Below are 144,179 nucleotides of genomic sequence, written 5' to 3' on the forward strand. Positions count from 1 at the left end.
TGCTGGTTGATGTGCTCTGCGCTGTGCTGGGTTGATGTGCTCTGCGCTGTGCTGGGTTGATGTGCTCTGCGCTGTGCTGGGTTGATGTGCTCTGCGCTGTGCTGGGTTGATGTGCTCTGCGCTGTGCTGGGTTGATGTGCTCTGCGCTGTGCTGGGTTGATGTGCTCTGCGCTGTGCTGGGTTGATGTGCTCTGCGCTGTGCTGGGTTGATGTGCTTTGCTGCAGTGCTTTGCTCTCACAGCGTTATTTGTCTTTCTATTTCCTTGTGGTATTAAGGATAGAAAGTCGTTCTCCGATCGGCGGAGCGTAATGAAAGATCAGATCAGTATACAGTTAACAAAGTGACAATAATCTGTATTATTCATTCTGACTTGTATTCTCAGGCCCTCGGCAGGGATTGTATCAGCAGTGGGGTCATTAAATAAAGATTGCTTTAAATGGTTTCTGGGCATCGTTGCTCACCGCAGGCTGCTTGGCTTTATCAACCTTACCAGCGTGATGGCACAAGAGATAAGGAGCTCAATGAGGAGAATGCACTATTTACAAACACACAGAAATAAAGGGACGTGCCGTGTCTTCGTTTAACGCGGTCTGTTACATCGAGGTCATATAATAATCCCATGTCGTGTAATAACCGAATAACACCAGTGGCTCCTCGAGTCAAGATGTAATGTAGGATGATGGGTATTGTTGTTACTAGAAGTGAAGATAGAATTAGTAACCCAAAATAACCTGAAATCACTGTAAATGCTTAAATTTACCAACGGCAGTTAGTATACACCAACGGCAGTTAGTATACACCAACGGCAGTTAGTATACACCAACGGCACATACCTAGCATACACCAACGGCACATACCTAGTATACACCAACGGCACATACCTAGTATACACCAACGGCACATACCTAGTATACACCAACGGCACATACCTAGTATACACCAACGGCACATACCTAGTATACACCAACGGCACATACCTAGTATGTAATACCTAGAATTAGTACCTAGAATTAGTAACCCAAAATAACCTGAAATCACTGTAAATGCTTAAATTTACCAACGACAGTTAGTATACACCAACGGCAGTTAGTATACACCAACGGCAGTTAGTATACACCAACGGCACATACCTAGTATACACCAACGGCACATACCTAGTATACACCAACGGCACATAGTATAACCAATGTAATGGCGAACCGCCATTGACTTCAATGGGCAGGCGAATTTTAAAACCCACAGGGACTGTTTCTGGCCACAAAAGTGATGGAAAAGTTGTTTCAAGGGGACTAACACCTGGACTGTGGCATGCCGGAGGGGGATCCATGGCAAAACTCCCATGGAAAATTACAAAGTTGATGCAGAGTCTGGTTTTAATCCATAAAGGGCAGAAATCACCTAACATTCCTAAATCGCAATGGATATGGATTGACACCTGACATATGACATATTGACACCTTGACATATGGATTGACACCTTCACATATGGATTGACACCTGTCCTCAGAGACCCTGATACACACTGACACAGATCAGAATAGGGACTGTTCCCCATCCTCAGAGACCATGATACACACTGACACAGTGCATAATAGAGACTGTTCCCCCTACATAGGGTCACTTGGCAGGTATGGATTGACACCTATCCTAAGGATCCCTGAAACACACTGACACAGAGCAGAATAGAGACTGTTCCCCCTACATAGGGTCACTTGGCAGATATGGATTGACACCTGTCCTCAAAGCCCCTGATACACACTGACACAGAGCAGAATAGAGACTGTTCCCCGTCCTCAGAGATCATGATACACAATGACACAGAGCAGAATAGAGACTGTTCCCCCTACATAGGGTCACTTGGCAGGTATGGATTGACACCTGTCCTCAAAGCCCCTGATACACACTGACACAGAGCAGAATAGAGACTGTTCCCCGTCCTCAGAAACCATAATACACACTGACACAGAGCAGAATAGAGACTGTTCCCCCTACATAGGGTCACTTGGCAGATATGGATTGACACCTATCCTAAGGATCCCTGAAACACACTGACACAGAGCAGAATAGAGACTGTTCCCCGTCCTCAGAGACCATGATACACACTGACACAGAGCAGAATAGGGACTGTTCCCCCTACATAGGGTCACTTGGCAGATATGGATTGACACCTTTCCTCAAAGCCCCTGATACACACTGACACAGAGCAGAATAGAGACTGTTCCCCGTCCTCAGAGATCATGATACACAATGACACAGAGCAGAATAGAGACTGTTCCTGCTACATAGGGTTACTTGGCAGAAATGGATTGACGCCAAAGCCCCTGATACACACTGACACAGAGCAGAATAGAGACTGTTCCCCGTCCTCAGAGACCATGATACACACTGACAGAGCAGAATAGGGACTGTTCCCCCTACATAGGGTCACTTGGCAGGTATGGATTGACACCTGTCCTCAAAGCCCCTGATACACACTGACACAGAGCAGAATAGAAACCGGGGGTCTAGTAGCATGGACACCCAGGACAGGTCGTTCTCCTTCAGCCTTTTTATACGAGGGTCCCTCAACAGGCACGATGGCATGAAAGACCCCATTTGCACAAGGTTTGATGCCGAGCTACTCATTTCCCGTTCCTCCTCCTCACTGATGTCAATGAAGGTATGTTCTTCCCCCCAGCCACGTACAATACCACGGGTACCAGATAGGTGACAACGAGCACCCTGGGATGCCTGTTGTGGTTGGTCTTCCCCCTCCTCCTCAAAGCCACATTCCTCCTCTGACTCCTCTTCCTCACAATCCTCTTCCAGTGTTGCCGCAGGTCCAGCAAGCAATGCTGATAAGGCTGTTTCTGGTGGTGATGGTGACCACAACTCTTCCTCTTCACGCTCATCTACAGCCTGATCCAGCACTCTTCGCAGGGCACGCTCTAGGAAGAAAAAAAATGGTATGATGTCGCTGATGGTGCCTTCGGTGCGACTGACTAGGTTTGTCACCTCCTCAAAAGGACGCATGAGCCTACAGGCATTGCGCATGAGCGTCCAGTAACGTGGCAAAAAAATTCCCAGCTCCTCAGAGGCTGTCCTAGCACCCCGGTCATACAAATATTCATTAACGGCTATTTCTTGTTGGAGCAGGCGGTCGAACATTAGGTGTGTTGAATTCCAACGTGTCGCAAATCAAGCGCCTCGCTTGCATGTTGTTTCACCGCTGGATATCGGCAAAGTCAGCCATGGCCGTGTAGGAACGCCTGAAATGGCCACACACCTTCCTGGCCTGCTTCAGGACGTCCTGTAAGCCTGTGTACTTATGCACAAAGCATTGTACGATATGCACGGCACATGTGTCAACTTGTCCAACTTCAATGCCGCTAACAAATTTTTTCCGTTGTCACAAACCACTTTGCCGATATCCAGTTGCTGCGGAGTCAGCCACTTTTCCACGTGTGCGTTCAGGGCGGACAGGAGTGCTTGTCCGGTGTGACTCTCTGCTTTCAAGCAAGTCAAACCCAAGACGGCGTGACACTGCCGTATCCGGGATGTGGAATACTACCTGGGGATCTGGGGGGGGTGCCGTTGATGTGGAGCAAGACGCATCATCAGAAGAGGACTCAGCCGAGGAGGTTATGGAAGAGGATGGAGTAGGAGGAGTAGAGGAGGTGGCAGCAGGCCTGCCTGCAAGTCGTGGCGGTGTCACCAACTCCTCCATGCTTGGCAGCCATCAGCAGGTTTACCCAATGGCAGTGTAGGTGATATACCTGCCCTGACCATGCTTTGCAGACCAGGTATCAGTGGTCAGATGGACCCTTGCCCCAACACTGTGTGCCAGACATGCCATTACTTCCTTTTGCACAATCGAGTACAGGTTGAGGATTGCCTTTTGTGCAAAGAAATTTCGTCCGGGTACCTTCCACTGCGGTGTCCCAATAGCTACAAATTTTTTGAACGCCTCAGACTCCACCAGCTTGTATGGTAAAAGCTGGCGGGCTAATAGTACAGACAAGCCAGCTGTCAGACACCGGGCAAGGGGGTGCCTTTCTGACATTGGCTTCTTACGCTCAAACATGTCCTTGACAGGCACCTGACTATGGGCAGATGAGCAGGCCTGACACACAGACGCTTGGAGACAACTAACTGCTATTCAATCTATAACAGTGAAAAAAGTTTTTGGGTTTTTAAATGCAAGCTATTGGGACACCAGATATAAGTGGCACTGTGAACTGGCAAAGGTTGGCAGAGTACACGTTGTAGGCCTGACACACAGACGCTTGGAGACAATCTATAACAGTGAAAAAGCTTTTTGGTTTTAAATGCACGCTATTGTGACACCAGATATGAGTGGTAGAGTACACTGGCGGAGGTCTGCAGAGCACACGCTGAAGGCCTGACACACCTGCTTTACGGACACTGACTGCTATTAGCTTACACTGGAAAACGTTTTCTTTGTAAAAGCACGCTATAGAGACACCAGATATGAGTGGCAACTGTCAAAGTACACTGGCAGGGGTCTGCAGGGCACACGCTGAAGGAAGGCCTGACACACCCGCTTTAAGGACACTGACTGCTATTAGCTTACACTGGAAAACTTTTTTTCTTTGTAAAAGCACACCAGATATGAGTGGTGGCACTGACTGGGCAAATGGGCACAGTATCCACTGTGAGCCTGACACAGAAGCTGGCAGGCAACTAACTGCTATTCAATCTATTACAGTGAAAAAAAAATTATCTTTTTAAATGTCAAGCACAAGCTATTGTGAAACCAGTGAGTGAGTGGTGGCACTGGGCAAATGGGCACAGTATGCACTGTGAGCCTGACACAGAAGCTGGCAGGCAGGCAACTGCAATTACATTACACAAAAAAAAAAAAATGTTCTAGCCCTAAAAAGGGCTTTTTGGGGTGCTGTTCTTACAGCAGAGATCAGATGAGTCCTTCAGGATTGTAGTGGACACTGAATTTCTTTCTGCAGTTCTTTTACCCGGTATGGGCCGCAAATGTCACGGACGCATGGGTCACTTCAATCATAAAAGAAGGCTACAGGATGGAATTTTCCTCTCGTCCACATGCTGCCCATTTCAGAAAATCAAAAGTTTCAGAAGGGGTCAAACGAAGGGCCATGAGGACTTGCATTTCCACTCTGCTGGAACAGAAGGTGTTGGAGGAAGTCCCTACACACGAAAGGTTCCGGGGGATGTATTCCACTGTGTTTTTGGCCCCAAAGCCCCAGGGAAAGTGGAGTCTCATCCTGAACCTGAAAGGCGTAAACGCCATTCTAGACATCAGGACATTCAAAATGGAATCCTTACAGACTATCCTAAAGTGCGTAAAACCGGGAGATTGGATGACCTCCATAGACTTAAAAGACGCCTACTACCAAATCCCTGTAAACAGCAATCACATGCAGTTCCTTCGGTTCTGGGCTTTAGGAAGACATTTTCAGTTCCGAGGGCTTCCGTTTGGCCTCAGCTTAGCACCAAGGACTTTCTCGAAGGTCCTTGTCTCTTTAATTGCCGTCATAAGGATGAGAGGTATCGAGATATTCCATTACCTGGACGACATACTCATCATAGGGCCTTCACAAAGAATAGTGGAGCGTCATACATTAATGGCAATGAACATCCTGCAAGATGACGGGTGGCTTCTCAACATAGAAAAGAGCTCCCTGATTCCATCTCAGACCATCGTGTTCCTCGGAGCGGTGATAAATACCATTTCTGCCCGTGTGTTTTTGTTTCCATAGAGGGTCATGAAGATACAAGACAAGGTCAAGAAGCTCCAGGTTCTCGAAAGGGCCTCGGCAAGGGAAGTCATGAGTCTCCTGGGTTCTTTAACGTCTACGATAGGTTTGGTGAAGTGGGCCCAATGGAAGTTTCGCCCTGTGCAGAGTTGCTTCCTTCTCCAGTTCGACAGAGAAAAAACGGATTGGGAACAGAAGATATCTCTGCCACTGCCAGTAAGAAAAGAGTTGAACTGGTGGAAGAACGGGAAGAACCTAGGAAGAGCCTCCGTGGACCGTTATTACGACAGATGCCAGTTCTTCTGGTTGGGGTGCCCAACTCGATTCCTCGTGGACTCAGGGGTGGTGGACCCGAGAAGAAATTCGGCTCCACTCGAACCTAAGAGAACTACGAGCTATTTCCAAAGCCATTCGGGTGTTCCTTCCCAAGATCAGGAATTCCTGGGTGTTGATCAAGACGGACAACCGAGCGGTGGCCTCATATGTAAACAACCAGGGAGGCACAAGGAGCAAGCAGCTCTTGAAAGAACTAGCTCCTTTAATGGAAATGGCCATGACCTATCTCCAGGGACTGAAAGCTATCTATCTCTCAGGCTCGGAGAACGTAGAGGTGGATTTTCTCAGCAGAACAGAAATTCTCCCGGGAGAATGGAAACTTCACCAGTCAGTTTTTGCTTGGATAACCCATCGGTGGGGCATGCCCTAGATCGACCTGATGGCTTCGTTCAGGAATCGCCAGGTGGAGAATTACTACTCCCTCCACCCAGAGAGTCAGGCACTGAGCCAGGATGCTCTCTCTCTTCCTTGGTCGTTCGATCTGGGGTATGCGTTCCCTCCCCCACCCATGATACCCAGGTTCCTGAGAAAAGTTTGGTCAGAAGGGAAGAAGGTTATTGCCGTAATCCCAATTTGGCCTCGAAGGCCGTGGTTTCCCCTATTGTCAATGTTGAGCCAGGAACAGCCTCGGCCCCTGCCTGTTCTGAAGGATCTGCTAACGCAGGGCCCGATATTCCATCCTCATCCGGAACGCCTCAAATTGGGGGTGTGGGTCTTGAAAAAGAAAGACTTCGACAGTTAGGCCTGTCAGAAGCAGTGGTCAATACCCTCTTGCACTCAAGGAAGGCTTCTACGTCCTCATGCTACCATAGAATCTGGGATGTGTTTCAAGAATGGGCTTCGGCCAAGCGAGTTGACTTCATACGCCCTCGCAACACTGAAATCTTGGAGTTCCTGCAAGAAGGTCTGGATAAGGGTCTTAGCATCAGCACTCTTAAAGTTCAGTCTTCGGCCCTGTCAGCTTTGTGCAACACCTCTTGGTCATCAGACCCATTGATCTCCAGGTTCTTCAAGGCAGCTTTCAAGTTGAGACCGCCTTAGAGATCCACTACCCCTCCTTGGGACCTTCCGCTTGTTCTCGACTACCTGACTGAGGATCTATTCGTTCCTCTTGAGAATTTGGATGCTGTCCTCCTAACCTACAAAACATTGTTCTTAGTAGCAATTACTTCCGCTAGGAGAATTTCAGAGATCAAGGCCTTCTCCACCTTGCCTTCTTGTCTACAATTCTACCACAATAAGGTGTGCCTGAAACCTAATCCAGCATTTCTGACTAAAGTGGTCTCTCGTTTCCATCTATCTCAAGAGGTGGTCCTGCCATCCTTCTACCCCAATCCTTCTTCACCAGAGGAGATCAAGTGGCGACGTTTGGATGTTATGAACTGCCTGTCTATGTACCTTGAACGTTCTGCTCCTTACAGGAAAACTCACCAGCTTTTTGTTTTGCCTTCAGGGGCCAGGAGAGGTGAGGCAGCCTCTCTATCTACGTTGAAGCGTTGGATTGCTCTTGTAATCAGAAAGGCATATCTCTATAAAGATCGCTCTCCTCCACTGAAGATAAAGGCTCATTCAACCAGAGCATTGTCAACTTCATGGGCTAATTGGGCAGAGGTTCCATACGATGACATTTGTAAGGCAGCCACCTGGTCTTCCCCGATGACGTTCATGAAACACTACAAACTAGATGTGGATACTCCTTCCACCTCATTTGGGAAGAGTGTCTTGTCTACGGTTTCTTTGTCCCGTTGATATTAAATTCAGTCATAGCATAATAATTTGTTCTGTGTGTTTTATCGTAATTTTATTCCCACCCTAATTTTGTGAGCTTGGGTATTACCCATAAGTGATGCTGCCATGATTAGCCAGGAATAGAGAAAATTTATGACAAACTTACCGTAATTTTCTTTTCCTGGCTATTTCTCATGGCAGCATCAGGGTTCCCGCCCATTTTTTATTTTCAGCTTTATAATTGGACTGTGGTGTAAGGGGAGGAGGGACTCTTTATACCCATCAGTCTAATTAATCTAATTAATTCCTGTCCTGTGACTGCTAAGGGAGGAGCTACCCATAAGTGATGCTGCCATGAGAAATAGCCAGGAAAAGAAAATTACGGTAAGTTTGTCATACATTTTCTCTATTTTCACTCCAGGAGACACAGTTTAACAGGCGAGAAAAGATGTCAGGGTGTTAGGGAAACGAGCCATGGGTGTGTTTATTGCCAAACAATACATAATTTACTGAAAGATGTCCTAATTAATATTCTTCATCAGCCTGGGATCACTAATCACTGGATATAAAGCTTTAATTAAATAGTTAAATTTACTGAAAGATTAAAAATGACACTGAAACACTTCTGCTCTAAGCTGAATGTGAGGAAATAAAAAGGTAATTTCATCTTCCATGATACCAGTAACTGTTAATTGGCTTACATCTCCCTGTGAATGTGCTAATTAGCCTCCGATACCTTGTAATGCACTGATTGAAGAGAGGGTGAGCTGAGAGCGTGGAAGGAAGTATTTATTAACTCAGACAGATCTGGTGAGATCTTCCGCTTAGTGTGTCCTAACACACCATGTCCTAACACTGTCTGACTGCGTGTATCACACAATCAGATAACCTTGTCATTACAGGAATTGCAGTGATTAATAACCCTGGTATATGCCAATATCATAGCGATTAATAACCCCGGTATATGCCAATATCACAGTGATTAATAACCCCGGTATATGCCAATATCACAGTAATTAATAACCCCGGTATATGCCAATATCACAGTAATTAATAATCCCCCCCCCCCCCGGTATATGCCAATATCACAGTAATTAATAACCCCGGTATATGCCAATATCACAGTGATTAATAACCCCGGTATATGCCAATATCACAGTAATTAATAACCCTGGTATATGCCAATATCACAGCGATTAATAACCCCGGTATATGCCAATATCACAGTAATTAATAACCCCCCCCCCGGTATATGCCAATATCACAGCGATTAATAACCCCGGTATATGCCAATATCACAGCGATTAATAACCCCGGTATATGCCAATATCACAGTAATTAATAACCCCGGTATATGCCAATATCACAGTAATTAATAATCCCCCCCCCCCCGGTATATGCCAATATCACAGTAATTAATAACCCCGGTATATGCCAATATCACAGTGATTAATAACCCCGGTATATGCCAATATCACAGTAATTAATTACCCTGGTATATGCCAATATCACAGCGATTAATAACCCCGGTATATGCCAATATCACAGTAATTAATAACCCCCCCCCGGTATATGCCAATATCACAGCGATTAATAACCCCGGTATATGCCAATATCACAGCGATTAATAACCCCGGTATATGCCAATATCACAGTAATTAATAACCCCGGTATATGCCAATATCACAGTAATTAATAACCCCGGTATATGCCAATATCACAGCGATTAATAACCCCGGTATATGCCAATATCACAGCGATTAATAACCCCGGTATTTGCCAATATCACAGCGATTAATAACCCTGGTATATGCCAATATCACAGCGATTAATAACCCCGGTATATGCCAATATCACAGCGATTAATAACCCCGGTATATGCCAATATCACAGTAATTAATAACCCCGGTATATGCCAATATCACAGCGATTAATAACCCCGGTATATGCCAATATCACAGCGATTAATAACCCCGGTATATGCCAATATAACAGTAATTAATAACCCTGGTATATGCCAATATCACAGTAATTAATAACCCCGGTATATGCCAATATCACAGCGATTAATAACCCCGGTATATGCCAATATCACAGCGATTAATAACCCCGGTATATGCCAATATCACAGCGATTAATAACCCCGGTATATGCCAATATCACAGTAATTAATAACCCCCCTCCCCCGGTATATGCCAGTATCACAGCGATTTATAACCCCGGTATATGCCAATATCACAGTAATTAATAACCCCGGTATATGCCAATATCACAGCGATTAATAACCCCGGTATATGCCAATATCACAGTAATTAATAACCCCGGTATATGCCAATATCACAGTAATTAATAACCCCGGTATATGCCAATATCACAGCAATTAATAACCCTGGTATATGCCAATATCACAGTAATTAATAACCCCGGTATATGCCAATATCACAGCGATTAATAACCCCGGTATATGCCAATATCACAGTAATTAATAACCCCGGTATATGCCAATATCACAGTGATTATTAACCCCGGTATATGCCAATATCACAGCGATTAATAACCCCGGTATATGCCAATATCACAGTAATTAATAACCCCCCTCCCCCGGTATATGCCAATATCACAGCGATTAATAACCCCGGTATATGCCAATATCACAGCGATTAATAACCCTGGTATATGCCAATATCACAGTAATTAATAACCCCGGTATATGCCAATATCATAGCGATTAATAACCCTGGTATATGCCAATATCACAGTAATTAATAACCCTGGTATATTCCAATATCATAGCGATTAATAACCCCGGTATATGCCAATATCACAGTAATTAATAACCCCGGTATATGCCAATATCACAGCAATTAATAACCCTGGTATATGCCAATATCACAGTAATTAATAACCCCGGTATATGCCAATATCACAGCGATTAATAACCCCGGTATATGCCAATATCACAGTAATTAATAACCCCGGTATATGCCAATATCACAGCGATTGCCAGAAGTGTAAGCCGCTTGGGAGCTTTTCCTGTTCGTCTGCTAGCAGCAATTCGTGAGGTTTCGGTTCGGGAGTTTGGAGTGCTACCTTATTCCCTTGTATGCAGTTCGGAAGTTTGGTGCATTCACTTGTATTGAATTCGGGAGTTTGGTGTTCTACAGTAGCTGCCTTTATATCTGAAAGGGGAATATCGCCTAAACGTATTTTAACCCCTTGTCTGCTGAAACGGTCCGTTACAATTGGTGGCAAGAGGCGGGATCGTTCCTACAGCCAGAAGGACAGCTACAGGAGACACCATTTCTTTGGATTTTACAATTTGAGGGCAACGCATGTCTCAGTACAGCGACCCTGACAGCACCACGATGGAACCAGCAGTGGAGTACAATGAGGGTGTCATGGATGACCGAGATGAAGTCCGCAATCTGGCATCTGGTACCAGGCACTGGGTATTGCCGAGTACCAGCGGGGCGAGAGACTCCCCAAGGAAGACCAGTGATTGCAGAAGCGACTAGCCCTGCGGATGCCCTTCCTGGGAGAGCAGCCCCTGGAGGAATGGGTAAAGGAATTGGAGCTCCGGGTATGGCAGGAAATGTGGCTGGAGGATGCCTATCAGGCGCTCTGGTGGTATGGGGCACAGCCGAGCATGACAAGCCAGAGGGAGAGGAGTTTCATGGTCCTGGCTTGTTATGGGAGTCTTTTTCAGAGCTTGAATTTGGGAGCCCTACACAAGCCCGGCTCAGTGATCTCTTGGAGTGGAGGGAGAGCAGGTATGACTGGGACGACACTCACGAGATTGAGCAAGACCTGGTCCACCTGGTGACCCGGGAGATAGAGCTAGAACAGGGCTACCAGCAGCTGTTTCAATGCAGTGAGAAGGCTCAGCAGGAGAGCAGCATGACAGACCCAGAGCCAGACCCATTCAGCTGGGACAAGAGAGTGAAGTTTTACTAGGAAGAACCCCAGGTGGCCGGTGGAGATGGGACCGAGGTCTCTCCACCGGTCCTGCAGGGAATTGGGAGCCCGGTCTCCATTCCCCAGTGGCAGTGTAATATGCAGGGAGAGGAGAGCAGCGTCCTCCCTCCCCAGCGGCAGGCTGAGTTACAGGGGGCAGAGGTAGTTGTTCCTGCCCTCCAGCAGCAGAGTGATATGCCGGGAAGGCAGTGTGAAGTGCAGGGAGAGGAGAGCAGCGTCCTCCCTCCCCAGCGGCAGGCTGAGTTACAGGGGGCAGAGGTAGTTGTTCCTGCCCTCCAGCAGCAGAGTGAAATGCTGGGAAGGCAGTGTGAAGTGCAGGGAGAGGAGAGCAGCGTCCTCCCTCCCCAGCGGCAGGGTGAGCTACAGGGATGCTGGGCAGTCGGCTCAGATCCCCAGCGGCAGGGTTATTTTTTGGGAATTGGGAGCCCAGGCTCCATTTCCCAGCGGCAGTGTTATTTGTTGGGAATTGGGAGCCCAGTCTCCATTCCCCAGCGGCAGAGTGTCCAGCAGGGAATAGACAGCCCAGTCTCCTTTCCCCAGCAGCAGGACTCTGTATTGGGAGTGGAGACAGTCGGTCTCCCTCCCCCGCGGCTGGAAGTATATATGGGAGAGGAGCTTGCTACCCCCTCTCCCCAGCGGCAGATTATTACTGTGCAGGGAGTAGAGAGCCCAGTCTCCTTTCCCCAGCGGCAGAGTGTTCTATCGGGAGAGGAGCCTGTTACCCCCTCTCCCCAGCGACAGCTTAGAGTACCAGGGGTAGACTGTAGATATTTTTATTTAGTTTTTTAAAATGCTTCCAAAATTAAACAGAATAACAAAATAAATAACAAAATAACAATAGCAACCAACTCAAACGTAATACCAAATGAAACATAAATACCCAAAAATTAAACATAAATACTGAAATAAACTCTGGAAGGGGCACTATTAGGGGAGTAAACCCATACCAAAATTAAATAACTGGGAAATAACAGGGAGAGGGATTAACATAAAGGGGGGGGACTAAATCGTAAGGGGAGAAATTTAAAAGGCGGGGGGCTCCATTACATCATGGAGCACTGGGGAGGGGAGGAGAAAGGCTGAAAATTTCTCTAAGGGGGTCTACATAACAAGGGGGTCTACATAACAAGGGGACAAGGGGGGTGTGAAGAAATGACTATATTATTCGATATTTTGTTGCATAGTTCTTGCTTTTTTGTGTACTTTTCATTCGGCAGATGGGACTGCCGAACAGAGACCACCCCTGGCTCACTTAACTTCAAAGCCGGCATCACTTTCACCCTCTATGTGTGCGGTCAGCGTTCGTACTGTCGAACGCCACGTGGCAGAGAAAACCGCGGCCATCTTTTTTTTCGCCAAACAAAGGCAGCGGGACTTGGTCGTCGAGTGTCTGGAACTAAAATCGGACACTCGACTTCCCAATCACCGGTCTCCATCATGCGAACGCTGGAACTAGTGATACCGATTAGCTAGGAGAGCGCTATTCGGTACAAATATGCACACGAATGAGGGGAACAATCGCTGCTAGGAGCCAGGGGAATTCATTCGGTACTTTTATGCATTTCTTCCCTTTTTCTGAAGTGACCGGCAAAACCACACGAACCTCTGGAACTATTTTGGGCAGTCCGCCCCCAGTGGACCGGTCACAAAGGACTTCCATACTTTTTGCGAACCCCTGAACCGATCCGGGTGAAATTTGGATATGTTGGTCACCCGGATCGGGGCTATCAGGGGATATAGTATTTGTGGGGATACCCCAGGTATAAAGGGGTGTTCCAGAAATTGGGGAAAATAGTGAATTTTCAGCCTGGAGATAATTAGGTTGTTACTATATCAGACCTGATTATCTCCAGGACTAGGGGAGGGAACTGCCTGTTTGTATTGGGTGTGTTTTATATTTTTACTGTTCGGGATTGGATAAATGTTACTCCTCCCTGTGGGATGTCCCCTTGCATGGGGACCTGCATAAAAAGCCATGTGTGTGAATAAACGTTAGTTCTGCTTGTATCCTGAACCTGGACTCTGACTGTTATTTGGAATTCGTATGCTGTAACAAGGGAATTATCTTATGCAGCTGTTATATTCCGTATGGATTTCGTTCCTGTAACTACCGAACCGGACTCTCGCTACTTTAGGCTCTGACCGTCCGGGAGGAAACTACCGAACTCGGTTTGGTTAAACTTGGTTTCCTTACAGGGGGGACAGGACCCAATTGACCTCAAGTCCACAGCCAGCTAAACATAACCACATACCAAAACATAATAATAATAATAATAATAATAATAATAGACATAATAATAAACCTAGTAAAACCCACCACCCACTTGGAGTCCATTTCTCTGTCCATCACCATAACCCACCACCCACATGGAGTCCATTTCTCAGTTCAAAACAGTTCAAAACCACACAACCCACCACCCACCTGAAAACAAGTCCATAACCCACCACCCAAAAGGAGTTCATTTTTCTGTTCAAACCACATAAACCCACCACCCACATGAAAATTCTTGTCCATAAACCCATCACCCATAACCCACCACCCACATGAAATCAAGTCCATAATCCCACCACCCGCAAGGAGTCCATTTCTCAGTTCAAAACACACAAAACCCACCACCCGCATGAAAACCATTTTGTTCAAACCCACCACCCTCAAGGAGTCCATCCCTCCGTCCATAAGACACCCTTAGTGTTTTACCCCCCACCCAAAAGCAGAATGTTCAATTGTCCATATTACAAAATCACACACAAAACCCACCCTAACCCAAACAGTACCAAAAACCGTGCAAAACCATTACCATAACCTAACTACCCTACACTACCCTACCTATACGCAGAGGAATGTACTTGTAGCGAAAGCCACTTCGCCACTGTGTTTTGGAGGGGGCTGCTTGCCCGCCTCTTACCGTGTGACTACGGTCCCTGGGCGATTTGGCCCTTTATGCACGGTATTTGGGCATACTGTGTTTTATCGTGCGGCTACTGGCCCTTTAAGCACAGTGAATGGACTTTTATTGTACTGTGCTGGCCTTTTAAAAACAGTGTATGGACATACTGAAACTTTTTGGACACTTCCTCTTCCCCTCCCCCGGATCCATTGTTCTCCAGCAGGGTGTTGTCCCAGGGACAAGGAAAAGCCATGCTTGCAAGTGAAAACAAAGGACTTCGACCTAACCGTTAAACCCCTGAACCTATTCAAGTGAATTTTGGATATGTTTGTCCCCAAGTTATACTGGTTAAAATAATATAAGTTTTATGTATGTACGATGTTAACTCACAAAGTTATAAAAATGTATAAAAAGTGTAACTTTTCAGCTTGGAGATAATTGAGTAGATACAGTAATTGACTCAATTATCTCCTAAGCAGAGGGGAGGAATATGCTGGGTGTGTTTCTATTGTCCCATTGTGTCTGATTGGCTGCTGTACTTGCATTGTATGTGTTGTAATGTGTTTATTGGTTGTTCTGCAAAACCCTGTGAGCAGTACTAGGTTTTGTGGATTGTGAATAAAAAGGGCTGCAAGCTAGCAGCCAGAGAGTTCTATTTTTACCCTCAACTTGAGTCCTGTCTCTTATTGGGGGAATCTGCTACAAGGGATTGCTATGCTAGGCATATTCCCTTGCTATAATCACTGAGCTCTTGTAAGAGCTTGTTCCTGCTTCGTTCTGAAGGGAGATAGCTGCAGCCTGCGGTGCTTATGGTGTCTGGTGGAGTGCTTGGAGTCCTCTGGAAGCGCTAGGAGCATCTTTCAACGGAGGTACCCAGTCGGGGTGCCAGGCGATCCGTTACATTGGTGGCAAGCGGTGGGATGGCGTCCTAGTGCGAGGAGAAGCAGCTCAGAGACACCGGTAACTTGTGGAGTTGTGCAGCGTCCCTATCTTCAGCAACATAATGGAACCAGCAGTGGCTACAGCAAGCATGGCGTATAGCTACTCCGTACTAGAGTTTGGCACGATGGTAGGGTTGCGCCTGAAGTTTTACGGACCCAATCCAGAGGAGAAATACGTGCGGTTTGTGTGGGACATGGTGACCCGGAACCTACAACACAGGGCGTTGAGGGAAGGCCAGTGGGCACGTTGGGAGAAACTCCAGCCACAGGTAGAGTGGGACGAGGAAGAAACCGAGGTAGCCGGTGGAGATGGGACCGAGGTCTCTCTACCGGCCCTACAGGGATGCTGGGCACCCGGCCCAGATCCCCAGCGGCAGTATGTTTTACAGGGAGGGGAGACAGTCGGTCTCACTCCCCAGCGGCAGAATGTGTTATTGGAGGAAGAGACAACCGGTCTCCCTCCCCAACAGCAACCAGAGGTACCCGAGGTAGAGGACCTCATAGACTGGTCCTGGGAGGACCCCCTGCAGGCAGGTGGAGATGGGACCGAGATCTCTCCACCGGCCCTACAGGGATGCTGGGCAACCGGCCCAGATCCCCAACTAGAGCTGGAGTTACAGAAAGTGGAGAGCATCGACCTCCCCCCCCAGCAGCAGCCGGAGTACCAGGGGGAGGTAAGTGATATTTCTCCTCCCCAGTCAACTCCTTTGTTCCCTGACCCCCCAGCAGAAGAGCTGGCAACTGGGCAGAGCGCCGCTGGCCTCTGTCCTCCCTTGTTTCCTTCCCCTGAGCCTGACTTTCTACAGGCTGCCTCAGCGGAAGAGCTGGCAACTGGGCAGAGCGCCGCTGGCCTCTGTCCTTCCTTTTTTCCTTACCCTGAGACTACCCCAGCTCTGACCCCGGAGCAGAGCACATCGGGCATCTGGCCCCCAAGTACTCACAGCCATTTGCCCAGCAAGGCCGAGGGTGCCACAGTTTCACCCCACAACTTGGGACCTACAGGCCAGTATGACTTATTGTTGGGGGGCTATTCTGTGAATTCTTTATTGTGGGGGGGCTACACTGCTAAATTTGTTTTGTGGGTTAGACCCTCTGTGAACTATGTACCGTGGGTGGGCCATTCTGTGAATTCTTTATTGTGGGGGGGCTACACTGCTAAATTTGTTTTGTGGGTGGGCTACTCTGCTAATTTTGTTTTATGGGTGGGCTGCCCGACTAATCTAGGTACTGACCGGCAGAAGGTCAGGTACCTGGTTAGTCTACCCCCGAATGGGAAGATATGTAGCGAAAGCCACTTCGCCACTGTGTTTTGGAGGGGGCTGCTTGCCCGCCTCTTACCGTGTGACTACGGTCCCTGGGCGATTTGGCCCTTTATGCACGGTATTTGGGCATACTGTGTTTTATCGTGCGGCTACTGGCCCTTTAAGCACAGTGAATGGACTTTTATTGTACTGTGCTGGCCTTTTAAAAACAGTGTATGGACATACTGAAACTTTTTGGACACTTCCTCTTCCCCTCCCCCGGATCCATTGTTCTCCAGCAGGGTGTTGTCCCAGGGACAAGGAAAAGCCATGCTTGCAAGTGAAAACAAAGGACTTCGACCTAACCGTTAAACCCCTGAACCTATTCAAGTGAATTTTGGATATGTTTGTCCCCAAGTTATACTGGTTAAAATAATATAAGTTTTATGTATGTACGATGTTAACTCACAAAGTTATAAAAATGTATAAAAAGTGTAACTTTTCAGCTTGGAGATAATTGAGTAGATACAGTAATTGACTCAATTATCTCCTAAGCAGAGGGGAGGAATATGCTGGGTGTGTTTCTATTGTCCCATTGTGTCTGATTGGCTGCTGTACTTGCATTGTATGTGTTGTAATGTGTTTATTGGTTGTTCTGCAAAACCCTGTGAGCAGTACTAGGTTTTGTGGATTGTGAATAAAAAGGGCTGCAAGCTAGCAGCCAGAGAGTTCTATTTTTACCCTCAACTTGAGTCCTGTCTCTTATTGGGGGAATCTGCTACAAGGGATTGCTATGCTAGGCATATTCCCTTGCTATAATCACTGAGCTCTTGTAAGAGCTTGTTCCTGCTTCGTTCTGAAGGGAGATAGCTGCAGCCTGCGGTGCTTATGGTGTCTGGTGGAGTGCTTGGAGTCCTCTGGAAGCGCTAGGAGCATCTTTCAACGGAGGTACCCAGTCGGGGTGCCAGGCGATCCGTTACAGTACTCGCCTGCTAAAGTGTGGTAGCCTTCCATGAAAAGGAAAAAACAGTTCAAAATCTAAGGGGGAAAGGTGAAAACAGATTTGGAATTCCCTTTACCAAGACAAGGGCGCCCATGGAGCGGTTCAAGGCGGGTGGACCTTGAGATTTCGCCACAAATGCTGCCAAATGGACGAATCCATAGAGGCCCTTTCGGTGGTATAGATCCCACGAACCGCCCTCAGAATGTCTGCTACCACCACCTGACAGGAAAGGTCTTTACGTTGAAGGGAAACCTGACACCGTGCCATCCAAGTGAAATACTTAACCACTGAACTGACTACATAAAGAGTGCCCAAATCAAAAGCCCTCCTCCGTGAGTTGGACGTCCCGTACGCCCACTCCGCGTAAGTCCAGCGAGATAAGCAGGGGATGCCCAAGGCGGCTGAGACCTCTTTGTAGACCTGTACATTAAAGGGGCACTCGAGGAGGAAGTGGTCCATGGACTCCACCTCCCCGGAACATTCCACCCGAGGACAACCGCGATACGTTATGTTCCTGTACTTCAAGTTCCCTCGAACGTAAAGTCTACCGTGGAAGGAGAGAAACGCCACGTCTCGGTATTTCTCCGGAAGGCGCCTGGAGTTGATGTTTTTCAACCCCGAGGCGAGAGTACTTGGCGGGCAGTCCTTCAAAGCAATCTGAATGCCAAAGTGGGTGGCCAGGACCCTCCCGTCGAGAAGCTTCTTGGGAGTGTCCCGAACCCCCTCCACCGTGACGTTCCACCTGCGCAGAATTCCCACTCCCTCGATGACCGAAGTCGGAAGATAGCTAGAATGCCGAACTCTCATGCTCTTCACCCTCCCACCCTGAAACAGTCTACCAGGAAAGGTGTGACCCACTCCCTGAATATACATACCCAGCCAGGCTGCTCATCCTTCAGGAGAGCCCCAAAGTTCCTTTTCAGGAAGTTGTTAGTTAAAAAGACGATGGGGTTGACCATGGCCAGACTCCCGTCTTTTCTGGCCAGGTAAGTGACCTCTCTTTTGATGAGGTTCAGCCTGTTCCCCCACAACATGCAGAAGAACAGCGCAAACATCCGAGCGTGGAGGGACCTGGGCAAAAGGAAGATGTTACTGACATAGCCGAATACGGTCAGAACATAGGTTTTGATCAAGTTCACCCGTTCTCTGAACGTCAGTTTCCACCTGTGGCTCTCCTCCACCTTGCTGGAAGCTATGGCAAGCCGTTCGGTCCAGTTCCTGAGAGCCAGATCCCCTGGTCCGAACACCATCCCCAAGATCTTAATTTCAGGCTGGGCCCTCGGGAAACCGTCTGGAAGAGAGAACTGGTCCCCCTCTTTCCCGCACCAGAAAACTACGCTCTTGTCCCTGTTGACACGAGAGGCTGAAGCGGCAGAATACGCTAGGATTAAATCATCCACCTCCGTGGCCTCCCGAGTATCGGAGACCACTATGGAGATGTCATCAGCGTAGGCAACAACCCGTAAAGGCCTCTCCGGAGCCCTGGCCACTCCCTGTAACGTGCTCGCCTCGACCCTTCGGATGAAGGGATCGACTGCAAACACGTACAAGAGTGGGCTGAGAGGACAGCCTTGCCGGACCCCGGATCGGATCCTAAACGTCCTGCCCCTCCACCCGTTCACAAGAGCGAAGCTTTCGCCCCCTCTGTACAAGGTGATTATCCAATTGATGAATTTTCCCGCCAAGCCATACTTCCGCAAGACTGACCACAGATAACAGTGATCTACCCGATCAAAAGCTTTGGACTGATCAAGTGCCAGAAGGTATATCCCCCTTTCTCCGGCCCTGCACTTCTCGAGGGCTTCCCTGACTTCGAAAACGGCATCAAAGACAGTTCTGACCCCGATTGAACAGTACTGGGAGGTGGATAGGACACGCCTCGCTAGGCCCTGTACTCGTTTCATCAAAATCTTTGCCAGGACCTTCCTGTCGACATTTAACAGGGATATGGGGCGCCAGTTCCCCACATCCGCTGTGTCGAGCACGTTCGGCTTGGACAGCAAGATCAGAGAAGAAGTCCTCATCGAGGGTGGCAAAAATCCTTGAGCCAAGCTCTCATTAAACACCTCGGTCAGATGAGGGGCCAAGAGGTCGCAGAACTGTTGGTAAAACTCAGCCGTCAGACCATCAGGACCTGGCGACTTACACTTGTTCTGCTGTTGGATACTCTCTGTGACCTCTTCTATGGTGATCTCGCTGACCAACTCGTAAAAAGAGAGGTCGCTATGCTCAGGGAGTGTGAGCTCGCTTAAGAAGTCATCCACCCTTCTCCCGTGGGAGGTTCCCGCTTCGCTACATTGGGGGCTGCCCTTTCCGAGGAGCTCAATATAGTAGTCGCGGACCACCTTCAGAATCCCGCGAGGAGACTCCTCGAGGGTCCCGTCGGTGCCCCGCAGACTAGGGATGGACTTGGTACCTTCCTTCCGCTTGCAGCTAAGATAAGGATCGGGCGAGCGGTACGGCCCATGATCCCTCTCTTTTACAAGGGAGGCGTACCTGTCATACTGATAACACCTCATCAGGTCTTTAACCGCCGCAATGTCCTCGGGGTCACCTCCCTGCGAGATCAGGATGTCTAACCTCCCAAGCAGGCCCAGATACATCTTGTACCTGGAGGACTGCATGTTTCGGGCGAGATTGCGAAACAGCCGTTGAGTTCTGGCCTTCACCATCTCCCACCACTCAGACTTCGTTTGGTCTAAGTCGGCCAATGTCATCTGATCGTGAAAGAATTCCATGAAGGCTTGCTGAACTCTCTGTTCCACCAGGAGGTCTGAATTTAGCCGCCAGATCCCTCTACCCTTAGGTGGGGTACTATGGACGTTCAACTCGCAAGACAAAATGTGATGATCGGAGAACTCCACCGGTGTAAGCACGGGTGCCGCCACCAGGAAATTCTCCTTAAAGAAAAACCTATCTATCCTACTCTGACAGCTACCTCTGTGATAAGTGTACCCACCCGTGGGATTGGGAGTGTGATGAAGGTACACATCGACCAATCCAGCCTGACTGGTGTTAAAGTCACCGCCAAACAGGATTTGCTGGGATGTATAAAGGTAAGGCTCTATCTCAATAAACAGGCGCTTCCTCTCCCACTTACATTGGGGGCCATAGATGTTAATTATCCTGAAAGGTTGCCTGCCCAGTGAGACATCTAAAACCACACACCTTCCTTTTTGCAACTCAATAACCCTGTTAATGCTAACATCAACGTCCTTAAATAGGATGGCGATTCCCCCATATCTCTCTGTGGCTAAAGAGAAGTAGGAGGGCCCCCATCTCCAGTCCCGCTTTGCAGCGTGCAGGGCCGCGAGGGTTTCCAGCCGGGTCTCCTGTACCAAGATGACATTGTACGGAGCCCGGCTGAGGTGGTCGTAAACCAAAAAGCGGGCCCTGCTGGACTTAATGCTGTTTACATTCACAGTAGCCACAGAGAGTACAGGAAAAGTCGCCATAAGGGCATTAAGTATAAGGAGACTTTCCCTTCCTTCTGCGATACCCCTCCTCCTCAGTGTCAGAACCGAGGAACCTCTTCACTGAGACTCCGGGATACAGTGGCCCGTCGTCTCTCAGAAGCACCTCCTGTCCCACCTCAACCTCTGCCACCACCTTGGGGAGGATCGCCATCTCCTCCTTGAACTCACAGTCGGCCCAGCTGGAGGACAGTGCCTCGTACCTGTTAGATACGGGCACCGGGGCCTCCTGCAAGCCCGAAGAGGAGGATGACTCCCTTGCCACACCACCCTTATAAGTGGCGTCTCCCCCTTTCGGGGGTTTCGCCGCAGGGGGTATGGCGGTCTTCCGGTGTGAGGGCAGCGTCGAGGTCTTGGAGGGGGGGGGTTTCTTACCTTTCACCGTGCTCCACTCAAGGGACTGTGCATCTAAGGAACGTGCATCTGGGGACTTCTCAGTGGGGGTAACCTTCACCGTGGAGTGTTTAGGAGGGGGGGGGCGAGGGGGAGGGGGCCTAGGGGGAGCCATAATGGCTGTGGAGGTAGTGCTTTCTCTACGTATACTTTTCGTGAGGGGACGTGAACTTGCTGCCTTCCCAGGGTCCTGAGATGGTGCAGAGACTGAGGGGAGGATGGGCTGTTGCTGGGGCAGGGAAACCCCTGTGCCAAAGATGGGCACCGTAGTTGAACTCGCTACCTGAACCCCTAACCCAGCAGAGTCCATCTCCACCGGCTCCTGACTCCAGATGGACTCAATATTGTGCTGGGCTTCGGGGCAGGTGCGGTACGTGTGACCCATCTCTGAACATAGATGACACCGGATCTCCCTGCAGCTGTCCCGGAGGTACCCCACAGCGCCGCACATAGTGCATTTGAGGACCGTACAGGCATTGCTGTAATGCCTGTACGATCCGCACTTGTGGCATACCCTGGGCTGACCAGGGTAAAAACAGGATACCCGGTCAGCCCCGATAAAAAAACTATTAGGCATATGCTGTGTGACACCTCGAATCTCTCGCAGCAACACTGAAACAGTCCATCCGCCTGTCCAAATCCCATCCTCATCTAAAATCTTAACTGGTGAGGATTTAACATCCCCAAACCTCTTAGTCCAAACAAGGATGTCTGCTATGGGGATGGATTCATTTCTCACCAGGAAGGTGACCTTCTTAAGACCCTGGCGAGAAATGGCCACAGCGGTGAATCCTGCCCACTTTGTACCTTGTGCAGACCTGGCCGCTTCCAACCCAGCCCAGAAGCGATCCAGGAGCTGCGACATCATAAAGGAGACGTCGAACTCCCGGGTGCCCGAGGCATGGATGAGCGCGTACAGGTCCACGGGCGCAAATCCCATATCCTTTAGCCGGGTCACCAGCCACCGTCTGTCAGGCACCTGGGTCTCACCCCCACAGACGAGCCGTACCACGTTCCTCCTGTTCCCAAAGGAAACCTGAGGACGCGTAGCAGGCCCGTCCGCAGATAGGCGAAGTGGCCCAGATGCCCAAGCATTGGGCGCACCGGGACCCGCCGTCTGGGAATGATTCGGGCGGACTCCCCTCGCTGAACCAGAGGCCTCGGTCACACCAGAACCCTGGGTGACAACCTGGGAGTGCCTAATGGGAACCCGTGTACCTGCTTGTGCGTCTAAACTATTTATAACCGCGGCACCCTTTGTCAGGGTGCCTGTGCCCGTGCTCGTGCCCGCCACCTGTGTACCAACTAACTCCAGTGAACCAGGGGCAGGGGCAACATAACCTGAGGTGGGGGCAACATAATACCAGGGGCAATAGTACTGGGGGCGGGGGCAACATAACCGGGGGCGGGGGCAACAACACCAGAGGCAGGGGCAACAACACCAGGGGCAGGGGCAACAACACCAGGGGCAGGGGCAACATCATTAATACAAACAGGCTGGCTGTGGACCTTTTTACTAAGGTCAATGGGTCCCATCATTACATTTACAGTTACATCCATACTCCCATCATCCTCAGCCATCCCCAAACCACCAGTGGAGTCAAACACAATGTTAGTCATACTTTTCTTACCTCCACTGGCGGTTTCCTCAGTATGGACTGCTGGCTGAGGATGATGGGAGTTTCCTGCAGTCCTGTCTTCCATAGCGCCAGCGGCACCCGCGGCACCCGCGGCACCCCGGGCACCCGCAAAACCGGCACCCGCGGCAGCAGGGGCACCAGGAACAACATGGGGACCAGTTACACATGCAGACATAAGGGGAACACATAGGGAAGCAGGGGGAACAGACTGGAAGACAAACTTGGACACATCCAGGGAAACAGACTGGGAGACAAACAGGGGAGGAGACTTGCTGGCAGGGGAGAGCAGTGGAGCTTGCTCCAAGGGAGCAGAGGGAAAAAGATGGGCCACTACTCAGAAATGTTTGGTGCTGCACAGCCCCATCAGCTGCAGCAACCTTCATGGAAGGTCCAACAGTGCCCATAGGCGTGCACAGCCTATTGCATTAGGGTGTGCACCCTAAAGCACAAGCACACGCGGTATATACAGGGAGTGCAGAATTATTAGGCAAATGAGTATTTTGACCACATCATCCTCTTTATGCATGTTGTCTTACTCCAAGCTGTATAGGCTCGAAAGCCTACTACCAATTAAGCATATTAGGTGATGTGCATCTCTGTAATGAGAAGGGGTGTGGTCTAATGACATCAACACCCTATATCAGGTGTGCATAATTATTAGGCAACTTCCTTTCCTTTGGCAAAATGGGTCAAAAGAAGGACTTGACAGGCTCTGAAAAGTCAAAAATAGTGAGATATCTTGCAGAGGGATGGAGCACTCTTAAAATCGCAAAGCTTCTGAAGCGTGATCATCGAACAATCAAGCGTTTCATTCAAAATAGTTAACAGGGTCGCAAGAAGCGTGTGGAGAAACCAAGGCGCAAAATAACTGCCCATGAACTGAGAAAAGTCAAGCGTGCAGCTGCCAAGATGCCACTTGCCACCAGTTTGGCCATATTTCAGAACTGCAACATCACTGGAGTGCCCAAAAGCACAAGTTGTGCAATACTCAGAGACATGGCCAAGGTAAGAAAGGCTGAAAGACGACCACCACTGAACAAGACACACAAGCTGAAACGTCAAGACTGGGCCAAGAAATATCTCAAGACTGATTTTTCTAAGGTTTTATGGACTGATGAAATGAGAGTGAGTCTTGAGGGGCCAGATGGATGGATTGGTAAAGGGCAGAGAGCTCCAGTCCGACTCAGATGCCAGCAAGGTGGAGGTGGAGTACTGGTTTCGGCTGGTATCATCAAAGATGAGCTTATGGGGCCTTTTCGGGTTGAGGATGGAGTCAAGCTCAACTCCCAGTCCTACTGCCAGTTTCTGGAAGACACCTTCTTCAAGCAGTGGTACAGGAAGAAGTCTGCATCCTTCAAGAAAACATGATTTTTATGCAGGACAATGCTCCATCACACGTGTCCAAGTACTCCACAGCGTGGCTGGCAAGAAAGGGTATAAAAGAAGAAAATCTAATGACATGGCCTCCTTGTTCACCTGATCTGAACCCCATTGAGAACCTGTGGTCCATCATCAAATGTGAGATTTACAAGGAGGGAAAACAGTACACCTCTCTGAACAGTGTCTGGGAGGCTGTGGTTGCTGCTGCACGCAATGTTGATGGTGAACAGATCAAAACACTGACAGAATCCATGGATGGCAGGCTTTTGAGTGTCCTTGCAAAGAAAGGTGGCTATATTGGTCACTGATTTGTTTTTGTTATGTTTTTGAATGTCAGAAATGTATATTTGTGAATGTTGAGATGTTATATTGGTTTCACTGGTAAAAATAAATAATTGAAATGTGTATATATTTGTTTTTGTTAAGTTGCCTAATAATTATGCACAGTAATAGTCACCTGCACACACAGATATCCCCCTAAAATAGCTATAACTAAAAACAAACTAAAAACTACTTCCAAAAATATTCAGCTTTGATATTAATGAGTTTTTTGGGTTCATTGAGAACATGGTTGTTGTTCAATAATAAAATTAATCCTCAAAAATACAACTTGCCTAATAATTCTGCACTCCCTGTATGTATGTATATATATATATATATACCCTCACACACACACAAAGCTGTGTGATGTGTGTGTGAGGGTGCTGGTAGTGTACTATGTGGGTGAGGGTGTTTGTGTGTGCATGCTTGTGAGGGTGCTGTGAATGTACTGTGTGTCAGGGTGCTGTTTGTGTGTGTGTGTGCACTTGTGAGGGTGCTGTAAATGTACTGTGTGTGAGGGTGCTGTTTATGTGTGAGGGTACTGGTAGTGTGCTGTGTGTGTGTGTGTGTTTGTTAGGGTCCTGTTTGTGTTTGTGAGGGTACTGTTAGTGTGCTGTGTGAGTGTGAGGGTGCTGTTTGTGTAATGTGTGTGAGGGTGCTGTGTATGTGTGAGGGTGCATGTGTGGTGGTGATGTGTATGTGTGGGGGTGCTGTGTATGTCTGTGGGTGATGTGTATGTGTGTGGGTGCTGTGTATGTGTGTGGGTGCTGTATGTGTGTGGGTGCTGTATGTGTGTGGGTGCTGTATGTGTGTGGGTGCTGTGTATGCGTATAGGTGCTGTGCATAGGCGTGCGCACGGGGGTGTGCCTGGTGTGCCTGGGCACACCCTAATCCCCGCGGCACGCCTATGTATTGAGACCGGCAGGGGAGATCTCAGGATCTCCCCTGCCGGCTCATGCAGAGCCGGCACTATCCAAGCGCCGGCTCTGCTCTCAGCCTCTCCTCCCCAGCTCACATGCAGGGAGGGAGGCAGGAGAGGACCGGCGAAGCTCTTGCCAGCAGCTCCGCCAGGTTCCTCTCGCGAGACCTGCGGGGCTAGTGTTCTCTCTCCACTGGACCACCAGGGATGGCAGCAGCAGAAAGGATCCCCCCTCCCAGGCATAAGGTAAGAAGGGAGGGGGGATAACTGATCTGCCCCCACCTCCACTGGACCACCAGGGAAGGCAGCAAGGAAGGATCCCCCCTCCCTACATGAAGTAAGTAATGTACCCTCACCTCCACCCCCCACAATCACACACACACATACAGCACCCACACACATACACAGCACCTACACACATACAGCACCCACAGACATACACAGCACCCACAGACATACACAGCACCCACACACATACACAGCACCCACAGACATACATAGCACCAAAACACATACAGCATCCACACACATACACAGCACCTATACACATACACAGCACCCACACACATACAGCACCTAAACACATACAGCACCTACACACATACAGCACCCACATACATACACAGCACCCACAGACATACACAGCACCCACACACATACAGCATCCACAGACATACATAACACCAAAACACATACAGCATCCACACACATACACAGCACCTATACACATACACAGCACCTAAACACATACAGCACCTACACACATACAGCATCCACACACATACAGCATCCACACACATACAGCATCCACACACATACACAGCACCTATACACATACACAGCACCTATACACATACACAGCACCCACATACATACACAGCACCTACACACATACAGCACCTACACACATACAGCACCCACACACATACAGCACCCACACACATTCAGCACCCACAGACATACACAGCACCCTCACACACATTACACAAACAGCACCCTCACACTCACACAGCACACTAACAGTACCCTCACAAACACAAACAGGACCCTAACAAACACACACAGCACACTACCAGTACCCTCACAAGTGCACACACACACAAACAGCACCCTGACACACAGTACATTCACAGCACCCTCACAAGTGCACACACACACACAAACAGCACCCTGACACACAGTAGATTCACAGCACCCTCACAAGCACGCACACACAAACACCCTCACCCACATAGTACACTACCAGCACCCTCACACACACACACATCACACAGCTTTGTGTGTGTGTATATATGTGTATATATACATACATACACATATACATATATATATATATATATATATATATATATATATATATATATCGCGTGTGCTTGTGCTTTAGGGTGCACACCCTAATGCAATAGGCTGCGCACGCCTATGGTGCTGTGTATGTGTGTGGATGCTGTATGTGTGTGGATGCTGTATGTGTGTGGGTGCTGTATGTGTGTGGATGCTGTATGTGTGTGGGTGCTGTATGTGTGTAGGTGCTGTATGTGTGTAGGTGCTGTATGTGTTTAGATGCTGTATGTGTTTAGGTGCTGTATGTGTTTAGGTGCTGTGTATGTGTGTGGGTGCTGTGTATGTGTATAGGTGCTGTGTATGTGTATAGGTGCTGTGTATGTGTGTGGGTGCTGTGTATGTGTATAGGTGCTGTGTATGTGTGTGGATGCTGCATGTGTTTTGGTGCTATGTATGTCTGTGGGTGCTGTGTATGTCTGTGGGTGCTGTGTATGTCTGTGGGTGCTGTATGTGTGTTGGTGCTGTGTATGTGTGTGTGGGGGTGATTGTGGGGGGTGGAGGTGGGGGTACATTACTTAATATCCCCCCTCCCTTCTTACTTCATGTAGGGAGGGGGGATCCTTCCTTGCTGCCTTCCCTGGTGGTCCAGTGGAGGTGGGGGCAGATCAGTTATCCCCCCTCCCTTCTTACCTTATGCCTGGGAGGGGGGATCCTTTCTGCTGCTGCCATCCCTGGTGGTCCAGTGGAGAGTGAACTCTAGCCCCGCAGGGCTAGAGTTCACTCACGCGAGATCTGAGCGTTGCCGCGGCAACGCTCAGATCTCGCGAGAGGAACCCGGCGGAGCTGCTGGCAAGAGCTCCGCCGGTCCTCTCCTGCCTCCCTCCCTGCATGTGAGCCGGGGAGGGGAGGCTGAGAGCAGAGCCAGCGCTCGGATAGCGCCGGCTCTGCATGAGCCGGCAGGGGAGATCCTGAGATCTCCCCTGCCGGTCTCAATACATAGGCGTGCCGCGGGGATTAGGGTGTGCCCAGGCACACCCGGCACACCCCGTGCGCACGCCTATGACAGTGCCGCTATTCCCCCCACAGGGACGCCCCGCTTCAGGAGCAACCACTATGGAGGGTCCAGCGACACCGTCTTTCCCCTCCCAACAGGCCGCACAGCGCCGGGAACTGCAGCAGCACCTTTCATGGAGCAGCCATCTACACCCTGCTCCAGACTGCTCCATCCAGTGCCATCCTGCCCAGCAGCCGCCTGAGGACAGGAGGCAGAGGTACCAGCCACCCCAGGGGACGCAACCACACGGAGAGGAAGGTCAGAGGGAAGGCAGGTAAGGGAGGGAGGGAGTGGGAAGGGAGTAAGGGAAGGGCCCCTCCATGGGATCACCGGTACACGCCATAGTACCGGCGGGGATGGTCTCCCTGTCACCATGGAGGGCGGCGGGGGGCCCAGATACTTCCACAGAGGCAGGTTGTGCAGGTTTCTGGGGCATACAGGTGTTGCCACCTGTAGGATTAGTATCCCTGGCCCCAGGCTTCTGCAAGGCCTGAACATCATCATTGTACATATACTCAGTATTTGAGCACTCACGCTCCTCTGTGGAATCTCCAGACCCCCTGACAGAGGTCTCAGGCTGACGCCGGGCGATGTTTTTCTTTTTCTTCTTTTTGTCCTTTACGGAGCCCTCCCCAAGTTCGTTTCCAAACTTGAGGAGAGACTCCTTAATCAGCCCTCGACCTCTGTCCTGCACTTTCAGCTGCCACTCTTCACCTTTCTCTCCTTCCCACTCCTCTTCACTGTCCTTCTCTCTGGCCCTCCTCTCCGTCTCAGCAGTGCCCCCTGGAGTAGCAAGGGCTGAGGTACATGGCTCCCCAGGTGAGTGATGGGAGTTGGAATCCAAGTCCTTGCTGGACTCCTCACCTGGGGACATGTCCCTCCTGCCCTCCATAGCCCTCTGCCTCCTGGACCTCGCAGCGTCCTTGGCTCTCTGTTGCAGGATGGCTTGGATGTCTGCTATTTTCTTTTCAGTCTGGAGCAGGGTGTAGGATAGATGCTGCTCCACTAATTATTTCTCAGCTATATCGGCCCTCAAAGGACCTCTTTTGTAATTAGAGGTCCTGTTTGATTTTTCCCTCTGCTCCCTTAGCTCTGCCCGGACCCCAGCTAGGCCCGAGTCTGCCTCGGCATGCTGGGCCTTCAGGGACACAAGCAGACCCCGGAGCCTGTCAGAAGGTAGCCCCGTAAAGACCCTAGCCTCAACCCCCTCACCCTTTTGCAGCCTCAGCATAGGTGAGGGAGGCCTGAGGGGCCTTGCTGGTACTAGCCACCTCAGGGGGGTCTCAGGGACTACCTCCTCCTCGGTACCCTCTCCCACCTCCAGGGACGGGGGGGGGCTGCTCTAGGAAGTGGAGGCCACTGCTGGCAAGTTCACGGCACTCAGCCAGCAACCCAGAGAGCAGCTGGGTATCGGCCCTGGTGTGGGCCGTGGCTCCCTGGGGGACCCCCACTCCCCTTTTCCATGCACCAAGCTTCCTGGACATCCCCCCGCCAGTCCCTCCAACAGGGAGACCTGGTTCCGGACTTGCCGGGAGAGGGCCTGGTGTTCAGTCCAGGACAGGCCCCTGGTATCTGCCTCACCTTCCCCAAAGGCCAGCTCAGCCTGCAGCTCGTCCAGCCTGACCTTCCATCCCCAGGCTGAGGAGGAAGGCCCGCGGGCCAAGCTGCCTAGGCCCAAGCAGAGCCCCCTGCTGCAGTAGTCCTTAGCCCAGTAATTGAGCTCAAAAAACAGATACAAACACACTCAGAGTTCCTGGGAACACCCAGAGCAGGCAAGCACAGCTCCACTCCCCAGCAGCAGTAGCGAAACTCCTCCCACCCCAGTGGGAGGAGAGACTGTAAGCCCCACACCTGTGCAGATGGGACCGTGGTCTCTGCACTTACCACACAGGGGGTAGGGACGGCTGGTCCTGCCCACCAATGACAGGGCTGTTTAGCCAAAGGGGAGACAGTCAGTCTCCCCCTCCGACAGCAGAGCTGTGCATCTAAAGGGGAGACAGTCGGTCTTCCCCTCCAGCAGCAGAGCTGTGCATCTAAAGGGGAGACAGTCGGTCTCCAGCAATCAGGCTCCAACCAGACTACTCCGGTGGTAGTACTAGCACCAGGGCAGAGTACCGCTGGTCTCTGCCCACTCAGCAACCCACCAAGGGTGTTACAGTCTTCCATCTGGTCCCCTAGGGGAGTGTCCACCAGGTGGGAGACCTGCATAAATACTGGGCGGGTAGCCCATAATAAAACAGACCACTGCTTGACCCACAACACGGAGCTTTGTCTCGTTCTTGGGGGGATTCACTGTATGCTGTTAGAGACTGATTGCCAGGAGTGTAAGCCGCTTGGGTGCTTTTCCTGTTCGTCTGCTAGCAGCTTCGTGAGGTTTCGGTTCGGGAGTTTGGAGTGCTACCGCCGCTCATATAACCGAACACACGTGGTTCAGTGCAGGGTGGCCATTTTGTCTCCCGAACACAGGCAGCAGTACTTGGTTGGCGAGTGCATGGGACTCATTTCGGCTACATATTCTTGCTAACCCCGGTCAAGATGGTACTGCTGCCTGTATACTTTACCGAATAAATACACTAACACGTTTGGGAGATATGATCTACCGACTGGGTGGAGCATTCGCTACCTCGGGGCATCACCTCGTGGCCAGACGGTAAAAATCTTCTCCTGAATAGCGATCCCATTCCATTGAACCAATCTCAGCACTTTTCGGGTATGTTGTGCCCTCAGATTCTGATTTTTCGGGGATATAAGAATTGTGGAGTTCCTGTACTGTTTTATCATCTTTTCGGGTATGTTGTGCCCTCAGATTCAGATTTTTCGGGGATATAAGAATTGTGGAGTTCCTGTACTGTTTTATTATCTTTTTGGGATGTTTTATGTATTTCATGTAACTGAGAGATAATTGAGTTATCTAAATTCCCAGCTCAATTATGTCTCAGACTCAGTGCATCTTGGGAAAATTCCCAGTAAACTTGTCCTGGAGACCACATACTATGGGGCTGTGCATAAAAAGCCATGTGTGGGCTAATAAAAATCAGTTGACTCGCAGAACTGTGTGTCATTGAGTTACTGGGGGAATGGGCTATAACCACTGACCAGCGCTTCCCTTCCAGCTCCAGAGGATTCCAATGGAGATATTCAGTCTCACATTGCAGCTCCGCTACAATCTGTATCCAGGAATTTTGTGATGGTTCATTTGTCCTCATGGTACTAATTGTTAGAATTGCTATATGTGACAGAACCATCCGTCTGTCTATTGTGGTAGATTCGTCTATTTCCTGCACGTCCGTGTAAATGGCTGTTTCCAATAGCAATTAGCCCACACATACGAATGACCGAACGGATGGCCACCCAGGATGGAAGTGTGCTGCTGGTTAACCTCTTGATCCCAATTAGAACGTTGTGGTTAACCGCAGACACTTCTCAATTAAACCGACTTCAGGGTGGCCGTCGTTCGTATGTCGACCACGAGGCAGCGGCCATTTTAAAATGCACGAAAGGCCAGCGGTGTTCGGCTCTGATTTCATGGAACTAAAAACTGACATTCTTTCTGCCGAACACCGCTGAAACAACGGGTCGCCTGGCTGTCTCGACGAACGCGTACAAACACCGGCTGTTCGGGAGTTTCACCATCGAGGAAAAGACTTAACCCAGATAGCCTTCCCATGGAGTCAATCGCATACCGAAAGACTGTAAGAACTTTGACTCCATGGCGATTGAACTATGCGTATGGGATCTGAGCGCTATTCGCCAATAATATGCCCTCAGATCCCGGCTATCTGGGGATATGTGATATGGATGTGAAATGTACAGTTATTATAAAGTTATGTATTTTTATGCACTTTCTAGTTTTGAATTTAAAATGGCGATGGGTCTTTGTCCTGGAGATAATTGTATTACTTCCCAATTATCTCCAGGGCAGAGGGAAGGGAACCATATTGCATTGTGGGAAAAGCCTGTGACTGTATGTCTGGAATGTCCTCCTGTACTACTGTAATTTCAGTCTTCCATTTGGTCCCCTAGGGGAGTGTCCACCAAGTGGGAGACCGGCATAAATACGGGAAGGTAGCCCACAGTAAAGCCAGATCCTGTTTGACCCTCAATGCGGAGCTTCTGTCTCATTATTGGGGGGATTTATTATTTACGCTTAGAGACTGCTTATTGGAAACGTATGCCGCTTGGTGGATGTCGTGGTTCGGCTATTAGCGGCAGTTCGTGGAGTTCTGTTCGGGAGTTGGAGTCCTTTCACGGATCCCGCTCAGGAGATTACCGCTTCCCCTGGTTATGGTTCGTGGATTACAATTTATACGAACTGAGAATTGATATGGTGAGGGGAAGGTGAACTAAACGGCGCTTTTACTTACAGACACTGAGGGTGTCTTAACACTATAGTCATATTAGAAGCTATTAGACCAAAACCAAGTGATTGACTAATTGCATTAGAAGCCTTCAAACAGGCAGCTGGTCTATCCAGAGTTTACAGAGGAGGAGACACGACAAGGGGGTGAACACTGGGGGGACAATGTTTGTTTTATAGTTTTGTAACGCAGAATTTGTAGGATATTTCGCCTTTAAAGGATTTTGTAGAGCATATCAGAAAGATCCTTTCTAAATCAGAATGTAACATGGCATGGCGTAGTCCTGTAGCATTGCAATGCTCGCTGTTTATTAATTTTTACAGCTGAATATCTCCTAGATTTTGGTTTATCTTGCATTGTTTGAAGATATTATTTTGTGAGGTTGATCTTTTTTTTTATTAACTTCACAATCTTGTTTGTCAATCTCTTTCTATCCAAAAACAGGTTTTACAAATAAAAAATAATCTCAATTTTGTTAAGAAAAAAATATTATCTAGATAACCTTTATCACGGAGAGAGTAATGTGTGCTTTTAATTGCAGTTAATTTATCGGCTAACCTTTGCTTGAGGCTGCACAATCACTACTATGGCTATTAATTGCAAAACCCTGAGTCCTTCATTAAACCAGAACTAAAATGAAATCATGATAAATAGAACAGACATATCCCTGGCACAGCTGTCTATTCTTGGTTTTCGAGGATAGGACGTGGAGGTGGGGAGTGACCTGTTGGATCCAGTCATGGTAATATAACCTAACGGGGAATGTCAGGGTGTCACGATGGATACAATGTAATCACTAGATAGATGGTGGAACGATTACACGTGGAGGCAGTGAGCCAGCACTTAGGATCAATCACACAATGTGACAGCACAATCACACAATGTAAGAGAACAATCACACAAAGTGACAGCACAATCACACAATGCAACATTTCAATCACACAATGCAACATTTCAATCACACAATGTGACAGCAGAACCCCACAATGCGACATTACAATCACACACTGTGAGAAAACAACCCCACAATGCGACAGCACAATCGCACATTGGGACATCACCACCCCACGAAGCGAGAGAACAACCCCACAATGCAACATTACAATCACACACTGTGAGAGAACAACCCCACACTGTGAGGGAACAATCACACAATGGGACTGATAGCGAGGAATTTTCTCTGTCAGGAATTTCCCCTTGCCATGTATGTACGTAGTGGGGAATCGCTATGCAGTCTAGAACAAAATCTAACCCCATTCAACCCCCCAATAACGACAGACCACTTAGTATGGATGAAACAGGCCACAGCATTTATTATCACAAACTAAATTACTGCATAACACATCCATAACTTTATTTATTAAATCTCTTCTTTTTCTGTAACCAAAACGTTAGACATAAATAGTGATGTCGCGAACACAAATTTTTTGGTTCGCGAACGGTGAACGGGAAATTCCGCAAACGTTCGCGAACCGGCGAACCAGGCGAACCGCCATTGACTTCAATGGGCAGGCGAATTTTAAAACCCACAGGGACTCTTTCTGGCCACAAAAGTGATGAAAAGGTTGTTTCAAGGGGACTAACACCTGGACTGTGGCATGCCGGAGGGGGATCCATGGCAAAACTCCCATGGGAATTTACACAGTTGATGCAGAGTCTGGTTTTAATCCGTAAAGGGCAGAAATCACCTAACATTCCTAAATCACAATGGATATGGATTGACACCTGACATATGACATATTGACACCTTGACATATGGATTGACACCTGTCCTCAGAGACCCTGACACACTGACACAGAGCAGAATAGAGACTGTTCCCCCTACATAGGGTCACTTGGCAGATATGGATTGACACCTATCCTAAGGATCCCTGATACACATTGACACAGAGCAGAATAGAGACTGTTCCCCTTACATAGGGTCACTTGGCAGATATGGATTGACACCTGTCCTCAAAGCCCCTGATACACACTGACACAAAGCAGAATAGAGACTGTTCCCCCTACATAGGGTCACTTGGCAGGTATGGATTGACACCTGTCCTCAGAGACCATGATACACACTGACACAGAGCAGAATAGAGACTGTTCCCTCTACATAGGGTCACTTGGCAGATATGGATTGACACCTGTCCTCAGAGACCATGATGCACATTGACAGAGCAGAATAGAGACTGTTCCCCCTACATAGGGTCACTTGGCAGATATGGATTGACAACTATCCTAAGGATCCTTGATACACACTGACACAGAGCAGAATAGGGACTGTTCCCCCTACATAGGGTCACTTGGCAGATATGGACCATGATAGGGACTGTTCCCCCTACATAGGGTCACTTGGCAGATATGGATTGACACCTATCCTAAGGATCCCTGATACACACTGACACAGAGCAGAATAGAGACTGTTCCCCCTACATAGGGTCACTTGGCAGATATGGCATGGTCGTGGGAGGAGGAGGATGAATTTCACGTCTTCCCCTGTTAGATTCCCGTTGTGCTGTGACATCACCCTTATACGCTGTGTAAAGCATACTTTTTAATTTATTTTGAAAATGCTGCATCCTTTACGACTTGTTGTAATTCGGTAACATTTCCGCCACTTTCTGCTTATACCGGGAGTCTAGTAGCGTGGACACCCAGTACAGGTCGTTCTCCTTCAGCCTTTTTATACGAGGGACCCTCAACAGGCACGACAGCATGAAAGACCCCATTTGCACAAGGTTGGATGCCGAGCTACTCATTTCCCGTTCCTCCTCCTCAGTGATGTCAATGAAGGTATGTTCTTCACCCCAGCCACGTACAACACCACGGGTACCAGATAGGTGACAACGAGCACCCTGGGATGCCTGTTGTGGTTGGTCTTCCTCCTCCTCCTCAAAGCCACATTCCTCCTCTGACTCCTCTTCCTCACAATCCTCTTCCAGTGTTGCCGCAGGTCCAGCAAGCGATGCTGATAAGGCTGTTTCTGGTGGTGATGGTGACCACAACTCTTCCTCTTCACGCTCATCTACGGCCTGATCCAGCACTCTTCGCAAGGCACGCTCCAGGAAGAAAACAAATGGTATGATGTCGCTGATCAAATGGTATGATGTCGCTGATTCACAGCTCCCCAGAGGCTGTCCTAGCACCCCGGTCATACAAATATTCATTAACGGCTTTTTCTTGTTGGAGCAGGCGGTCGAACATTAGGTGTGTTGAATTCCAACGCGTCGGGCTGTCGCAAATCAAGCGCCTCGCTGGCATGTTGTTTCGCCGCTGGATATCGGCAAAGTGCGCCATGGCCGTGTAGGAACGCCTGAAATGGCCACACACCTTCCTGCTTCAGGACGTCCTGTAAGCCTGTGTACTTATGCACAAAGCGTTGTACGATCAGATTACACACATGTGCCATGCACGGCACATGTGTCAACTTGCCTAACTTCAATGCCGCCAACAAATTTTTTCCGTTGTCACAAACCACTTTGCCGATATCCAGTTGTTGCGGAGTCAGCCACTTTTCCACCTGTGCGTTCAGGGCGGACAGGAGTGCTTGTCCGGTGTGACTCTGCTTTCAAGCAAGTCAAACCCAAGACGGCGTAACACTGCCGTATCCGGGATGTGGAATAATACCTGGGGAGCTGGGGGGTGTGCCGTTGATGTGGAGCAAGACGCAGCAGCAGAAGAGGACTCAGCCGAGGAGGTTATGGAAGAGGATGGAGTAGGAGGAGTAGAGGAGGTGGCAGCAGGCCTGCCTGCAAGTCGTGGCGGTATCACCAACTCCTCTGCAGAGCCACGCATTCCATGCTTGGCAGCCGTCAGCAGGTTTACCCAATGCGCAGTGTAGGTGATATACCTGCCCTGACCATGCTTTGCAGACCAGGTATCAGTGGTCAGATGGACCCTTGCCCCAACACTGTGTGCCAGACATGCCATTACTTCCTTTTGCACAATCGTGTACAGGTTGGGGATTGCCTTTTGTGAAAAGAAATTTCGGCCGGGTACCTTCCACTGCGGTGTCCCAATAGCTACAAATTTTTTGAACGCCTCAGACTCCACCAGCTTGTATGATAAAAGCTGGCGGGCTAATAGTTCGGACAAGCCAGCTGTCAGACGCTGGGCAAGGGGGTGACTTTATGACATTGGCTTCTTACGCTCAAACATGTCCTTGACAGACACCTGACTGTGGGCAGATGAGCGGGAACTGCTCAAGGCGGGAGACGGAGTGGCGGATGGTTGAGAGGGGGCAAGGAGGACAGCAGTGGTTGACATGGCTGAAGATGCTGGACCAGGAGGAGGATGGCGGCTTTGAGTTTGCGTGCTGCTTGTACTCATGTGTTGATCCCATAGGCGTTTGTGATGTGCGATCATGTGCCTACGCAAAGCAGTTGTACCTAGGTGGGTGTTGGACTTCCCATGACTCAGTTTCTTTTGGCACAGGTTGCAAATGGCATCGCTGTTGTCAGAGGCAGACACACACAAAAAATTCCACACTGCTCAGCTCTGCAATGACGGCATTCTGGTGGTGGACACAGCATGCGTTGATTGGCGTGCTGTCGGGCTGACCCCGGGTGCCGATGCATGCTGTCTGACTGTGAAAAAAGTTTTTTCTTTGTAAAGGCACGCTATAGAGACACCAGATATGAGTGACAAAGTACACTTGCAGAGGTTGGCAGAGCACACGCTGAAGGCCTGACACCCAGACGCTTGCAGACAACTAACTGCTATTAGCTTACAGTGAAAAACTTTTTTTCTTTTTAAAGGCACGCTATAGTCACACCAGATATGAGTGGCAAAGTACACTTGCAGAGGTTGGCAGAGTACATGCTGTAGGCCTGACACACCCGCTTGAAGACAACTTTATTTATTATTGCCACAACTAACTGCTATCCAATCTATAACAGTGAAAAAAGTTTTTTGTTTTTAAAGGCACTCTATAGTCACACCAGATATGAGTGGCACTGTGCAGTGGCAGAGGTTGACAGAGTACACGCTGTAGGCCTGACACACCTGCTTGAAGACAAGTAACTGCTATTCAATCTATAACAGTGAAAAAAGTTTTTTGTTTTTAAATGCACGCTATTGTGCCACCAGATATGAGTGGCACTGTGCACTGGCAGAGTACACGCTGTTGGCCTGACACACAGACGCTTGCAGACAACTAACTGCTATTAGCTTACAGTGAAAAACTTTTTTTCTTTGTAATGGCACGCTATAGAGACACCAGATATGAGTGGCAAAGTACACTTGCAGAGGTTGGCAGATGACATGCTGAAGGCCTGACACCCGCTTTAAGGACACTGACTGCTATTAGCTTACAGTGAAAAACTTTTTTTTCTTTGTAAAGGCACGCTATAGAGACACCAGATATGAGTGGCAAAGTACACTGGCAGAGGCTGGCAGAGTACACGCTAAAGGCCTGACACCCAGACGCTTGCAGACAACTAACTGCTATTCAATCTATTACAGTGAAAAAATTAATTTTGTTTTTAAATGTCAAGCTTAAGCTATTGTGACACCAGATATGAGTGGTGGCACTGGGCAAGTGGGCACAGTATCCACTGTGTGCCTGTTACAGAAGCTGGCAGGCAGGCAACTGCAATTAGATTACACAGGAAAAAAAGCAGACTGATGTTCTAGCCCTAAAAAGGGCTTTTTGGGGTGCTGTTCTTACAGCAGAGATCAGATGAGTCCTTCAGGACTGTAGTGGACACTGAATACCCTAGCCTAGCTATCAATTTCCCAATCGAATGAGCAGCAGCTACACGTTCCCTCCTCTATCTAAGAATGCAGCTTCAGAATGAATCTAAAATGGATGCTGGGAGGGAGGTGGGAGGGTCTGGAAGGGAGGGTCTGCTGCTAATTTGCTGGAATGTGTCTGCTGACCGTGAGGCACAGGGTCAAAGTTTGCTCAATGATGACGAATAGGCGGATTGAATCGTGCATGTGTTCGCCCGCTGCGAACAGTTCGGTACATCACTAGACATAAATAAGCATAAATTAACATATATTGGAAGGCATGGCCTGAAGTTGTGGAAGGGGCTATAGACCTACAAAAGGGACTCCCCCCTTTCCCTACTTACCTTTGTGGGTCAGACGAATAGCTATCTTCATCTTTCACTTGGAGAGGATGTTGCTAGTCCCACACGACAATTTTGTCCCAACACAGCGGACGATCAAGTTTCAGGCTCCAAGCTCTAGCACCTCAGAACTACCAGAGACAAATTGGGTCGTCTCATTCTCTTTGGCAAATCCCAGATTTGCAACAATTTCCATGTTGGCACAAGTAGTTTCAGTGCATGCAGACTGTGGCAGGTATGTTCCCAATACGTCAGGGCACATGAAAACCATGTGTCCCAATAAATGTACCCTGAACATTACTTCACGTCTGTAAACATTATGCATTTCCAGTAACTTTCTAACTCATCACCCTTCCAGACATTTAGTTGATTTCCTAATGTCCGATTTTAAAGGCCTTCCGGACAGGTATTGCCATATACTTTTGGGGAAATTTAGAATGCCCTAACTTGCAGCCATCACAGCAGCATCCAACAGCTAGCAATACACTCATGGCCCAAGAATGGCAGAAAGATTTCTATCTGGGCCTCTCCGATCTACACCATTTACTGCGTAGCGCAATCCCGTTGGGATTGTCACAGGGAATCTTCCCTCACACTGTAACTGATCATAGACTTATCTGCACCTCACGCCTCGGCTACCCCAAGTCTCAACTCACTCATACCCTTCCGAGAAATCTTCTTCACAGTATGCCACCATTGTTCATACCATTACAGCTATTACTCAAGCAGCGGGGGAAGCCTGGTTAAGTAAAACTGATATCACAACGCATTTCAGACTGCCATCATCCACCCTACACTGGCACTTACAGGGCATTTATGGGCAGCAGTCATATATTTCTTCTCCTGCTTAACTTTCGGGTCAAGAGCAGCCACAATCTTAAATATATTCATAGAACTATTTGCTGGTTGTGGTTAAACATATCCAGATGCCCCACAGTCATACACTCCCGAGATGATTTCTTGTTGGTCAAAAGCAACGCCTTTCCCTCTAGAAGCTTCAAGGAAGCCATTAGTATGTCTGAACACTTGGGGGTCCCAGTATTCCCTAAGGTCACAGAAGACCCAGACACTATCGTTACATTCCTGGGCATACAACTTGACTTGGCATCCCTGCCAACAAGTTACCACGTGAGAAATAGGAACAGTCGCAACAACACCAATTACCAACTCCTGCTTGGTACTCGCAACCGCATGGAACTACAATCCCTGCCAGGTTCCTTAAAATTTGCCATGCGCATCATACCGCAGGCTGCGCTTTCATCTCAGACCACTTTGCTTTTTCCACACTCCCGCATGATGATCAGGGGCTGTCCCTAGACAACCAAGCCACGGCAGACCTAACCACACGTAATGGTAAACTACTGTGGCAGCTGACGTGACAGCCGCCATGGCAGGGGGTCATTTATGGTCAAGGTCATGGATTACATGAACCTCGCCAACATAGCCGGGCTCTGACTAAACTGGCCTTGTCCACCAGCACTCAACACGCTTGCTACAGGGTTTCCACTTATACAATACGTTTCATGTCGGACCATGACTTAGATAGCTGGTTTGAGGTTTCACCATTTATGGCATTCACTTCTTTTTGCCACCTTAACTTAAAAATTCTCGCACAACACGGTTAAACTTTATCTCACGGACATTCAACACTATACGTATTTCTCCTTCCCAAACAACAAAGGTTCCTATGCTCCTACCCCATCCATACCTTACTTAGAGACATAGCCAAGCGGACGTTCCCGCTACAACTAAATACTGGCCATAGACATACAATGTTAAAACCATATCAGAACCACTCGACCATGCACCTTCTGAACCATGCACCAATGCAGTCATCAAAACTGCTACCTATCTAGCCTTTAACTGCTTTCTCAAGGTATAACTCACTATCAGCTGCAAACATCATAAACAAGAATGCCTGTTGACCTCTTATTGTTCTAAAACACACAATACCACTATGTCCGGTCCCTTCCTAAAACTAAGACGAGTCAGATGTGCGAACCAGTGCATATAACCTACTATCTTACAAGCAATGCTGGGTGCCCGGTTTAAGGTACTGGTTACGTTCTTGGGCACGCCACCATACGCACCACTGAACCATTACTGTCACTGTACAATACTGTCCTTACCACAGGTAAGTTCATGCACTATATAGCCAAGATATCATCGGCTTATGCGACTTACATACCACAGCCGATTCAGGAATTAGGAAGCTTTCATTAAAATGTCTACCTGATGTTTAACAAATGCACTATGATCCTGTATAATGTTTTGCATTAATATTTCTCTTTTTGCCCACTTTTTACCGGCCTACAGCATACGTCGGTTTCGGCACACCTCAACCGATTATTCCTAAAGCTACATCGCTACAACCATCTTATTCTATATCATATGAGAATGCCCTGAACACAAATACATATATAACTCCACACATAGTGTTATACAGTGACCCAACCGTCCTTGCCAATAAACATACAGTGGTTCCTAATCACCACTTCCTCTAACCTCCCCCCTTGTCATAAAAATGATATCTTTCCAATGCCCGCCATCAGCCGTCCTTTTCCACGCTCGATGGGCACAAGACCTCAGGCAACCTAATGTTAACCTTTGAAGCAGGGAAGGTTGAGACCTTAAAAACTTGTTCATCTCATTCAATATACTTAAACGTAACCCCTCAAACTCAATTGGCAAGAACATACCCCCGCCACAACTCCGCTGTTTTACACCTAAAATCAGCGGGGGACCCCACCACAACCAACCATGGACTGTTCCACCACTTCTTGCGGCGCTAGATTAACATAGAAGAAATACTGCACCAGTAAATGAAATGACAATTCGGGATCAATCTAAAAAACACAAATAACATAACGTAGTGCAAAATGTGTATATATATATATATATATATATATATATATATATGTTGGAAGGCCATTTGGCCTGAATTTGTGGGAGGAGTTTTGATCCTATATAAACCCTACGCCCCCTACTTACCTTTGTTGTGCAAGCTGTTTGTTGGTCAGACGAATAGACTGTTCAAGGTCAGCATTTGCATGAGATCCACTTCCAGGTCACACAAGACACCATTTTGGTTTCACCTTTGCTCCATGAGGTCTCCTACTCCAAGCTGTGTCCAGGAATTCTGCAGCAGGGCTTTCCGTTAATCCAGTGGCCTTCTGGCCTTCTCTCTGGTCAGCATCGCATTTGGTGTCTCAGGGACTCTCAAACAGTAAGTTGACCCACCTGTTGCGCCAGGATTAGTTCCCACGGCGTTCAGTACAGCACGGGTCCTCGCTTTACAGTTACCTTTCGGTTTGCACGGTTATTTCGTTACCTTATACTCACCTAGCTGTTCATGAAAAATCTGTTGTTTAAAAGCTGTTTTGGTTAAAATCTGTTGGGTTAAACATCTGTTCGGTTAAAACTACAAACAAAATAAAATTTTTCGCCTACAAATTGACCCCTACCGGTACTACAGGCTTCTCAGACATTATTGCATTTCATGTAGAAACCAACGAACCACTGCATTTTCGCCTACACACTGACCCCGACCGGTCTTTCGGTGTACTACAGGCTTCTCAGACATTATTGCATTTCATGTAGAAACCAACGAACCACTGCATTTTTGCCTACACACTGACCCCGACCGGTCTTTCGGTGTACTTCAGACGTTATTGCATTCCATGTACAAACCAACAAACCACTGCATTTTCACCTACACACTGACCCCTACCGGTCTTTCGGTGTACTACAGGCTTCTTAGACATTATTGCATTTCATGTACAAACCAACTAACCACTGCATTTCCACCTACACACTGACCCCTACCGGTCTTTTGGTGTACTACAGGCTTCTCAGACATTATTGCATTTCATGTAGAAACCAACGAACCACTGCATTTTCGCCTACACACTGACCCCTACCGGTCAATCAGTGTACTACAGGCTTCTCAGACATTATTGCATTTATCAGTCTTCAAGAAGCGGTATCCCAGTATTCTGTATTATTGTATCAGGTAAGTAGGTTTACCAGTTCTCTTTTTCCCTCAAGGCCTCATTCAGCCTCCACAGCCTCATTCAGCCTCCCCACCTCCCAAAGTGGGTTCTAAACTTCCAACAGGCCAGTTCTGAGATTCCTCACGGCGTTTAAAAACATCAATCACACAAACCTACACCACCGTGCTACTACTTATACTTTTCTTCAAACAGAGCTCCAAGAAGATGTACCCAGTATCCTGCATTCCGGTAACCGGTAAGAAGGTTTACCATTTTACGTTTTCCCTTGAGGCCTCATTCAGCCTCCACGGCCTCATACAACCCCCCACCTCCCAAAGTGGGCTCTGCACTTCAAAACGTACCTGGGCTAAGATTCCTCACAAAATGTCAACAACAATCTCATAATCATAATCCACCATATTACTACTATATTTAACGGTACATGTTTTGTCATTTATTTCTACATATCATTACTTCGACACCAAGTCCTACGCCATCGACAACCTACAGTTACCAAAAGCACCAAAATCGGACACTTTTACGTGCAGGCACCGCTGAACCTCCAGCCCCTGGTTCTCATTCGTATGGATTTGGTGAATGCAGGGAAATTCGGTAGTTTGTTTTATGTGAACTGTAGTAACCCAGATAGCCTGCCATGGAGCCTGTTCGTATAATTAAAGACTTTAGCTCCATGGCACTTAAACTGTATTCGGGTGGTCTGCGTGCCATTCACCTAATAATGTGCACCCAGACCTGAGCTATCTGGGGATATGTTGCATGTCTGTGTTTTATGTATAAAATGTGTCTTTATGTATTTTAAAGTGATAGTCTGTCTGTGTGTCACCACGTGTATAATGGAGTCTTGCCTTTGTCCTAGGAGATAATTGAATTACTTCATTAATTATCTCCAGGACAGAGAGGAGGAAACCAGGATGCATTGTGGGAAAGTATTGTGGCTGTGTGTACGAAAGTGATACATGTCTATCTGCTGTTTCAGTCTTCCATTTGGTCCCCTAGGGGAGTGTCCACCAGGTGGGAGACCTGCATAAATACTGGGCAGGTAGCCCTCAATAAACAGACCACTGCTTGACCCTCAACACGGAGCCTTGCCTCGTTCTTGGGGGGATTCACTGTATGCTGATAGGGACTGACTGCCAGGAGTGTAAGCCGCTTGGGAGCTTTTCCTGTTCGTCTGCTAGCAGCAATTCGTGAGGTTCCAGTTCGGGAGTTTGAAGTGCTACCTTATTCCCTTGTATGCAGTTCGGGAGTTTGGTGCATTCACCTATATCCAATTAGTGAGTTTTGGTAATTTTACAGTAGCTGTGCCTGTCTGTGAAAAGGGGATTATCGCCTAAACTGATTTTTACCCCTTTTCTGCTGAAACGGTCCGTTCCACTTGGTAATAGGTAAATTCTTCGCTTCGGCACTAGCTAACAGGCCAGTTCTCCGAAGGTCTCATCCATACCTCTAAGACACATTACTTATCCAAATCATTATTTCTTTTTCAGAAGGTCACAAGTATCCATCCCGATAATCGGTCTGCTGTTGGACGAAATACCCAGCACGCCAGTCTGGCCAGAGTCTCCATAGGAATCCCTCACCCTTTCTACCCTCAGTTACCTGGGATTCTGGAACATTCTAAAAACATTTCAGCAGAGCTCTGACACAGGGTTATCCTCTCCCCAACCACTGCCAGTAAGGCAGAACTACACTCACTCACAACGGCTCAGCCCAATGTTCCCAGGCCCGGTTCTAGTTCACAAGGGCCGTCAGCCTACTCCTCAGATTCCAATCAGGAGACCCTAGTCGCTATCCTGGCCAACCTCCAAATGATTAACAGGTTGATAAATGGAATCGGCTATAGCCACACCAGGTGTCTCATTAAGCCCGGCAGGTGCTCACCTGGCAATCTCGGTCATACAGTCTGGCTTACCCCTCATTTCCCTCCACGTACCCTACCACCCACTATCACTACTCCATACGTCTCACCGGCCCACCCTATTCCAATTTCCATGGAGAAAGTAATTCTCGATGGAAAGGACGTTAAACTAACATCACTACTTCACAAGACTCCCTACAGTACAAAGGTTATATTCTTGGCGACATTTCAGTACTCCAAAAAGTGACACCCACGACTTAACAAAGCTTTCCATTCCTCTGTTATCATTACCTCTCGCATAGAGACAGCTACTTCCACTTCTCACCACCCCTTCACCCCACGCACTAGTCAGGGAGGCGGCTAGAGGGACAAGCTGGGCTGACCACTTCATTTCTGGGGAAAGCTCGGGTGCACTATGACTTTAATACTGGGGTATGCTATTTCACTACATGCAGGGTTTCGCACATCTGCTCCAGAACCTACACCTATTCTACATACACAGCCCATCTGTCACCTAAGATACACCCAACTAAGGTTAACTTATTTATCCTTATACTATCTGCATTTACATCCAGCTAGGCATCTGGTAGATTCTGGTGCCGGGTTTCTCACAGGGGTTCACACGGGCCTTATCGTCATTCCCACAGGTACACTCATAGGCCCTAACCTATTATCTGCACCCATTGACCCTCTTAAGGTGGACCACCTTCTGTCCACAGCAGTCATACGCTGGGTTTACACACTTCTCATCTTGGCGTACCATTCCCATCGATGTAGAAATTCACTATACCCTATAATACTTCTGATCATAGAACTCTTCCGCACCGCACTCTACATCCATTCCCAGCATCAAACTCCCTCATTCCCGCTATGGAGTTCTCACTGCACTACAGAAATCAATCATGCCATACAAGCTATCACTTAACAAGTAGTAAGGCTTGGTTGAGCAAGATGGACTTGTCCAACACCTTTAATCTACTATCTATTCACCCTTCACCATGGCACCTGGCCTACGTTCGGGCGGCCATCCTCGCTAACCATTTTGTGGCTATTTTCATAGGCTGACTTGGTGGCAGCAACCTCTCAGTTCTTATTAGTCTGCTTTTACATTCCTGGTGTCCACAACACAGCCGCTGAAGCTCTTTCACGCCCAGTTTAAGGTCTCCCTACGACCTACTTCATACCATCCAGGATACAACCTTTTCATGAGATAATCTTGGACTAAGCACACAGTTACACCTCATAGAGATACGCACGCTTCACGCAGTTTCACGACTACTCTATCACTCACGCCAGGGCTTTGTATATTGTTCCATGTCACAAGTAGAGTTTGCTTGATTCAAGACTTTTTTAAACTATTGTACTTTTTGCCTTTTCCTCTAAACCTACATATCAAGTATCTTATTTATACCTCCTATGCTGTCACTCCGTTTTACGTATCCAAGGTCAGCCACACACTATCAGTACTAAGCCATTACTTCATGTCTAAACATTCCATTAAGGTAAGCTACATCATGGCTTCCTTCGCTGGTCTCTCTTTTTCGCAGAAGCGCTGCATCAGCGGTTCCAAGGTCTTACACCCCAGTCCACATCACTAGGTGATGGGGCCACAGGTAATCCTCTGCTTAGTTACATATATACCTCAATCAGATTAAAAGCTCCTTACTAGCTTTTAGTACACTAGCTGTATAAACTTGCAATAAAGTGTGTTTTCTTTGAATCCTCTTTTTGCCTTCTTTTACAGGCCTACTCGTATGTTGGTTTCGGCACACCTCAACCAACTTTGCTTCTCCTTCTACATTCCATTACATATTAGATAAATTCCGAGTTGGAAGGCCATTTGGCCTGAATTTGTGGGAGGAGTTATGATCCTGTATAAACCCTACGCCCCCTACTTACCTTTGTTGTGCAAGCTGTTTGTCCCCACCCACCTACACCCATCTATATTAACAATTCACCTTTGTGGGCCCTCTTTTACAGGCCTACTCGTACGTTGGTTTTGGCACACCTTGTGGCGGAACCCACCTCGCCACTGGGCATTGGAGGGGCCTGGCTACCTGCCTCTTACCTGCTGACTATGGCCCCTGGAAAACTGGTACATTTAAAGATTTATATTTGGGCATGATGTACTGTATATTGCTGCTGCTGGCCCTTTTAAGATCATCTATGGACATATTGGGACTTTTGGGACTACTGTCCCTTTAAGACTGTGGAACATATTCTAGTGTATTGCCTTTTATATTATATATGTATTTATGTGTTAAGTTTAACCTGGGTGATTTGTATGCAGCATTCATCTGATTGTTCGGTAGAATCACTCCATTCATTATATTGAGTGAAACTACCGAACAACCAGACCACCCAGGAATGAGTGTGCCTCCAATTACCCTTTGCAACAATGTTGCAAACGGGTAATTGGCAATCCGTGCAGTGTGGTCTGTGTCCTCTGGGTGGCCGCCATTCGGGAGCCGAACACGTGGCGGCGGCCATCTTAAACTACCGAACAGCGGTGTTTTGCCGTCGAGTGTCTGGAACTGAAAACGGACACTCGACTAGGCAAGCACCGCTGAGACCTCCAGACTTCCAGGATTTCGTGAGGAAACTACCGAACAGCCCGCCGTTCGGTAGAAAGAAACTCATGAACTAGGGGATTCATGCGAATCCCCCTTAGGCTCCATAACCCAGGCAATTCATCTGTTTCGTTCCCTTTTCTGTGACCGACCGCAGGGCCAAAATGCATGGAACTGTTTTCGGATACTTTACCCATGCGGTCGGTCAAATCTTTGGAACCCCATATCTCCCGAACCGTTCATCCGAATGACTTGAATTTTGAATATGTTGTCCCCCTGAATAAGGGCTATAAGGGATTTAAAGGTGTACCCCCTGTTTTTGGGGTACATCCAGAACTTGGCTGAAAAGGTGTACCGGATAATTGGGTTTAATGTTATCTGAGGGGAGGGGATGTGTGGGCTGAACCATGTATGTGATTGAGTATTTTATGCCTCCCCCTGGGTGTGGACTGTATGTGTATTATTGTAATAAAAGCCAGGCTGGATGAGCCAGTCCAGAGTTCCTGTTTTACCCTCAAAGTGATGTGTCGTCTCATTATTGGGGGAAGGATTTACTGCATGCTGTTCCAGTTGACTGCTAGGAGTACAAGCATATTCGTATGGTTCCTATTCAATGGTCTACAGTATTCATATGCTTGGGAGAATTTAAAAGGTTTCTCGGATTCGGTGATTGTGGTGTCTGCCAGAGTGCTTGGAGTCCTCAGGAAGCACTAGGAGCATCCATTAACGGAGGTACCAAGTCGGGGTGCCAGGCGATCCGTTACACACCTCAACCAACTTTGCTTCTCCTTCTACATTCCATTACATATTAGATAAATTCCGAGCACAAGTTGGAAGGCCATTTGGCCTGAATTTGTGGGAGGAGTTATGATCCTGTATAAACCCTACGCCCCCTACTTACCTTTGTTGTGCAAGCTGTTTGTCCCCACCCACCTACACCCATCTATATTAGCAATTCACCTTTGTGGGCCCTCTTTTACAGGCCTACTCGTACGTTGGTTTCGGCACACCTCAACCAACTTTGCTTCTCCTTCTACATTACGTATTAGATAAATTCCGAGCACAAATAAATATATATATATATATATATATATATATATATATATATATATTTTATATAATGCTAGACCCCTTATGTAGAGTAAATCTCACAGGATTTAAAGCCATCCCAGGCTCTGTATAATATGCAGGAGGGTGCCTAAAAAGGCTAAAACGATACCCTTGAGGGGAGCAGCACAGGATACAAAGTGCAGAATCCAAAATTTATTGAACAAATAAACAATTAAAACAGGGACAATACGCAGTGTACAAATAGTAAAATATACTAAGCACAAAGCCTAAATAATACACAGCAGAGTAAATAAGAAAAAGTCCCAGATACAATACATTGGTCAAGCAGCAACTCCAGCCGGAATCTTCCTCAGTACACCATTAACATAGGCCTTGTCCGACCTCCAGCAAGCGCACCCATCCCATTGAGATAACTAGGCCACATCTGGCCAAACCCCAAGGCGAACTGGAATCCCCCAAGCCAAACCTAGAAACCCATCTCGTACGATTTCCAACGTCAGTGCACCAGGGCACTCACATTGCTGAGCGCACTGCCAACAGGAACGGGCGATAGCCTCAGCCTGGCCCTTGAGAACCTCTGGTAAGAAACAGAATGCGTAACATGTCCAGATTTAATAACACCCAAATCCCAAACAGCCACCGAATCCAGGTCATTCCACCCAGACAGATGACAAAAACCCCCGGTACCCCTAGGAGGCGAGACAGCTGACCCAGGATAAGGAGGAGCCACACCTCCCTCATGTATCCGGCGCCAGACCACCAAACCTCCAATCCCAAAGGCGTAAGATCACATCACTCGCCCCCCACCTCCTGTCCCAAATGACATATGAGCATCCCACCCTCCTTATTCTGGGCTGGGGGGGGGGGAGGAGACAGTAACCGCGGGGAGAAATCCATTTGGAGACCGTCAGGGTGAACCCAAGGAACCTACTACCCTGACCCCCACCATTCAAGCCCTGTGAACCAGTGGCACAAGCACGCGCAGCCAGGCAGCATCTGTAGCCGCCCTAAACCGGACTGAATGCCCCCTGAACCCACCACCATCCTTACCCAGGAATTCTAGCCCCAATTGGAGCACCCCAACGACATGGACGCAGGCGAGAAAACCCGGCTTTGAGAATCAATCACGGGGAGAGGAGGAATAACCCAGGGGCGGAATAGCGCTCCCCCCAATTGGGACGGTGTTAAGACACCTTTTGTCTTAATAAGTAAGTCACCGTTTAGTCTACCTTCCCCTCTCACCATATCAAGTCCTTGTTCGTATACTGTATCATCCACGAACCATAACCAGGGGAAGTAGTAATCTCTCGAGTAACGATATCCACCAAACGGCATAAGTTCCCAATAATAGTCCTTGAGCGTAAATAAGAATCCCCCCAATAACGAGACTGAAGCTCCGTGTTGAGGGTCAAAACAAGATCTGAGGACTGGAACATCCAGCCTGCTTTTTATTAGGAAAAGGCACACACAGGGCACTCCCAGGGGGAGGATGAAAATAACCAATTATACACAGGGTAACACCCCCACCTCTCCTCCCCTCAGATAATCACATAACACAATTAAACTGTACAATAATTCACCCCAGTTATGGATGTACCCCAAAACCAGGGGGTACACCCTTGAGTCCAGCACCGCTTGAAAGGTCTTGGTTAGGGGAACACTCTGTCCAAATCTCAGCCCATTCGGTTAAGGGGTTCGGGAGTTATGGACGATTGAAGTTTTGACCGACTGCACGGATCTTCTAGCCGAAAAGAGTTCCACAAGTTTTGGCCCTGCAGTCGGTCTCCGTTCGCTGGTTAAAATCATACGAAATCCTCATCATCCTCAACTATCTCCGAGTTCGCTGGATTCCCCATAGCTGATTACAAGTAACTACCGAATGGCTCGTCGTTCGGTAGTTCCAACACGAACTTCTGGGTGTATGGAGGTCTCAGCGGTGTTCGCCTGTTTGGGTATCCGTTTTTAGTTCCACGCGTTCACAGGCAAACACCGCTGTTCGTACGCAAGATGGCCGCGAACACGTGCAACAGTCCCAAAATGGCGGCCACCCATATGTTAGACAGGGAGTTCGTGCGGAATGAGGTGAACGGCTGGAAAACAGGCTGGAACGGTAGAACATGCTTTATAACATCACAAATCAGTCCTTTAGACGGATGGCCTAAAATAGCCGAATCCACGAAAGTACTAGACAGACGGATGGTTCCGTCACAGACGGTATATTTCCAACTATCCTGGGAACCTAGCACACCCTGTTAGGAACCTAACCAGTACCCTGTGCATTCCATTCACCTCAAGAGAAAGCAGAAAGGGCCCGGTTATGCCAAGAACGGAACAGATTCTATTGATGAATCAGCCAACTACTACCAACTTACCTTTGCCAAATACAACAGCCGTCGAACGGCGAAAGCCTGAATGAAGTCCATTCCGATGCTTACTCAATCCACCAAAAACCCTTCCCACCTGCAGATGACCGTAACATGAATGGGAAGCCGCCAAGGAAATGCTCTCATCCGGCCTGATCGGTCACACTTAACTGTAGAGGGCCCCACGCCGCCTCAGAGATCGACCCATGGACCCGCTTCATCAGTCCGCTAGACCGAGCGACCACGTCTCCACTGCCTCATAATTTGGCCCAGCGGAGCACGAAGTACGTCCTGCCGTGAACAAGATAGAACCCCCTGGGAAAAACCCCGCCTAACCAGACACTTCCAGACTCAAGCAGTGCCAAGCTAGGTGCCACAACCAGGGTACCACCGGGGTAGAGGGTACCGCCACACGATTGTCTCAAAGGAAGAACTACCCACCTGTCCGGGAGTTGGGTACCCCACGCCTACCATGCCACCAGAATGGGGAAGACAGCCAGAGTCAGCAAGAGCCCCAATGCTTGCCAGCTTACTGAGCAAGAGTCCGCACACCATGGAAAAATGAATTAGGCCCCAAAAACCCCCAAACCCGCTGCAGCGGCAACAGGTGGGAGTCAGTGGAAGGGACTTAGGGGGCCTGATTGCACAAGCCACCATTAACGGAGGCCCAAAAGGAAAACCCTGTACCGCCCCAAAGGCAACACCGACAGGCAAGGCCAGCTTACCCAGGAGGGCGACATTAAGAGCCACCCATGTGGGGGACACATAGCCACAGAACGCTGACTGTCAGAAATACGGCCTGGAAAACAACAACCTGCCGGGCGCATTGGCAGCAGCCGGAAATCCGATTACACCGCTGCTCTTGTCAGGAAGGCCCTAGAGCCCTGCAGCCCTAACCACGAGGACCGATGTGTCATGCCCTCCAATACCTAACCCCGTGGATGGAACGACAACCGAGTAATTAAGAAATCATGCGATATTGACCCTGCCCCTCTACAGGCACCATGTCCCAAAAGGGGGGGGGACCCGCGGAGCGGACTTCGGGGGCACCCTAAAATTGGTCGGGAGGTAAGCCTACCAAGCTTTCTTGGTAAGCCGCTCCCGCACCACCCGAAGGAAGTCTCATATGGGCTCAAAGGTCCTGCTCGGAGAGCACCCACGTCCGCTATCCCGACAGATCGCCCGCATGGAAAAACCACGGGGGACGGGAATCCTCCGACCGGAACCCTTGTGCTGGAACGGCATGAGGACCCAATTTTCGGTCTGCAAATTCCCACCAACACAGCTCACCCTAGGAACGACACGCGTCCCAGAGAGTGTCTGGACAGCAGAACAACGTGGAGCATTGTCGGGGAGCCCCCAAGCACAGGGCCCCCCCATGGCATGAGGGAACATATCACTAAGAAAAAAAAAACTACCACTGCTCCCTAGTATTACACGGCACGCGCAAGTCAAGCAGGCCATACTAGTGCCCCGCAGCAGCGTCCAGAGCCACCCTAACCGCCTGCCTCTTGGGAGGCAACGCCAGCGCTATTAGCTGCACATGACGCTGCAGGAAACTATACTGTAATATATGATAAATACTGACAAAAGGGGGGGGTTAAATATCCGGAGTGGACTCCCTGGTAAGCGGCGTCCAGGTACCGGTTTCCTCTTTCTTTTTCATTCTTCTTTTTTTTTTTTTTGTGAATCTTTTATTCCTCATTCTATTCAGGTATTCATTCAGGACTAGTTTATTTTTTTTCTTGTTTTTTTTTTGAAATTTCCAAATTGTATTTATTTAAAAAAAAAATAACAAAAATTCGCACTAATACCCCCCCAGCTTTAAAGGGACCCGATCGGATGCAAGAAAGGAAAACGTACTGACCAGCCAATGCCCTGTGCACCACCCGCGGCATAACAAGCGTAGAAGTCCAGGCAGAAGACATTGAAATCAGCTTCCACTGTTTTCTTCCAAGATGTTCCAGGCGCCACCTGCTGGGCATTTCTATGAACTGCAGCCAGGACCTGTGAGAAGGGCATGGAGAGGACGTGCCACCAGGAGGCAACGGAGGTAAGTAACCAGAGAGAAGAGCAGAGGGCAGAGAGAGAAGAGCAGAAGGCAGAGAGAGAAGAGCAGAAGGCAGAGAGAGAAGAGCAGAAGGCACAGAGAGAAGAGCAGAAGGCAGAGAGAGAAGAGCAGAAGGCAGAGAGAGAAGAGCAGAAGGCAGAGAGAGAAGAGCAGAAGGCAGAGAGAGAAGAGCAGAAGGCAGAGAGAGAAGAGCAGAAGGCAGAGAGAGAAGAGCAGAGGGCAGAGAGAGAAGAGCAGAAGGCAGAGAGAGAAGAGCAGAGGGCAGAGAGAGAAGAGCAGAGGGCAGAGAGAGAAGAGCAGAGGGCAGAGAGAGAAGAGCAGAAGGCAGAGAGAGAAGAGCAGAGGGCAGAGAGAGAAGAGCAGAAGGCAGAGAGAGAAGAGCAGAAGGCAGAGAGAGAAGAGCAGAAGGCAGAGAGAGAAGAGCAGAAGGCAGAGAGAGAAGAGCAGAGGGCAGAGAGAGAAGAGCAGAGGGCAGAGAGAGAAGAGCAGAAGGCAGAGAGAGAAGAGCAGAGGGCAGAGAGAGAAGAGCAGAAGGCAGAGAGAGAAGAGCAGAAGGCAGAGAGAGAAGAGCAGAAGGCAGAGAGAGAAGAGCAGAAGGCAGAGAGAGAAGAAGAGCAAAAGGCAGAGAAGACCAAGGAACATGTAAGAGCAGGGGAAGAGAGGAAAAATGGGGTGGGGGTAGATAGAGGAGAGAAACAGAGAGAGGGGAAGGGGGAAGAAAACAGAGAGAGGGTGAGGGGGAAGAAAAGGGGGGGAGAAAGAAGGACCGACAGGAACAGAAAGAAAACAGGGGAGGAGATGAGGCCCCTCCCCCCCCGAAACGCCAACAGAAGGGGGGGAGAAACCGGAGACAGAGAAGGGGGGGACTGAAAAAAGGAGGGGGGGCAGGGGAGAGAGATCCCCCCGGGTGCTATCCTCACTGGCAGAGGAGGCCCTTAGGAGAGGTCCTCCCCACCCCCAACGGCAGTAAAGCAGTCCCCTCTCGGCCCCGCAGGGCCCACTCACCGCAGGGACCCTGTCCCAGGCCCCACCGTCGCGGCCGCCATGCGGCAGTTCCGGAAGCCTCTGGCTGGCCGCACAAGGCGCGGGATGCGCCGCCCGCCTCCTACAGCCTCCGGCACGAATCCCAACGCGAGAGGTTGCAGCCTGTGATCCGGCTGCAGGAGGGGGAGGCTACAAGTCCCGCGTGGCGGCATTAGGCCGCGCATCCTCGAGGATGCGCTGCAGTTGTAGGCCGCGTGTCTGGAGCCTCAGACACGCGGCCGGGTGAGGCCTCGGGCCCGGGCTCCACCTCCTCAACCGGGCCCGAGGGGGGGGGGGTAGCAGAGCTGGTGGGCCTGAATGACGGCCGGAACCATCGCAGCCCCCAGGAGCAGGGGCCACAGGGAAGGCCCCATTAGGAGAAAGTCCGCAGGGGCGAGCACCCACACCTGCAACCACCATGGGAGAGGGGCCAGGGGCCACAGGGAAGGCCCCAGATGGAGACAAGCCACGGGGGGGAGCACCCACACCGGCAGCCACCATGGGAGAGGGGCCACAGGGAAGGCCCAGAGGGACTCAGGCCGCGGGGGGGAGCACCCACACCGGCAGCCACCATGGGAGAGGGGAGCAGGGGCCACAGGGAAGGCCCCAGATGGAGAGGGGAGAGGAGAGCACCTGAATCAGGAGTTGCCAGCCCCCATCCATGCTGCAGCAGCCATGAGGGAAGCCAGCAAGCCTCAACCTCATCCCTCAAGCTGTGTAAATCTGCAGGCCCAGGCAAACAGGAGCAGGAGGACAGGAAGCTGTTTGCTGGCCCGAATCCCAAGTGGCACTGAGGTAAGACCTCCCCCACACTGTCTTACACAGAACATAATCACACCCACAGATTCTTCACAACCAATCCCATGCATCGATCCCCACACTCCTACATGTGCCCTTGTCTGCTTAGCTGCACTATCTCCCCAGGGCCTGGGTCTTTTGTATCAATTTGCAACTCTCTGTATTTCTCCTCATCCCCAAACCAGCTGGCGAGGAGCCCCCAAATGAACGATACAAGACAAGGTTCAAAGTGAGTTGTGAGCCTTTAATGAGCCGTGTAACAGGTTATATTCAGCAGGAAACAGGGGTGGTCCTTACAAGCATTATCCAATCCTAACAAAATCATCTATCTTATCTTAACATCTTAACCTATAGCAAGCCTGCAGGTGTATCTTCATGTTTGGGCCTTGCTCAAAGCTAAGTTTCACTATAACCACGCACTTAGGATTAATATGCATGCGCATTACGAATTAAAGATATTTACTACGTTCTAAATTACACATTACTATGCAATTATGATCAAAGGGAGAAACACACAGGATATAACACCTGTTACTTGTAACACAATGTTCTATTACTCTTGTCTAGGGGTATATTCACTAAGCATTGGATATAGATAAGGTTTAAACAGACTGAGCATCCGCTCATCTGTAGCTTGAGCCTTGGGTCAGTATTGACAAAGTGTACTATTCCCAACAAGGACATCACAACCCCACAATGCGAGAGAACAATCACACAATGCAACATCACAATCACACAATGCGAAATCACAATCACCCAATGCGACATTACACTCACACAATATGAGAGAACAATCACACAATGCAACATCACAATCACACAATGCGAAATCACAATCACACAATGCGACATTACAATCACACAATATGAGAGAACAATCACACAATGCGACATTACAATCACACAATGCGAAATCACAATCACACAATGCGACATTACAATCACACAATGCGACATTACAATCACACAATGCGAAATCACAATCACACAATGCGACATTACAATCACACAATATGAGAGAACAATCACACAATGCAACATTACAATCACACAATGCGACATTACAATCACACAATGCAAAATCACAATCACACAATGCAACATTACAATCACAAAATGCGAAATCACACAATATGAGAGAACAATCACACAATGCGACAGCACAACTACACAATGTGAAATCACAACTACACAATGTGACATCACAATCAAACAATATGAGAAAACAATCACACAATGCGAGAACAATCACATAATGTGAAAGAACAAGCACACAATGCGAAAGAACAATCACACAATGCAACATCGCAATCACACAATGCGACATCACAATCACACAATGCGACATCACAATCACACAATGCGAAAGAACAATCACGCAATGCGACATCACAATCACACAATGCGACATCACAATCACACAATGCAACATCACAATCACACAATGCGACATCACAATCACACAATGCGAAAGAACAATCACGCAATGCGACATCACAATCACACAATGCGACATCACAATCACACAATGTGACAGCACAATCACCCAGGGGCAAGTTGCCATATCAGCACTCTCCCACTGCAGCAAGCTGCTACGACAGCATTCACACATTGAGTGCCTGCCCCGGAGATACCCTGAATCTTTATGGAACTATTCAGCTCAGGGCGACCGGCTATCCAAGGATGTCATGTTAGTGGGGATGGCATGTTGGGAAGAGAGTTTCTGAACAGACAGATGTGTTATGCAATATTGTCGAGATCACCCCCCGCAGTGTGAATCCACAGATATAAGAGAGATATAAATACATGGGAGTATGTTCACTAAAGTGTTCTGTTTTACCCCTACATTAGGGTTTGGCAATGGTTAGGGGAAAGGGCTATACTATTTTTCTGGCAATACTGTCATAGGATTTTAAGCATACCAAATAAACTAGTAGTGTGACCAAAGTCCTCTCGTTGGGGCACCTCCTGATAATAACAAGGAATCTGAACTGGCGGAGGTATTTGGACTGAGTACAGGAGCTCAATCACACTCAGTATTTAAATTGTAATTGCCCCACTAGCAAGCTACGGCATAAACTGCTGCAAAGGCCGCAGTTGCAGAACAGAAGGATGGAAACAGACCTCGAGACATGCTGAGGTTCTCCTTCAGGACTGGTGGGTAACTGGGTTATATGTTATGAGTACTATGAGAGGAGCTATAATTACAAGACAGGTGTGGGACACCACAGGCAGCAGAGACCAGAGGGAGGCTTCTGAAAAGCAGCTTTCAGAACCTGCATGGTGCGGAGGACAGGAGAGCTGTCACGGTTAATTGGAGATCTCTGTGGAAGGAGACAAATACTGCCGGAGGGAACATCGGCACAGATTTCGCCCTCACAGACCGAAGAGTAGGAAATAGGGAAATTGTCTGGGAAATAGCATGTCCTGTTTTAACCCCTATCTCCTATGACATCATGTTGTAGATATTATTTCTATAAATGTTTACCTTCCCTCCACTAACACATTTCTCTTGTTTTATTTCACCATCCAGTCTGTTCACTGTGCAGAATAATGTTCCTGCCCTGGTGAATAACAAATTCTCACTCTTTTCCTGGACCTGTTGTCATGTTACATGATATTGTTTTATTATAATGTACTGTTTCTTTAATGTGCATCTTAAGTTTGTCTCTTGGGCCACTCCATAGTTTGCATGATGCTTCAGATTCTCCCCTCCCCCTTTCCTGTTCCAGTGTATTCTATGCTGTACATCTAAATGTGACTTGTGATATCTCTCCTACCTGTATGGAAGAATCGTTCTTTTACCTGTTGTAACTGCACATTATACAGATCATACGACGAATAAACATCGCCAGATCTTCTTACATGTGAGTTGTGACTGAGTAAACTATCTGGGAAGGTGATTTGGTATGGATAATCTCATCAGGGCAATGAGCGCCATGTGCTCCTGAAAACCACATTCATAGCCTTTGCAGCCGTTCCAGAATAGTAAAAGAACGTATCCAGCAGCTTGTACAGAGATTGCTGTGTCACAGGACTGATCATAGTGAAGTGTAACTGTGTATTGTATGAGAAGTCTGCATTCAACCCCAGCACAGCTTGTTACAGCCCCAGCACAGCTTGTTTCAGCCCCAGCACAGCTTGTTACAGCCCCAGCACAGCTTGTTACAGCCCCAGCGCAGCTTGTTACAGCCCCAGCGCAGCTTGTTACAGCCCCAGCGCAGCTTGTTACAGCCCCAGCACAGCTTGTTACAGCCCCAGCACAGCTTGTTACAGCCCCAGCACAGCTTGTTACAGCCCCAGCACAGCTTGTTACAGCCCCAGCACAGCTTGTTACAGCCCCAGCACAGCTTGTTACAGCCCCAGCACAGCTTGTTACAGCCCCAGCACAGCTTGTTTCAGCCCCAGCACAGCTTGTTACAGCCCCAGCACAGCTTGTTACAGCCCCAGCGCAGCTTGTTACAGCCCCAGCGCAGCTTGTTACAGCCCCAGCGCAGCTTGTTACAGCCCCAGCACAGCTTGTTACAGCCCCAGCACAGCTTGTTACAGCCCCAGCACAGCTTGTTACAGCCCCAGCGCAGCTTGTTACAGCCCCAGCGCAGCTTGTTACAGCCCCAGCGCAGCTTGTTACAGCCCCAGCACAGCTTGTTACAGCCCCAACACAGCTTGTTACAGCCCCAGCACAGCTTGTTACAGCCCCAGCACAGCTTGTTACAGCCCCAGCGCAGCTTGTTACAGCCCCAGCGCAGCTTGTTACAGCCCCAGCGCAGCTTGTTACAGCCCCAGCACAGCTTGTTACAGCCCCAGCACAGCTTGTTACAGCCCCAGCACAGCTTGTTACAACCCCAGCACAGCTTGTTACAGCCCCAGCACAGCTTGTTACAGCCCCAGCACAGCTTGTTACAGCCCCAGCACAGCTTGTTACAGCCCCAGCGCAGCTTGTTACAGCCCCAGCGCAGCTTGTTACAGCCCCAGCGCAGCTTGTTACAGCCCCAGCACAGCTTGTTACAGCCCCAGCGCAGCTTGTTACAGCCCCAGCGCAGCTTGTTACAGCCCCAGCGCAGCTTGTTACAGCCCCAGCGCAGCTTGTTACAGCCCCAGCGCAGCTTGTTACAGCCCCAGCGCAGCTTGTTACAGCCCCAGCGCAGCTTGTTACAGCCCCAACACAGCTTGTTACAGCCCCAGCACAGCTTGTTACAGCCCCAGCACAGCTTGTTACAGCCCCAGCGCAGCTTGTTACAGCCCCAGCGCAGCTTGTTACAGCCCCAGCGCAGCTTGTTACAGCCCCAGCACAGCTTGTTACAGCCCCAGCACAGCTTGTTACAGCCCCAGCACAGCTTGTTACAACCCCAGCACAGCTTGTTACAGCCCCAGCACAGCTTGTTACAGCCCCAGCACAGCTTGTTACAGCCCCAGCGCAGCTTGTTACAGCCCCAGCGCAGCTTGTTACAGCCCCAGCGCAGCTTGTTACAGCCCCAGCACAGCTTGTTACAGCCCCAGCACAGCTTGTTACAGCCCCAGCACAGCTTGTTACAACCCCAGCACAGCTTGTTACAGCCCCAGCACAGCTTGTTACAGCCCCAGCACAGCTTGTTACAGCCCCAGCGCAGCTTGTTACAGCCCCAGCGCAGCTTGTTACAGCCCCAGCGCAGCTTGTTACAGCCCCAGCGCAGCTTGTTACAGCCCCAGCGCAGCTTGTTACAGCCCCAGCGCAGCTTGTTACAGCCCCAGCGCAGCTTGTTACAGCCCCAGCGCAGCTTGTTACAGCCCCAGCGCAGCTTGTTACAGCCCCAGCGCAGCTTGTTACAGCCCCAGCGCAGCTTGTTACAGCCCCAGCGCAGCTTGTTACAGCCCCAGCGCAGCTTGTTACAGCCCCAGCACAGCTTGTTACAGCCCCAGCACAGCTTGTTACAGCCCCAGCACAGCTTGTTACAGCCCCAGCACAGCTTGTTACAGCCCCAGCACAGCTTGTTACAGCCCCAGCACAGCTTGTTACAGCCCCAGCACAGCTTGTTACAGCCCCAGCACAGCTTGTTACAGCCCCAGCACAGCTTGTTACAGCCCCAGCACAGCTTGTTACAGCCCCAGCACAGCTTGTTACAGCCCCAGCACAGCTTGTTACAGCCCCAGCACAGCTTGTTACAGCCCCACACAGTATACAGACACTCTTCACTGCTACAGCCAAGCCTGTGTTCCTCAGGCCATCATGAGTGGAAAAGGCTCAGTATGTGATGAAACACCACAGCATGCACCACATGGAGAAAGCCAGGATGAGGACCCAGAGCCCAGTGCATGGCCTAAACGCTCTGTGAAACCCACTTGGAAGGTTAAAGAGAACTATGAATCCATGAGAACTGAACTAGCAACCAGTTTGAAGCAGATTTGGGATAAAATCCTCACCCACATTGATGTGATTTCATGTCCCAGCCATAAGGTATTGGAACTAGAGTGCGCCGTAAAGCATCTCTCTGCTTCATATGAACTGTACCAGACTACAAGCAATAAATATAAAACTATTCTGCAAAACATTAACACTGAGGAATCATTAGAGCAACTTAACAATGTCCAGCTTCTTAACATGGAAAGAGAAAGCTTTATCCTGCTAACTAAAGCAAAGGCAGAAGCAAAATTAACGCAGCCACAGGACACTGTATCTCACAGATCCGTATCCACCAGACATTCTAAAAGTTCCTCTAGATCCCGAAGTTCAAGGCACTCAACGCTTAGTGAACAGCTTATAAACGCCCGAGCCGAAGCAGAGGCTAGCAAAGTACAGGCCGCATATGCAAAAAAGAGAGCAGACATGGAGGCTGAAGCTGCAGCAATGCAAGCCGAAGCGGCGGCAATGGAAGCTGAGGCAGCGTCTAAAGCAGCACGTCAAAGTGCAGCAATTGAAGCTTTAAAGGTACAGAGCAACTACGAGGCAGCTGCAGCAAAACTAAAGATTTTGGAACAAGCTATCGGTGCAGAGGAAAATGCTAGTGAAAGGGTCAGCATCAAGGCAGATATGGAAGATCCTTTCGAACGCACTAAGAACTATGTTCTAAACCACAGCAGTGAGCACTCAATTGCCTCCATTCTTCACGACAACGCAAGGACTTCACCACACCACCAGGCAAAAGCTGTTCCAGCAACTTCCTACATGCAAAACCACCCCAGTACAGCGTCTAACTGTCATGCTGATTCTGCATATGTCACAGAATTGCACACCAATCTGCAAGCAAGTCACCAACCTCCTGCTAATAGTACCGTTCCAGACTTTAACCCAACAACTCAGCTGAACGCCCTTGCTGCACCATATCTTCCAACGTCTCTTTACAACAATACCATAAACAACGCAATGCACAACATCCAACCAGCGACCTCCTACGTAAAGTCAGAGACAACTGATACAGCAGAGTTTGTAAAGTATATACTTCGAAGAGAGCTCACCAAGTCAGGCCTAGTAAGCTTCGATGACCATCCTGAAAATTACAGAAGCTGGAAAGCTGCCTTCAAAACTACCATAGGTGATCTTGGTATTTCTGCTGCTGAGGAGCTGGATCTGCTGATCAGGTGGCTTGGCCCACAATCTACAGAACGTGTCAAGAGCCTCAGGTCAGTCTACATCGACAATCCAACAGCAGGTCTCACCGCTGCATGGGAACGTCTAGAACAGAGTTATGGTAGTCCTGAAGCCATAGAGAATGCATTGCTTAAACGATTGGAAAATTTCCCAACGATATCCGGTAAGGACAATAAAGAGTTCCAGAGACTCAGTGACCTTCTTCTCGAAGTCCAGCTTGCCAAAACCGACCCTAAACTACCGGGCCTCAGTTACCTGGACACTGCTCGAGGAGTTAACCCTATCATTTACAAGCTTCCGTATAGCCTACGTGAAAGGTGGATCCAAATTGGGTCAAAATACAAACGGGAAAACAAGGTTTCATTTCCCCCTTTCTCCTACTTCTGCGAATTTGTCAGGAACATTGCTGACACCAAGAACGATCCTAGTTTTGCATTTGGTGAGTTCAGTACTCCCTCACTGAAAGGTGACAACCTACAAATCAGCTACAAGAACCATAGAGGTCCCGTGTCTGTTAAGAAGACAGACATTATTCCCGCTCCCACATCAGCTCCCGCCTCAAACAAGAGCGGCAAGATCGAAAACCCAAACCAATTATGTCCTATCCACAAGAAGCCACATCCCCTCAAAAAATGTATCGGTTTTAGGAAGAAGCCCCTACAAGAACGAAAGGAACTCCTAAAGACCTTTGGGGTATGTTATAGATGCTGTGCTTCCACTGATCACTTTGCCAAGGAATGTAAAATCCCTATCAAGTGCATAGAGTGCGCTTCCGAGGACCATGTTCAAGCTCTCCATCCACTCGAGCCCAACCCTTCACAATCTGCAAACCTTTCTCCCAGACCAAATCACGATGGGAAGAGTACAGATCAGGTGCCTAATTCCACTATGATATTTTCCTCATGCACTGAAGTCTGTGGGGAAGACCACTGTGACAAGTCTTGTGCTAAAATATGCCTAGTGAACGTTCACCACAAGGATCAGCCAGAAAAGACTTTAAAGGTGTATGCTATCTTAGATGATCAAAGCAATCGATCACTTGCCCGACCTGAACTGTTTGATCTATTTTGCATAAGAGGAGAGGTTCACCCTTACACCCTAAGCACTTGTAGCGGCACTACAGAGGTCTTTGGAAGAAGGGCACATGGCTTTATTGTGTCCTCTCTAGGAGATAACTTACAATTACCCTTACCTACACTTGTAGAGTGCAACCAGATACCAGCCAACAAAGAAGAAATACCTACACCAGAAGTTGCCTTCTACCACCCTCACCTAAAGTCAATAGCAAGTGAAATCCCACCACTTGACAAAGATGCTAAAATCCTTCTTCTGCTGGGAAGAGATATTCTAAGGGTCCACAAGGTGCACAGGCAGGTCAGCGGACCCCCAGATGCTCCATTTGCCCAGTACCTGGACTTGGGCTGGGTCATCATAGGTAATGTCTGTATAGGCAAAATGAAAAGGCCTACTAACATTTCTTCATTTAAGACAAATGTATTGCCAAATGGTCGTAACACTCACTTTGAGCCATACCCACATCACTGCTGGGTAAAGGAGAAGGTAACTATCTGCAAGTTGCAACACGGCAACACAAACCTTTCCCACACATACGATGACAGTTTTGGCTCTACAGTTTTCAATGCAAGCAGCGAAGACAACATGTTAGCTCCTTCAGTAGAAGGCAAAGAATTCCTTAAAGTAATGGACAACAAGTTCTTTCAGGAAGATTCCAATAATTGGGTAGCACCCCTACCCTTTCGCCTCCCGAGAGAGAAGCTGCCGAACAATCTACATCAAGCCATTAAAAGGTTCTCTCTGCCAAAGCAATGGCATTATATTCCAACTGACCTTAATCCTGCTGATTATGGGACAAGAGCTATATCCCCAGCAGCTCTTCATGGCTGCTTGTGGCTGACGCCTCCAAGATTTCTTCACGAAAACTCCTACTCAATTTCCACAGACGTTGCCTACGAACTGGTACATCCTGATGATGATAAAGAAATCAGGTCTATGAACACAACACTGCATACCTCTATGAGTCCAGAACCAAAACTCAAATCACTTTGTTTTGAACGGTTCTCAACCTGGTCATCAGCTGTTAGGGCTATTGCCTATTTGATTCACGTTGCCCATTGTTTTAAAAGGAGCTTAACATCAGAGTGTCATGGTTGGCATATCTGTACCAACCATCCTACTGCAACGGAAATTGAGTGTACCGAAAAGGTTATTATTCGCTGCGTACAACAAGAAGTGTACATGGAAGAATTCCACAGATTCAAAGGTGGAATACCTTTATCAAAGGATAGTTCACAATTTAATCTAAACCCTGTGGTTGATGACAATCAGTTGCTGCGAGTTGGAGGTCGAATAGAGAAATCTGACCTGTGCAGCAAGGAACAAAACCCTATCATCATACCAGGTCAGCATCACATCGCCACTCTTATAATCCGGCACCTTCATGAACTAATACAACACACAGGGAGAAAATTTACAGAGGGCGCTATCAGGTCAGCCGCTTTGTGGATTGTTGGAATGAAAAGATGTGTTTCTTCCCTGCTTTTCAAATGCATCAAGTGTCGCAAGTTAAGAGGTAGACACCAACTACAACAAATGGCAAGCCTGCCAGCTGATCGTTTAAGCACAGATCCACCCTTCACCTACGTTGGAGTTTACGTCTTCGGTCAGTGGACCGTGGTAACTCGAAAGACTCGTGGTGGAGCAGCCAACACCAAAAGGTGGGCCGTGTTGTTTACTTGTCTCAGCATACGAGCTGTACATATTGAAGTGATTGAGTCAATGGATTCTTCTTGTTTCATCAACGCTTTACGAAGATTCTTCTCCGTCCGAGGACCTGTCAAGCAGCTAAGATCCAACTGTGGTTCCAATTTCGATGGAGCCTGTAAAGAACTTCATCTAGACAATTTCTTAGCAAACAATGGATGTACTTGGCCGTTTAATCCACCACATTCTTCACATATGGGAGGATCCTGGGAGCGAATGATTGGAATCGCCCAAAGAATTCTCGATTCCACGTTACAGGACCACAAGTCTTCACTATTGACTCATGAGACTTTGAGTACCTTTCTCTCGAAAGTATCCGCCATCATTAATGCAAGGCCTTTAGTACCAGTATCTTCTGATCCCGATTCTCCAGTGATTCTTACCCCAGCCACACTCCTTACTCAGAAGGTTGGGACTCCTGTTGAGATCGACCAGAAGGATACCTACAGGCATCAATGGAAACAGGTGCAACACCTAGCCAACGTGTTTTGGCACCGCTGGAGAAAGAAGTACCTGCATATCCTTCAAAGCCGTTACAAATGGCAAACACCCAAGCCTAACCTCAAAGTAGGCGACCTTGTTCTTCTGAAAGATAGAGAAGTCTGTCGCAATGAGTGGCCTATGGGTCTCGTAACAAGCGTAATGCCCAGCGATGATGGAAAGGTTCGAAAAGGTTGAGATTAAGATTAAGGAGGTTCCACACGGACTTTCTCATGACCATTCTCAGAATTGGTACTTCTCCCAAGCGAGTGACTTATGCAAGAGTACAAGACTGTACGGTTCTATGGCGGGGAGAACGCCATAACTGTTAGCTACGCCACTGTTGAAGCTCCATGGCTATAAACTGTAGACTACAGGACTTTAGCCATCTGTTATTGGACTTCATGTTTTATTGTTTATTTACTGCATACCTTCTCTGTTTTGCAGGTATCTTGTATTTATGGTTTACACACCAGTATTATTTTACAATGTTTTCTTCACTTACAGGTTCAAGTTGGACTTTTAGACATTTGGACTTATCTTTATATATATAATAGGCTTTGAAATCTAAAGATTTCAGGCGGGGAGTGTCATGTTACATGATATTGTTTTATTATAATGTACTGTTTCTTTAATGTTCATCTTAAGTTTGTCTCTTGGGCCACTCCATAGTTTGCATGATGCTTCAGATTCTCCCCTCCCCCTTTCCTGTTCCAGTGTATTCTATGCTGTACATTCAATGTGACTTGTGATATCTCTCCTACCTGTTTGGAAGAATCGTTCTTTTACCTGTTGTAACTTCACATTCTACAGATCATACGACGAATAAACAGCGCCAGATCTTCTTACATGTGAGTTGTGACTGAGTAAACTATCTGGGAAGGTGATTTGGTATGGATAATCTCATCAGGGCAATGAGCGCCATGTGCTCCTGAAAACCACATTCATAGCCTTTGCAGCCGTTCCAGAATACCTGTGTCTATGCTTTCTGTACAGGATGCAGCGAGTAATGTATAAATCTAAAACCTTTCAGCTATACCTTGCTAGTGACTTGGATTATATATTGAAAAGATATTCCTGTGGTCTCAATCAGTCATTGTGTAAGAGTGTCAGCTCATCAACCAAGTCTCATGCTGTAACGGATCCCCTATACTCCGGCTGAGTATATCCGTTATGAATCTCCCGAGTCCCAAGCGCAGCAGTGATTATAGTCCAAGTTCTCCAAATATCAGCCTAGACTTGATGAAGGGTAAAAAAATCTGTTTATTCCAGGCTCAATGGCCTACTTTTATACAATACAGGGACACAGTAAACACACCCATGACACTCCCACAACACACCCATTAACACGCCTACAAAATGTCCCCAAAATGCCTTATCACCATGACTTAGCATAAAATGACAAAATATGAAAACACACAAAAATATATATTTCCCACATAGGAACCCCTACCGTCTATACATCCCCAGGTAGCCTGGATCTGAGCTCCCAACATATCCAAAAAGCACTCAGATCCCACAAACATAGCCGAAACGCCACCGAGGGGACGTTCTGACCGGTCGCACACGTGGTCCTATGCCCAAAACAGTTCCATGTGAAAGAAATACTGAATGCACACTCTAGCTTCTTGGTAGCGTTTGTTCATATGAACCATAAGAACGAACCTACCTAATGGCGCTCTCCTGACGTCTGTGGGGAAGGAGCAGGCGTTCGTTCAAGTGTTCAGGAGTTTCAGTGTCTAATTTTAGTTCCACGCGATCAACGCCTAAACATCGCTGCCTGCATTCTCGCAAACAAGATGGACATCACACAGTTCCCACTCATTCATGCATACGAACGCCGGCCACCCAGCCACACAATTAGAACCCACACTGGTTGAAGTGTCAGGAGAACAAGGGTCAATAAGCTCAGAGGTGGTCCGCAGTTCGTGGGTTGGTTCGGTTCCCGAGCAGTCCAAGGGAATCCCACGAACCAAGTATTTTAATAGCCTTTTAGCATGGCCCATAGTCAGTGGGCAGGAGGCTAGCCTCTACACTCCTCCAGGAGCCAGTGGTGAATGTCCAAGCAAAGAGGCGTTCATCACACATGCATTTTCTGAATGCAAAGGATGTGATGATGGCTCTGTTGCAACACAATTAACCCTTCTGCTTAATAAAGCCTCCAACGTGTTAGGTTTGCACCCCAGGCTGGGTTTCTCATTACCCTCGTTCAGTTCCCTTCTCTAAGTGCAATCTCTACTGGGCTCACTGACTGGCTTTAAAGAGCTCTGTGCCAATATGGTTTGTGCAATTGGGATGTACAGGAAAAAAATGACTTTCCACTTTCAACATCTTCAATATGATTTTTTTGGACATCATTTGCAAGAAGAAAAAAAATAGCCAGCTGGGAATATGTCCATTCCATGTATGTATGTAGTGGGCATTGGATAGCATTCCCTTCATCCCCCATAAAACTATAACTTACCCCTTCAAATAACGACAGACAACTTCTTGGAGAAAACAGGCCACAGCATTTATTAACACAACCAAATACTGTATAACTCCTTTTAACATATAACGAAATAATAATTATCATAAATTAACATAAACAATTTGCATATAGTCATACAGTAACCAAATAAACCGTCCTTGCCAATCTAACTTCCCAAAGGCTCTCACCTCCCCCCCTCGGCATAATAAAAACATCTTCCTTTTCAGGGCTCCCCACCCACTCGGTGGGACCCAACCATAATGCTCCCCACTGGTCGACTTACAACCCAGTGGGGACACGTCCAACCTGGTACCTCCTCCAGGTTCACCATAAGAGACAGGGGGAGGATGAGACCCGGCCATTATCCCCCTTTTTCATCTAATCTACCAAACCATCCCTTATTTGGCAAGGACACACCCCCGCCTCGCTGTGACAACCCCCCGGGCCCAAAACAGCAAAGGGAGGGTGGGCGGGAAACTTGTTGCTGGCCCGGCTCCTAAGTGGCACTGAGGATAGTCTAATCTGTCACCACCCACTTCCTCACAACTCACACTCCCACATGTAGCAAATAGCCAATCATGCTTTATCCATCCCACACTCATACATGTGCCCCTGTCCGCTAAGCTGCGCACTCTCCCTGGGGCCTTGTATGTACATAGTGGGCATTGGATAGCATTCCCTTCATCCCCCATAAAACCATAACTTACCCCTTCATATAACGACAGACAACTTCTTGGAGAAAACAGGCCACAGCATTTATTAACACAACCAAATACTGTATAACTCCTTTTAACATATAACAAAATAATAATTATCATAAATTAACATAAACAATTTGCATATAGCCATACAGTAACTAAAGAAACCGTCCTTGCCAATCTAACTTCCCCAAGGCTCTCACCTCCCCCCCTCGGCATAATAAAAACATCTTCCTTTTCAGGGCTCCCCACCCACTCGGTGGGGCCCAACCATAATGCTCCCCACTGGTCGACTTACAACCCAGTGGGGACACGTCCAACCTGGTACCTCCTCCAGGTTCACCATAACAGACAGGGGGAGGATGAGACCCGGCCATTATCCCCATTTTTCATCTAATTTTTCACCCCGAGGTTGGCATGGTGAATAACGACCCGACGGTCCTGTAGCTCCCGACCCCACAAATCCAATGCCACCACAATGGAAAAGCTCCAGGAAGGCAAGATTCCTGGTCAAGTAAGAGGCGGACCATGCCGCCGACCATGTCAGCACACCAACGCGATACCAGAATCGCCCCAACCAGACAGAGTCAGCCGCGTCCGTATAGAGGGGCAAGTCCGAACTGGACACCTCCGGTGCCCGCCAAGATGACCTTTGTAACGGACCGTTTCACTTACAAGAGGATAAACCCAGTTTAGGCGATATCCCCCTTTTCCATAGACCAGCAGCTACAGCAATCACCAATCTCCCGAACTGCAAACTGTACGAATTCTGGAAACTCCTGAACTGGAAACACACGAACCCTGGAATCAGCCGAACAGGAAAAGCATACAATCCGCTTACACTCCTGGCAGTCAGCATACAATCCAATTCTCCCAAAAACGAGACGACACATCGGTTTGAGGGTCAAGCAGAATCTGAGGTCCTGGCACACCCAGCCTGGTTTTTATTATGGTTGTGCACATACAGGACACACCCAGGGGGAGGCATAAAATAACCAATCAAGTAACAGTACAACCCACACATCCCCTCCCCTCAGATAAGCAGTTAACATAATTTATTACATACAGTAAAAATACAGTTTCCACACATACTCTGTAACTTTAAAAGCATACATCACATTCACATAAAAATACATATCCACAATCAATCCATTCAGGGGAACAACATATTAAAAAATGGCATGAATCAGACCAGGAGTTCAAAAGTTAGTAAAAGTATCTTTTGTTCCCCCTGGCTGGCAGTATTTTAATCTGGCTCAAACAGGAAAAGTAAAACATCCCCACAATGCATTCTGGCTTCCTCCCTTCTGCCCTGGAGATAATTGGAGAAGTAATCCAATTATCTCCCAGGTCAAAGACAAAACTCCATTACACATGTGGGGACCTAAATACAGGATTATGTTTTAAAATATAAAAAGTTACTTTTTATACATTAAACACAGACATGTAACATATCCCCAGATAGCTCAGGTCTGCGTGCACATTATTAGGTGAATGACACGCAGACCACACAAATACAGTTTAATTGCCATGGAGCCAAAGTCTTTCCCATAATCTTTCATTATATGAATAGGCTCCATGGCATAGCTATCTGGGGGTATCACTGCTCACACAGGGCAAGTACCGAATGGCCCCACTGTGTTTAAAGGGCCACAATGAGTGACATGCACTCTGTTAGGGCCGAATACGTTTTGTAAAAGGGCCCAATCTCCCAGGGCCATAGTCCAAAGGCAAGAGGCGGGCAAGCAGCCCCCTACAAGGACACGGGGCGAGGTCGGTTTCGCCACAACCTTCCAATATACTCTGTCAGGAAGAAAACCCAGACCACCAGAGCCAGATAAAATACAGCGGTCCCGGTAGTAGCGGCCATCAGGCGCCTGCGGGATAATTGCCCCATGGGCCTGACCGGCAGTGGAAGATCAACCTCCCTAACAGAGACTGCAGCTTGCACAGCTGCATCCTCCTAACACCCCTGGCCATCGCCACACCCTCTCAACCTTATCCCGCGGCAGCCAGCACTCCATGGCCACAGAGTCAATGTCGATACCCAAGGAACTAAGGCACGTCACAGGGCCCCACTGTCGTATCGTGCTCCAAGAGGACCCCAAAGTCCAACCGAGTTGAGCAAGAGTCGACAAGTCAGCGAAGGCCCACAGACAAAAGCCATCAAAGTAACGCAGCAACGAGCCAATCCTTGCCTCCTGCCGCACCACCCACTCCAGGAAAGTGCTGACGGACTCATCGTAAAAGCAGGATATGAACAACCCATCGGGAAGCACATATCCACATACTACCGACCACAAACCCACCACCCAGGAGTTGATGACAATCCATATGAACTGGCAACAAGCGAAACGCAGCTCCGACATCGGCCTTCGTTAGCAAAGACCCAGGGCCCACTGCCCCGACCATGTGCACCGCAGCATCGAAGGATGCCTAGGACGCCCGACATCTTTCACAATACCCCTTGAGGGCCGGGCATTCGATGAACAGAAGAAAATCCCCTGCCTCCTACTTGGGCACCAGGCCCAAGGGGGACCCACAACTTGGGGAGCGACGGGGCCTCAACTGACCCCGCGAACCACCCCAAAGCCACCTCCCGCAGGAGCTTATCCAGCACCATCTGCGGGAAGTCGAGCACAGAACATAGAATGTGACAGCAGATAAGGACCATTCGGCCCATCCAGTCAGCCCAAATTTCCAACCACTGACATTAGTCCCTGGCCATATCCCACACCCACTGAGACTCCTCTACTACTTCAGCCAAAAGGCTAGTCCACGCATCCACTACCCTTCCGTTAATGTAATACATCCGGGTATGATTGTGAAACCTTCGCCCCTCTAATTTAAGACTATGTAGTCTTATTGCGGAAGTTTCACTTCTGTTAAACATAGTCTCCTCCCTACTGTTTTGATTCCCTTTAAGTATATAAATTGTCTATCATATATCCCCTGTCTCGACTTCCACCAATCTATACATACAAAGTTAATTTAACCTTTCCGTCAAGGTCCACACGGCCCCCAAGCCGGGCGCTCCGAGAAAGGGATCCCGAAGCCCCGGGTGACCCCCTCCAGCAGGAGCCCCATGGCCTGCCAATTCCAGTAGTGGTTGAGCCATGGGCGCATCGCACTTACGAGCACTGGTGACGCCGCCCTGCACGTTACTGGCCCGGCTCCTAAGTGGCACTGAGGTCAGTCTAATCTGTCACCACCCACTTCCTCACAACTCACACTCCCACATGTAGCATATAGCCAATCATGCTTTATCCATCCCACACTCATACATGTGCCCCTGTCCGCTAAGCTGCGCACTCTCCCTGGGGCCTTGACTTGTATCCTAAGAAAGGTTCCATCTTATTACATGCATGATGTGAACATACAAAGCTATATATTGTGTTGTGTTCTTTATGCTATATGTAGACTGTGGGACTGAACGTTCTGTGACAGTTAATGATTCAGCAATGTTTACAAACATTCTGTGACAGTTAATGATTCAGCCATGTTTACAGAGGAACGTCCTGTGACAGTTAATGATTCAGCCATGTTTACAGAGGAACGTCCTGTGACAGTTAATGATTCAGTCGTGTTTACAGAGGAACGTTCTGTGACAGTTAATGATTCAGCCATGTTTACAAACATTCTGTGACAGTTAATGATTCAGCCATGTTTACAAACATTCTGTGACAGTTAATGATTCAGCCATGTTTACAAACATTCTGTGACAGTTGATAATTCAGCCATGTTTACAGAGGAACGTCCTGTGACAGTTAATGATTCAGCCATGTTTACAGAGGAACGTCCTGTGACAGTTAATGATTCAGCCATGTTTACAGAGGAACGTCCTGTGACAGTTAATGATTCAATTGTGTTTACAGAGGAACGTTCTGTGACAGTTAATGATTCAGCCATGTTTACAGAGGAACGTCCTGTGACAGTTAATGATTCAATCGTGTTTACAGAGGAACGTTCTGTGACAGTTAATGATTCAGTCGTGTTTACAGAAGAACGTCCTGTGACAGTTAATGATTCAGTCGTGTTTACAGAGGAACGTCCTGTGACAGTTAATGATTCAAACGTGTTTACAGAGGAACGTTCTGTGACAGTTAATGATTCAGCCATGTTTACAGAGGAACGTCCTGTGACAGTTAATGATTCAATCGTGTTTACAGAGGAACGTTCTGTGACAGTTAAGGATTCAGCCATGTTTACAGAGAAACGTCCTGTGACAGTTAATGATTCTGTCGTGTTTACAGAGGAACGTTCTGTGACAGTTAATGATTCAGCCATGTTTACAGAGGAACGTCCTGTGACAGTTAATGATTCAGCCATGTTTACAGAGGAACGTCCTGTGACAGTTAATGATTCAGTCGTGTTTACAGAGGAACGTGCTGTGACAGTTAATGATTCATCCATGTTTAAAGGGGAACGTGCTGTGACAGTTAATGATTCAGCCATGTTTACAGAGGAAAGTTCTGTGACAGTTAATGATTAAGCCATGTTTACAGAGGAACATTCTGTGACAGTTGATAATTCAGCCATGTTTACAGAGGAACGTCCTGTGACAGTTAATGATTCAGTCGTGTTTACAGAGGAACGTGCTGTTCCAGTTAATGATTCAGCCATGTTTACAGAGGAACGTTTTGTGACAGTTAATTATTCAGCCGTGTTTACAGAGGAACATTCTGTGACAGTTAATGATTCAGCCATGTTTACAGAGGAACGTTCTGTGACAGTTGATAATTCAGCCATGTTTACAGAGGAACGTCCTGTGACAGTTAATGATTCAGTCGTGTTTACAGAGGAACGTGCTGTTCCAGTTAATGATTCAGCCATGTTTACAGAGGAACGTTTTGTGACAGTTAATGATTAAGTCATGTTTACAGAGGAACGTCCTGTGACAGTTAATGATTCAGCCATGTTTACAGAAGAACATTCTGTGACAGTTAATGATTCAGCCATGTTTACAGAGGAACGTTCTGTGACAGTTAATGATTCAGCCATGTTTACAGAGGAACGTCCTGTGACAGTTGATAATTCAGCCATGTTTACAGAGGAACGTCCTGTGACAGTTAATGATTTAGCCGTGTTTACAGAGGAACATTCTGTGACAGTTAATGATTCAGCCATGTTTACAGAGGAATGTTCTGTGACAGTTGATAATTCAGCCATGTTTACAGAGGAACGTCCTGTGACAGTTAATGATTCAGCCGTGTTTACAGAGGAACGTCCTGTGACAGTTAATGATTCAGTCGTGTTTAAAGAGAAAAGTCCTGTGACAGTTAATGATTCAGCCATGTTTACAGAGGAACATTCTGTGACAGTTAATGATTCAGTCGTGTTTACAGAGGAACGTTCTGTGACAGTTAATGATTCAGCCATGTTACAGAGGAACGTCCTGTGACAGTTAATGATTCAGCCATGTTTACAGAGGAACGTCCTGTGACAGTTAATGATTCAGTCGTGTTTACAGAGGAACGTTCTGTGACAGTTAATGATTCAGCCATGTTTACAAACATTCTGTGACAGTTAATGATTCAGCCATGTTTACAAACATTCTGTGACAGTTAATGATTCAGCCATGTTTACAAACATTCTGTGACAGTTGATTATTCAGCCATGTTTACAGAGGAACGTCCTGTGACAGTTAATGATTCAACCAGGTTTACAGAGGAACATTCTGTGACAGTTAATGATTCAGCCATGTTTACAGAGGAACGTTCTGTGACAGTTAATGATTCAGCCATGTTTACAGAGGAACGTCCTGTGACAGTTAATGATTCAATTGTGTTTACAGAGGAACGTTCTGTGACAGTTAATGATTCAGCCATGTTTACAGAGGAACGTCCTGTGACAGTTAATAATTCAATCGTGTTTACAGAGGAACGTTCTGTGACAGTTAATGATTCAGTCGTGTTTACAGAGGAACGTCCTGTGACAGTTAATGATTCAAACGTGTTTACAGAGGAACGTTCTGTGACAGTTAATGATTCAGCCATGTTTACAGAGGAACGTCCTGTGACAGTTAATGATTCAGCCATGTTTACAGAGGAACATCCTGTGACAGTTAATGATTCAATCGTGTTTACAGAGGAACGTTCTGCTACAGTTAATGATTCAGCCATGTTTACAGAGAAACGTCCTGTGACAGTTAATGATTCAGTCGTGTTTACAGAAGAACGTTCTGTGACAGTTAATAATTCAGCCATGTTTACAGAGGAACGTACTGTGACAGTTAATGATTCAGCCATGTTTACAGAGGAACGTCCTGTGACAGTTAATGATTCAGTCGTGTTTACAGAGGAACGTCCTGTGACAGTTAATGATTCAATCGTGTTTACAGAGGAACGTTCTGTGACAGTTAATGATTCAGTCGTGTTTACAGAGGAACGTCCTGTGACAGTTAATGATTCAATCGTGTTTACAGAGGAACGTTCTGTGACAGTTAATGATTCAGCCATGTTTACAGAGGAACGTTCTGTGACAGTTAATGATTCAGCCATGTTTACAGAGGAACGTCCTGTGACAGTTAAAGATTAAATCGTTTTTACAGAGGAACGTTCTGTGACAGTTAATGATTCAGCCATGTTTACAGAGGAACGTCCTGTGACAGTTGATAATTCAGCCATGTTTACAGAGGAACGTCCTGTGACAGTTAATGATTTAGCCGTGTTTACAGAGGAACGTCCTGTGACAGTTAATGATTCAATTGTGTTTACAGAGGAACGTTCTGTGACAGTTAATGATTCAGCCATGTTTACAGAGGAACGTCCTGTGACAGTTAATAATTTAATCGTTTTTACAGAGGAACGTTCTGTGACAGTTAATGATTCAGTCGTGTTTACAGAGGAACGTCCTGTGACAGTTAATGATTCAAACGTGTTTACAGAGGAACGTTCTGTGACAGTTAATGATTCAGCCATGTTTACAGAGGAACGTCCTGTGACAGTTAATGATTCAATCGTGTTTACAGAGGAACGTTCTGCTACAGTTAATGATTCAGCCATGTTTACAGAGAAACGTCCTGTGACAGTTAATGATTCAGTCATGTTTACAGAAGAACGTTCTGTGACAGTTAATGATTCAGCCATGTTTACAGAGGAACGTCCTGTGACAGTTAATGATTCAGCCATGTTTACAGAGGAACGTCCTGTGACAGTTAATGATTCAGTCATGTTTACAGAGGAACGTCCTGTGACAGTTAATGATTCAATCGTGTTTACAGAGGAACGTTCTGTGACAGTTAATGATTTAGCCATGTTTACAGAGGAACGTCCTGTAACAGTTAAAGATTAAATCGTGTTTACAGAGGAACGTTCTGTGACAGTTAATGATTCAGCCATGTTTACAGAGGAACGTCCTGTGACAGTTGATAATTCAGCCATGTTTACAGAGGAACGTCCTGTGACAGTTAATGATGCAATCGTGTTTACAGAGGAACGTTCTGTGACAGTTAATGATTCAGTCGTGTTTACAGAGGAATGTCCTGTGACAGTTAATGATTCAATCGTGTTTACAGAGGAACGTTCTGTGACAGTTAATGATTCAGTCGTGTTTACAGAGGAATGTCCTGTGACAGTTAATGATTCAATCGTGTTTACAGAGGAACGTTCTGTGACAGTTAATGATTCAGCCATGTTTACAGAGGAACGTTCTGTGACAGTTAATGATTCAGCCATGTTTACAGAGGAACTGTCAGGGTACCTATGGTCTCTACCTCCGAAAGAGGTAGAGACTTAGCTGTTCCTCCATCCAGACGGTCTGATGGCTCCCTTCCCCGCGGTCTATCCGGTCATGCTAGGCCGGCCGCGAGGGAGTGACTGCCTTTTACAGCATCTAGGCAGGAAGTAGTCATCAGGACACTCCCCCGGAACAACCTGTCAGTCAATGGCTGCAGGACCAATCAGGACGCCTTGGAGGCGTGGTTACTGCTCTGAACAGGGTATTTAACAGAGCTTCTTTCATTAGCTCATTGCCCTGTCGTGGTTCTAGCTTGTTCTAGTCACTCAGTGCTTGTGTATTCTATTATCCCTTTTGGTTTTGACCCGGCTTGTTTACCTTACTCTGCTTATCTCTGTTACCCTTGATTCGGCTTGTCTCTCGCTTACCTGTCTTCTGCTACCCTCGACCTCGGCTTGTCTTTGACCATTCTATACTGTACTACTTACGTTAGTCCGGCCATTCTAAGGTCCGGTATACGTATCTGGCTACTGTTTGTACTCTGCGTGTTGGATCCCTGTCCCGATCCTGACATTACGACAGGGCCAATGGATCCTGCAAGTACAAACAGTCAGCTGGCTGCTCCTGATCCTAGGTTTGAAGCCATGGATCACAGAATGGATCAGATGGCGCTTGCGCTACAGGCTCTATTAGCTTGTGCCAATAACCCACCAGAGGGGATACGTAATACCCCTGTTTCTCCTGTCGGTTCAGGTCTAGAGGTAGCCACAGTGGGTGCTTCTTCTCACATTACCCCCCCAGTACGCTATGGTGGGGCTCCTGAGAAGTGTCGTGGTTTTTTAAACCAAATTAGTATCCACTTTGAATTGCAACCTCGCTCTTATCCTACAGATAGGGCAAAAGTAGGATTTATTATCACCCTACTCATTGAGAAAGCTCTGAGATGGGCCAACCCACTATGGGAGAACGATAATCCATTAGTTTATAACTATAACGCATTTGTAGCTGCTTTTAGAAGAACATTTGACCCTCCAGGTAGAAAGGTTAATGCAGCCAGATTACTGTTGCGCCTGAGACAGGAGAACCAAACACTGGTGGATTATGCACTAGAGTTCAGGTCTCTGGCGGCAGAAATCAAGTGGAATGAGCAGGCGTATATGGATGTATTTTTGAATGGCCTATCTGATGTAATCCTTGATGAGGTTGCTACCAGAGAACTCCCTGAGAATTTAGAGGATTTAATTTCGTTCATCTCTCGTATAGATGAACGTTTAAGAGAGAGACAGAACACTCGAGAGAGGAACCAGAGACCTTCTTTTAGGTTAGCTCCCGCTGTTCCAAGTCCTGACTCCACGATATCTTTGCTTACTGAACCTATGCAGAGAGGGTATACCCGCCTCTCTGAGGAGGAAAGACAGCACAGGAGAAGAGAGGGTTTGTGTATGTATTGTGGAGCCAAGGGTCATTTACTCTCGAACTGTTCTAACCGCCCGGGAAACGCTTGCACCTAAGTCTCTCTAGAGGACAGGCCTTGGGTGTTTCTATTTTGTCCTCTACTCCTGATTATAAAGATCACAGGCTTCTGCTACCAGTTTCCCTAACTTGGGGGAGGGAAGTAGTAAGGGCTATGGCATTGATAGATTCCGGTGCTGCTGAGAATTTTATCGACCAAGCCTTTGCTAGTAAGAACAATTTCCCATCCCAGCTAAGGGAGACACCTTTGGCCGTTGAGGCTATAGATGGTAGACCACTACTAGACCCTGTTATCTTTCGTGAGACCATACCCATTAATTTAAATGTGGGTATCCTACACGTGGAGAATTTATCTCTTCTGCTCATTTCGTCTCCTTCCGTTCCCATAGTTCTGGGGTACCCATGGTTGAAAAAACATAACCCTATTATCGATTGGGAGTTAGGAGAGATACTCTCGTGGGGCCAGGGCTGCCAGGATCGGTGTTTGTGCAAGGTTTCTCCATTAGCTAATATTAACATACCGGAGAATCCTACTCAGTCCACAGAAAGACAAATACCAGACCTTTACCTAGACTTAAGGGCAGTGTTTGACAAGAAGAATGCCGATTCTTTGCCTCCACACAGGTCATTTGACTGTAAGATTAAGCTTCTACCCGGCACTATGCCTCCGAGGGGCCATGTATATCCTTTGTCTGTTCAGGAAAACTCGGTTCTAGAGGAGTATATTCGGGAGAATTTAGAAAAGGGATTCATCAGGAGGTCTTCTTCTCCGGCCGGGGCTGGGTTCTTTTTCATTAAGAAGAAGGATGGCACGCTGAGACCTTGTATCGATTACCGAGGCTTGAATAAAATAACTGTCAGAAATGCCTATCCTATCCCACTGATTACCGAGTTATTTGATCGTCTTAATGGCTCCAAAATCTTCACCAAGTTAGATCTCAGAGGGGCTTACAATTTGGTGAGAATCCAGCAAGGTCACGAGTGGATGACGGCATTCAATACCCGGTATGGCCATTACGAATACACTGTTATGCCATTTGGACTATGCAATGCTCCTGCAGTATTTCAAGATTTGATTAATGAGGTACTTAGGGAGTTTCAGCATGATTGTGTTATTGTTTACCTGGACGACATACTAATACACTCTAAGGAGATTGAGACTCACCATAGACAGGTCAGAAAGGTATTACACAAGCTGCTGCAACATGGTCTATATTGCAAATTGGAGAAGTGCAGTTTTGATCAGTCTCAGGTAGATTTTCTTGGATACGTGATTTCTGGGGAGGGTTTTAAAATGGATCCTGTAAAACTTCAATCTATTTTAGACTGGCCCTTGCCCAAAGGACTCAAGGCTATCCAAAGGTTTATTGGTTTTTCCAACTACTATAGGCGCTTCATTAAAGGATACTCCTCTATCATTGCGCCTATTACCAATATGACCAAACAAGGGGCTGATACTAAGTTCTGGTCTAAGGAAGCTCTGGGTGCTTTCAAGACTCTCAAGGAACTTTTTGCCTCGGCTCCCATTCTAGTCCATCCTGATACGACTCTGCCTTTCTTGCTCGAGGTCGATGCCTCTGAGACAGCAGTTGGGGCTGTTCTGTCTCAAAGGTTAGGGGTGGATAAACCGTTACACCCTTGTGGTTTCTTCTCTAAGAAATTTTCTGGGCCTGAGAGCAGATATGACATCGGGGAAAGGGAACTGTTAGCAGTCATTAAAGCCTTAAAGGAGTGGAGACATTTGTTGGAGGGGACCCTACACTCTATTACGATTTTGACGGACCACAAAAACTTGTCCTATATTGGGGAGGCTAAGCGCTTATCCTCTAGACAAGCTCGTTGGTCCTTATTCCTGACTCACTTCAATTATGTACTGACTTACAGACCTGGTTCTAAAAACTCTAAAGCCGATGCTTTATCTCGCCAATATGAACCTTCTACTGTACCTGAACCAGTTCTTTCTTCTATAGTTCCGAAATGCAATATCATTGCTAATACGAATCTCAGGATTCATTCTCCATTACTGGCCGAGATCATTAAGTTGCAACATCTAGCACCTAAACAGACTCCTGCGGGCCGTCATTTCGTTCCTCCTGCTCTTCAACTGGAACTTTTACAGTGTTTACATAATAGCAAGATGGCGGGACATCCTGGTATTCGCAAAACTTACGCGTTGATCTCTAAGGACTTCTGGTGGCCTGCTTTACGGAGGGATATTGAGGAGTTCATCGCTGCATGTGAAGTTTGTACTAAAACCAAACAACCCCATACGCTTCCATGTGGATTCCTGCAACCCTTGGAGGTTCCAGAAAAACCATGGTCCTGTTTGGCCATGGACTTTATTGTCGATCTACCTATCTCTAAAAGACAGACTGTTATCCTCACCGTGGTTGACAGGTTTACTAAGATGGCACACTTCATTCCCCTGCCTAAACTCCCGTCTTCTCCCGAATTGGCAGAGATATTCGCTAAGGAGATTTTTCGCCTACATGGGATACCCTCTCAAATTGTATCGGACAGAGGCTCCAAATTTGTTTCCCGCTTTTGGAGGTCCTTCTGCTCTCAACTTGGTATTAAATTAAACTTTTCTTCAGCCTATCATCCTCAGTCTAACGGAGCTGCTGAACGTACCAACCAGAAAATTGAACAATATTTACGATGCTTTGTTTCTGAACACCAGGATGATTGGGTCGGTTTGATTCCTTGGGCGGAGTTTGCACACAACAATCTCGTTTGCGATTCTACTCATTCAAGCCCCTTCTTCATGAATTATGGTTTTCATCCGTCTATTCTTCCTTCGGATTCCCCTTCCCAGGGGGTGCCGTCGGTTGATGTTCATGTTGCCAATTTGAGGAAGTTGTGGGATCAAACTCGACAAATCCTTGTGCACAACTCTATGTTGGTCAAGAAACACGCTGATAAACGTAGAAGGGCGGCTCCGGTCTTTGTTCCAGGTGATAGGGTATGGCTGAGCACGAGGAACATCCGTTTAAAAGTGCCCTCCATGAAGTTCGCTCCTCGTTATATTGGACCCTACAGGGTGCTGACCCGTATCAATCCAGTTGCGTATCGTTTAGCTCTTCCTAATACCTTACGCATCCCGAACTCGTTTCACGTTTCATTGCTGAAACCACTCATATGTAACAGATTTTCCTCCACAATAGCCCCTCCTCGCCCCGTTCAGGTGGAGGGTCAGGAGGAGTATGAGGTTAACTCTATTATTGATTCTCGAATCTCCCGGGGGAGAGTACAATATCTGGTTGATTGGAAGGGATATGGTCCTGAGGAGAGGAGTTGGGTACCTCAGGAGGATGTTCATGCTCCCCGTCTCCGCAGGGCGTATCACTCTCGCTTCCCATCTCGTCCCGGTTCATTCCGCCCGGTGGGCGTATCTGAGAGGGGGGGTACTGTCAGGGTACCTATGGTCTCTACCTCCGAAAGAGGTAGAGACTTAGCTGTTCCTCCATCCAGACGGTCTGATGGCTCCCTTCCCCGCGGTCTATCCGGTCATGCTAGGCCGGCCGCGAGGGAGTGACTGCCTTTTACAGCATCTAGGCAGGAAGTAGTCATCAGGACACTCCCCCGGAACAACCTGTCAGTCAATGGCTGCAGGACCAATCAGGACGCCTTGGAGGCGTGGTTACTGCTCTGAACAGGGTATTTAACAGAGCTTCTTTCATTAGCTCATTGCCCTGTCGTGGTTCTAGCTTGTTCTAGTCACTCAGTGCTTGTGTATTCTATTATCCCTTTTGGTTTTGACCCGGCTTGTTTACCTTACTCTGCTTATCTCTGTTACCCTTGATTCGGCTTGTCTCTCGCTTACCTGTCTTCTGCTACCCTCGACCTCGGCTTGTCTTTGACCATTCTATACTGTACTACTTACGTTAGTCCGGCCATTCTAAGGTCCGGTATACGTATCTGGCTACTGTTTGTACTCTGCGTGTTGGATCCCTGTCCCGATCCTGACAGGAACGTCCTGTGACAGTTAAAGATTAAATCGTGTTTACAGAGGAACGTTCTGTGACAGTTAATGATTCAGCCATGTTTAGAGAGGAACGTCCTGTGACAGTTGATAATTCAGCCATGTTTACAGAGGAACGTCCTGTGACAGTTAATGATTTAGCCGTGTTTACAGAGGAACGTCCTGTGACAGTTAATGATTCAATTGTGTTTACAGAGGAACGTTCTGTGACAGTTAATGATTCAGTCGTGTTTACAGAGGAACGTCCTGTGACAGTTAATGATTCAAACGTGTTTACAGAGGAACGTTCTGTGACAGTTAATGATTCAGCCATGTTTACAGAGAAACGTCCTGTGACAGTTAATGATTCAGTCATGTTTACAGAAGAACGTTCTGTGACAGTTAATGATTCAGCCATGTTTACAGAGGAACGTCCTGTGACAGTTAATGATTCAGCCATGTTTACAGAGGAACGTCCTGTGACAGTTAATGATTCAGTCGTGTTTACAGAGGAACGTCCTGTGACAGTTAATGATTCAATCGTGTTTACAGAGGAACGTTCTGTGACAGTTAATGATTCAGTCGTGTTTACAGAGGAACGTCCTGTGACAGTTAATGATTCAATCGTGTTTACAGAGGAACGTTCTGTGACAGTTAATGATTCAGCCATGTTTACAGAGGAACGTCCTGTGACAGTTAAAGATTAAATCGTGTTTACAGAGGAACGTTCTGTGACAGTTAATGATTCAGCCATGTTTACAGAGGAACGTCCTGTGACAGTTAATGATTCAGCCATGTTTATAGAGGAACGTCCTGTGACAGTTAATGATTCAGTCGTGTTTACAGAGGAACATTCTGTGACAGTTAATGATTCAGCCATGTTTACAGAGGAATGTTCTGTGACAGTTGATAATTCAGCCATGTTTACAGAGGAACGTCCTGTGACAGTTAATGATTCAGCCGTGTTTACAGAGGAACTTCCTGTGACAGTTAATGATTCAGTCGTGTTTACAGAGGAAAGTCCTGTGACAGTTAATGATTCAGCCATGTTTACAGAGGAACATTCTGTGACAGTTAATGATTCAGTCGTGTTTACAGAGGAACGTTCTGTGACAGTTAATGATTCAGCCATGTTTACAGAGGAACGTCCTGTGACAGTTAATGATTCAGCCATGTTTACAGAGGAACGTCCTGTGACAGTTAATGATTCAGTCGTGTTTACAGAGGAACGTTCTGTGACAGTTAATGATTCAGCCATGTTTACAAACATTCTGTGACAGTTAATGATTCAGCCATGTTTACAAACATTCTGTGACAGTTGATAATTCAGCCATGTTTACAGAGGAACGTCCTGTGACAGTTAATGATTCAACCATGTTTACAGAGGAACATTCTGTGACAGTTAATGATTCAGCCATGTTTACAGAGGAACGTCCTGTGACAGTTAATGATTCAATTGTGTTTACAGAGGAACGTTCTGTGACAGTTAATGATTCAGCCATGTTTACAGAGGAACGTCCTGTGACAGTTAATAATTCAATCGTGTTTACAGAGGAACGTTCTGTGACAGTTAATGATTCAAACATGTTTACAGAGGAACGTTCTGTGACAGTTAATGATTCAGCCATGTTTACAGAGGAACGTCCTGTGACAGTTAATGATTCAATCGTGTTTACAGAGGAACGTTCTATGACAGTTAATGATTCAATTGTGTTTACAGAGGAACGTTCTGTGACAGTTAATGATTCAGCCATGTTTACAGAGGAACGTCCTGTGACAGTTAATAATTCAGTCGTGTTTACAGAGGAACGTCCTGTGACAGTTAATGATTCAAACATGTTTACAGAGGAACGTTCTGTGACAGTTAATGATTCAGCCATGTTTACAGAGGAACGTCCTGTGACAGTTAATGATTCAATCGTGTTTACAGAGGAACGTTCTATGACAGTTAATGATTCAGCCATGTTTACAGAGGAACGTCCTGTGACAGTTAATGATTCAGCCATGTTTACAGAGGAACGTCCTGTGACAGTTAATGATTCAGTCGTGTTTACAGAGGAACGTTCTGTGACAGTTAATGATTCAGCCATGTTTACAGAGGAACGTCCTGTGACAGTTAATGATTCAGCCATGTTTACAGAGGAACGTCCTGTGACAGTTAATGATTCAGTCGTGTTTACAGAGGAACTTCTGTGACAGTTAATGATTCAGTCGTGTTTACAGAGGAACGTCCTGTGACAGTTAATGATTCAATCGTGTTTACAGAGGAACGTTCTGTGACAGTTAATGATTCAGCCATGTTTACAGAGGAACGTCCTGTGACAGTTAAAGATTAAATCGTGTTTACAGAGGAACGTTCTGTGACAGTTAATGATTCAGCCATTTTAGACCTCTCCACTGGTATTCCAATAGTAATGCAAGAACAAGAAGTTAACCCTGGATAAACAGCATCAATAACAAATAAAATAATACGGTAATATCCCATCATGATTCCCAATAACTGGACGACACACAGTATGAGGAGCGAAACTGATCTTTAATTCCACATTCCCTGCTTTTATGCAACTCTCCCATGCAAGGGAGACACCCGCAGTAATTAGTACAGCAACCAATCATTTACACGTTACCTCCCACACATCTCCTCCCCTGAGCTTACCAGATAATTACATTGTACAGTACATGGTTTTCCCCTGTTTTTAGATGTACCCCAAATATGCCAGATAGACCACTAAATTGAAGTACCTTTAGGTATGATGCAATGCAGGCAAGTACAGGATGGTGCAGGGTTTCTTACAGGAGCCAGGATCTGAAGTTCTTGGTCTGATCACTAACTTCAATGTAATGGCCAGGAAGTTAGTTGGGTGTAACCTTTTGTAGTTGAAGTAATGGAGACACTGCGAGATATGGAAATACTGCGAGATATGGAGACACTGCGAGATATGGAGACACTGCGAGATATGGAGATACTGCGACATATGGAGACACTGAGATATGGAGACACTGCGAGATATGGAAATACTGCGAGATATTGAAATACTGCGAGATATGGAGACACTGCGAGATATGGAGACACTGCGAGATATGGAAATACTGTGAGATATGGAAATACTGCGAGATATGGAGACACTGTGAGATATGGAGACACTGCGAGATATGGAGACACTGCGAGATATGGAAATACTGCGAGATATGGAGACACTGCGAGATATGGAGACACTGCGAGATATGGAAATACTGCGAGATATGGAGACACTGCGAGATATGGAGACACTGCGAGATATGGAAATACTGCGAGATATGGAGACACTGCGAGATATGGAAATACTGCGAGATATGGAGACACTGCGAGATATGGAAATACTGCGAGATATAGAGATACTGCGAGATATGGAGACACTACGAGATATGGAGACACTGCGAGATATGGAAATACTGCGAGATATGGAGACACTGCGAGATATGGAAATACTGCGAGATATAGAGATACTGCGAGATATGGAGACACTGCGAGATATGGAGACACTGCGAGATATGGAGACACTGCGAGATATGGAAATACTGCGAGATATGGAGACACTGCGAGATATGGAGACACTGCGAGATATGGATATACTGCGAGATATGGATATACTGCGAGATATGGAGATACTGCGAGATATGGAAATACTGTGAGATATGGAGACACTGCGAGATATGGAAATACTGCGAGATATGGAAATACTGCGAGATATGGAAATACTGCGAGATATGGAGACACTGCGAGATATGGAAATACTGCGAGATATGGAAATACTGCGAGATATGGAGACACTGCGAGATATGGAAATACTGCGAGATATGGAAATACTGCGAGATATGGAAATACTGCGACATATGGAGACACTGCGAGATATGGAAATACTGCGAGATATGGAAATACTGCGAGATATGGAAATACTGCGAGATATGGAGACACTGCGAGATATGGAGACACTGCGAGATATGGAGACACTGCGAGATATGGAGACACTGCGAGATATGGAGACACTGCGAGATATGGAGACACTGCGAGATATGGAGACACTGCGAGATATGGAGACACTGCGAGATATGGAGATACTGCGAGACAGTGGGAGCTATCCCTCTATACAGCAGAATCAAGTTGTAAGTAGTTTTTTACTACTACTTTTACTAGAACCAAATATTTCTGTGAATTTCACATTTCTAAGTAAAGCAGATAAGCAGGATGGCTACTGACAACGTGTTTTAGTTTTGGTAAATTCGTCTCATTTTATATGAAGACATTTTTTACAGTTTTGGACAACTTTGTCCATTTTCCCCTCACATTCTGCTTCTTCGTCAGTAAATACAAATGATGTAAAACCACTTTGACCTTTCTCACTTTCATAGTTTCTTATTGGAGAAACTAGTGTCTGGTCCTGCCGGCTTCATTAAGGATTTGCAATCAGGAAAGTGATGAAACGTATTTAGCGGATTCCGATGTCTGTCAGAAAGGCGAGGCTCGCTCTTGGAGCGGAGAAAAGAGCAGGTTAATCAGACAAGCTGCGGAGATAATTACTCTCCCTGCTGAATGAATCAATAATACGACTTTCCAGCTTTGCATTAATAAGAACTATACATTATTAAACTCACACAGTGCAGACTGCGATCGTATTTCATTACACCGGGGGATTCGGGAGCTCGCACACTGCCCTTTCTTTGTATTTTGGGTCTAAAGATTACAGAGGAATGTAATGCAGATACGGCATTCAGGATATTAAATCAGCTGGATGGAGGTTTAAATTAGATAAAGCCCAAAGACTTCACACGTCTCTAGTTCCTCATAAAACAGCGCAGAAATAAACGTCAAACTGTTTATCGAGTCATTTCAGTTCCTGGCAGCAGGCTTGCAAAGAGTTTAAAAAACGTTGGCAATGCCAGGTCCAGCCATGGGGTGGATGGCCAGCGATTTTCTCCCAGAATATTCCCAGGCTGCCAAGTATATTAGCGAGAAGTTGGTCTTGCCTGTCAGAACGTTCTGATTGGTTGGCTTACAAGTTAACCAATCAGCGTGCTTTAATGAAAATTCAAGGTGTCTGAAAAACTTATTCTGTGCTTTACACTCGAGTTGCAATTTTATTTTATTTTTTAAAAATTAATAACTTTTTTGTTTATTATTTTTCAAAAGTTGTGTACTGTGGATTTTAATATGTTCTGAGAATTCCTCCATGCAGAGCCACACACATACTGACACGTAGACACACACTGACACACACAAACACACATTCATCATTGATACACGGTCTGACACACAAACACAGGATTATTACAGAGCCATGATTATCACAGCGTCAGGTTTATATCAGGGACCGGGTTATGCCAGCGTCAGGTTTATATCAGGGACCGGGTTATCACAGCGTCAGGTTTATATCAGGGACCGGGTTATCACAGCGTCAGGTTTATTACAGTGCCAGGATTATTAGAGTCCCAGGATTATTAGAGTCTCAGGATTATTAGAGTCCCAGGATTATTAGAGTGCCAGGATTATTAGAGTGCCAGGATTATTAGAGTGACAGGATTATTAGAGTGACAGGATTATTACAGTGCCAGGATTATTAGAGTCCCAGGATTATTAGAGTCCCAGGATTATTAGAGTCTCAGGATTATTAGAGTCCCAGGATTATTAGAGTCCCAGGATTATTAGTGTCCCAGGATTATTAGAGTCCCAGGATTATTAGAGTGCCAGGATTATTAGAGTGGCAGGATTATTAGTGTCCCAGGATTATTAGAGTGACAGGATTATTACAGTGCCAGAATTATTAGAGTCCCAGGATTATTAGAGTCCCAGGATTATTAGAGTGCCAGGATTATTAGAGTCCCAGGATTATTAGAGTCCCAGGATTATTAGAGTGCCAAGATTATTAGAGTCCCGGGATTATTAGTGTCCCAGGATTATTAAAGTGCCAGGATTATTAGAGTCCCAGGATTATTAGAGTCCCAGGATTATTAGAGTCCCAGGATTATTACAGTCCCAGGATTATTAGAGTGCCAGGATTATTAGAGTCCCAGGATTATTAGAGTGCCAGGATTATTAGAGTCCCAGGATTACTAGAGTCCCAGGATTACTAGAGTCCCAGGATTATTAGAGTGCCAGGATTATTAGAGTGCCAGGATTATTAGTGTGCCAGGATTATTAGAGTCCCAGGATTATTAGAGTCCCAGGATTATTAGAGTCCCAGGATTATTAGAGTGCCAGGATTATTAGTGTCCCAGGATTATTAGAGTGCCAGGATTATTAGAGTGCCAGGATTATTAGTGTCCCAGGAGTATTAGAGTCCCAGGATTATTAGAGTCCCAGGATTAGTAGAGTGCCAGGATTATTAGTGTCCCAGGATTATTAGAGTGACAGGATTATTAGAGTCCCAGGATTATTAGAGTGCCAGGATTATTAGAGTCCCAGGATTATTAGAGTCCCAGGATTATTAGAGTCCCAGGATTATTAGAGTGCCAGGATTATTAGAGTCCCAGGATTATTAGAGTCCCAGGATTATTAGAGTGCCAGGATTATTACAGTCCCAGGATTATTAGAGTGCCAGGATTATTACAGTCCTGGGATTATTAGAGTGCCAGGATTATTACAGTCCCGGGATTATTAGAGTGCCAGGATTATTAGAGTGCCAGGATTATTAGAGTGCCAGGATTATTAGAGTGCCTGGATTATTACAGTCCCAGGATTATTAGAGTCCCAGGATTATTAGAGTCCCAGGATTATTAGAGTCCCAGGAATATTACAGTCCCAGGATTATTAGAGTCCCAGGATTATTAGAGTCCCAGGATTATTAGAGTCCCAGAATTATTAGAGTCCCAGGATTATTAGTGTCCCAGGATTATTAGAGTCCCAGGATTATTAGAGTCCCAGGATTAATAGAGACCCAGGATTATTAGAGTCCCAGGATTATTAGAGACCCAGGATTATTAGAGTCCCAGGATTATTAGAGTCCCAGGAATATTAGAGTCTCAGGAATATTAGAGTCCCAGGATTATTAGAGTCCCAGGATTATTAGAGTCCCAGGATTATTAGAGTCCCAGGATTATTAGAGTCCCAGGATTATTAGAGTCCCAGGATTATTAGAGTGACAGGATTATTAGTGTCCCAGGATTATTAGTGTCCCAGGATTATTAGTGTCCCAGGATTATTAGAGTCCCAGGATTATTAGAGTCCCAGGATTATTAGAGTGCCAGGATTATTAGAGTCCCAGGATTACTAGAGTCCAAGGATTTTTACAGGGAGTTGTTAAAGCATTTTCTAATATTGAAGACAAGGAAGTTTGCATTTCTTGCTAGAGGCTAAAAGTGTGTTTGTAATATTTACCTCATCTTTTTAATAGGATATCATGTATTAAATTCATTCATGTTTTTTTGTAGGGGCAATAGCAATTCACATTATTCAGTTGGTAAAGAGTATTTTGCTCACGTTATTTGCTCAGCTCTACGTGAGTGCATTGCCCTTAAAGGGATCATTTATGGACAAATTCTAAACACACAGAGATCACTATATCCTTCTTTGATTTGGATTTTGTATATATTGGTATAATGAGTATTGACATTAGATTGTGTGTCAGTATCACCAGAACGCGGCATTGGATTTAGCGTTGCACGCGCTCAATGTCTGTAAGATTAACACTATTATTAAGCAAAGCACGTCAGGAGTTTTCCTTTAACCATGGGGACGCACATCTTAGCATGTCAGTATTATATTTTACAACCTGTGGTTCTGTGCTCATATAGTTTGTCTTAAATCGATTCTGTGTCATGTGCCCATACTGGCTTTTAATTGATTAGATCTTAGTGCTTAGTCAAATGAAATGTGTTCTATTGGATGTTTCAGAAGGTGTCTTCTCATTTAGAGGAAGGATTTATGCCAGGTGTAAGGATACATTCAATGTCACTCACTCTACTGAGCTCCACAGAAATGACACATCCATAGACACCTAGCCAGCGTTTCTGACGTTAGACAATGTAGCTCCACCCCTTTTGTCATATCACTTTGTGACATCATCACTGTATCAAAGATGACCACGTACATTTTGGGTCATGACTATCAAGGAAACACCCCAGGCCTATAAACACCCAAACTTTCCTTCAGTCTAGCGCCCTGTTGTGGTTTCCTTGTGATCCCAATAGCGCGTTCATAGTTCTGAGATTTTCTGGTTTCCTAATTTGGCTTGTCTGACTGCTCCGTTATCCATACTCCTTGGCTTCTCGTTAGTGTGAACCTCTGGAATCCCTGACCTTCCTTTCTGTCTTGACCTTGCTATTTGGCCTGCTAGAGGCATTGCTTGAAGCCTGGCCACTCTAAGGTCCTGTAATACATTGCTAACTTTTGTTTCTCTACTTCCATAGCATAGCTACTGTATGTAGGGTTATTATGCTTACATTGACACCAGGAGGGGCAAGGGTGGGGTAAAGCATTTGGTGTATACCATTAAAAACTTTAAATTAAGGAAAGTGTGGCTACAAGTTGCAAAAAATAAGAATGAAGAAAAGGGGAGAGTTGGGTGGTTTTACCAGTCAGTATCAGGAACCTGTATCCCTGTCCACCCTGGGTAGTGGTGGTTGGTGTGTTTGTTGATTATTGTGTTGTTTGCTGTTTCTTTGTTGTCTTCTCTAAGGTCAGCTTGGGGGTCGTTGTCTGAATGGAAGCTGGAGTCGTAATGCTTTGGGTTCTGGTTAAAGTAAATATGTATCTGTTCACTGCTCACTTAATACTCACCCGGTACCCAACCAGTGCTCACTTGATACTCACCCAGTGCTCACCTGGCTGGTACTCACCCAGTATTTACTTGATACTCACCTGGTACTCACGCGGTGCTCACCTGATACTCACATGGTACACATTTCTCGGTACTCACCCGGTACTTACCTGATACTCACCCAGCACTCACCCGGTGCTTACCTGGTACTCACATGGTACACACTTCTCTGTACTCACCCGGTACTTACATGGTACGCACCCGGTACTTACATGGTACTCACCCGGCACTCACCCGGTACTCACATGGTACACACTTCTCTGTACTCATCCGGTACTTACATGGTACTCACCCGGTGCTCACCTGATACTCACATGGTACACATTTCTCGGTGCTCACCCGGTACTTACCTGATACTCACCCAGCACTCACCCGGTGCTTACCTGGTACTCACATGGTACACACTTCTCTGTACTCACCCGGTACTTACATGGTACTCACCTAGCACTCACCCGGTACTTACATGGTACACAGTTCTCTGTACTCACCCGGTACTAACATGGTGCACACTTCTCTGTACTCACCTGGTACTTACATGGTACTCACCCGGTACTTACCTGTTACTCACCCAGCACTCACCCTGTACTCACATGGTACACACTTCTCTGTACTCACCTGGTACTTACATGGTACTCACCCGGTACTTACCTGATACTCACCCGGTACTCACATGGTACACACTTCTCTGTACTCACCCGGTACTTACATGGTACTTGTGGCGAAACCGACCTCGCCACGTGTCCTTGGAGGGGGCTGCTTGCCCGCCTCTTGCCTTTGGACTATGGACCAGACTTTATGTGAATGTGTTAACCCAGATAGCTATGCCATGGAGCCCATTCGTGTAGTTAAAGACTTCGGCTCCATGGCAATTAAACTGTGTGAATAGGATCTGCGCGCTATTCAGTAGTTTTGTGCTCTCAGATCCAAGCTATCTGGGGATATGTGAAATGTCTGTGTGTTATGTGTAAAAGGTGACTTTATGTATTTTAAAGTGTTTTACTGTCTTTGTGTCCCCATGAGCTCAATGGAGTCTGTCTCTGCCCTGGGAGGTAATTAGATTACTTCTACCTTGTCTCCAGGAGAGAGGGCTCTGTAAAACCAGTCTGAGCCGGAAAAACAATCTGGCAGGGGTTTTAAAAGATACTTTACTAACTTTTGAACCCCTGGTCTGATTCATGCCATTTTTTAATATGTTGTTCCCCTGAATGGATTGATTGTGGTTATGTATTTTTATGTGAATGTGATGTATGGTTTTAGAGTTATGAAAGTTGGGTAGAAAGTATGTTTTAACTGTATGTATGATTGAGTTTCCTCTCAGGATAAGGGGAGGGAATATGTGGGATGTAACTGATGTGTGAGTGGTTGTTTTATACCTCCCTGTGGGCGGACCTGTATTTGTAACAACTGCAATAAAAACCAGGCTGGATGTGCCAGCACCTCAGATTCTGCTTGACCCTCAAACCGATGTGTCGTCTCGTTTTTGGGGGAATTGGATTGTATGCTGACTGCCAGGAGTGTAAGCGGATTGTATGCTTTTCCTGTTCGGCTGATTCCAGGGTTCGTGTGTTTCCAGTTCGGGAGTTTCCAGAATTCGTACAGTTTGCAGTTCGGGAGATTGGTGCTTGCAGTAGCTGTTGGTCTAGGAAAAAGGGGATTATCGCCTAAACGATTTTTATCCCCTTTTGAGCAAAACGGTCCATTATAATTGGTGGCAAGCGGCGGGATCGTTCCTACAACCAGAGGGACAGCTACAGACAACACCATTCCTGGATTACAAATTGAGGGCAACGCTAGTACCCGTACAGCGACCCTATCTACAAAGGAACTCAGAAAATGGAGGAGAAGTTTCAAGATAGATTGAACGATTACGTCCTGGGGTCTGGAGCAGTCTCAGAGGAGGACATGTTGATGTACAGAGAGGCTGTCAGAGCCAGGTTGTGGGACGAAGCCCTAGAGGAAGTACAGTATTCGCGAGGGGATTGGCGCCGCAGCAGAAGGTAGCGAATCCTGGCTCGAATGGCAGAGCGGATGCCCCTCCTGAGAAAACAGACCGAAGAAGCGTGGGTGACTAGACTCGAGATTCTAGTATATGCAGAACTGGCGCTAGATGACGCATACCAGGTGATACAATGGTACGCAGCTCAGTGTGTCCCCGAGATGGCAGAGTATGAGTTCCCAGAAGGCGGAGATTACACTGACCTTGGCCGATTTTGGGATAATATTGACGATGAGGACTTTGGGAAAGCGACCGACTCTCGTTTTTGGGACCTGTGTTACGACCGAGAAGACATGCTGGGGCTCCCTAGCGCTATTGACCTCGAGGCAGACCTACAGTATTTGGTCGCCAAAGAATGGGACCTGGAGGGGGGATTACCTGCGACTCATCAATGAGGCCCTGGAAGAGACAACCGGTCCTCCTTCCCAACAGCAACCAGCGGTACCCGAGGTAGCAGATCTCCTAGACTGGTCCTGTGAGGATCCCCAGCGGCAGTGTGTATCCCAGGGAGCTGAAGGTGCAGTCCTTCCTCCCCAGCGGCAGATTGTATCCCAGGGAAGAGAAGGTGCAATCCTTCCTCCCCAGCGGCAGTGTGTAGCCCAGGGAGCTGAAGGTGCCGTCCTTCCTCCCCAGCGGCAGTGTGTATCCCAGGGAGCAGAAGGTGTCGTCCTTCCTCCCCAGCGGCAGTGTGTACCCCAGGGAGCTGAAGGTGCCGTCCTTCCTCCCCAGCGGCAGTGTGTACTCCAGGGAGCTGAAGGTGCCGTCCTTCCTCCCCAGCGGCAGTGTGTACCCCAGGGAGCTGAAGGTGCCGTCCTTCCTCCCCAGCGGCAGTGTGAGTCCCAGGGAGCCAAAGGTACCGTCCTTCCTCCCCAGCGGCAGTGTGTACCCCAGGGAGCAGAAGGTGCCGTCCTTCCTCCCCAGCGGCAGAGTAAGTCCCAGGGAGCTGAAGGTGCCGTCCTTCCTCCCCAGCAGCATATTGTATCCCAGGAAGCTGAAGGTGTCGTCCTTCCTCCCCAGCGGCAGTGTGTATCCCAGGGAGCAGAAGGTGCCGTCCTTCCTTCCCAGCGGCAGAGTAAGTCCCAGGGAGCTGAAGGTGCCGTCCTTCCTCCCCAGCGGCAGATTGTATCCCAGGGAGCTGAAGGTGCAATCCTTCCTCCCCAGCGGCAGTGTGTGTCCCAGGGAGCTGAAGGTGTCGTCCTTCCTCCCCAGCGGCAGATTGTATCCCAGGGAGCTGAAGGTGCAATCCTTCCTCCCCAGCGGCAGATTGTATCCCAGGGAGCTGAAGGTGCAATCCTTCCTCCCCAGCGGCAGTGTGTATCCCAGGGAGCTGAAGGTGTCGTCCTTCCTCCCCAGCGGCAGTGTGTACCCCAGGGAGCTGAAGGTGCAATCCTTCCTACCCAGCGGCAGTGTGTACCCCAGGGAGCTGAAGGTGCAGTCCTTCCTCCCCAGCGGCAGATTGTATCCCAGGGAGCTGAAGGTGTCGTTCTTCCTCACCAGCGGCAGTGTGAGCTGAAGGTGCAGTCCTTCCTCCCCAGCGGCAGATTGTATCCCAGGGAGCTGAAGGTGTCGTTCTTCCTCCCCAGCGGCAGTGTGTATCCCAGGGAGCTGAAGGTGTCGTTCTTCCTCCCTAGCGGCAGATTGTATCCCAGGGAGCTGAAGGTGTCGTCCTTCCTCCCCAGCGGCAGTGTGTATCCCAGGGAGCTGAAGGTGTCGTTCTTCCTCCCTAGCGGCAGATTGTATCCCAGGGAGCTGAAGGTGTCGTCCTTCCTCCCCAGCGGCAGTGTGTGTCCCAGGGAGCTGAGGGTGCAATCCTTCCTCCCCAGCGGCAGTGTGTACCCCAGGGAGCTGAGGGTGCAATCCTTTCCCCCAGCGGCAGTGTGTACCCCAGGGAGCTGAGACAGTCAGTCTCGCACCCCAGCAGCAGGACAAAATAATGAATGGGGAGACAGCTGGTCCCCCTCTCCACCAGCAGAGAGAGTTTCCGGGAGAGGAGCTGGTTACCCCCTCTCCCCAGCGGCAGTTGACAGTCCAGAGAGAGCCTAACCCACCAAAGGGAGATGTTACACCCCCCAACAGTGCAGATGGGACCGTAGTCTCTGCACTTACAGCCCAAGGGGTAGGGACGGTCGGTCCTGTCCCCCAGCCCCAGAGCTGTGTACCCAGAGGGGAGACGGTCGGTCTCCCCCTCCCACAACCAGGCTCCAATCAGGCTACTTCAGTGGTAGCGCTGGCACCAGGGCAGGGTTTTTTTATTAAGGGGGTGCAGGTTTTTTATTAACTGGGTGTGCAGGTTTTTTATTAAGGGAGGGTGCAGGTTTTTTTTATTAAGGGGGGTGTGTAGGTTTTTTATTAAGGTGGGTGCAGGTTTTTTATTAAGGGAGGGTGTGCAGGTTTATTATTAAGGGGGGTGTGCAGGTTTTTTATTAAGGGGGGTGCAGGTTTTTTATTAAGGGGGGTGTGCAGGTTTTTTTATTAAGGGGGTGTGCAGGTTTTTTATTAAGGGGGTGTGCAGGTTTTTAATTAAGAGGGGTGTTAAAGGTTTTTTTATTAGGGGTGTGTAGGTTTTTTATTAAGGGGGTGTGCAGGTTTTTTATTAACTGGATGTGCAGGTTTTTTATTAAGGGGGTGCGGGTTTTTTATTAACTGGGTGTGCAGGTTTTTTTTATTAAGGGGGTGTGCATGTTTTTAATTAAGGGGGGTGTAAAAGGTTTTTTTATTAGGGGGTGCAGGTTTTTTATTAAGGGGGTGCAGGGTTTTTTATTAGGGGGTGTGCAGGTTTTTTATTAGGGGGTGTGCAGGTTTTTTTTATTAAGGGGGTGTGCAGGTCTTTTATTAAGTGGGGTGCAGGGTTTTTTATTAAGAGGATGTGCAGATTTTTTTATTAGGGGTGTGCAGGTTTTTTTTATTAAGGGGGTGTGCAGGTTTTTAATTAAGGGGGGTGTTAAAGGTTTTTTTATTAGGGGGTGCAGGTTTTTTATTAAGGGGGTGCAGGGTTTTTATTAGGGGGTGTGCAGGTTTCTTATTAAGGGGGGTGCAGGTTTTTTATTAAGGGGGTGTGCAGGTTTTTTATTAAGGGGGTGTGCAGGTTTTTTTTATTAAGGGGCTGTGCCGGGTTTTTTATTAGGGGGGTGCAGGTTTTTTTATTAGGGGTGTGCAGGTTTTTTTTATTAAGGGGGTGTGCAGGTTTTTTATTAAGTGGGGTGCAGGGTTTTTTATTAAGAGGATGTGCAGATTTTTTTATTAGGGGTGTGCAGGTTTTTTTTATTAAGGGAGGGTGCAGGTTTCTTATTAAGGGGGGTGCAGGTTTTTTATTAAGGGGGTGTGCAGGTTTTTTATTAAGGGGGTGTGCAGGTTTTTTTATTAAGGGGGTGTGCAGGATTTTTTATTAAGGGGGTGTGCAGGTTTTTAATTAAGGGGGTGTTAAAGGTTTTTTATTAGGGGGGTGCAGGTTTTTTTATTAGGGGCGTGCAGGTTTTTTTTATTAAGGGGGTGTGCAGGTTTTTTATTAAGTGGGGTGCAGGGTTTTTTATTAAGGGGATGTGCAGATTTTTTATTAGGGGTGTGCAGGTTTTTTTTATTAAGGGGTGTGCAGGTTTCTTATTAAGGGGGGTGCAGGTTTTTTATTAAGGGGGTGTGCAGGTTTTTTATTAAGGGGGTGTGCAGGTTTTTTTTATTAAGGGGGTGTGCCGGGTTTTTTGTTAAGGGGGTGTGCAGGTTTTTTTATTAAGGGGGTGTGCAGTTTTTTTTATTAGGACGGTGTGCAGGTTTTTTTTATTAAGGGGGTGTGCAGGTTTTTTATTAAGGGTGTGTGCAGGGTTTTCATTAAGGGGGTGTGCAGGGTTTTCATTAAGGGGATGTGCAGATTTTTTTATTAGGGGTGTGCAGGTTTTTTATATCAGGGGGGTGTGCAGGTTTCTCATTAAGGGGGTGTGCAGGTTTTTTTTATTAAGGTTGGGTGCAGGTTTTTTATTAAGGGGGTGTGCAGGTTTTTTTTATTAAGGGGGTGTGCCGGGTTTTTTGTTAAGGGGGTGTGCAGGTTTTTTATTAAGGGGGTGTGCAGGGTTTTCATTAAGGGGGTGTGCAGGTTTTTTTATTAAGGGGGGTGTGCAGGGTTTTCATTAAGGGGGTGTGCAGGTTTTTTATTAAGGGGGTGTGCAGATTTTTTTATTAGGGGTGTGCAGGTTTTTTTATATCAGGGGGGTGTGCAGGTTTCTCATTAAGGGGGTGTGCAGGTTTTTTTATTAAGGGGGGTGTGCAGGTTTTTTTATTAAGGTGGTGTGCAGGGTTTTCATTAAGGCGGTGTGCAAGTTTCTTATTAAGGGGGTGCGCAGTTTTTTTTTATTAAGGGAGTGTGCAGGTTTTTTATTAGGGGTATGCAGGTTTTTTTATTAAGGGGGGTGTGCAGATTTTTTTTATTAGGGGTGTGCAGGGTTTTTTAATAAGGGGGTGTGCAGGTTTTTTTTTATTAGGGGTGTGCAGATTTTTTTATTAGGGGTGTGCAGGTTTTTTATTAGGGGGATGTGCAGGTTTTTTTATTAAGGGTGGGTGCAGGTTTTTTTATTAAGGGGGTGCAGGTTTTTCATTAGGGGGTTGCAGGGTTTTTTATTAAGGGGGTGTGCAGGTTTTTTTTATTAACAAGGGGTGCATTTTTTTTATTAACTGGGTGTGCAGGTTTTTAATTAAGGGGGGTGTTAAAGGTTTTTTTTTTATTAAGGGGGTGTGTATGTTTTTTTATTAGGGGGTGCATGTTATTTTATTAAGGGGTTGTGCAGGGTTTTTTATTAAGGGGGTGTGCAGGTTTTTTTATTAAGGGGTTGTGCAGGGTTTTTTTATTAAGGGGGTGTGCAGGTTTTTTATTAAGGGGGTGTGCAGGTTTTTTATTAAGTGGGGTGTGCAGGTTTTTTATTAGGGGGTGTGTGCAGGTTTTTTTTATTAAGGGGGTGTGCAGGTTTTTAATTAAGGGGGTACAGGGTTTTTTATTAGTGGGTGTTCGGGTTTTTTTTATTAAGGTGGTGTGAAGGTTTTTTATTAAGGGGGTGTGCAGATTTTTTATTAGGGGGTGTGCAGGTTTTTTTATTAGGGGGGTGTGCAGGTTTTTTATTAGGGGGGTGTGCAGGTTTTTTTATTAGGGGGGTGTGCAGGTTTTTTATTAAGGGGGTGTGCAGGTTTTTTATTAAGTGGGGTGTGCAGGTTTTTTATTAGGGGGGTGTGCAGGTTTTTTTTATTAGGGGGTGTGCAGGTTTTTTTATTAGGGGGGTGTTTCTTTTTTTTTACATTTTTAAGTGGAGGGGGAGGGGGCATGTATACCTCCAGGCAGTCCCTGCAGTTCCCACCATCCTCAGCCACCCATGCCCAGGCAGTCCCTGCAGTTCCCACCATCCTCAGCCACCCATGCCCAGGCAGTCCCTCTAGTTCCCGCCCACCATTCTCAGCCATCCATACCCCAGGAAGCCCCTGCAGTTCCCACCATCCTCAGCCATCCATACCACAGGCAGTCCCTGCAGTTCCCACCATCCTCAGCCACCCATGCCCAGGCAGTCCCTCCAGATCCCACCATCCTCAGCCATCCATGCCCAGGCAGTCCCTGCAGATCCCACCATCCTCAGCCACCCATGCCCAGGCAGTCCCTGCAGTTCCCACCATCCTCAGCTATCCATGCCGAGGCAGTCCATGCAGTTCCCACCATCCTCAGCCACCCATGCCCAGGCAGTCCCTATAGTTCCCACCATCCTCAGCCATCCATACCCCAGGCAGCCCCTGTAGTTCCCACCATCCTCAGCCATCCATGCCCAGGCAGTCCCTGTAGTTCCCACCATCCTCAGCCATCCATACCTCAGGCAATCCCTGTAGTTTTCGCCATCCTCAGCCATCCATGTCCAGGCAGTCCCTGCAGATCCCACCATCCTCAGCCATCCATGCCCAGGCAGTCCCTGCAGATCCCACCATCCTCAGCCACCCATGCCCAGGCAGTCCCCGCAGATCCCACCATCTTCAGCAACCCATGCGCAGGCAGTCCCTGCAGTTGCCACCATCCTCAGCCACCCATGCCCAGGCAGTCCCTGTAGTTCCCACCATCCTCAGCCATCCATACCCAGGCAGCCCCTGCAGTTCCCACCATCCTCAGCCATCCATACCCCAGGCAGCCCCTGCAGTTCCCACCATCCTCTGCCACCCATGCCCAGGCAGTCCCTGTAGTTCCCACCATCCTCAGCCACCCATGCCCAGGCAGTCCCTGCAGATCCCACCATTCTCAGCCACCCATGCCCAGGCAGTCCCTGCAGATCCCACCATCCTTAGCCACCCATGCCCAGGCAGTCCCTGCAGATCCCACCATCCTTAGCCACCCATGCCCAGGCAGTCCCTGCAGATCCCACCATCCTCAGCCATCCATGCCCAGGCAGTCCCTGCAGATCCCACCATCCTCAGCCATCCATGCCCAGGCAGTCCCTGCAGATCCCACCATCCTCAGCCACCCATGCCCAGGCAGTCCCCGCAGATCCCACCATCTTCAGCAACCCATGCGCAGGCAGTCCCTGCAGTTGCCACCATCCTCAGCCACCCATGCCCAGGCAGTCCCTGTAGTTCCCACCATCCTCAGCCATCCATACCCAGGCAGCCCCTGCAGTTCCCACCATCCTCAGCCATCCATACCCCAGGCAGCCCCTGCAGTTCCCACCATCCTCTGCCACCCATGCCCAGGCAGTCCCTGTAGTTCCCACCATCCTCAGCCACCCATGCCCAGGCAGTCCCTGCAGATCCCACCATTCTCAGCCACCCATGCCCAGGCAGTCCCTGCAGATCCCACCATCCTTAGCCACCCATGCCCAGGCAGTCCCTGCAGATCCCACCATCCTTAGCCACCCATGCCCAGGCAGTCCCTGCAGATCCCACCATCCTCAGCCATCCATGCCCAGGCAGTCCCTGCAGATCCCACCATCCTCAGCCATCCATGCCCAGGCAGTCCCTGCAGATCCCACCATCCTCAGCCATCCATGCCCAGGCAGTCCCTGCAGATCCCACCATCCTCAGCCACCCATGCCCAGGCAGTCCCTGCAGATCCCACCATCCTCAGCCACCCATGCCCAGGCAGCCCCTGTAGTTCCTACCATCCTCAGCCATCCATGCCCAGGCAGTCCCTGCAGATCCCACCATCCTCAGCCATCTATGCCCAGGCAGTCCCTGCAGATCCCACCATCCTCAGCCACCCATGCCCAGGCAGTCCCTGCAGATCCCACCATCCTCAGCCACCCATGCCCAGGCAGCCCCTGTAGTTCCTACCATCCTCAGCCATCCATGCCCAGGCAGTCCCTGCAGATCCCACCATCCTCAGCCACCCATGCCCAGGCAGTCCCTGCAGATCCCACCATCCTCATCCATCCATGCCCAGGCAGTCCCTGCAGATCCCACCATCCTCAGCCACCCATGCCCAGGCAGTCCCTGCAGATCCCACCATCCTCAGCCACCCATGTCCAGTCAGCCCCTGTAGTTCCTACCATCCTCAGCCACCCATGCCCAGGCAGTCCCTGCAGATCCCACCATCCTCAGCCATCCATGCCCAGACAGTCCCTGCAGATCCCACCATCCTCAGCCACCCATGCCCAGGCAGCCCCTGTAGTTCCTACCATCCTCAGCCATCCATGCCCAGGCAGTCCCTGCAGATCCCACCATCCTCAGCCACCCATGCCCAGGCAATCCCTGTAGTTCCCACCATCCTCAGCCATCCATGCCCAGGCAGTCCCTGTAGTTCCCACCATCCTCAGCCATCCATACCTCAGGCAATCCCTGTAGTTTCCGCCATCCATGCCCAGGCAGTCCCTGCAGATCCCACCATCCTCAGCCACCCATGCCCAGGCAGTCCCTGCCGATCCCACCATCCTCAGCCATCAATGCCCAGGCAGTCCCTGTAGTTCCCACCATCCTCAGCCATCCATACCTCAGGAAATCCCGCAGCTCCCACCATCCTCAGCCATCCTTACAACATGCAGTCCCCTCAGCTCCCACCATCCTCAGCCATCCTTACCACATGCAGTCCCCTCAGCTCCCACCATCCTCAGCCATCCTTACCGCATGCAGTCCCTGTAGATCCCACCATCCCCAGGCCGTCCCTGTAGTTCCCACCATCCTCAGCCATCCATGCCCAGGCAGTCCCCGCAGTTCCCACCATCCTCAGCCATCCATGCCCAGGCAGTCCCCGCAGTTCCCACCATCCTCAGCCATCCATGCCCAGGCAGTCACTGTAGTTTCCGCCATCCATGCCCCAGCCAGTCCCTGCAGCTCCCACCATCCTCAGCCATCCATGCCCAGCCAGTCCCCGCTGCTCCCACATCCTCAGCCATCCTTACCACATGCAGTCCCCTCAGCTCCCACCATCCTCAGCCATCCTTACCGCATGCAGTCCCTGTAGATCCCACCATCCTCAGCCATCCATGCCCAGGCAGTCCCCGCAGTTCCCACCATACTCAGCCATCCATGCCCAGGCAGTCCCCGCAGTTCCCACCATACTCAGCCATCCATGCCCAGGCAGTCCCCGCAGTTCCCACCATCCTCAGCCATCCATGCCCAGGCAGTCCCTGCAGATCCCACTATACTCAGCCACCCATGCCCAGGCAGTCCCCGCAGTTCCCACCATCCTCAGCCACCCATGCCCAGGCAGTCCCTGCAGATCCCACTATACTCAGCCAACCACGCCCAGGCAGTCCCTGCAGATCCCACCATTCTCAGCCACCCATGCCCAGGCAGTCCCTGCAGATCCCACCATCCTCAGCCATCCATGCCCAGGCAGACCCTGTAGATCCCACCATCCTCAGCCATCCATGCCCAGGCAGTCCCTGCAGATCCCACCATCCTCAGCCATCCATGCCCAGGCAGTCCCTGCAAATCCCACCATCCTCAGCCATCCATGCCCAGGCAGTCCCTGCAGATCCCACCATCCTCAGCCATCCATGCCCAGGCAGTCCCTGCAGATCCCACCATCCTCAGCCACACATGCCCAGGCAGTCCCTGTAGTTCCCACCATCCTCAGCCATCAATGCCCAGGCATCCCCTGTAGTTCCCACCATCCTCAGCCATCCATGCCCAGGCAGTCCCCGCAGCTCCCACCATCCTCAGCCATCCTTACCGCATGCAGTCCCCTCAGCTCCCACCATCCTCAGCCATCCTTACCGCATGCAGTCCCTGTAGATCCCACCATCTCCAGGCCGTTACTGTAGTTCCCACCATCCTCAGCCATCCATACCTCAGGCAATCCCCGCAGCTCCCACCATCCTCAGCCATCCTTACCACATGCAGTCCCCTCAGCTCCCACCATCCTCAGCCATCCTTACCGCATGCAGTCCCTGTAGATCCCACCATCCCCAGGCCGTCCCTGTAGTTCCCACCATCCTCAGCCATCCATGCCCAGGCAGTCCCCACAGTTCCCACCATCCTCAGCCATCCATGCCCAGGCAGTCCCTGCAGTTCCCACCATCCTCAGCCATCCATGCCCAGACAGTCACTGTAGTTTCCGCCATCCATGCCCCAGCCAGTCCCTGCAGCTCCCACCATCCTCAGCCATCCATGCCCGGCCAGTCCCCGCAGCTCCCACCATCCTCAGCCATCCATGCCCAGCCAGTCCCCGCAGCTCCCACATCCTCAGCCATCCATGCCCCAGCCAGTCCCTGCAGCTCCCACCATCCTCAGCCATCCATGCCCAGCCAGTCCCCGCAGCTCCCACCATCCTCAGCCATCCATGCCCAGCCAGTCCCCGCAGCTCCCATACATACAGGATCCAAAGCAAGTGCTAGTCCGGTCTATGAACCCCCAGCTCTGTATTGCCCCTCCAGAGTCCCTGCTGTAGCAGGTGAGTGAAGTTGCCCTGCAGTTTATATGGTGACTGCTGATGGCTTCGGAGACCCTTCCCTGCTCTCAGGATTACTGTCTACAAACTGAACACACATGACAAGGGGACTTTACTTTGCGGGAAAAGGTCAGAGTGGAGAAAGGTCTATTTCCGCTGTTTTCCAGCTGTGTATAATTCTGTCAGTTTAGTTAATAACCCCATGTGCAATATCATTCCTGGGACATTGGGGGAAAACCTGCGCCACCTAGTGGTAGTGGAGTACATGGCATAGTCAGATATCCCTCCAAGCTTTCAGTAGGCTACACAGCTGGAATAGTTTGGCTAGCTCTTGCCCCCAGCCCCATGCCTGACCTTGTCACCCGTTATAGGAACAGACAGCTGTGGCCGCAGCAGATGGGATCTTGTAATACATAAACCCTTCATCTGTGTCTCTTGTCCTGGAAGCACGAAACCCCAGATGGTTCATAATGATTGTGTCTCCTCATCATCGCCTGGGATGGAATATTCTCCTGGAAATATTATCCCCCTCCGGCTATTCATGGAGCCGCTATATTGGGCTAATGTTAACACTGACGGGTTTATACTTTATATTAAATAATCTCACTAATATGCCATCAATCATTAATTAATATGAATGAGTGAGCTCTAACCCTAAACTGAATGAAGTCTTACCCTAAAGTGAGTGAGCTCTAACCCTAAACTGAGTGAGGTCTCACACTGAGTGAGGCTGTACACTGAGTATAGCGAGTCCTTACTTCACATTGAGTGAGGCTGTACACTGAGTATGGTAATTCCTTACTTCACATTGAGTGAGGCTGTACACTGAGTATAGCGAGTCCTTACTTCACATTGAGTGAGGCTGTACACTGAGTATAGCGAGTCCTTACTTCACATTGAGTGAGGCTGTACACTGAGTATAGTGAGTCCTTACTTCACATTGAGTGAGGCTGTACACTGAGTATAGCGAGTCCTTACTTCACATTGAGTGAGGCTGTACACTGAGTATAGCGAGTCCTTACTCCACATTGAGTGAGGCTGTACACTGAGTAAAGCGAGTCCTTACTTCACATTGAGTGAGGCTGTACACTGAGTATAGCGAGTCCTTACTTCACATTGAGTGAGGCTGTACACTGAGTATAGCGAGTCCTTACTTCACATTGAGTGAGGCTGTACACTGAGTATAGCGAGTCCTTACTTCACATTGAGTGAGGCTGTACACTGAGTATAGCGAGTCCTTACTTCACATTGAGTGAGGCTGTACACTGAGTATAGCGAGTCCTTACTTCACATTGAGTGAGGCTGTACACTGAGTATAGCGAGTCCTTACTTCACATTGAGTGAGGCTGTACACTGAGTATAGCGAGTCCTTACTTCACATTGAGTGAGGCTGTACACTGAGTATAGCGAGTCCTTACTTCACATTGAGTGAGGCTGTACACTGAGTATAGTGAGTCCTTACTTCACATTGATTGAGGCTGTACACTGAGTATAGCGAGTCCTTACTTCACATTGAGTGAGGCTGTACACTGAGTATAGCGAGTCCTTACTTCACATTGAGTGAGGCTGTACACTGAGTATAGCGAGTCCTTACTCCACATTGAGTGAGGCTGTACACTGAGTATAGTGAGTCCTTACTTCACATTGAGTGAGGCTGTACACTGAGTATAGCGAGTCCTTACTCCACATTGAGTGAGGCTGTACACTGAGTATAGCGAGTCCTTACTTCACATTGAGTGAGGCTGTACACTGAGTATAGTGAGTCCTTACTTCACATTGAGTGAGGCTGTACACTGAGTATAGCGAGTCCTTACTTCACATTGAGTGAGGCTGTACACTGAGTATAGCGAGTCCTTACTTCACATTGAGTGAGGCTGTACACTGAGTATAGTGAGTCCTTACTTCACATTGAGTGAGGCTGTACACTGAGTATAGCGAGTCCTTACTTCACATTGAGTGAGGCTGTACACTGAGTATAGCGAGTCCTTACTTCACATTGAGTGAGGCTGTACACTGAGTATAGCGAGTCCTTACTCCACATTGAGTGAGGCTGTACACTGAGTATAGTGAGTCCTTACTTCACATTGAGTGAGGCTGTACACTGAGTATAGCGAGTCCTTACTCCACATTGAGTGAGGCTGTACACTGAGTATAGCGAGTCCTTACTTCACATTGAGTGAGGCTGTACACTGAGTATAGCGAGTCCTTACTTCACATTGAGTGAGGCTGTACACTGAGTATAGTGAGTCCTTACTTCACATTGAGTGAGGCTGTACACTGAGTATAGCAAGTCCTTACTCCACATTGAGTGAGGCTGTACACTGAGTATAGCGAGTCCTTACTCCACATTGAGTGAGGCTGTACACTGAGTATAGCGAGTCCTTACTTCACATTGAGTGAGGCTGTACACTGAGTATAGCGAGTCCTTACTTCACATTGAGTGAGGCTGTACACTGAGTATGGTAATTCCTTACTTCACATTGAGTGAGGCTGTACACTGAGTATAGCGAGTCCTTACTTCACATTGAGTGAGGCTGTACACTGAGTATAGCGAGTCCTTACTTCACATTGAGTGAGGCTGTACACTGAGTATAGCAAGTCCTTACTTCACATTGAGTGAGACTGTACACTGAGTATAGCGAGTCCTTACTTCACATTGAGTGAGGCTGTACACTGAGTATAGCGAGTCCTTACTTCACACTGAGTGAGGCTGTACACTGAGTATAGCGAGTCCTTACTTCACATTGAGTGAGGCTGTACACTGAGTATGGTAATTCCTTACTTCACATTGAGTGAGGCTGTACACTGAGTATAGCGAGTCCTTACTTCACATTGAGTGAGGCTGTACACTGAGTATAGCGAGTCCTTACTTCACATTGAGTGAGGCTGTACACTGAGTATAGCGAGTCCTTACTCCACATTGAGTGAGGCTGTACACTGAGTATAGTGAGTCCTTACTTCACATTGAGTGAGGCTGTACACTGAGTATAGCGAGTCCTTACTCCACATTGAGTGAGGCTGTACACTGAGTATAGCGAGTCCTTACTCCACATTGAGTGAGGCTGTACACTGAGTATAGCGAGTCCTTACTTCACATTGAGTGAGGCTGTACACTGAGTATAGCGAGTCCTTACTCCACATTGAGTGAGGCTGTACACTGAGTATAGCGAGTCCTTACTTCACATTGAGTGAGGCTGTACACTGAGTATAGCGAGTCCTTACTTCACATTGAGTGAGGCTGTACACTGAGTATGGTAATTCCTTACTTCACATTGAGTGATCCCATATTAAAGGGAAACTGGGCCTCGTGATGAGGAAACTGTTACATCACAATTCTATAAGAAGCATCGTCTCCTGCACAGAATGGAACGTGCACTCTCTTGGTTTTCCGATTGTCATCTTGGAGGGGGTGCAACCTTTATAAACGTTTAAATTTTTCTTAAAATCAGCTTTTTTTATTACGTAAGAAAGAGCAGACACTCATGACCTCTAAATCATCTCAGCAAGCTGAAGTGCTTTATGAGTTTGTGTTCCTTTAATATAGAGTCCATGTACCACACAGTCATGATAACAGTGTACGAAACAATTACCCATGGTGGGATCCAGGGAAGGTTCCTATAGAGCACTAGATCGGTTGGTGGGATCCATGACAGTTTCTATAGGGCAGTAGATTGGATGGTGGGATCCAGGGAAGATCTCTATAGAGCACTAGATTGGTTGGTGGGATCCATGACAGTTTCTATAGGGCAGTAGATTAGATGGTGGGATCCAGGGAAGATCTCTATAGAGCACTAGATTGGTTGGTGGGATCCATGACAGTTTCTATAGGGCATTAGATTGGATGGTGGGATCCAGGGAAGATCTCTATAGAGCACTAGATTGGTTGGTGGGATCCATGACAGTTTCTATAGGGCAGTAGATTGGATGGTGGGATCCAGGGAAGATCTCTATAGAGCACTAGATCGGTTGGTGGGATCCATGACAGTTTCTATAGGGCAGTAGATTGGATGGTGGGATCCAGGGAAGGTTCCTATAGAGCACTAGATCGGTTGGTGGGATCCATGACAGTTTCTATAGGGCAGTAGATTGGATGGTGGGATCCAGGGAAGATCTCTATAGAGCACTAGATTGGTTGGTGGGATCCATGACAGTTTCTATATGGCACTACATTGGTTGGTGGGATTTAGGGATGGTTTCTATAGGGTACTAGATGCATAACGAATAGAAGGTTTTAGTTTGTGATGAATGATGTTAGGGTGTTGTTAAGGGAAAGAAAGAAGTGAGTGTGGTGAAAGTGACCTCGCCACTGGTTTTTGAAGGGGACTGTTTGCTTGCCTCCTACCCTGTGATTATGGGCCCTGCAATATACCTTGCCCAATATATTTAAAAGGCTCCATTCATGTAATGTAAGCACGTTTGTGCTCCATAAAGCTATGACTTCCAGGAAATTCCTGAACCCGTGAACTGATCTGGGTGATTTTTGGATATGTTGTTCACCCAGATCTGGGCTATCGGGGGATATGTTGTGTTTTGGGGTACTTATTGGACTGTGTAAAAATGTGTGTTTTTTCTGCCTGTGGATAATTAAGTTAATGCATTGTCTGCTTTAATTATATCACAGGCAGAGGGGAGGGATTGTGTACTGTATGTGGGAGTGTCATTCATTGTTACACTGTTTTTATTGGTCTGTGCATTCTGTAATCCGGTGCCCCATCAGGTCCAGGGGGTGCGTTCCTATGTATGAGGATTGTGTATTAAAGCCAGTGTGAACCATTAAAGCTGAGTTCCTGTTTTACCCTCAACATAGAGTCTTGTCTCATGTGCGGGGAAAAAGACTGCATCTACCCTGGGGATTGCTATATCACTATACTCCCCAGGGATTATAATCACTAAGCTCTTTTAAGAGCTGTTCCTGCTTGACTCTCTCGAGGAAGAGAGGTAAACCCACTGGAGCCTGGAGCCTTGTCGTAGGTCCAGGGTGGGTATGAGACGGAGAGTTCCCATACCAGCTGTAACGCTGGGCGTGGGGACTGCGGTGCTGATGGTGTCTGGTGGAGTGCTTGGAGTGGAGTGCTTGGAGTGAGCACTAGGAGCACCCGTCGGCAGAGGTACCTGTGGCGGAACCAGCCTCGCCACTGGGCATTGGAGAAGACTGATTGCCAGCCTCCTGCCCTGTGACTATGGCCCCATGTTGAAATGCTTGATTTTCCCCTGCAAAGACCCGAAAGCCGGGTCATTCGGTACTTTCCCTATTTGAACAGTGATACCACAGATAGCTATGCCATGGAGCCCATTCGTATAATGAAAGACTATGTGAAAGACTTTGGCTCCATGGCAATTGAACTGTATGTGTGTGATCTGAGCGCCATTCAGTAATAAGATCTAAGTTATCTGGGGATATGTTGAATGTACCTGTTTTATGCAATAGCTGCGCAGTTATATATTTTTATGTATTTTATTGTCTTTTGTTACCATGTGTTCAATGGAGTTTTGCCTCTGTCCTTGGAGATAATTAGATTACTTCCCAATTATCTCCAGGATAGAAGACTCTGTGGAACTGGTTTTGGGCAGAAAAGCCATGCTTCATTTGGTCACAAAGGAATTTGATCCATCTTTTGAACCACTGGACCAATTTGTATGATTTTGACGTATGTTTGAATTTGGAGTATGCTGATTCTGAAAATGTAAGTTTATGTGAATGTGATGTATACTTTTAAAATTATGAATAATGTGGAAAAACTGTATTTCTCTGCCTGTGATAATTACATTAACCCATTGTGTAAGGTAATTGTATCACAGGCAGAGGGGAGGATTTTGTGTGGAAGTGTCTGAGTGTATTGTACGTGTTTATTGGTTGTTTTTCAAAACGCTGTGGGTGGTACTAATGTGTAAGAATGTGTATATAAGAACAATAAACCCACAGCTCTGTCTGTTCCTGCTTGACCCTCAAAACGGAGCCTTGTCTCATTCTTGGGGGGATTTATTGTATGCTGTTCCAGTTCGACTGCTAGGAGTGTAAACCTTTCGTATGTTTTTTCCTATTCGCCTGTTTACAGCATTCGTATGGTTTCCTGTGCAGGTAATTGATGTCTTCAGTAGCTGCCTGTATATCTGGAAGGGAATATCTCCTAAACGGCTTTTAACCCCTTTTATACCTGGGGGTGCCGTTCCAGTACCAACCGGGGTGCAGGAAGCTCCGCTACAGTTAGGAGGTACTAGGAGGTTAAAACTTGCCAAGTGCAATGATTTTAAAGATTAGAGAGAGCAGGCAGGTTGTGGTGGTATATATTTCTGATATGAGTGTCGTATCTGGTGTCCATGGAATGAGTTGTGAGCTCCTGCAGCTGGGGCTGATTATTTATTTATGTATTCGGGAGTTTAGCTGGCTGCATCCAGGCAAAGTAAAAAAAAAAAAAATACACACATCTTCCTCAAAATAAAAGATATAGAGGATTTGGTTTATGATCTTGTGACAGACCTCTCTGTCCCTGGATTTTATATTTTATTTCTTAGTTTGTCTGTTTGTTCGGTAATTCTAACCTTCCCTTTGAATACCCTGATCTTGTTTTCAGTATATTTAATCATCCGAACAAGAGACACTGGGGAACCACAGACACAAAGTTATTTCATTATTTTGATATGTTTTCGTGCTCCCGAAAGAGACCGGCCACACCAGCTAAATTCATGGAACTATTCTGGGCAGGAGCCTCGTGTGCGGCTGGGCAGAAATGGGACTTCCATGTAACTTTTGAATGCATGAAACGATCTGGGTGATTTTGGAATATGTTGTTCCCTCAGATCGGGGCCATCAGGGGATGTACATTTTATGGGGTTCTCATATGATTTTGGGGTGTTCCCAGAAATGTATAAAACATTGTCTTTTTTCGTTTGGAGATAATTGAGTTTATACAGTTATTAACTCAATTATCTCCCAAGCAGAGGGGAGGGATTGTGTATACTGTATGGGAGTGTCTCAATGTATAACTCTGTTTTTATTGGTTTATTAACTTTGTGTCCCTGTGCCCAACAAGGTCCACCTGGGTGTCACCCTTGTTGGCAAACTTGCATAAAAAGCCTGTTTGCCTCTATTACAATTCTACTTAATTTCCAATTTGATTAGAAATGTTGAATTTAACAAATAATTAAAACAGATAATCCTTCACTTCCCCAGCATAGATTAAACTCGACATACGGCTCTTTCTATGGATGTCGATTTGTACATACAATGAATTATATTTACAATGCCCTGAAAACCAATTCACTCACATATATCGGCATTTACTGAGAATATTTTATTACTAGCTCAGCTAATATCACATGCAGTGCTGGCTGGTGAAGTTTCAGCGAGCTAGACTCTTGTGCGTAGTTAGAGGGTAAATGTGTATGGGCAGAACCTCATCCCACCAATAAAACCCCAACCACATATCGCCCGAAATAAACAACCACATACTTGCTTTTGGAGAAAATAGGCAACAGTTTTATTAAAATATAAATATATATGTTACGATTGCCTCCAGTCTAGCAGGAGGTTTGATCGCTTGGATGTCCTGGTTCCCGGCTTGAAGAGTAGAATGGAGCGATACTCGGTAGAGACCTGTAAGTGTAGAATCTCCCCCTAGCTATGGTGCAGCTAGGATACCCTTTCCCCACACAAAACGAGTCGAGGCTGCGAATTGAGGGTCAAAATAAGAACTGAGGACTGGGATGCCCAGCCTGCTTTTTATTGTAAATACACACAAAGAGGACACTCCCAAGGGGAGGCATAAAATACCCAATCACATATTGGGTTCAACCCACATGTCCCCTCCCCTCAGATAACCAAGTAACGCAATTATATTACACATACTTTTGTCCATATTCTGGATGTACCCTAAAACCAGGGGGTACACCCATACATCGCTAGATAGATCTTGTTCTGGAGGCCAACATATCCAAAAACTGGCCCGTTCGGACGAGCGGTTCGGAAGTTAGGGGCTTCTAAAGTTTAGACCGACCGCACGGACTTTTCAGCCGAAAATGGTTCCATACGTTTAGGCCTTGCGGTCGGTCTTCGTTCGGACGGTAAAACTCCACAACCCTTTGTCTTCCGTAGTCATCCCTGGGGTCGCTGTATTCCCCATGTGCAGGGCAAGTGCTTTACGGAACGGTGAATAGTTCGGTACGTCCAACACTGAGTTATGTGATCCTGGAGGTCTCAGCGGTGTTCGCCTGTGTGGGTCTCCGTTTTTGGTTCCAGATGATTATGGGCGACCACCGCTGATTGTAGGTAAGATGGCCGCGAACACGTGCAAAGTCCCGAAATGGCGGCCACCTCTAGGCTTACATAGCGGGTTCGTGCTGGACCATACGAGGACTGTAAATCAGTCGGAACAGTGTCCAAAGTACCAAAAGTATGCGACAGAATAAAGCTTTCATAACAGGGGACAACAGTGATGTAACAATATAAATCTTCAAAGTTTAACTTTATAACATAAAACATTCTATATACATATTTTGCTCAGTAAATAAACATCTGTCACTGAGTACCGCCTTGCCAACCAAAACATAACTTACGGGCAGCTACCATCTCGCCTCGTTCCAACCAGCACAAGAACTTTTCCTGGGGCTAACTGTAACGGACCGTTCCAGCAGACAAGGGGTTAAAATTGTTTAGGCGATAATCCCCTTTTCAAAGACAGGCACAGCTACTGTAGAATCACCAAAACGCACGAATTGGATATAATTGAATGCACCAAACTCCCGAACTGCATACAAGGGAATAAGGTAGCACTCCAAACTCCCGAACTGCAACCTCACGAATAGCTGCTAGCAGACGAACAGGAAAAGCTCCCAAGCGTCTTACACTCATGGCAGTCAGTCCCTAACAGCATACAGTGAATCCCCCCAAGAACGAGACAAGGCTCCGTGTTGAGGGTCAAGCAGTGGTCTGTTTATTGAGGGCTACCTGCCCTGTATTTATGCAGATCTCCCACCTGGTGGACACTCCCCTAGGGGACCAGATGGAAGACTGTAATAACGGACAGACATGTACCAATTACAGACATACAGCAGTAAAACATCCCCACAATGCATCCTGGCTTCCTCTCCTCTGCCCTGGAGATAATTGAGAAGTAGTTCAATTATCTCCAAGGACAAAGGCAAAACTCCATTACACACGTGGGGACACAAAGACAGACTATCACTTTATAATACATAAAGTCACCTTTTACACATAAAACATAGACATGTCACATATTCCCATATAGCTCAGGTCTGAGTGCACATTATTAGGTGAATGGCACTCAGACCACACAAATACAGTTTAATCGCCATGGAGCCAAAGTCCTTAATTCCACGAACAGGCTCCATGGCATGGCTATCTGGGTTACAACATTCCCATAAAATAAACTCCCGAAGTTCCAGGTGTATGCTAAATTGGCCCGAATAGGAACCAGGGGGCTGGAGGCTCAGCGGTGCCTGCACGTAAAAGTGTCCGCTTTTAGTGCATGAAAGCCGGTCAGAAAAGCGCTGGGTGCCCGGGGAGCTCCAGAACACCGCCATCGTGTGGCGGTTAGGTGTAACCGCGACCACCCAGTAACAATCAATTAAGCTGCGGTTAACCGCAGCTACTGGGTGGTCAATTGCCGGCACACGCTCGTTAAGCCGCGGTTAACCGCGGCTTCAGGGAGGTAGATGGAGGGCACACGCCAGCTTCTGGGTGGCCAATTGACGGCGCCGGCCGGCTTCCCACGGCTCTGGGGAGGCTGATAGAAGGCTGTCTTGTTCGGTAGATAGAATCTACCTAACGGCTGTGCAGAAAAGAAGAAACAAATCTTTCTGCACAGTAAAATTAACCCTTTAACTGCCGGTCCATAATCCAAAGGCTGCAGGCGGGCAACCAGGCTCCTCCAATGCAATGTGGCGAGATTGGTCTCGTCACACTAACATTCTCGTAATGCTAACCACTAGTCGATTATTGGCTCAGTGAGCACGTCGATTATCCATAACTGTACCTAAGGTTAGGGGAAGGACAGCCCTACACATCCACTTTCCATGGACCGCTTGTGCAACCCACGGTTAACATGGGCCATATACTACCATATACCACCACGCTGTGACAAAAAAACAACACAGACAAACAAACAGACATAAGAACCAATAAGTGGAGAGATCAGGGCTATCAGGGGATGTACGTTTTATGGGGTGGAAAGCTGTTACCAACTGATAATTAAGATGGCTGCTTATCCTGTAAGCTGCCTACCTATTTATATTATCACACCCCTTTGCCCCCTAATAGTTCTCCTCCCATTCAAAGACCTCCTTACCATTCTATCATAAACTCCCACCCACACTCACATGTCCCTGTTCTTTCTAGGTCTTGTCTAACTCCTCAGGGGCTATCCCTGAAATTTGGCTCCTCTCGCTTAGCCCTATGTTTTCAATCCCTGATGGTACATCATATGTCGTACAGCACAGAACTAATGCAGAGAGGGCCCTAGTGCCACAAGGCTGGCCAAAGAATATATTCCCATCTGTCGCACATCACCCATGATACATTGCCAGCTGGGGATCTACTGTTTGCCCATCCTTGCAGCATTTTATTTGTGAGCAGTGTTTGTGTGTTTGAATGCAGTCGTGTTTTTGAATGGATTATGTTGTGTGAATGTTACCGACACTCCACAGACCAGGATTGGATTATTTTAAGTTACCGAAGTCGGTTCCTTTGGTATTATTGTTACCTATACCCAATTACACGAACAACTAGGATTACATATTCGTGCATACGAACTCAGACCACCCGGCCCTTGGCATGTGCCGCCACTTAACCTTCTTCACCTTTGAAATAACCAAACGGACGACCACCGGGAAGCTGCGGTTTGCGGTTAACCACAACCTTAATTGACTGCCTCAGGGTGGCCTCGTTCGTCCACTATTTTCACCATACTCAAACTCCCGAACGAGGACCACCTACGCTCCGGCGTGTGTCTTCAATCAGAACGTTGAGGCTGCGGTTAACCGCAGGCTAATTGACCCCTTCAGGGCGGTCTACGTTCTGTTCACGAAGGGTTGGTACAACCAGCCAGTGAGCAGTATTCGTACAGCATGTTACCCGTGTTTCGCTCCAGGGATTTTGGAGCCGAGGCCCGCTCACCTATTCACGGATAGAAAACATGGCCGCCATCTCGTGTTCGGGACAAAGAAACACGAAAGGACTTATATCCAAGAGACTAGCTATACCGTTCGTGAGGTCTGAGCGCTATTCGTCTATATGATGCGCTCAGACCTGAGCTATCTAATGAATGGTAGAATGTAAGGGGTGCCTAGTAAAATGTTATAAATATGTATTTTATGCTGTTTTTACATGTTGGAAATACACGTGGGATTCTGGGCACTTGGAGATAATTGAATCGCCATAACCGTTGGAATCATTATCTCCAAGCTGGGCGGTGACTATTTCAAACTATGCAGTGTATTGTCATTGGTCAACTGTGTGTTTTGTCCCTGTATCCCATCAGGTCCAGAGGGGGCCTGGGATTTTGCATAAATAATGCTGTCCCTGTTCCATTAAAGCCAGTTCATGTTTGACCATCAAATCGCAGCCTCAACTCGTTTTGTGGGAACCAGGGTATCCTAGCTATACTAGAGCTAGTGGGATTGCTTTATATTCACAGGATTCTGGTGGTCTGCTGAACGGAACAGCGCTTCTCACTCTCCACACTCGGGAACCAGGACATCCAAGCGGTCCAGCCTTCAGCTAGCTTGGAGGTAACCGTAACAGTGAACATAGGGGTCTACTTATGTGTAGTGTTGGCATTTGAATGTAGTTGTGTGAATTTATTTACGGTTGCGACTTGAAAGCAGTCGCGTACTTGTATATAGCGAGTTTTAATACAGGGTTGTGTTGTATGTAGTGTAACTGTTTGAATACTGGGGTTTGTTGTATGTAGTGTAGTTGTTTGAATACAGGGGTGTGTCTGTATATAATGTTGGCATTTTTATACAGGGATTTGTTGTATGTAGTGTAGGTGTTTGATGGCAGTGGCAGCAGTGGCTCTTGGTTGCATGCAGTGTTGGTGTTTTATTGTTGTGGTGTGTTTGTATGTATGAATGCTGGGATGTATGCACTTATACACAAATGCAGCCACACACACATTTAAACATATACATACAAACACACAGATAAAGACATGTACCTTCACTGACACACAAATACAAACATATACACACACACACACACACTGGCACACACACAGATATACATACATACCTACACGTACACACTGGCATACCCATAAATACACACTGACACATGCACAGATATGCCCACTGACAAACAAAGATCCAACATATACCTTCAAAGACACATACACACACTTGCACCCAAAAGGAATCTGGTCATATGGTGGAACTGAATTCCCATATTAGTTGCTAAGATAGGTGATATTAAGTAGCCTTGTAAAATGTTATACTGTATTTGAGCAATAAGCTGTTGCTTAATGTGGCGGAACCAGCCTCGCCACTGGGCATTGGAGAAGACTGATAGCCAGCCTCCTGCCATGTGACTATGGCCCCTGGGATGTATTGCCTGCTCTCCTGTACTGCTGAGGTTTGCTACCAACTAGGTGGGTTTTGCTATGGAGCTTGTCTAGTGCCCTCTGTTGGTAGCAACAGCAATATGCACTACCTGAATAGCAAGACTGGTTCATTTGCATATTCAGGTAGATTTGCATATTGCTAATTCTCCAGGCATGTGAGATATTTTCTGTTAATTATTGTCTCCCCCACCTCTTTGAAAATATGCCATTGTGTTATAATAAGTCACTGTATGTTGCCTGCTATGAGTTGACTGTTTGTAATTTTATTGAGTTTTCACAGCAATGGTAATGTAATGACCATATGGGCTAGTCCCAAGGAAAATAAAGTTTTAGACAGTTCTTCTTCACCCCTCAACGCGTAGCCTTGTCTCGTTATTGGAGGGAACTGCTATAATCACACTGGGGATTGCTATGCTCGGCATACCCCCCTGAGCTTTAATCATTTAGTTCTTTTAAGAGCTTGTTCCTGATATGCTCTCCTGAAGGAGAGGTTTCGCCACACTGTCCTGGAGGACAGAAGCTGATCCAGGGTGGACATAAGACGGCAATTGTGGAGTCTGCGGTGGTTGTGGTGTCCGGTGCGGTGCTTGTGGTCCTCGGCGCAAGCTAGGAAGCGTCCATCAACGGAAGGTACTCGGTCGGAGTACGGAGAGTTCCGTTACACTTAATATGTATGTTGTACAGATTTTGGACTTTACTGCAGCACCACTACTGAGAAATGCATGTTCTGTTGGGCCCCCAATTTTACTTTTCATTATGTAAACACTCCTTCCCAGCACTGACTGCCAAAACTAAAGGAGCCCAATTGTTCTGCCAAAGGGTTGCGGCACCTGATCAGACCTGCCTGTCTTTGCTACCCATTGGGCACCCAATGTCTTCTCTAGTCCAGCGGTACTTCCGCCTATGATGAAACACCATACACCTAATGATATTTTTATTTGAAAAACAATCACTATAAAGAAATTTGACTCCATTCAGTGAAACTGTTACCTAATGATAGCCCTAGAAGACAGGACAGTACACAAGATTATCGAATAAGTCGTTAAGATCTGATAGACCTAAGCAAAGCCAATGGGTTATGTCCCTCCTCGATCCTCTTTCTTTTGGCTTCCACCCCCTTCACTCTGCTGAGACTGCTCTTATTAAAGTTACAAATGACCTAATCACAGCTAAATCAAAGGCCACTACTCCATACTAATGCTTCTTGAATTCTCTGCCACCTTTGACAAAACTCTGTCTCTGTGACACTGTCCTCTCATGGGTCTCCTCCTATCTCTCCCAACGTTCGTTCATTGTCTCCTTTTGCAATGACACCTCCTGCCCTTGTCCTGTCTCGGTTGTCCCCCAAGGCTCTGTTCTTGGACGCCATCTGGTTTCTCTCGGCAAACTTATAACCTGATTTGGATTACACTACCACCTGTACACTGATGACACCCATATATATATATCTCCTCCCCTGCGGTCCTACACTCTGTCACTGCTTGCCTTTCTTTAATCTCTGATTGGATGTCCTCCTGCTTTTTGAAACTCAATCTCTCTAAAACTGAGCTTCTTCACTTTCCCTGCAAGTTGATGGTACTTGCATCAGTCCGTCCTTGCAAGTTCATTGTCTTGGTGTTATCTTTGATCCTGGCCTCAACTTTGCGTCATATAATTTTGCTAAAACCTGTCAATTCCACCCCTTTCTCATGCTGCCAGGATGCTGCCAAGGAGCTTGTCCATGGTCTGGTAATCTCTTGCATAGATTAGTGTAATTTTCTCCTAGTTGGTCTCCAATCTGCCCCACTCCAATCAGAAATGAATGCTGCCACCAGGCTGATCTTTCTCACCCGTCGTTCCTCCCATACCTCGCTCCTCTGTCGATCCTTTCACTGGCTTCCCGTATCATATAGGTGTCAATTCAAACCCTTACCTATAAAGCTTTAACCAACTCTAGCCCCTCTTACATTTCTTACCTGATTCATAGCTATGCCCCTTCTTGGTCTCTCTGCTCTGCCGGTGACCTTCTAATGTCCGCTGCTCTCATCCTTTGTCAGGATTACTGTTGATGCTCAACACACAGCACTTAGGAGTTTTCCACATATCTACTTAAGATTAGTGATGTCCCGAACGGTTCGCTGGCGAATAGTTCCTGGCGAACATAGCGTGTTCGCGTTCGCCACGGATGGCGAACATATGCGATGTTCGGTCCGCCCCCTATTTTTTTTTTTGTGGCCAAATTTACTAATACTAAGTAAAAATTACTTAGTATTAGTAAATTGTGCCCCTACTCACAATACCGCTAGTAGGGGCATGTCTATTAAACAGTGAGCAGCCTGTGGCTGCTCACTGTTAAAAAAAAAAAAAGGTGGGGGCCCTAAATACTAAAAGGGGGGGACCTATTGGCCTCCCCCCGGCCCCCACCCCTGAGCGGCGGGTGGGGACCCTAAATACCAATAGGGGGTGGACCTGTCGTCCCCCCCAGCCCCCACCCCTGAGCGGTGGGTGGGGCCCTAAAATTAACAATAAGGGGGGGACCTATTGTCACCCCCACCCCTGAGCGGTGGGTGGGGGCCCTAAGAATAACAATAAGGGGGGACCTGTCCCCCCCCCAGCCCCCACCCCTGAGCAGTGGGTGGGGCCCTAAAATTAACAATAAGGGGGGGACCTATTGTCCCCCCCCACCCCCACCCCTGAGCGGTGGGTGGGGGCCCTAAGAATAACAATAAGGGGGGGACCTATTGTCCCCCCCTGCCCCACCCCTGAGCGGTGGGTGGGGGCCCTAAATACAAAGGAGGGGGACCCTAGCCACCCCTCCCCCCCAAAAAATTATCTCCCTACCTACCCCTCTCACCCTAAAAATAATGAGGGGGGGGACCTTTAACTAAAAACCTGTAAAAAAAATAAATAGATAAAAACAACTTACCATTCGATGTTTTCTTTCTTCTACAATCTTCTTTTTTCAGCCCCCAAAAAAGCCAAATAAAAAACCATAATAACCGACGCAATAAAAAAAAAAAAAACGAGTGCACAAAAAAAAAATCCATATTCACCCATGAAGGGCTCCGCGCAGACTGAGCTCTGCATGGCGGGAGAAGGCTTATAAAGCCTTGCCACGCCCTGCAATTAGGCTAAGAACACTCTGATTGGTTGGTTTAAGCCAATCAGAGTGCTCTTTGTCATTTTACACAGCGTGGGAAAATTCCAAAGAACTTTCCCACGCTGTGTAAAATGACACAGAGCAGTGTGATTGGATGGCTTGAAATCCATCCAATCACAGTGCTCTGTGTCATTTTACATAGCGTGGGAAAGTTCAATTATAATATATGGGTTTCAGTAGATAATATATGAGTTTCGGTATATAATATATGGGTTTCAGTATATTATATATGGGTTTCAGTATATAATATATGGGTTTCAGTATATAATATATGGGTTTCAGTATATAATAAATGGGTTTCAGTATATTATATATGGGTTTCAGTATATAATATATGGGTTTCAGTATATAATATATGGGTTTCAGTATATTATATATGGGTTTCAGTATATAATAAATGGGTTTCAGTATATTATATATGGGTTTCAGTATATAATATATGGGTTTCGGTATATAATATATGGATTTAATTCTATAATATAAGGGTTGCAGTATATAATATATGGGTTTCGGTATATAATATATGGGTTTCGGTATATAATATATGGGTTTCAGTATATAATATATGGGTTTCAGTATATAATAAATGGGTTTCAGTATATTATATATGGGTTTCAGTATATAATATATGGGTTGCAGTATATAATATATGGGTTTCGGTATATAATATATGGGTTTCAGTATATAATATATGGGTTTCGGTATATAATATATGGGTTTCAGTATATAATATATGGGTTGCAGTATATAATATATGGGTTTCGGTATATAATATATGGATATTAGTATATAATATATGGGTTTCATTATATAGTATTTTGGATTTCAGTATGCAATAGATGGGTTTTAGTTTATTATATACTGTAATAATAACAAAGTATTTAACCAGGAAAGGTACATTCAGAATTCTCTGGTTTTCCAGCACGTCCGCGGGATATTACTTTTGCCCAACATCCAGGGAATGTTACAATTACCCAGTTAGGGTTGAATAGATTCCACTGATAATGCATTAGCCCACTGAGCTATCTCACCGGCCTCAAAATAGAATATAATAATAGTCATTTTTATTATCATTATTAAAGTGGAAACGTATCATCCAGCATTGTAAACTAGAGAATGTTCAGTAAAAGTGAAGTCTGTGTTTCATTGATAGTTTAGTGGGGGCACATTGGGGTCCCTTGCCCTTTGATCCGGACCCCTGACACCTTGCCACATACATTCAGCAGGTCTCCTGCCCTGGGTCCTGGTATAGCTGAGGGATCTGGGAATAATCGGGTCTAGAAATAGCATGCTGCTCGTGGCAGCAGAGTAGGGGGGCGAGGGCAATGCCAGCTGCTTCCATTCTGTGTGTTTATATAACATATCACAAGCTGCCACTATTCCCAGCACTGTGTCCTATACAAATGGCACAGAGAGAGCTGGTGACACGCAGCCAGCGTTAACCCACGCAGTGCTAGAGATCACGCAGTGAATGGGACAGATAGCATGATACAATGAAGACAATAACACGATTCCATGAATTTGCTTTAGACAATGATCCCGATAAACTTATCTGGTGGTTATTTTTATTGTATTATAAACAGCTAGGAAAGGCAGATTTTACAGATTGTTATTACGGATCATGGCCTGGTTTCTGCTTTTATTATCTGTTTAATACCAAATATTTAACACAGCTGGGTTTAATCATGAATCCAAACAAAATAGTTGGAGATATTTCTTCTTTTTGGTATCTTGGCATAATTCGTGCAATTTCCTAATTATTTTCCCAAATTCCCAGTTTACAATATAACAGGTGTTCTGTATGTGATGGTGCATTGTTCAATCTCTGCACAATTTATTTGATTTAATAAACACACAGTCTGTTAACGGGATAAAGTATAGCAATACACATATCTTGCTTTTAATCAAATTGATTCCCTTAATATGCTCGAATCCACCATTTACTTCAGCGAATCCACTGATGCAGTGGAGCTTCACTCCACGAAACGCGTAAGGCGAACCAGTGTTTCTACCTGTCGAACGCAGGCAAACCGATGATTTTGAAAGATCGAAAGGGCGGCCGAACCAGACCCTCCCTCCCAGACCCTCCCACCTCCTAGACAGCATACAATTTAGATTAATTCGGAAGCTGCATACATTTTTTATTTTTTTTCGTATTATATATATATATATTTTTTGTGTTTATTATACATTATCCCCCATAGCCAGTAACCTGTGTTTGGGGGGGGGGCTAATGTCCTCCCCCCTGGCCCCCACCCCTGTGTGGTGGGTGGGGGCCCTAATCAAAAAGAAGGGATGGGAGGACCTAAAGTCCTCCCCCCTGGCCCCCACCCCTGAGCGGTGGGTGGGGGCCCTAAACACAAATTGGGGGGGACCTAATGTCCCCCCCCTGGACCCCACCCCTAAACGGTGGGTGGGGGCCCTAAACAAAAGTAAGGGGGGGAGGACCTAATGTCCTCCCCCCTGGCCCCCACCCCTGAGTGGTGGGTGGGGGCCCTAAATACAAATTGGGGAGACCTAATGTCCTCCCCCCTCGCCCCAACCCTGAGCGGTGGGTGGGGGCCCTAAACCAAAGTAAGGGGGGAGGACTTAATGTCCTCCCCCCTGGCCTCCACCCCTAAACGGTGGGTGGGGGCCCTAAAAACAAATTGGGGGGGACCTAATGTTCCTCCCCCTGGCCCCCACCCCTGAGCAGTGGGTGGGGGCCCTAAACAAAAATAACGGGGGGGACCTAATGTCCACCCCCTGCCCCCACCCCTGAGCGGCGGGTGGGGGCCCTAAAAAAATGCCCCCCCCAGGTGACTGGGGGTCCCCAAACCCCTAGTCACCCCCTCATCCCCCCAAAAAAATGTATCCCCCTACCTACCCCCCTCACCCTAAAAATAATGATGGGGGGACCTTTAACTAAGAACCTGTATAGAAAAAGAAAAAAAAACTTACCATGGGATGTTTTCTTTCTTCTAAAATCTTCTTTTTTCAGCCCCAAAAAAGGGCAAATAAAAAACCATAATAACTGACGCAATTGAAAAAAAAAAAAAAAGAGCGCAAAAAAATAATAATCCATCTTCACCCATGGAGGGCTCCGCGCAGACTGAGCTCTGCAGGGCGGGGGAAGGCTCATAAGGCCTTGCCCCGCCCTGCAATTAGGCTCAGAGCACTCTGATTGGTGGGTTTAAGCCATCCAATCATAGTGCTCTGACAGGTTAATGAAGAGACTAACAGGTAAGTCTCTACATTTACCTGTCAAAGCACTCTGATTGGTTGGTTTGAAATACACCAATCAGAGTGCTCTGTGTCATTTTACACAGCGTGGGAAAGTTCTTTGGAATTTTCCCACGCTGTGTACTTTGACTCATAACACTCTGATTGGTGGATTAAGTAACCAATCAGAGTGTTATGAGTCAAATTACACAGCGTGGGAAAATTCCAAAGAACTTTCCCACGTTGTGTAAAATGACACAGAGCACTCTGATTGGTGGATTTCAAACCAACCAATCAGAGTGCTGTGACAGGTAAATGTAGAGACTTATACTTATCTCATATAGTAATAACAGCCTCTCAAGGTCGTGGCCCAGTTCCCGACCTTTTACAACATATATAGACACAAAAAAGGGATGAGATACGGCTGTATAAAATCTAAAACAGGAACAGAAACAGAAAAAGAAACATAGTGTGATACAGCAAAGTGAGGGACAATGCGCTAATACAGTGTTGCACTCACGAGATCCAGGTGAATAAATCGCCAAAATGAGAGCCTGCCCAAATTGATTTGGGTGGCTATGCGTCTCCACTCTCCACTGGAACTCCAAGCGGACCAAAGATGGAATGAGACTTCAATAGAGGTAGGTTTGATGGATATGCAGATTTATTAATTATAAAAAGGCTATCAATTGGTAGCCGTATTTTAAATAAAGTAAAAACAAAGTAAAAACAAAAACAAGGTCCTACGCGTTTCGTTCCTATACAAAGGAACTTCCTCAGGGACCAAAATACAATTCCATAAAATCAGTCAGTACAAAAATTGCATACAACCTTATCCCCCCAATAAGTCTCTATAAATAGGCCTAAGCCTTCAGTTCATTGGTAGATCCAGTGGGAGTTACCCTTGATTGTTGACCCGGTTCAGATGTGGAGTGTCCATCCGGTTGGTTCTGGTGTGGAGAAGGTGTTCCGACGGATAATTCTGGCGCCAGCCGATGAAACCGGAAACCGGAAGTAACATTCCGTTTGTACTTCCGCGTTCCATTGCCCTATGCGTTCCAACTCATAAACGAAAAGCAGTTAGATAGGTCGCCATCTAGAGGTCTCCCAGAATATAACAATTATGATATTACTGCACAGTGTAATCTGTTTATAGCAGGCGGACTTCTTTTAACAGAGGATAATTGTAATCTGGATAATTAGATTTAAATGGTCCAGTACTTTCAAAACAATATATTTTCAATCTACTACCCTCCTGTTGCAATTTAATATTGAGAGTTCTCAATTTGTCCTTTATCAGTACAGTACATCTGAGAAACAATCTGATTCCGTTTATTTTATCGGTATTATGGAACCCTCTAAAATGATATTGATATGAGACTAAACTGATCCATCACATAAATCATCTTATAGTTTCATTGTGTGAAGAAAATGATAATAATAATAATACATAGTGACGTCATATTTAATAGACAATTGGCAATTTAGTAGATGCTGATCATAATTCCTATTATACTAATCAAAAAAATATATTAAAGAATGTATTTACAAAATATATACACCTGTGAAAACACCTTAATATGAGCATTATCATCAAATACATTTAGGTGTCAACCCATAATGTGTGAATTTATTTAGTGTTATATATCTATATGTTTAATGTATTGGAGGAGTTTGAATCATAAACTCCATATTACAAAGTGCTCCTAGTGGTGTATCCTAAAGATCGAGTAATAATCTTATATTAATACTTTCTGTGAATCTGTTCCTTAAATTGTAATAGTGTGAATTTATCTCACGGGATACAAATCTCTTAGCCCTTATATAAAGGAGGGCAAGAAAAATTGTAGACCCAAAGAAAAAAAGAAAGAAAAAAAAAGGAGGAAAGAATGAGGGAAAAGGGAGAAAATCCCTCCCATCTAGGCACCGTCGTAGGATGACCCAAAAGCTGAGACCAGATTTAATCCAGGAAACATATGAGATCTATGTCATGATTAAGTCCTTTGGGGTGAAGAGTCTGTAGTTTATGAATCCAAAAGGTTTCACGTTGTGATAGTTTTTTGAGTCTATCTCCTCCCCTCCAGTAAGGTGATACTCTCTCAATTCCCACACACTTAAAATTGGAAAAAGAAAAGTGGGGACATGTATTACAGTGGGTAGGTACAGAGTGAGTCTCAAGCTTCTTTTTTATATTATTAAGATGTTCCATGAATCTGATCTTGAGAACCCTCTTGGTACGACCCACATATTGCTTGTCACACGGACACTGCAGTAAATAAACTACAAAGTCCGTGTGGCAACCAATATCACTTTTGATGTTAAACTCTTCTCCCGTGCTGTAGCTACAGAAAAGGTTTGTTCTGGGTACAAGGCTGGTGGTACAAGCCTTGCACATGTGACATCCCCTAAAGAATCCCGATGTCTCAGGAGCTTTTTGGTTTTTAAGTTTGAGGGCTCAAACTTAAGTTTGAGCCCTCAAACTTAAAAACCAAAAAGCTCCTGAGACATCGGGATTCTTTAGGGGATGTCACATGTGCAAGGCTTGTACCACCAGCCTTGTACCCAGAACAAACCTTTTCTGTAGCTACAGCACGGGAGAAGAGTTTAACATCAAAAGTGATATTGGTTGCCACACGGACTTTGTAGTTTATTTACTGCAGTGTCCGTGTGGCAAGCAATATGTGGGTCGTACCAAGAGGGTTCTCAAGATCAGATTCATGGAACATCTTAATAATATAAAAAAGAAGCTTGAGACTCACTCTGTACCTACCCACTGTAATACATGTCCCCACTTTTCTTTTTCCAATTTTAAGTGTGTGGGAATTGAGAGAGTATCACCTTACTGGAGGGGAGGAGATAGACTCAAAAAACTATCACAACGTGAAACCTTTTGGATTCATAAACTACAGACTCTTCACCCCAAAGGACTTAATCATGACATAGATCTCATATGTTTCCTGGATTAAATCTGGTCTCAGCTTTTGGGTCATCCTACGACGGTGCCTAGATGGGAGGGATTTTCTCCCTTTTCCCTCATTCTTTCCTCCTTTTTTTTTCTTTCTTTTTTTCTTTGGGTCTACAATTTTTCTTGCCCTCCTTTATATAAGGGCTAAGAGATTTGTATCCCGTGAGATAAATTCACACTATTACAATTTAAGGAACAGATTCACAGAAAGTATTAATATAAGATTATTACTCGATCTTTAGGATACACCACTAGGAGCACTTTGTAATATGGAGTTTATGATTCAAACTCCTCCAATACATTAAACATATAGATATATAACACTAAATAAATTCACACATTATGGGTTGACACCTAAATGTATTTGATGATAATGCTCATATTAAGGTGTTTTCACAGGTGTATATATTTTGTAAATACATTCTTTAATATATTTTTTTGATTAGTATAATAGGAATTATGATCAGCATCTACTAAATTGCCAATTGTCTATTAAATATGACGTCACTATGTATTATTATTATTATCATTTTCTTCACACAATGAAACTATAAGATGATTTATGTGATGGATCAGTTTAGTCTCATATCAATATCATTTTAGAGGGTTCCATAATACCGATAAAATAAACGGAATCAGATTGTTTCTCAGATGTACTGTACTGATAAAGGACAAATTGAGAACTCTCAATATTAAATTGCAACAGGAGGGTAGTAGATTGAAAATATATTGTTTTGAAAGTACTGGACCATTTAAATCTAATTATCCAGATTACAATTATCCTCTGTTAAAAGAAGTCCGCCTGCTATAAACAGATTACACTGTGCAGTAATATCATAATTGTTATATTCTGGGAGACCTCTAGATGGCGACCTATCTAACTGCTTTTCGTTTATGAGTTGGAACGCATAGGGCAATGGAACGCGGAAGTACAAACGGAATGTTACTTCCGGTTTCCGGTTTCATCGGCTGGCGCCAGAATTATCCGTCGGAACACCTTCTCCACACCAGAACCAACCGGATGGACACTCCACATCTGAACCGGGTCAACAATCAAGGGTAACTCCCACTGGATCTACCAATGAACTGAAGGCTTAGGCCTATTTATAGAGACTTATTGGGGGGATAAGGTTGTATGCAATTTTTGTACTGACTGATTTTATGGAATTGTATTTTGGTCCCTGAGGAAGTTCCTTTGTATAGGAACGAAACGCGTAGGACCTTGTTTTTGTTTTTACTTTGTTTTTACTTTATTTAAAATACGGCTACCAATTGATAGCCTTTTTATAATTAATAAATCTGCATATCCATCAAACCTACCTCTATTGAAGTCTCATTCCATCTTTGGTCCGCTTGGAGTTCCAGTGGAGAGTGGAGACGCATAGCCACCCAAATCAATTTGGGCAGGCTCTCATTTTGGCGATTTATTCACCTGGATCTCGTGAGTGCAACACTGTATTAGCGCATTGTCCCTCACTTTGCTGTATCACACTATGTTTCTTTTTCTGTTTCTGTTCCTGTTTTAGATTTTATACAGCCGTATCTCATCCCTTTTTTGTGTCTATAAATGTAGAGACTTACCTGTCAGTCTCTTCATTTACCTGTCAGAGCACTCTGATTGGATGGCTTAAACCCACCAATCAGAGTCCTCTGAGCCTAATTGCAGGGTGGGGCAAGGCTTTATAAGCCTTCCCCCGCCCTGCAGAGCTCAGTCTGCACGGAGCGTGGATTCTTTTTTTTTGCGCTCGTTTTTTTTTTATTGCGTCGGTTATTATGGTTTTGTAGCGGGACTTACCCTTTCCAGGGGCCGGCCGGGGTTCTCTGTTCAAGCCGCGCGCGGCTCATCCGACGGCTGCAAAAGGAAGGCGGGCAGTGACTGCAAGAAGCGGTCACGTGTCCCGCCTGACTCTAAGAGCGCGCCGCGGGTCTCGGGCGCGCTCTTAAAGGGACAGTGGGAGCCTAAATTGGCAAAGGCCTCCCATTGGTCCCTGTCATGCCACACTCCCCATACACTTACCTTTTGGGGGCGTGGATGTGACAGGGACCAATCAAAATAGATGTTTAGGCATTTATACTCACCTTTTTCCCTTAGTTCCTTACCCTATCGTGGTTTCTGTTTCAGTTCCCTTTAGCGCTTGTTGTGTTCAGTTGTGTTCCTTCATACTTGACCTTGGCTTTGTTTCTGACTATGTTATCTCTTTATCCTTATCTGTTCTGTTTGCCGGCTTGCTGTTTACTGTGTACCATACCCCGGCTAGTCCTAGTTTACGCTGTCTCTTTGTGCCCTTGACCTCGGATCGCTCCTGATTCTCTACTTCTCCTATATACGCCGAGTCCGCCCACTCTAAGGTCCGGTAGACGTATCGCCCCTCTGTGTTGTCTTCTGTTTAGTTGAATTCTGCGTGTTGGGGTATATTTTCGTTACATTACGATAGGGCCATGGACCCCGCAGATTTAGCTCAACAGATGGCGTCTCATGAGGCTAGATTTGTAGAGCAGGATCACCGTATGGATCAGATAGCCCAGGCTCTCCAGACGCTCTTATCTAGACGTATTCCAGCAACCACACCTAACCCTCCTACACCTCTTCTTCCTGAAGTATCTACTTTGCCTAACACTTCGGCCCATTTAACACCTCCTCCTAGGTATGGAGGGGACTCTAAGACATGCAGAGGTTTCATTAATCAAATAGAATTCCACTTTGAGATGTATCCACGTTCCTTTCCCACAGAAAGGTCTAAGGTGGGGTTCCTCATGCACCAACTTACCGATAAAGCTCTTGAGTGGGCAAATCCTATTTGGGAGGCTAATGGACCTATGATGCATGATTTTAATAGTTTCCTTACGGCTTTTCGTAGAACTTTTGACACAACGAAAAGGTCAAAGAATGCCGCAAGAGCATTAATGAGAATTAAACAGGGTTCTAGGTCTGTGGCTGACTATGCCATTCAGTTTCGTACCCTTGCTTCACAGGTAGATTGGACCAACAATGGGTTAACTACTGCATTCATGGAAGGTTTATCTGACACTATATTGGATGAGGTAGCAGCTAGGGAGCTTCCTATTGACTACCTCATTGATATAGATAATAAGATTTGTGACAGGCTCTATATTAAAAACAGGAATAGATGTTTGGTTACACATATTAACCCCAGAGTTGATAAACCTGAGAGTGTTAAAGTATCTGAGGAGGAACCCATGCAATTAGGGGTTGCCAAACTCTCTGATACTGAAAAATTACATAGGAGAAGGGACGGACTCTGCCTATACTGTTGTAGGAGAGACCATATGGTAAAGGAATGTCCTTTGCTTCCGTAAAACTCTTGCACCTAAGACCTTATAGGGGACTGGCCTTGGGTGTGATATCTAAGTCTCCTAAATTGCCTCCTAACCGTTTGCTTCTCCCTGTTTCTTTGCATATGGGAGAGAGTTGCATAGCTGAGCACATACATAGTAAAAACCAAAGAAAAGAAAATGTTACTTGCGCTTTCTCCTTAATCCCTATGTATATTTAGACAAATGGAGGTCATTTAGTTGCTCCAATGGCCATTGGAGGGATGCCCGCCTGCCAACGTCAAGGCAGACCCCCCTAAGCGGGTCCTAACACTGACCCTTCAGCCTGCTTCCTTGAGCTTCTGGCAAAGATATCTCTAATGAGACAGAAAGGGGTATTTTTTATATACACCCCTTTACTTATTAACCCTTAATAGGGAACACATGGGATGGGTAGCAGCATTGTAACCAGGCTGTGTGATACAAAGTAAATACAAATACAAAAAGAGAAGTCCTGCGCTTAAGCAGCAAGGACTACAACACACATCAGCCCCAATATATAGTAAAAACCAAAGAAAAGAAAATGTTACTTGCGCTTTCTCCTTAATCCCTATGTATATTTAGACAAATGGAGGTCATTTAGTTGCTTTTTCTTTGGTTTTTACTATATATTGGGGCTGATGTGTGTTGTAGTCCTTGCTGCTTAAGCGCAGGACTTCTCTTTTTGAGCACATACATACCCTGGTGGATTCCAGGGCAGCTGAACATTTCATAGACTCTTGTTTTGTTAAGAAAAACAACATTCCCATCAGAGAGAAGGAGATACCCTTGGTCATTGAGGCCATAGATGGTAGACCATTAAGTTCTCCAGTTGTTACTCATGAAACTGTACCGTTACACATGTATACAGGGGTTTTACACTTTGAACCATTGGATCCCAGGTCATCACCTCTCCCTCTTCTCATGTCGTGTTAGGGTACCCATGGTTACGTGCTCACAATCCCATTTTCGACTGGGAGTCAGGGCAAATAAAATCATGGAGTGAAGCCTGCCGCGAGTCTTGTACTATTGAAGTCACCCCTTTGAATTCTATTAATGTTCCTACTACTCCTCCTTTGTCTACTGTAATACCCCCTCAGTACTTATTTCTCAAGACTGTCTTCGATAAAAGGGAGGCTGACAAATTACCGCCTCACAGACCCTACGATTGTGCTATCGATTTATTGCCTGGCACGATACCCCCAAACATGCTACTGTATTCACTAAATTGGATCTTAGAGGTGCATACAATTTAATACGTATTAAGAAAGACCACGAATGGAAGACGGCATTTAACACTAGATCTGGCCATTACGAGTATACTGTTATGCCATTTGGTCTATGTAATGCCCCAGCAGTATTTCAAGAATTTATTAATGACATCCTAAGAGACTTTATTCACACATTTGTAATTGTGTACTTGGACGACAAATGAATATACTCTACAGATTTACACACTCATCACAGACATGTTACAACAGTTCTGAAGACCCTTCTTGCTAATGGTCTTTATTGTAAACTGGAAACATTTCTATTCGACCAATCTGAAGTCCAGTTTTTGGGATATTTGATTTCCGCTAAAGGTTTTCGTATGGATCCCCAGAAGCTTTCTGCTGTCATGGAATGGCCTCTACCACAAGGTTTGAAAGCCATTCAGCGTTTTCTTGGTTTCTCTAACTATTATAGACGTTTTATCAAAGGTTTCTCGTCTATTGTAGCACCTATTACCCGTATGACAAAAAAGGATGGCAATACTCGTGTCTGGTCTCCCGAGGCACTTCAGGCTTTTGAATTTCTTAAAACTATGTTCACATCTGACCTATTTTACAGCATCCTGTCCCCTCACTGCCCTATATTCTTGAAGTTGATGCTTCCGATATCGGGGTAGGTGCTGTCTTATCCCAAAGAGAGTCGCCTGAAAAGCCATTGCATCCTTGTGGCTTCTTTTCTAAACAAATGTCCAAAGCAGAGAAGAATTATGATGTGGGTAACTCCTTGCTATTATTTTAGCACTCAAAGAATGGAGACATTTGTTAGAAGGAACTAAGGAACTTACGGATTACCTATCCGACCTTAGAGGCTAAAAGATTGTCTTCTAGTCAGGCTAGGTGGTCACTGTTTTTGTCCCATTTCAATTATATTATCACCTATAGGCCAGGTGATCGCAACACTAAAGCAGATGCTCTGTCCAGATAGTTTGAAACTGCTGACAAACAGGAGATTGACGTTACTCCTGTCATTCCCCCAGACAGGATAATAGCTACTACCATACAAGCGAAACAAGCGAAACAAAGCATGGCACTGTCACGTCCTGCTCTGTTCTGTGGAGATGTCTGGTCTTGGCTTCTAGTATCCAGTACTCTTGTTACAATTCTTGTTTAGTTTTTCTTGTTTTTTTGGTTTTCTACTCTATGTCTGGTTTTCTTTATGCTGGGATTTCTGGGTTCATTCCTGTAATCCATCCCTGGGATTCCCAGTCTCCAGGTTTCATTTAAATGTTTGTTTTATGTTGCCACACCCGTTTGTTTTCCATCATTCCTTTTTGTTTCAGTGTCCTGCAGGCAGCTGCTCACGGCTTCTGCCCTTTCTTGCAGGTAAGTGCTATATATGTCTTTTGGTTGTTTTAGCATACATTAGGCAGTGTAGGACCTGCCAGATATGGGGTACATTGGCGTTGTTGGCAGGCTTAGTGTGACTAAATCCCCATAATTTCCATATGTAGTACTTAGTTATTTCTCATCTATGCCTATGTTATCCTGTCTTGTTTTAGTTTGTATCCCAGTCCATGTACAGTCCTGTCTAGTCATGCCCATGTTATGTTCATGTTTTCCTCATGTCTTGTGTATATGTTCTGGGTTTAGCTTACTATCCTTCTCTGGTTCTGGGTTCTACTAGTTCTGTCTTGTTTTCATGTTTGGTGCCTATCTCTAGTCTTTCCTTGTTTCTAGTACTGGATACAATCTTGCTGCAGAGCCTCCCTATTCAGCTCCTGGGAGGTCTGCTAATTTCCATGCTCCTAGTTCCTGGTATCCGCTGAAGCTGATTCAGGGTCTTGGTGAGGGATCATGAGAAGTGTCTATGGTAGGAGGAGTCTTTATAGAAACATGGAATGTGACAGCAGATAACAACCATTTGGCCCAACTAGTCTGCCCAATTTTCTAAATACTTTCATTAGTCCCTGGCCTTAGTTTATAGTTAGGATAGCCTTATGCTTATCCCACGCATGCTTAAACTCCTTTACTGTGCTAACCTCTACCACTTCGGCTGGAAGGCTATTCCATGCATCCACTACCCTCTCAGTAAAGTAATACTTCCTGATATTATTTTTAAACCTTTGCCCCTCTAATTTAAGACTATGTCCTCTTGTTGTGGTAGTTTTTCTTCTTTTAAATATAGTCTCCTCCTTTACTGTGTTGATTCCCTTTATGTATTTAAAGGTTTCTATCATATCCCCCCTGTCTCGTCTTTCCTCCAAGCTATACATGTTAATTTATTTTAACCTTTCCTGGTAAGTTTTATCCTGCAATCCATGAACCAGTTTAGTAGCTGTGGGGAAACCGACCTCGCCACGTGTCCTTGGAGGGGGCTGCTTGCCCGCCTCTTGCCTTTGGACTATGGACCAGACTTTATGTGAATGTGTTAACCTAGATAGCTATGCCATGGAGCCCATTCGTGTAGTTAAAGACTTCGGCTCCATGGCAATTGAACTGTGTGAATAGGATCTGCGCGCTATTCGGTAGTTTTGTGCGCTCAGATCCCAGCTATCTGGGGATATGTGAAATGTCTGTGTGTTATGTGTAAAAGGTGAATTTATGTATTTTAAAGTGTTTTACTGTCTTTGTGTCCCCATGTGCTCAATGGAGTCTGTCTCTGTCCTGGGAGGTAATTGGATTACTTCTCCAGGAGAGAAGGCTCTGTAAAACCGGTCTGAGCCGGAAAGCCATACGGGCAGGGGCTTTAAAAGATACTTTACTAACTTTTGAACCCATGGTCTGCTGCAGTGCTTAGAGTCCTCAGGAAACGCTAGGAGCATCCTTTAACGGAGGTACCCAGTCGGGGTGCCAGGCGATCCGTTACATTGGTGTCAGCGGTGGGATGGCGTCCTAGTGCGAGGTAAAGCAGCTCAGAGACACTGTTTGGATTTACAAATTGAGGGCAACGCTAGCACTCGTGCAGCGCCCCTGGGAGCAGACAAGCGCAGATGGAGGTTGACGCTTGCTGCTTTCCCTCAGAGCTGCTGCAGCATGGATGGTGGCTGGCAACTCCTGATTCAGGTGCTCTCCTCTCCCCTCTCCATCTGGGACCTTCCCTGTGGCCCCTACTTCCCTCTCCCATGATGGCTGCCGGTGTGGGTGCTCCCCCCACCCCGCGGCCTTAGTCCCTCTGGGCCTTCCCTGTGGCCCCTGCCCCCCTCTCCCATGGTGGCTGCTGGTGTGGGTTTCCCCCCCCCCGCGGCCTGTCTCCATCTGGGCCTTCCCTGTGGCCCCTGGCCCCTCTCCCCTGGGTGGCTGCCAGTGTGGGTTCCCCCCCGCGGCCTGTCTCCATCTCTGGCCTTCCCTGTGGCCCCTGGCCCTTCTCCCATGGTGGTTGCCGGTGTGGGTGCTCCCCCCCGCGGCCTGTCTCCTAATGGGGCCTTCCCTGTGGCCCCTGCTCCTGGGGGCTGCTATGGTGCCGGCCGGCATTCCCGCCCGCCGGCTCCGCTACCCCCCCTGATGCTGCTCCTCGGCCCCGGTTGAGGAGGTGGAGCCCGGGCCCAAGGCTTCACCCGGCCGCATGTCTGAGGCTCCAGACACGCGGCCTACAACTGCCGCGGAGGATGCACGGCCTAATACCGCTGCGCGGAATTTGCGGCCTCCCCCTCCTGCAGCCCGATCATGGGCGCCGGCCTCCGGCATTGGGGTTCATGCCGGAGGCTGTAGGAGGCGGGCGGCGCATCCCACGCCTTGTGCGGCCGGCCGGAGGCCTTCCTGAAACACCGCATGGCGGGCGCGACGGCAGGGCCTGGGAAGGGGCCCCGGCGGTGAGTGGGCCCTGCGGGGACGAGAGGGGTCTGCTTACCTGCTGTTGGGGGTGGGGGGGACCTCTCCTGAGGGCCTCCTCTGCCAGTGAGGATGGCGCCCGGGGGGGTCTCTCTCTCCTGCCCCCCCTCCTTTTTTCATTCCCCCCTCCCTTCTCTGTCTCCGGTTTCTCTCCCCCCTGTTGGCATGTTTTCTTTCTGTTCCTGTCGGTCCTTCTTTCTTTCCCCCCCCCCCTTTTTTTCCCCTCTCTCTGTTTTCTTCCTCCTTCCACTCTCTGTTTCTCTCCTCTATGCCCCCCCCTTTTTTCCTCTCTTTCCCTGCTCTTACCTGTTTCTGGTGTGGTGGAATCTCGGTAAAAATAAATTTAGTAGGCCGAGATTACCACGTGGCATGTGTACGTGCATATGCTGACGTATCGATCAGTTGGTTGCACGAGGCAAGATACGATCAGTAGTGTACGGAGCATGTGCAAGAATACAGGATGTAGTATTCCCCTCCTCCATTGTGCTGGACAAGCCATGCGGTCAAACAGGAAGTTAATTCTCATTTGTGTTGATTGGTTAAGAGAATGTGCGGGTGGAGCTTAATATGGGAGGAGTTATGTGCCTATATAAGGAGCCTGCACTATTGTCCGGGGCTCAGAACTTGCTGTATTTTGGTGACGCTAGTCCCTCTGAGTCCCGATCGGTGATCCAATAAAGAATCTCTTCCTTCCTGAAGAAACCTGTGTCCATCTCTCTGTGCTTCGCTTCCGTCAGTTTCTCCGGTATCACTGGGTCTTCTCTGCCTTCTGTTCTTCTCTCTCTGCCTTCTGTTCTTCTCTCTCTCTCCCTTCTCACAGGTCCTGGCTGCAGTTCATAGAAATGCCCAGCAGGTGGCGCCTGTAACATCGTGGAAGAAAACAGTGGAAGCTGATTTCAATGTCTTCTGCCTGGACTTCTACGCTTGTTATGCCGCAGATGGTGCACCGGGCAAGAAAGAGGAAAACGGTACCTGGACTCCGCTTACCAGGGAGTCCACTCCGGTTATTTAACCCCCCTCCCCCTTTTTTGTCAGTGTTTATCATATATTATGTGTTTATCATATATTATAGTGGCGTCCTGCGCAGCTAATAGTGCTGGCGTTGCCTCCCAAGAGGCAGGCAGCTAGGGTGGCTCTGGATGCTGCTGCGGGGCACTAGTATGGCATTCTTGACTTGCGCGTGTCGCGTACTACTAGGGAGCAGTGGTGAAGGTTTTCTTTTTTTTTCTTAGTGATATGTTCCCTTATGCCGCGGGGGGGCCCTGTGCTTGGTGGGGACTCCAGGTGGTGTTTAGGGGGGAAATGCCATAACTGGTTGCGCGAGGAGTGTGTCAGGGCATCGAATGTTATGGATAGCATTGTTGGGGAGAGGGCTTCCCGACAAGGCTCCACGTTGTTCTGCCATCCGGACACTCTCTGGAACGCGTGTCGTTCCTAGGGTGAGCTGGGTTGGTGGGAATTTGCAGACGGAGAATTGGGTCCTCGTGCCATTCCTCGAGGGTTCCAGTCGCAGGGATCGCGTGGTGCGGGAGCGGCTTACCAAGAAAGCTTGGTAGGCTTACCTCCCGACCAATTGTAGGGTGCCCCCCCCACCCTCCCCTTGGGACATGGTGCCTGTAGAGGGGCATGGTCAATATCGCATGATTATTTGCTCGGTTGTCGTTCCATCCACGGGGTTAGGTATGTGAGGGCATTACACATCGGTCCACGTGGTTAGGACTGCAGGGCTCTGGGACCTTCCTGACAAGGGCAGCGGTGTAATCGGACTTCCGGCTGCTGCCGATGCGCCCGGCAGGTTGTTGTTTTCCAGGCCGTATTTCTGACAGTCAGTGTTCTGGGGCTATGTGCTCCCCACATGGGTGTCTCTTAATGTTGCCCTCCTGGGTAAGCTGGCCTTGCCTGTCGTTGTTTCCTTTGGAGCAGTATGGGGTTTTCCTTTTGGGCCTCCGTTAATGGTGGCTTGCGCAATCAGGCCCCCTAAGTCCCTTCCACTGACTTCCACCTGTTGCCGCTGCAGCGAGTTTGGTTTTTTTGGGGGCCTAATTCATTTTCCATGGTGTGCTGACTCTTGCTCAGTGAGCTGGCAAGCATTGGGGCTCTTGCTGTCTCTGGCTGTCTTGGAGCTTCCCCATTCTGGTGGCATGGTAGGCGTGTGGTCCCCAACTCCCGGAAAGGTGGGTAGTTCTTCCTTTGGGACAATCGTGTGGCGGTACCCTCTACCCCGGTGGTACCCTGGTTGTGGCGCCTAGCTCGGCGCTGATTGAGTCTGGAAGTGTCTGGTCAGGTGGGGTTTTTCCCGGGGGGTTCTATCTTGTTCACGGTAGGACGTACTTCGGGCTCCGCGGGGCCAAATTTATAAGGCAGTGGGGACATGGTCGCTCGGTCTAGCGGCATGTCTACAGTTAAGTGTGACCGATCAGGCCGGATGAGAGCATTTCCTTGGCGGCTTCCCATTCATGTTACGGTCATCTGCAGGTGGGAAGGGGTTTTGGTGGATCGAGTGAGCATCGGAAGGGACTTCCTTCGGGCTTTCGCTGCTCGACGGCTGTTGTTTTTGGGAAAGGTAAGTTGGTAGCGGTTGGCTGATTCATCAATAGAATCTGTTCCGTTCTTGGAGGTTGCGGAGTAGACATAACTGGGCCCTTTCTGCTTTCTCTTGAGGTGAATTGAATGCACAGGGTACTGGTTAGGCTCCTAACAGGGTGTGCTAGGTTCCCAGGATAGTTGGAAGTATACCGTCCCAATTGGGGGGAGCGCCGGATTCCCACACGTGTCCTGTTTTTTTCTTTGTGGGGGCTGTTCCGCCCCTGGGTTTTCGGCCTCCTCTCCCCTTGTTTGCTTCTTGAAGCAGGGTTTTCTCGCCTGCGTACATGTGGTTGGGGTGCTCCAATTGGGGCTAGAATTCCTGGGTAAGGATGGTGGTGGGTTCAAGGGGTATTCGGTCCGGTTTGGGGCGGCTACAGAAGCCGCCAGGCTGGGCGTGCTTGTGCCACTGGTTCACAGGGCTTGGATGGTGGGGGTCAGGGTGGTAGGTTCCTTGGGTTCACCCTGCTGGTCTCCGAATGTATTTCTCCCCGCGGTAACTGTCTCCTCCCTCCTCCCCCACCCCGGAATAAAGAGGGTGGGATGCTCATATGGCATTTGGGACAGGAGGTGCGGGGTGAGTGATTGCATCTTACGCCTTCGGGAGTGGAGGTTCGGTGATCTGGCGTCTGATACATGAGGGAGGTGTGGCTCCTCCTCTTCCTGGGTCAGCTGTCCCGCCTCCTAGGGGTACCGGGGTTTTTTGGTAGGAGAGAGAATATCTCTACAAATTCGCACTTCCAAATTTTTTCCTTAGTCTCCTGCTTCAAGTGCAAGCCCAGGGGGCCAGACCAGCACATGTAAGCAGCTCCCTGCGCCACGTCCGAGACCCCCCCGTTGAGACAAGCATCGCCCGAGGCGGAACTAATACTGGCCACCGCGGGCACCGGGGAACCCAGAGGCACTGTACTGCCACCCGACCCAGGTAGGGGCCCAAGAGTAGGAGAAGACTGTAACGGATCACCTGGCACCCCGACTGGTACCTCCGTTAATGGATGCTCCTAGTGCTTCCTGAGGACTCCAAGCACTCTGGCAGACACCACAATCACCGAATCCGAGAAACCTTTTAAATTCTCCCAAGCATCTGAATGCTGTAGACCATTGAATAGGAACCATACGAATAGGCTTGTACTCCTAGCAGTCAACTGGAACAGCATGCAATAAATCCTTCCCCCCAATAATGAGACGACACATCACTTTGAGGGTAAAACAGGAACTCTGGACTGGCTCATCCAGCCTGGCTTTTATTTCCAACTCACACATACAGGCCACACCCAGGGGGAGGCATAAAAGAACCAATGACTTAGATGTTACCTCCCACACATCCCCTCCCCTTAGTGTGACACATAATCCCATTATGCATACAGTGTAAAATATACTTTTACACAACTTTCATAACTTTAAAACCATACATCACATTCACATAAAAATACATATCCACAATCAATCCATTCAGGTGAACAACATATTAAAAAATGGCATGAATCCGACCAGGGGTTCAAAAGTTACTAAAAGTATCTTTTGTTCCTTTCTGGCTGGCAGAAAAACATCCCCACAATGCACCCTGGTTTCTTCCCTTCTGCCCTGGAGTTAATTGGATAAGTAATCCAATTACCCAGGACTAAAGGCAGACTCCATTAACCACATGGTTGCAAAACAACATAAAACACTTTAAAATACATAAAGTCACATTTACACATAACACACAGACATTTCACCTATCCCCAGATAGCTGGGATCTGCACGCACAAAACTACCGAATAGCGCGCAGATCCTACTCACACAGTACAATTGCCATGGAGCTAAAGTCTTTCCCATAGTCTTTCATTATATGAATAGGCTCCATGGTATGGCTATCTGGGGTATCACATTCCCATAAAGTCTGGTCCATAGTCCAAAGGCAAGAGGCGGGCAATCAGCCCCCTCCAAGGACACGTGGCGAGGTCGGTTTTGCCACAAAGACTGAACCTGAGGAGGGAGCAGGGCTGGGGACCATGCTGACCGGAGTTGACCCCGCTAACCGCCATCCCCTTCTCCCACAGATAAAAAAAAAATTAAGACCTAAGAGGAACCCCCCCAGCCCGGGACCCGCAGCGCCAGAAGTGGAAGGAACAAGGTACTCACCGGTCGCAGTCTGGCGATCCAAGGCTGAGGTAAAAAAACTGCAGTTCCAGCATCCTGCTGGATGGATCCATGAACTGCAGCAGTATCCTGAGAAGAGAGCAGCAGAGAGGACGTGAGCCCATGCCCCAGAGTAGATGGCCGAGGTAAGTGACCTGCAGGGGGGGAGGGGGGCCAGGAAGGGCAGAGGGGGCAGTATAGAATAGAGGGGAGGCAGACAGACAGGGGGGGGGGGGATCAGAAGGGGGGGAAGAAGAAGAAGGAGGGGTAAAAAGGGAGGGGAGAGGGGGGGAGGTCAACAAGAGGAGGTGAGGGGGGGGACAGAAACCGGGCAGGAGGGTGGGGGACCCGGGGGCCCAGAAAAGGGTAAGCTTGGCCCCCTGGGAGAAGAAAAAGAAGAACGGGCAGGGGAAGGAGGGAGCCCGCGAGGGCCTACTCACTGCCCTATCGCCCCACCGCCCCACCGGCCACGGGGCGGGGAGGACCTGGACAGTTGCCGGCCTCAGGCCCGGGCTCCCAGTCCTCAACCGGGCCCGAGGAGGCAGGTGCTGGTGTGGCCCCCAGGGGCAGGGACCGCATGGGAGGCAGCAGGGGAGACCACAGGGGGTGCTCCAGGGGTAGGCAGGCCGTGGGGGGGAACCACACCGGTAGTCATACCTCCACTAATGTTGGCAAATTGCTCCCTTAGTTGCCGGCCACCATCCAGCGCTGCAGCAGCCCTGAGGGATGACAGGATTGCCTCAATATCCATCCCTCAAGCTGTGGAGACTAAAGGCCCAGGCAAAAAGGAGCTGGAGACAGGAAGCCAAGTGGCACTGAGGTAAGACCTCCCCCCTACTAGCTCACATAGCCCTGAACCCCACCCACAAACATACACACTTTCAAGACACTCCCACGCATCTATCCCCACACTCCTACATGTGCCCTTGTCCTCTTAGCTGCGCTATTCCCCAGGGCCTAGTTTGGTGGAACCAGATTAAAATCCTGCATCACTTAGTGAATCCAGGTATAAATGATCAGAATATGTATTTCCATATATATTTCCTAGTTTAAGGTCAACCTAAGACCAGCCAACAGGCAATGGAAGTTGTGAGAATAAAAGGAAAATAGGACAAGAATGGTGAAAATGTATAAGTTGAGGTTATATATGTTGTTTATGTATATCTACCAAATGGCCTCTCCAGGTAAGGATTATAGGTAACATCACCTGTGAGGACAGTGGAGAGTGAGATGACTCTTAGAGTCCCACCTGCTGTACACTCCGCCATTTCCAAGATATGCTAGCAGATAACAAGGTGAAGGTTCTACCACAATAAGAGTACACTTCCAGTATTACTGCCTGTTCCTTATGAACCCAGAGTAGAGGTTGTGGGAGAGAACGTATGGTAGCTCTTTACAGAAATTCACCTTTACTTTTTTTATTTTCTCTGCATCATGATTTACTCTCAGGCATAGTCCTTCAAACAATGCAGAATGTCATGGGAAGATTGTGTCTGTAAGGTCATATATCTATAGCCCTATCAGTCCTGTGTTCAATCAATTTCAAGTCAGTTTACCAAACAGACAACTTTACTTGAAGAGTAGTTATCCCCAATGGCTACTTTACATGTCCATCTTGGAACCCTTTGTTTGCTAAATATTGCTGTAAGACTTTGCCTGACACTACCTGTTCTCGATGTTACTGGTAGGAAGCCATTCAGGGGTGCATGGTTAATATGTTATGTTAGCTTGTAAAGGCAAGTGGTCAGTCCTCAAGGCACAATCTCTGGAAATAACACTCTTTCCAATTTAATATGTAAGAACTTCTAAGAAAGATTTGTATTTTGTTTCAACACCAAGACAAGAAAGAGAGAATTCTCAATGTTTTCTTACTGTCACATTCCCAATCGTCACTTGAAGCCTGAGCCCTGGAGTTCATGGGTGCACTGGGTATTTTTTTTATAATTGAGAGGACACACAAGTTAGCCAGATAATTAAGTTAAGAGACCAAGAGTTATAAACCGATTATTAGATGGAAACTGTCAGCAGGGTGTTGGGAACAGGTAATCGATGATGAAGATACTTCTGAAGATGACAAAGAATGGATGACTAGAAGCTGCCTTGAACCTGTCTATGCATTGATATTGCCTTATATACTCTCTTGCACTAGACTTGGATGAATTCATGGTATTGTGGATCTAATGTAAATCAAAAAGGCCCAGAGCATCATCCATTGTAGCCCCATCCAAGAGTGAAGTCTTTGATACAGAAATTCAACCATTTCCTGTATTGTATGTAGATTTTGTGGGCAAGAGATGCAGTGTAATGTACAGGATGCCCACGTCTACAAATAACTGAGATTAACAGGCACATTATGCAGTTTGCTGTAAAGTTTTAAGATTTCATAGTATGTCCACGCTGTTACAGAGAGTTTGTAAGTAGAACAGGAGGAGACTTGGGGCATTGATAGTAGTGGAAGGATGCCTGGCAATGAGGGCACAGATGGAAGCCATTAACATTATCACAAAGTGTATTATCCAGAGATGGAGCCTGAGGGGAGTCACCTCAAATCATAAGGTAGAGCAAGTAAAAATGTCCAAGCCTCTGCACCTCAGGCTGGACCTTCCAAGATGTTCATCTCTTGGCTTTTAATGAGATCCTAATGAAGAATCTGTTTACGATCTCATTTTATGCCTTTGGCACAAATTGCTGACAATATGACTAACATTAAATGACATATAGCACTCATTAAAATATAACAGGAACTTTGGGGTGAATTTGTAAAATGACTGAAAGTGGCACATTGAGACACAGGGAAAAGATCAATTAAAGAATATAATATTCAGAAGCCATTTAGACAGAGCTCAAAGTTATGTAAAATGAGGAGAAAATCCAGAGGGTTTTTAGTGAAAAATAGCCATTAGAATCTCTTATCTGCACTGACAGATATCAATGTGATTGGCATGTAGTATTTATGTCTACAATACTGTCTCTGCCTCTAATTACATGTACGAAAGTCTCTCTGTTCAAATCTCTGTGTGATACTGTCTCTTTCTCTCTTTCTATGTACGAACATCTCTCTGTCTCAATCTCTGTGTGATACTCTCTCTCTCTGCCTCTCATTCTATATAAGAACATCTCTCTGTCTCAATCTCAGTGTGATACGCTCTCTCTGCCTCTCATTCTATGTACAAAAAACTCTGTCTCAATCTCTATGTGATACTCTCTCTCTGCCACTCATTCTATTTACAAAACTCTTTCTGTCTCAATCTCTGTGTGATACTGTCTCTGCCTCTCATTTTATGTACAGAAATCTCTCTGTCTCAATCTCTGTGTGATACTGTCTCTGCCTCTCATTCTATGTACAGGAATCTCTCTGTCTCAATCTCTGTGTGATACTGTCTCTGCCTCTCATTCTATGCACGACACTCTCTCTGTCTCAATCTCTGTGTGATACTGTCTCTGCCTCTCATTTTATGTACAGAAATCTCTCTGTCTCAATCTCTGGGCGATACTCTCTTTCATTCTATGTGCAATACTCTCTCGTGCTCTCATTCTATGTACGATACTCTCTGTGGATTATCTACCCTGCTTTTGGATTGTATAGTTAAATTATTTGGTAATTGCAGTCCACCAAATGGTTTATAATTGTGGTGTTCGTATACCGAACAAACTCCCGAACAGTTGGACCGCCTGGGGAGTCGTGTGTTGCCAATTGACCCACTTAACTTCCTTAACACTTCAAAACCACAACGTTCTAAGCGGTCGGCTGGGTGGCCGTTGCTCGTATGGCCAAACACGTGGTGGTGGCAATCTTAGCTGCGAACACGTACAGCATTATTTGAACACTCAACAGCGCGAATACCGCTGAGACTTCCACTCCCACGTAGGTTCAGTTCTATTTGTCGAAGAAAAACAGCGTTCGGTGGGATCCAACTCCCGAACGAGGGACACATAACCAGCTTACATACGAACAGTTATATTTGTTATTTTGTTATGTTTCATACTCTCGAAAGAGACCGACCGCTCAGCCCAAATTCGTGGCACTCTTTTGGGCAGGCGCCTTGTGTGCGGCCTAAACTATACCCTGGTGGTGTTTCAGCTGCATTCGTGCGATCTAAGTGCTTTCGGGATATGTTGGGTGCTCAGATCAAGGCAATCCTGGGATATAGGACTTGAGGGGGTACTTAATTGTAAAGTGTATATTTTGGGGTGTTTTTGTTATGTATGTTAATATATTTATGGGTGTATTTTGTAACAGTCCTCTCTCAGGTGCAGTGGGGAAATGCCCCTGGAATATGTTACATGGGGACACACATAACAGGCTGTTTGTGGCTCCCATTAAACCAGTTGACTCCCAGAACTGTGTGTCAGCCAGTTACTGGGGGATTGGGATTATTCTGCTGAACTGCGCTTTCCTCATGCTTTGCAGAATACCAGTGCACTCTCTCTTTTCATTCTATGTACGATACTCTCTCTCTCAATTTATGTACGATACTCTCTTTTGCTCTCATTCTTTGTACTATACTCTCTGTCTCATTCTATGTGCGATACTCTCTCTCTCTCATTCTATGTGTGATACTCTCTCTCATTCTATTTGCGATACTCTCTCTCATTCTATGTGCGATACTCTCTCTCATTCTGTGTGTGATACTCTCTCTCTCTCTCATTCTATTTGCGATACTCTCTCTCATTCTATGTACGATACTCTCTCTCATTCTGTGTGTGATACTCTCTCTCATTCTATGTGTGATACTCTATCATTCTATGTGTGATACTCTCTCATTCTATTTGCGATACTCTCTCTCATTCTGTGTGTGATACTCTCTCTCATTCTGTGTGTGATACTCTCTCTCATTCTGTGTGTGATACTCTCTCTCATTCTATGTGTGATACTCTATCATTCTATGTGTGATACTCTCTCATTCTATGTGCGATACTCTCTCTTGCTCTCAATTTATGTACGATACTCTCTTGTGCTCTCATTCTTTGTACAATACTCTGTCTCATTCTATGTGTGATACTCTCTCTCTCATTCTATGTACGATACTCTCTCTCATTCTGTGTGCGATACTCTCTCTCATTCTATGTACGATACTCTCTCTCATTCTGTGTGCGATACTCTCTCTCATTCTATGTGCGATACTCTCTCTCATTCTATGTGCGATACTCTCTCTCATTCTGTGTGCGATACTCTCTCTCTTGCTCTCAATTTATGTACGTGTGACAGAACCATCTGTCTTTGGGTTATGTTTCTCCACCCACCATTCGTCTGTTTGTACAGTTGTTTCTTTGCTTGTGCAGTCCCCTTATTTTCCCGTATTATTTCCCTAAAGACTACCGAATACGCGACCACTGGGAAACTGGCGTGTGCCGTCAATTGACCACCCAGTATCTGCGGTTAACCGCAGCTTAATTTACTGTTACTGGGTGGTCGCGGCTACACCTGGCTGCCACACGATAGCGGTGTTATGGAGATCCCCGGACAATCAGCGGTGCTCTGCCCAGCTTCAGTACACCAAGAGTGGACACTTTTCTTCCCAAATACCGCTGAGCTATCAGCCTTCGGGTCTTCACAAAGTCCCCAGATACCCGGGTAGCTATGCCATGGAGCCTGTTCGTGGAATTAAAGACTTTGGCTCCATGGCGATTAAACTGCATTCGTGTGGTCTGAGCGCCATTCACCTAATAATGTGCACCCAGACCTGAGCTATCTGGGGGTACGTTACATGTCTATATTTATTGTAACATTTGTAACACTGTACATTTTAAAGTAATTCTCTATCCTGTTGCCAGTGGTGTATCCTGGGCAGGACAAAACTCAGGCTAATTGATTTCCCGGGTGGCCGTCGTTCGGCTACCGACCACGAGGCAGCGGCCATCTTGGATTTCCCTTTTGCCCAGCGGTGTTTGGTTGTCAAGTGCCTGGAACTAAAATCAGCTACTCAACGGCACGAACACCGCTGGACTTCCAGGCAGCATATACACACATCTGAAAGATTCTAGACCTAGGCAAATTAAAAAGAGAACTTACACATACTGCGCACTGACTAAGTTGTCTACGATCTCGCCGGCTGTTCAGTGCTAATAAAGCTCTTTATATCTGTTTGCAGTGCTGTAATCAGTCATCAATAAGGATCCAGATTTCAAATGGCACTTATTTACCAACCAATCCCACATCTAGTGGGCTGCCAGGGCTGCGTCTCTGTGCCGTTAAACTGCATTGTTCTTCAGCCTGTTTAACTTTTTTATTTTGGATAATTAGTTACTCTGAATATCTGCGGCTGACTAGAACCAACCTTAAAATACTTTCATTCCGCACGTTTAATCCCTTACAGAGATTTGGGGAATTGGCAAAACAATGAGAGAATTGGTTAAAACTCTTGTATTTCAGAGTGTATTGATGTGCAGTAATGTTGGGCTGTGTATAAAAGAATATTGGATACGGTTTGGGGATTGAAATCAGTTAGAGGGGAAAGCGCCAACAGTGCTGTACAATAGGTAGGCAAGACAAACATTTTATTCGAACAAAATATGTTTGACCTATGGGAACAGGGAGTATAGAGGGCACGGGCCAAAGAGCTGACAGTCTAAAACTGGCCGGCCTTCACATAAAATCAGAACACTTAAACAGAGATTGGACAGGGGATACTCCCCACTTACTTTATTAACCCTCACACTGCCACCTAGTGTGTAAGGAAATAGTTATTGATTTAGGAAAACTGCGCAGGAATTGTACAGGAATGGACTCATGGGTCTCATTCAGCGGGTTTCAATTCAAACTCTTGCATTGGATTAAATCTCGTTTCAATGGACACTTTTTCCATCTCTGGACATGATTAGTTTAGACATTTCCAGGCTCTCTCTGAAACCTCTCTGGAAACATGTTTTATCACGTTGCCAGTAACTGTCAGGGGGCGACATTCAGCTGATTGATTATAGATTGTCACCAATTATTTATCATTAAACCATGATAGCGTGTCTGTGGATTTGTACAGAAATAAATGCAAATATTATCAATTACAAAATGGGAGAAACGCTAAACTCTATAATGAGAAAGATAACATGTTTTATATTTGAAAAGCCATTTAATTTCTATCGTAATTACACACACCGACAGTTTTCAATTACAGGGATTTTAAACAGCAGGTTCTTCAGCAGATTGTGTGTTCTTGAAAATAAATAACGTGTGGCATGCACCAAATTGTGGAATGTATAATTGCAGAAACTGCTGAATATTCATCAAACTCAGAACTGGTTAGGCTCCCTGAATACTAGCAACCAACTATTTCTCAAGTCTAACCCTGTTAGAGAACCCCAAAACATGACCACACCTGGGGGTCACAGCAGACGTGGGGCAAAGATCATTGCTGCACTAAGCCAAAACTCATTCTGGTGCCCCACCATAATTCTATCTAGACCTGCAGATTGGATCCGGCACAACCAAATTTCAAGAAAAGTTTGTCCAATTTGGTGCCATTTGTAATCTCCAATTTCGAAATTCTTAGGTAATGGAAACATTTTGAAAATCTGAACTGCACCTTTTTGAAAGAACTGAAAAAAAGTTATTGTGCAAAAGTTTAGTCACCGCTGTCACTAAACACAAACTTTAAATCACTAATTTATAGTTTCACAGTTGTTTTTTGTTACACTCATAGCAACTTTTCTGATTAATTTTAGGTGCTCCCCGGCAATTTTTAGGTCAATCCAAAAGTTTTTGAATCGAACAGGAATTTCAAATCAAACCAAAATATTTTTCATCCAAAAATCTTCAGAACCAAAAAATGTAGAAAGTCAGAACCTTTACAATTTCTTGGACATTTTTTTTTTTTTAGCACTAACCTCATACACTGCTCACATTTATCCCATATATTCTGCCCTTTGATCGAAATAGTCATAGTCCAAAATATTTACATACCCTATCTCCAATTGTATGGCCAAATACCCACCAGTAACCCTTAATCCCCACAATCTCTAGCCATACCCTCCTAAACCTAACTGTATATTCCCAAATACCCACTAATAACCCTGATCCCCTACACGTAAC

The sequence above is a fragment of the Pelobates fuscus genome, chromosome 1 (genome assembly GCF_036172605.1).
Source record: "Pelobates fuscus isolate aPelFus1 chromosome 1, aPelFus1.pri, whole genome shotgun sequence".
In the NCBI taxonomy this organism is placed as follows: domain Eukaryota; kingdom Metazoa; phylum Chordata; class Amphibia; order Anura; family Pelobatidae; genus Pelobates; species Pelobates fuscus.